The following is a 144,179-nucleotide window of genomic DNA, read 5'->3' as shown; positions in this document are numbered from 1 at the left end:
AACCAGTGGGAATGTTGCCGGCCACACTCGAGCCAAACCGTGTATGGAGCTGTCCAAAATGGGACGCAATCGTGGCCACCACAATAACTAATAGCTCTGTGGGCACTGGCACTTTCAGATAGTGTCGATAGCGATCCGAGAGTTCCTTAGCTGTCAGCAGCACTGCCAGGCACACGGCACTGGTGACCACATCACACAGATTAGCCTGTCCCACGTTCTGCAGCAAGCTCAGCCAAGTGTGGATCACCATGCCTAGGCCCTGGTGCCGAGGGATCCGCACGCCCAGCAGGTGTTTAGCCTGAGAAGTCAAGATGGTCACAGAAGCTCCCATAGCAAAGCCATCGAGCAGGGGTTGCGAGAGATAGGTAGACACGAAGCCCAGCCGGAGGATCCCCATGAGGACCTGCAGATGAAATACAGTCAGTTTGATAGCCATGAGACAGGAGTCACCATCAATACAGACTAAGGGGTGGTGGTGGTGGGGTCACAGCACAGAGCCCGGTATCCACACTTGCTTATTCTCCTGAATGGACGTCTGCTGTTTCCCCGCATACATATTGGGTCAGAAGGACGAAGGGACGAGCTGTGTTCTGATTTACGGCTGTTAAATGTGGATACTCGCTTCTCACACTCCCACATATGCAAACACTGGTTTTGTTTTAGAATCGGGGCGAGAGGCATCAGGAGGCAGCCCCTTCCCCTGTGTCTTATGTGTAGCCTCTTCCACCCAGTTCCCTCCTGGGCAGCCATGAAATAGAGGGATAGAAGGAACAGAGAAGACAGGGGCAACAGAAAAGAAAGAGTAAGGTATGGGGAGACCAGGGGAATGAATGTGTCTCTACTCCCAGGTCCTAGGGAATGTAAGTGGACATTGGGGTTACAGTCTAGCTATGCACCTGAGCCATGGCCACATTTGGCCCAGTGCCCTACTCAGACCACAGCTGGCCAGGCCAGCCCCACATATCCCTCCACTCTGCCTTCAGCCCCTCTGATACCTAAGCCTGATTCCACCTCTGCCTTGGCTGAGCCTAAAGGATACTTCCTCTACATGCTTCCAGGCTTTCCTGGTAGTAAATGCGAGCACCTTCAGATGCTCTAAGAACCTGAGCCAGCCGGCCTGCTTGCGGTGCAGCTAACTCCTTACCTGATAAAGCCCGGCCATCAGAGTGAGGGCAGTGGCGATACGAATGGCATGGCAGTCCCGCCCACAGTCCTGTAGCCCAACTGTCAGTGTGGCTGTGTTGTTGAGGGTGCTGTCATTGTTCCCGGGCCCTAGAGAATCCTGGGAGGGGTCAAAGCCAGCCAACTGGAGTTCTCGGTCCACCACCTGACCCACCATGAGACACAGCAGGCTGAAGATGCCCACATTAACGTGGCGGGAGGTACCCATGAGGAAGTAGATAAGGTTGGCGAAGAAGGAAGTGTAGAGACTGTAGATGGGCTGCAACCCAGCCAGCAGTGAGTAGGCTATGGCCTGTGGCACCAGGATAATGCCAATGACCAATCCCGACATGACATCACCTGCCAGGTATTCCTTAAGGCGGTACTGGGGCAGCCAGCGTATGACAGGAAACAGACCTTGCACCAGAGCCTGAGCGCATGGCATACTGCAGGTGCAGCTCTTCTTCAGCCTGGCCTTCAGTGTTTCCAGCAAGCCCTGGGACACAGGGGGCTGCCGTCGGACCAGTACCAGTGTCCCGCCCTTCTGCGGGGGCTCAGGAGAAGCATCCATCCTGTCACACCAGGCTCTTTGGCTAATCTGCAAGGAGGAGTGTGCATGATTAGGGGGTCTAGGCTCTCAGAGCCCAGGGGCCAGCTTTTTGTCCACCCGAACACAGACGTCAGACATCAGAGATGGTCTTTCTCACAAGAGGTTGCACTTCTGTGTGGATGAATAGAAGGCCTTGAGCTCCAAGACGCTAGTTTTATAGTGAGAGGTGCTTATGACAGCAGCATGTTTCAGGGAGCCATTTTGTCTAGCTTCTGCCCCAGCAGCTCTGTGGTCTCTATGTGAAGTCTGCTGTCTAAAGCATTCTGAAGATCACCTACCCAAGACAAGGGCTAGACTAGGCCTCCACCAGCCCACATATACCCAAGCCACAATGACAATAGAGGCAGATGCATTTTGACCTTGAACCCCAGCCACTTCCCATCCACACGGTCTGGAGAGGGGCTCTGCCAATCGCCCCACTTCTACATGAGTTCTCCCAAGCTATCACCTGTTCTCCTGTGAACACTGTGGGCCTGGAGGTTGGCAGAAGACCTTGTATATTTATTGTGCGTGCTGGGGCTCCTTGTCTATGATAGCCTTCTTCATGAGTTTAGAGTGTGCCTCACAAGGCACTAATGTGCTCTGGAACCCATGTGCCCATTACTCAAGTGCTGAGTCTCTTCTCAGAGGCTTAGGAACACTAAACAAGCACACTACTTTACAGATGTCCACCTTTGGTCTGGCTGTCCTAGCCCCTTCTGACCTTGCCTTGGTACTGAAGAATTCTCAGGCTGTGCTGACCACGTGGAGGCCTTGATCCTGTTTACAGGTTCCAAAGTACCTGTTTGTAATATTAGTCAAACATGCTCTGTTCTCTTCCAACCCAGGGCATGGTGGTGACTGTTGGAGCCAATTGTGCCTGGCCTGGGTACTGGGATAGCAGCTTCCCCAGTGCGGTGGTTGTTCAACAGGCATCCTAGCTCTTGAGGAACATTATGAGAGCAATGACACATAAGGGTCATTGAACACCCGAGGCTCACCCCAAGTGTCTAGGGGCTCAGTTGTATGGAGGAAAGACTGTAAGTATCGCCTGCCTTATTATCTGAGCAAATCCCCAGGGAAATGGTAGTCTAGGTCCCGATTTCTACCCATTAAGCCACCTTTTCTGGGTCCTGTAGTATGAGTACAAGGGACAGTCCTTACCTGGGACACCAGGCCGGCTCTGTAGGCTTTGCAATATCTGGGGGCAGCAGCTTGCTGGCGGGCTGATCCTCCAATCACCCTGGCTTCTCTTAACAGACAGAGGCACTTCTGAGGCTGACCCGTGGAGAATACTCCGCTGGGCTCACTGTTAAATTATTTACCCAAAAGATAGCTGAGTCATGGGTTTCCCCAGTCAAATGAGTGTTACCTGAGCGGCTAATCCGGTGAGCTAATCCAGCAAGTTGTACTATAATCAGAGGCTCACAAGTAATTACGGTTATGTGGGCCTCTGATCAACTCCCCTCTACAGAGGGGTGGGTGCTCCAGGTGCAGCAGCTTCTGTCTCGTTATGAGGAAGAGGAGGTGGAGAAAGGAGTGGCTTAGGCAGGATATTTGAGTGCGAGGCCCCAGAGGAGCTGAGTGAAATCGCTTTAGCTGTGAGATTCTGGGGTCCAATAAGCTGACTCCGCCTACCCAGATGCTGGTTATCTTTTCGCCTTCATAGAGACTGTTCTGGCTGGAGCAGGTTGAAGCTCAGCCTCTGTTCTGTGTTCCAGAGTGCAGTGCATGCACAAGGCTACTGTTGTATGCATGGCCTGTCAGCACCAAAATAGGTGGGCTCTTCTCTTGGAGGCAGGGATTCTAGATTGGCCACCCCCTTCCTCTCCTCCCCTCCCTGGTACTGACTCCCTGTAATCCTGGTGAGGTACTTGACCCCCACTTACCTCTGCAGGACATGAGACTTGCCTTATAAGGATAGCCTAGAGATAAATGGCCCTTTAACATTACCATAAGTAATCAGTGCTCTCAGACTTGAGGTTTGCTCCCAGATTCTATAAGGCTGGTCAGAACCCCCAGATCCACATCTTGTGGTGAGCAATGAGTTTCTTATTGTATTTGAGAGTAAGTAGTTTTGTGTGATAGTCTTGCTGTCTTCTCATTGTGGTTAGAGGGCCAGCTAGTCTGGTCTGCTGTCTCCACTAGGACCTAGTGCAGGGTTTGCCTGGAGACTGGGCAAAATGGAGCTATATGTTTTATTCCTCTTATCACCAAGGGTCTTGTGAAAGGGCTTGGGATCAACAGTTGTCTGGCAGAACCATCTGGGACCCTGAGACGTCATTCCTCCAGTCAGGGGATAATAAGAATTCAGAGTCCCTTCCAGTTCACAGGTTGGACACTTCTTTGGGACATTGACAGGCCTTGTCCAGTTCCTGGCAGCCAAGGGCCTGTCCACAGCCCCGTTTGTGGGTGAGATGGGAATGGAATGTGGGTGGGGTGGCCAGAGTGGGAAGCCTAACTGAGACTAGGATGGATCCTTTGTGCTTTAGGAATTCCTCCATCTTTGCTCTCAGGTGGTCCACCTGGGTGCTGTCCTATCTCTCCTGTTCCTAGAAGAACCTATTTTGGGCCAGGGTCTTAACTTGTTCTGTCCTACCTTTGTAGGGCTGGACCTCCTCCTTCACTCACAGCTAGCTCAGCACAGCAGTTGGGAATGGTGGCTTCTAGAAGCAGTTACCCAGTGGGTGTGGTGGGGTTAGTCATAACATCTCTTGTGTCAGATAAAAGGTTCCTCTAGTGGTCTGGGGATAACTACTGGGGGTGTCATAAAATGATAACCTACCCAGTTACCAGTGTAGGGGCCCCTGCCTCTGGTGAATGTACTGTTGCTATGTCTTTGAGAATGGCAGAGCTGAAGTTGTGGGATGATGCCCTGTAAATGCAGAGGTGCTGGGCTGTAGGAGAGCGTGGGAGTATTCACCTCCCTTTCAAAGCAGAGAAAAGAGTGTAGGGAGGGCCCCTCCGGCCCCTCCCCTCTCCACCACTCTGGGTGGGAGGAATTGGGCCTTTCCTCAGACCTCTCCTGGTCATTGTCCACAGCAAATTGAAATGCAGATGAAGTCATGTCTTCCGGGATTTGCCAAGTCCCCTCCACTACTCTTTCTCTGCCTCTACAGCTCTGTGCACTCAGGGTGGTGCTGCAATGGGTATGACCAGGCTCACTGTCCCACCCCAATGTGCTCACCGAGCTGCGGGCACCTTGGCTTGCTGCTGGACACACAAAGGGCAGGGGTATGAGGCCGATAAGTCTGTTTGGTCCTATGCAGCTCAGTGATTTTCTTCTTTTATCTCAGCCCACCATTTAAATACTGAATTATTTATTTGGGAAGAAAACATCATATTCAGTCCAACAGCGGACAGGCTTTAGGACCAGACCAGAATTCCTGTGCCTTCCTGGGGCTTCAGCAGGTTCTCCTGAGAGATACCGAATGTTTCTACAGTACACGCACTACCCCCATCCCGCTTGGCATCCCGCATAGTCTGGCGATTGTAGACCGTGTTCTCCGCCCTGGCCCTCCCAAGCATGCACGCATGCACGGGTACTGCTGCCCTCTGCGGGAACGTTCCACCTCTCCGCCAGCTCTGGCTCCCCCCCACCCCCCCAACCTCCATGCGCTCACCCAGGCACTCACCAGTCGCTGTTGCCTCACCCTCTAAGCGCACGCGCCCCGCCTCTAGCAAGAGGCCTGGGAATTGCTGAGGGCTGCCGTGAAAGGGCCCTTGTGTTTCCTTGCTGGGGCTGCGCCTAGTCTGGCTGTGCGGAGAATTGCTGGGCTATGGCTCAGGCCACTCTGCAGGGGATGGCACACTTCCCTACACCTCGCCTCAACGACCCTCTCCCCCTCCTCACTTTAGGACTCTAACACCACCAACCTCCTTTAGTGCATCAGAGAGGGACAAAGTGTCACTCCCTAGATTTCCTGGGTATGGAAAGCCCTGGGAGGTATCAGGAGGCTGACTGGGGTGGGGGTGGGGGTGGGAGTCTGAGGGATGGGGACTGGGGGTTGTCAAGCAGACACCCAGGTCCATTCTGGATCACGGTCTTGGGACATCTGTGATTTGAAAGTCAGGCCCAGACCATAGCCCTGTTGCTGAGGCCTGCTCCCTTGAAGTGTGTACTCTGCCTGGTTTGTGAAGACAGGGAGCTGATGACAGTTTCTGCCCCCAACGACTTGGGACTTTGGAACAAGGATTTAATCTTTATCCAGATTTCTTTTTTTCAAACCGGTTTTGACCATTGGGTGGGAAGGGAAAGAGCTGAGCAGGTCTGTTTGTATGTAGTTCCTAGCAGAGGCTCCAATCCAAAAGCACAGATGGCAGGCTGGACTTGGGGGCAGTAGCTGAGGTGACCATGTACAGTGAGGGGTTGAAGTGCCTAGAAGCTGCTGCTTCTCGTAGAGGTGGTTCTACCACCGGCAGTGGAGACTCTGACCCACCATCCCCCTCCAAGTGTCTGCCTGGATAACTTGTCTTTAGCAAGCTCTCAGACCCTGGCAGGACTGACCCTCTACCTGTTGGCCGGTGCCTTCAAGCTGCAGATTTAGCCCTCAGGGAGGCTATCACCCCTTTCCCAGAGACAGAGCTCCAAGCTATCAGAGTCCTGAAATCCGTGCAATTGCCCTGGACATTGCAACTCACCTCAGAGCTGGCAGTTGACAGTGTCTTGAATCTCGTCCTTCATGCCCCTTGAGGTCTCTTGCTTTCACCTCGATTAGCCCCTTCCAGGACCTTTTCAGAATGTTGTGGGTTTGCTTTTAATGCCTCCTATTTTGCTCTGAGCCAGCGTCCTGTCCTCACGTGGTTACAACCCCCATGTTACCCCATCCCCCAGCTCTGTAACTTTATTTTGCCTCCGGCCAGCTAGCTGCCTCCTTACGGCTAGATGGCCATCAGTCCGCTCCCGTCTAAGGGTCGTGCTTGCTTCCCAGATATTCTGATCACTGGCTCATGCCACCACTTGGCAGATCTTTGGTGTTACCTCGTTGGAGTGGTTTCCTCTCTCCCAGCACCTTCTCCTCTCACCCTGACATTTCCCCTTCGCCAAACTTGTGATGTTTTAATAAAGGTCCAGGCAGGAAAAAAAAAAAAAGATGACTCCGTTTTCCCCTCTCAGAAACATGGGAAATGGCCCAGTATGGAACTGAGGAAGCCCTCCATCTTCTTTTCTTGTCCACCCATGTTGTTTCTCAGTATGGAGAGAAGGAAGGGGATTATTGGGTCAAATCTGGAGTTTTGCTCTATGAGAGCATTGAGAATGAGGAGAGTGCCTACCAAGTTCTGCCTGGCCTCTGCCTTTATCTGTCCCCATGTCAGATGTCTTTAAGATGGCTCGTCACCCATCTATGTCTTTCCACCTCAGTGTGGTAACCGACCTGAGTCCTACTTGAATCTCTTGAAGGTTTCACACACACACACATTCACATTCCATGATGAATGACAGAAGCTTCCACAGTCTTCCCAAGTTTTCAGGGTCTTTAAGGTTTAGTGTAGGGTTCTATGTACACACACACATACATACTCAAATGTGACAGACTTTCACAGTGCCAGCCTTTTCCAAAGGGAAAGCCCATCTGGAAGCCTGGATCTCCCTGAGAACTTGGGGCCCCCACATGCTTGAGTGTGGCCCTAGTACTAGAGTGTGGAGAAATACTGCTGCTTTCTGGTACTGACCTTCCCTCCCCCAGCAGGAAGTCATCAGGCCAGGGATTGATCTACAACTTCACCCACTTGGATGCATTCCTGGACCTCCTCATGGAAAACCAGCTTCTCCCGGGTGAGCTATAGCCCTGCTTTCTCCCACCACCTGCCATTCCATGTCCTGGCAGGTGGTGGTGTCTCAGCACTGACTGAGGTGTTGGGCATGATGGGCAGTAAGACAACTACCTCTGTGTGTTTCAGGATTTGAGCTAATGGGCAGTCCTTCTGGGTACTTCACGGACTTTGAGGACAAGCAGCAGGTGTTTGAATGGAAAGACCTGGTTTCTCTCTTGGCCAGGAGATACATTGGTGCATAGAAAGGGGAAACCCTGGGGGCTGTAGTGGGTTGTCCTGGGGAGGTTCTCCTCTTTGATCACCCAGACCACCTCATGGCCTTCTTTGCCACAGACATCACTATACCCTAGCCAGAGATGCCTGATGGTTGAGAGATTCACTGATGGGGTGGGGTACTTGCCCAGAGCCAGATAGTCCCATTCAAGTGGAACCCCACTCATGGGCCCCAATCCCTAGGAGATACCAGTAAGTTCCATCCCCAAACTTGAGGGTAGAGCCCAGTGCATAACAGCAGACATTCTGCAGGTAGGTATGGGCTGACAAATGTTTCCAAGTGGAACTTTGAAACTTGGAACGAACCAGACCACCATGACTTTGACAACGTGTCCATGACCACACAAGGTAGGCAGCATTTTCCCAGGCCCTGTTGGGTGGGCTGTCTGAGAGGGAAGCAGAACAATCCCAGACCCTCAAGACCCTCCTGCCCTAGGCTTCCTGAATTACTATGACGCTTGCTCTGAGGGGCTGTGCATTGCCAGCCCTACTTTGAGGCTGGGTGGTCCTGGGGATTCCTTCCACCCCCTGCCAAGGTCACCAATGTGCTGGAGCCTCCTGGGACACTGTGCCAACGGAACCAACTTCTTCACTGGCGAGGTGGGCGTCCGCCTAGATTACATCTCCCTGCACAAGAAGGTGTGTGGTGCCCTCACCCCTCCCCATCTCTTTGGAGCTGAGCCTGTACTGAGTGAGGTATGTGCTGGCTGCAGGGTGCAGGCAGCTCCATCGCCATCCTGGAGCAGGAGGTGGCAGTCGTGGAGCAGATCCAGCAGCTCTTCCCCAAGTTCAAGGACACCCCTATTTATAATGACGAGGCAGACCCTCTGGTAGGCTGGTCCCTGCCGCAACCTTGGAGAGCCGATGTGACTTATGCCGCCCTAGTGGTGAAGGTGGGTCCTTGCCATCAAGCCTCCTCCAACCTCAGGAAACCTTCCTTGGCGGGGGCAGGGACAGTACCGGTGGCCAGTGGTACAGGTCCCAACTTCCCTCACGTTCACAGGTCATCGCACAGCACCAGAACCTGCTGTTTGCCAACAGCAGCTCCTCCATGCGCTACGTACTCCTCAGCAATGACAATGCCTTCCTGAGCTACCACCCGTACCCTTTCTCCCAGCGTACACTTACTGCTCGCTTCCAGGTCAACAATACTCACCCACCCCACGTGCAGTTGCTGCGGAAGCCAGTACTCACAGTCATGGGGCTGATGGCCCTGTTGGGTGAGTAATGACCCTGCTTCTGCGTGTGCCAAGTCAGAGTGAAAACACCATGCCAGCCTGGCAGGTCCTGGATTGAGGGACCATGAACTTGCTGGGCAGGGGCAAGCTTACTTCCTCCAGCTGCTGGGTGAGTTTCTTAGGTTCTTTTTTCCAAATCTCTGCCTTTCCATCCTCCCATTCTGTGGGCTAAACAGTATGACAGACAACCCCCCCCACCCCCAGTATATAGTGGGAGCCAGGCATTAGGGTAGGAAGCGAGGTGCTAGGTATGAGGAAGCCAACAGCCCCAGTCCTCTGCCTGACTTGTAGATGGAGAGCAACTCTGGGCAGAGGTCTTGAAGGCTGGGGCTGTGTTGGACAGCAACCATACAGTGGGTGTCCTGGCCAGCACCCATCACCCTGAAGGTCCCTCAGAGGCCTGGAGAACCACTGTCCTGATCTACACTAGTGATGACACCCACATACACCCTAACGACAGTATCCCTGTTATTCTTCATCTGCGTGGAGTACCTCCTGGCTTGGGTGAGTGGGGTTCTGAAAGAAGGTGAAAATCCAGCTGTAGTGGGCCCAGGGAGGCAAACCATGGTGTCTGACTCCACAGAGCTTGTCTACGTAGTACTCTACTTAGACAATCAACTCAGCAGCCCCTACAGTGCATGGCAGCACATGGGCCAGCCAGTCTTCCCCTCTGCAGAGCAGTTCCGACAAATGCGCATGGTGGAGGTTTGTGAGCAAGCAGTGAGGGAACGAAGGAGGGAGGGGGGGTTCTTAGGTACTGAGGTTTGCCAACCACTAACCACATGTCTTTCCTTGTCCCCAGGACCCAGTGGCTGAGGCACCGCGCCCATTTCCTGCTAGGGGCCGCCTGACCCTGTACCGTAAACTTCCAGTGCCATCTCTCATGCTGGTTCATGTATGCGCACGCCCCTTGGAGCCACCAGGGCAGGCAAGTGGCAGCCTCCCACCCTACCTGTGAGGCTGGCTAACTCAGTCCTTCACAGCTACTCCCTCCTCACAGGTCAGCCGGCTCCGTGCACTGCCCCTGACACGTGGGCAGCTGGTTCTGGTCTGGTCGGATGAGCATGTGGGCTCCAAGTGAGTGAGTGGGGTGGTTATCCTTTCCTATGTCTTCACCTTTGTAATCATTCATCTCCCTCTGCTGCCGTATGTTCTATACACACCACGTACACCTGCATGGACCCACTTATGTCTGAGTTGGAGATCACCTACAGTGATGATCTCCAGTCCCCTCACCGCACCCTGTCACAATTTTGAGAGTACCCAGGGACCCTAGATGTGCTAGCAAGGGACCTGAAGAGTATAGGGTTGTGGATCTACCCTAACCCATCCAGGCCTTCAGAGTTTACTTAGCCCTGGCTTCAGTACCAACTTATCCCTCCTCAGGTGCCTGTGGACATATGAGATCCAGTTTTCCCAGAAGGGTGAAGTATATGCCCCAATCAACAGGAGGCCGTCTACTTTTAACCTATTTGTGTTCAGCCCCGGTACGTCTAACCCTGGCTTTGGCAGTTGTACTGCTGGACCTCAGTACAGTATGATGTGGGTTGGGTCCGGGGTTTTGAGAACTTCAGAAACCATGTGCTTTTGTTTGTGTCTGCAGACACAGCTGTGGTCTCTGGCTTCTACCGAGTGCGAGCAGTGGACTACTGGGCCCGGCCGGGCCCCTTCTCCGACCCTGTGACTTACCTGGATACCCCTGCCTCCTGAAAACCACTGACTCCCAGAGACTGGTGAAAGGAGTCAGCCAGGATGAGCTAGACTGCCATCAACTAAGCAGCTGACTAGTAGCTTCTTTTGTTGTCCCCCTATTTCCTTTAAGGTGTCTTTCTCTACCTCAGACTTGGGGTCAGCCTTTGTGGATGAGCACTTTACTGGCCCACTTGGAGTGACCTTTGCCCACCTTCCTCCTGGGGAGATGGCTCAGTGGGTAAAGTGCTTGCTGTGCAGGCACGAGGACTTGTGTTCAGAGATCTAGCACTCATGTAAAGTAGGGCATGGCAATATATGCCTAGTGCCCTAGTGTTGGTGGAAGGGACAGGGACAGGCCAGAGCTCACTGGCCATCTAGTCTACCCGAAACTGCAAGTTCCGGGTTCAGTAAGAAACCCTGTTTTAGAAAAATCAAGTAGAGAGCTTGGTGTACACGTGCGCACACACACGCACACAAACACACACATGCACACACATACATCACACCATGCACGCAGTCTGAATTCTGTAATTAAAAAATAAATGCAAACACGTCTTTCTGAAATACAATTGCATAGAGTAAACATTTCCAACAGGTCAAATAAATGACAGGGGAGGATTTAAATGAAACAAGACCAAAACACGGCAAGACAAACATTAAATCCTGCAGATCCATTCTCAGCACTGGGGCACATGTTATTGTGATATGAGCTCTAACGTGCTGGACAGTCTGTGTCTGTGGTGTGTCATTTTCAGCCCCTCTGACCTTTCTCCTAGGCTGGTGTCTTAGGCGTTCTATTGATGTGATAAAACACGATGAGCTTAAGCAGCTGGAGTAGAAAAGCATTTATTGTACTCTTATTTCTACATTATAGTCTATCATCGAAGGAAGTCAGGCAGGAGCTTGGAGGCAGGAAGTCATGTAGAGGCCATGGCTGCTCACTCTCAAGGGCTCGCTCAGACTATGTTCTTACACACTCCAGGATCACCAACCAAAGGGCAGGCCCCACCCACAATGGTCTGGACCCTCCCACATCAACCTAATTAAGAAAACAGGCTCACCCATAGGTCAGTCCTGTTGGGGCATTTTTCTCAACTGAGGTTCCTTCTTCCCAAATGACTGTAGCTTGTCACAAATTGAAATAAAACCATCCCAACCATGCCACACATTACCTGGCCTCCCAAGTCTTCCTTTGAAATCTGGGTGGAAGCCGACATAACCCTGTAACTGTAACTCTATGTTCTCCCTTCTAAGCCAGCATCCTGTGAATCACTGTCTACTATGAGCTTGAGGGGTAGTTGAGGACTCCTGGGCCATCCACGGCTACAGTAAACACGGAGTGCCTTGGTGCTTAGTCCCGTGCATTTGGGCAGAATATCATGGTGATGATAGCTAGTAGAGGGGGAGGCTGTTCACCTCCAAGGGAACAGGAAGCACAGTGAGGATAGAATTAAATTAAACACTTCTTCACTGACCTGCTTTGTTTAACTAGGCCCTACCTCCTAAAGTTTCTAGAATCTCCCAAAACAGAACCATTGTCTGGAAACTAAATTTAACAAGTAAGTGGTGTGTGTGTGTGTGTGTGTGTGTGTGTGTGTGTGTGTGTGTGTGTGTGTATAGTATTCAAAATAGGCCGATATTCCTACCTTGGTTCTGGCCACTGGGAGAACCCTCTCTCTTTCAGTACAGGCCTCTGTTGTGCCCTACCAGATGGCCTTGGACACACATGTCTTTTTTTTTGTTTTGTTTTGTTTTGTTTTTTGTTTTTTTTTCTTTTTTAAATTTATTTTATTATATGAGTACACTGTAGCTGTCTTCAGACACACAGAAGAGGGTATCAGATTCCATTTCAGATGGTTATAAGCTACCATGTGGTTGTTGGGAATTGAACTCAGGACTTCTGGAAGAGCAGACAGTGCTCTTAACCGCTGAGCCAACTCTCCAGCCCCCTGTCTTTATCTTTTTTTTTTTTTTATTAACTTGAGTATTTCTTATATACATTTCGAGTGTTATTCCCTTTCCCGGTATCCGGGCAAACATCCCCCTCCCCCCTCCCCTTCCTTATGGGTGTTCCCCTCCCAACCCTCCCCCCATTGCCGCCCTCCCCCCACCAGTCTAGTTCACTGGGGGTTCAGTCTTAGCAGGACCCAGGGCTTCCCCTTCCACTGGTGCTCTTACTAGGATATGCATTGCTACCTATGAGGTCAGAGTCCAGGGTCAGTCCATGTATAGTCTTTGGGTAGGGGCTTAGTCCCTGGAAGCTCTGGTTGCTTGGCATTGTTGTACATATGGAGTCTCGAGCCCCTTCAAGCTCTTCCAGTTCTTTCTCTGATTCCTTCAACGGGGGTCCTATTCTCAGTTCAGTGGTTTGCTGCTGGCATTCGCCTATGTATTTGCTGTATTCTGGCTGTGTCTCTTAGGAGCGATCTACATCCGGCTCCTGTCAATCTGCACTTCTTTGCTTCATCCATCTTGTCTAATTGGGTGGCTATATATGTATGGGCCACATGTGGGGCAGACTCTGAATGGGTGTTCCTTCAGTCTCTGTTTTAATCTTTGCCTCTCTCTTCCCTGCCAAGGGTATTCTTGTTCCCCCTTTTAAAGAAGGAGTGAAGCATTCACATTTTGATCATCCGTCTTGAGTTTCATTTGTTCTAGGCATCTAGGGTAATTCAAGCATTTGGGCTAATAGCCACTTATCAATGAGTGCATACCATGTATGTCTTTCTGTGATTGGGTTAGCTCACTCAGGATGATGTTTTCCAGTTCCAACCACTTGCCTACGAATTTCATAAAGTCGTTGTTTTTGATAGCTGAGTAATATTCCATTGTGTAGATGTACCACATTTTCTGTATCCATTCCTCTGTTGAAGGGCATCTGGGTTCTTTCCAGCTTCTGGCTATTATAAATAAGGCTGCAATGAACATAGTGGAGCACGTGTCTTTTTTATATGTTGGGGTATCTTTTGGGTATATGCCCAAGAGAGGTATAGCTGGCTCCTCAGGCAGTTCAATGTCCAATTTTCTGAGGATTCTCCAGACTGATTCCAGAATGGTTGTACCAGTTTGCAATCCCACCAACAATGGAGGAGTGTTCCTCTTCCTCCACATCCTCGCCAGCATCTGTTGTCCCCTGAGTTTTTGATCTTAGCCATTCTCACTGGTGTGAGGTGAAATCTCAGGGTTGTTTTGATTTGCATTTCCCTTATGACTAAAGATGTTGAACATTTCTTTAGGTGTTTCTCAGCCATTCGGCATTCCTCAGCTGTGAATTCTTTGTTTAGCTCTGAACCCCATTTTTTAATAGGGTTATTTGTTTCCCTGCGGTCTAACTTCTTGAGTTCTTTGTATATTTTGGATATAAGGCCTCTATCTGTTGTAGGATTGGTAAAGATCTTTTCCCAATCTGTTGGTTGCCGTTTTGTCCTAACCACAGGGACACACATGTCTTTAACTCACTCTGTACATTTTCCTTCTTTCTAGCAGCACACGGAAGCCCAACATACAGAAGTCTGTGCTGTAAGCTAGGTGTAATCCCAAGCTGTTCCCAGAGTAGTATTACCTATTGTCCAGGAAATGAGCCTGAAGGTAATGCTCACACATAGTGCATGGCTATGTCCAAAATCAGAGTTCCTCTGGCCTTGTGCCTCATGAAGTGAATGAAATATGACCTTCTGTAGGGTGTTTTTCACCCCTTTGTGGACCCTAGGCTGGCCTCGAAATCTTGACTCACCTGTCCCAGCCACCCGAGCATTAAGATTACAGGTGTGTACCACCATGCCTGCCAATTACCTCTCACTTTAAATAAAATGACATTTCTCACTGCCATGAGATCACCCACAACAGGCTGGAGGATCCTGAGCTCTTCAGAGCTTGTCTCCTAGCCCTTGGAAGTTTGTTTTACTAAGCCCTCTGAGGCATGTAACTTCTTGCCCACCAAGCCAGTGAGCATGACCAGCAGGTTGCATTAATTTTGGAAGAGTGATATCATCGTGGCAAACTCGAGGTGTGCTGACATCCACCATGGGAAAAGAAGACTGCTCTTGGTGAGACAAAGAGCACTTTACGTGGAGAACTGGCGTGTCAGACAGCCAGGCCTCAGATATAGTGGGTGTGGTCTTGGTTATGCTGCAGTGAATCACCAACATGTATTACCCAGAGGGTGGGTTATGAGGATCTGGGGGGAAACCTCTCAATCTCCCACTCTGGTCCGCAAACTGGAAAGAGGTCTAAGGGATGTTCTTCAGAAGAAGCAAGTGTGAGCCTTTGACTGATGCCCCCAAACCTCACTGACCGGTAGGCCACTTAGTTTTCAGGTGACAACTCGACCACTCAAACTCCTTATCAAACCACTGTAGTCCACCTTCCCTCTTCTGGGCAGGCTGTCTGTAAAGTGGCTCAGGTCAGGAGTTAATACAAGGCCCTGGAGCAACATTATGATTGTCTGTGCCAGTAAAGGGTCCTGTGAGCCCACCTCTTTAGCTTTTGTGTCCATCAGTGCTCTGCAGCCTCTACAGTCTGCATGGGTGTAGGTAATTTCTCAGGCCCTCTCACCTTGCTGATGATATCTTCTTACCTCACTGGTACCTCAGTGTCACAGACCTCTGTGGAAGTGCTTGGGCAATACCCTTGTTCAGCCAGCTCTGAAGCATCCCATCTGCCTGTGCTTTGGTCTCTTCCAAGAGGCCTCTGATGTTGTTTGGTTCATTCAGGGTTGTCCCTGTGTACATCAGAAAGGGGTTATCACCAGCCTCCTTGCTACGGTGTGTGCAGGCAGGGTACAGCCCAGGTCCCCCACTGCTACCTTTGAATCCTGTAGGTACTTAGTCTCACATCACAGACTTCAGACCCTTGATACCCTAGTCAGTCAAGGTAGAGACTACTGAGGAGAAGCAGCTTACTGATTTGCTCTCCGTGGCTTGCTCAGCCTGCTCTCCTACAATACACAGGTCCACCTGGCCAGAGCTGGCAGAATCCACAGTGAGTTAGGTCCTCCCACATCAATCATTAATCAGGAAAATTCTCAGACTTACCTACAGGCCCATTTGATTTTGATAGAGGCAATTCCTCAGTTGAGGGTTCCTCTTCATGGATGACGCTAGCTTGTGTCAGGTTGACAAAACCTAATCTTGACAGAAGGTCTATGCCATAAAACCACTTCTGGCCCCGATGACTGGGGTATAGTTGGGACACCTAGGCCAGAAGGGCACTACCTTGCCTTGGAGTTCTCAGCATACAAATCTTTTATGCCTCCCTTTCCCCATGTGGATGGTGACTCACCAGGATTTGGGGCTGTGGGGAAGTCTGATTGTGGCGTGGCCATCCTTTGGGGGTCCAGGGCATGTCTTCCTCAAAACTGGCATCTATTCTGAGTGCGTCCTTCAAATGTCCCCCATCCTCAGCTCTTTGCCTAGACATTACCATGCTGGGTGATACCTGCCTGCCTATCCTCTGGGATGGGTTCAGCTGTAGATCAGGATCCTTTCTGCAGCCCCCAGTCAGGGAATCTACTTGGTCTCATACAGGAGAGAGACAATGTGTAGGAGATCAGTGACTAGAGACCCTTCCTCACTAAGGCCAAGGCCAAGTCATGGACAATTCCCCAGCAATTTTGTGTCACCAGGCCTCATGCATTGGTCCTTTATGACCCCACAGAACCCTTGTTCCTAGATTGCTGGACAGAAATTCCTCCAGATCAAGTGGTACATGGGGGTGGGCATTGAGACTATACACGCCTGCCCATGTCTGGACCACTGCCGGGTGAACAGCAAACAGGAAGATCCCTGGCCATTGGCTCTGACAGACAGTAAGAAGTAGGCATGGTCCCGGGAGCAGGAAACAGCAAACACAAGTTATAGAAGGTGAGCCGGAAGTAGAGTGAGGGCATAAACTCTCAAAACCTGCCTCCAGTGGAGTATTTGCGATAGAAGGCTGCACCTCTTTGTGATCCTCCCCAAATGGCACCACCAACTGGGGACCAAGTATTCAAACACCTGAACTTATGGAGAGCATTTCTAATCCACGCCACCGCATTCCGTTCCCTGGCCCCCATAAGCCCATGGCTGGCCATATCATGATGCAAAACACATTTAACCCAACTTCCCAACGTTTTTGATATTTAACACTGTTAACCCAGAGTCCCTTCTGAAATTCGAAACAATCTCAGAATCAAAAAGTAATGTTACATTATGTACCCATACGTACGGACGTGCCAACTACAAGGACTTTAATATACATTACCATTCCAAAGGGGGTAGAATGGGGGTGTAGTGGGAAAATGCTGGACCAAAGTAAGGCTGAAGCCTAGTAAGGAAAACTAGATCCTGTAGGTCCGTGTCCAGTGCCGAAGACTTTGGTTTTACAGGGCTTGGACGGCTCAGCTTCTCCAGCTTTGCTGCCTGCAACATACATCTTTTGGGGATGGTTCAAACCCTGCCTGTAACTCTTTTTGACAGAACCCTCATGACTTAGCATCTCCAACATTCTGGGGTTTTCACTGGCACAGCTTCACACAGTGGCCTCTCAGGGCTTTCACAGGATTTCTTCCAAACACTGCCTGGCCTCAGTTGGGAATGAGGCTGCTGTGGACACCCGAGCATGTACCTCCTAGGGGGCCTTCATTTCTGTCGGTCGTGGGCCTGTGAGTATGTTGGCTACGACGTATATCAGATACAGGCTCAGTTCTTCAAGAACCTGTGGAACACTTCCAAAATGGTGGTGCCACATCACACGCTCAGCTAGCACACGTGTCAGTCATGTTGTATTTCCTGCTGCCGTGGGTCTTCATATCGTGATCTTCTATCTTGCCAAGCGCTCATAGTGGAAACAGAAGCGTCCTCACAGTTGGTCCTTTACAAATAGGGAACGTTCTCCCTCCCTCCAATTTGATTTCTCACTTCTTTCTTTTTGTGATGCAGGGTCTCACTGTGTAGCCTACTGTTGCTCTCAAACTCATAACCCTCAGCAAGACATCACAGGGATGCCTCACCCTGCCTTCCTTGGATATTTCCATTGTTTGCAGAGTTTGTGCTATCGCGACTGCATATTTTAAAACTTCATATATGTGGGGCATGGTCACTCCACCCAGCCGTCTTCCTGTGCCTCCTTTGCACAGTTCTGTTGCATTCAAGTCCAGCAACCCTTGCTTTGGCATTTGTCCATCTTAATTTCAGGCACTTAATTCCATACATAGAAATTAGGTTTGTGGTTGAAAGATCCCCGAGCGCCCCCCGCCCCCGACTGTATGCAACATCTCCATTTTCTTTGTAGCATCCCATTTCCATACTCACAGTCTCCCTCTACAGTCCAGGTTGTCCTGCTGTAACTCAGGACCCTTAAGCCTCAGCCTCCTGGGTACTGGGATGACTGACCGCTTCTGACTTTCTGCAACATCTGAAAAACAGAAATAACCACAAAAAGCATGTGATGTTTCCACATTCTCACTCTGCTACCTGTTGTTTCTGGTCAATTTTGAGTGACTGCCCAGCTTCCCCATCTGAGTTATAACTTTCACATTTCCTTTCGTGTTTATACAGGACATCTGGAATTATGCTGAATATTTCTATTTCTGCACATGCTTCTGGGACGTGACTGAGTCACTTGGAAGCTGGGAGATCCTCTGGGTCAAATTTTCACACATCATCAGGAAGGGGCAAAACTACTTGGTCTGAGTGATTCTCCCCCACTTTAACTGAGGAAAGCTTCCTTTTACATTTTAGCTACTCTCACTTGAACTTTGGGGTCTGTCTTGGGCTGCAGAGTTTGAGTAAACCCAGTGTTTCCTAGAATCTCCCACCTTTGTTTTCTCTGACCTTTTTGGAGGCCCTCAGTGTCTGGGTGGGGTTCTCTAAAGTCTCTGGAATTCAGTGGATTTTGTCCTCTTGCCCTCTACCTGTGTCTCACCTGGGCTCTGCTGGGGGCTGGGGGTGGGGGGTTGGCAGTCATCTCCCAAGAGGTGCTGTTTGTCCTTTGTTGCCTGTCTCGTGTGTTCAGTGGCTCCTACATATTTGCCACTGTTGTTTCAGGTGTGAGTGCAAGTCTAATTCCTACTACGTCTCAGTTCTCTGAACATCTTTCTTTGGCATATGCACTTTTCAGCCTCTGCAGCTGATCCTGAGGTATCCTCACAGTAAGGCACACTTCCAGGCAATCACAGAGACTGGTATACCAGGGCTCAGAGAATGAGGACCACAGAGAGTTAGGGACTGCAGGGCTTGATGCTCTGGAGTGGGATTGTCTACACGGAATAGCCAACCGCCTAGGTTTCACTTTTAAAGGGGAGGGCTTGCACTCAATACACTCCGGTTTCGGGTTCCAAAGCGCAGTGAGGCGAGACGAGCCAGGTTCCAAAGCTGCGCAGCGGTTTCCGGACAGCCTGAGTGGATACCCTGTGAGCCCCGACAGGACGTGGCGGGGCAGGGCGGGGCTGGTAAATTCCCTCCAGAGCAGCCGGACCTATCACCTCCGCCAGGGGGCAGCGTATTCTTTCGCCGGGCCTGGGTAAGGGGTGGAGAGCCTGAGAGGGCAAGCCAAAGGGAACAGGTGCAAGGGGGCGGTCTCCCCAGCAAGGAGCAGATAAGTTGAAGGAGGCTGGAGGTGGTGACCAGGGGATTAGGGCCTAGTGGCCAGGCAGGACGGAGGCAAAGGGTAGTGCTTCCCCCTTCCTTGGTTCACCTGTACTGACAACCTATGTCTTTGGACAAGCTTCACTTACCTGTGGTCTCTGCACCATCCCGTCTAACTTCAACCCACTGCCTATTTTTGTCTGCCCATTGGGCTCACCTGCTTTTAACCTCCCCACACTACCAAGGCACCTGGACACACAACTGCCCTTAGCAGCAACACACTGTTATATAGTTCCACATGCTACAACGGCGTCTTCTCACAAAACTTTCTGTGGAGCCAGGACCTACTCAGACTAGCCAGGACCACTCTATCTGTTTTAAATGCTTTCTGTGACCCCCAGTACCAGCCCAAGTCCTCTGGTAGCCTAGAGAAAGTTCTGTGGGCTGCTTCTGAGACAGAGCGTTACAGTTGAGGTGGGTACTTGGACCTTCATGCAGAGGAGGCAAGGTTCACCTCCATTTGCCCATCAGGAGCCCACACTGGCCCAGAAACAGAATTTGGGGCTCGGAACACTAGGGTATTCCTAAGTTTCATTTTTCTCTGAAGGGTTAGAGAAGAAAAGCTGTTTGGATCGGGAGTGGTCTCTTGGGAATGGAGTGCTACTGAGACCTGCTGAGGCTACTGGGGCCTCAAAAATTATGGAATTTATGTTGAGAAAACTGGGAAGACCCATGTTTTGATGAGTTTTGGCTCTGGTGAGTGAGGGTAGGCAGGAAGCTGTGGGGTAGCTGGTGGGGTCACTCAGGTAAGAATGCAGGGGATGGATCGGAGAGCTGCTGAAAGGAGCTGGTGAGGCTTGGGAAATTCACCAATCTTTCTGCTTGATGGGTGCAGGAGCACAGCAAGGCACCTGCTAATAAGTAGCAAAGACAAAAGGGTGTGTTGACTTATTACCTATGTCCTATGATTATTATCACAAAGCTGGTGAGGTGCAGAGAAGCCTCTAGGTGGGCCATAGGACCCTACCCTAAGGTCACTAAGTACAACTAGATGCTTAAGTCAAGGCTTCATTGGACCTCAGCACTAGAGACGCCCCCCCCCCCCACCCCCGGCCCCCGCCCTCCACCCTCCGCCTCAAACTAGAGCAGCACAGCGGCCTCTACTCACAAAAGCTGTAAGGTTTGTGGACTTAAAGCCCAGTAGTAATTTGGGCGTCTATCTCCCTTGCTCCTGTTTAAAGACAGGATTGGAGACTGTGCAGTAACGGCCAGCTCTGGGGGCCAGAGCCCTGGCTGGTGCAGATACGGAGTGGGCTCAGCGGCCATCAGCTGGTCTTCAGGCTAGCGGGACCGCGCGTTTCCAGAGTACAGGGGCGGGGGCGCGGCGAGGCTGGGCCGACTGGGCGCGCTCCGGGGAGCCGCGGGCCTGAAGGGCCGAAGCACTGCGAGGGTTAAGCTTCGAGCCTGGCGGGCACGTGTGCGGATTGGAGCAAAGTTTCGGGGAGGGGCGGGGAACGGGGCGGACTGGGGCTCTCAGATTGGCCGGAAGTTGTGCGGGGCGGAGCTCAGGGCTGCTCCGCGCTCGCTCCGGGAGAGTTGACAAAGCCCCGCAGGGAAGGACGCCTCGCGGCGCGGCGCCCCGGGCCCCTTGCCCTGCCGCCCCTCTTCCCGGCCCGCGCCTAGTCCCGCCGTTTATCCGCGCGGACAGCGCGCCCCGCGCCCCAGCCCGGCCCCAGCCTCCAGCGCCCAGGTAGCGCCGCCCCGCCCAGGCCGGGCCCGGGGGCGCGGGGGGCAGGATGCGGCGCCCGGGGCAGCGATGACCGCGTCGCGCTGCTCAGGGGCCCAGGTCTGATCCTGTTGCCTGCTGCGCGCCCCCGCTCTGATCTCTATCGAGGTGAGCCGGACTGTATGTCCGCGACCCCCGGAGGGAGGACTGGAATGGGTAGGAGTGCGGGGCGCGAAGGGCAGGGCCGCGATCACTGTGCGGGGCGGGAGCCCGGCTCGCGCCGTAGCTGATCCTGTGGGGCCCGCGGCCCTGCCCCGCGCCCCGCCCCCGCTTGAGCCCCACGTGGGCCCCCCAGCGCAAATTTGTCCGCTAATGGCGCAGGCGATTATCTGCGGGCCCCTCGGTGTTGTGTGTCCCTCGGGCAGGGCCCGAGTTACAAGCGCCAGGAATCCAGACGGTGTTTGGAGAGGGGGCGGCGGGGGCGGCTGGTAATTAGTGTAAACCCTTTGTCTGCCTTTGATACGCTCAGCGTCTACGCGCCTCGCTTCCTTTGCCTGGAGCTCGGCGCCGAGGGGGGCCGGACCCTGGCTCTGTGGCCGCGACCTGGGTCTTGCGGGCCTGAGCCCTGAGTGGCGTCCAGTCCAGCTCCCAGTGACCGCGCCCCTACTAGAGGTCCGAACGGCGAGATGACGCGGAGCCCCGCGCTGCTGCTGCTGCTATTGGGGGCCCTCCCGTCGGCTGAGGCGGCGCGAGGTGAGTCCTGGCGCCCAGTCTGGCGCTCTGGCCTCTGCAGCGCCGCCCCTTTCCCACCAGCCCTGAACCCTGCCACAGTGCCCGCCTGGCACACTCCTTCCCTCCCTGTCTGCCCCATCGCTGCGGTTCCCCACCCCTGGTCCTTGACTCGGAGTACTGCCGGCTTTACGCGCTTTCTTTACCTCACTCTTGGGGTTACCTACTCACACTCAGAATATCCCCAGCCCACCCTCTTTGGCTGACGTCTCACCTAAAGGGCCCCCAGAATCATTTGACTTGTTGGCCTTATCTAGGTCGTTTCCAGGGTGGGCTCATAATCTTGCATACACAGACTTTCAGGTGCATATCTAGGTGGAGAGCAGGTGGTTGTCGCCCCCCTCCCCAGATTCTTGGGGAGTGGAATCCTTGTGGCCGAAGAAAACCTGAGTCCCTGGGAACTTATAGAGACTTGAATAGTGTCTAACTGAATATGGAGGACATTGGTGACATCTTGGTGATTGGAGCTCACTCTGACCCAGTCCTCAGCTGACCCAACTCCGGGACCCTCCGCTTTCTATTACAGGTAGCATAGTCTATCATCTGGGAGCCCCCCAGACCACAGGGCATCACTGTACAATGAAGGTCGGACGAGACTTGAAGATCTTAGACCACAGGGTCACACACTGTTGTCGCAGGACACACCACACTATGGTTTGGATACAGCTTCACCCACCTTCTGTTCTGCGGGGAGCTCTGCCCTAGCCCTAGCCCTAGCAAAGGGCATCCAGAACTGATGGGCGATACGTGCCCGTGGATTTTTGGCCACCGCGTTCTAGTGTCACAGGGCACAGGGCTGGGCTCCCCTATGGTTAGGCAGGACTAATGGCCAGGCGGGCCCTTTGGGTGTGTCGTCCACTCAGGACTGTCCTTGCTCTGTCCACCAGTCCTCTGAGGCTTCGCATCTCCTCCCCCCGCCACCAGCGCGGGCGCACCGAGCCCAACCTGGCCTTATATGGCCACGTTTGGTGTTGGGCAGCGGGGCGGCGGCCCAGGTGGGCCTTATGCCACCATAACCCCCCCTCTTCTGCTTGGGGACTGGCTGGCTGGAGGGTGGGGGCTGTCCAGGCACAGCTGGGCTGGACAGTGTCCTGGGCATGTAGGCACTTGGGCCATGCTGGGTGAGTTGTCTCTTCACCTCCCCCCCCCCCGCCCCCCAACTGGTGGCCCAGTCTTTGATTGCTCTTTTATCTGTTTGGATACACCCCATCCCTGCACCTGCCTCCTCTCTGGCTGCTCAGCAAAGGAGGCTCTGAGGGCCTCTCTGCCCTGCCATGATCACTGGCTGGACCTTCAGGCTGATTGATGGGTGGCAGTGGGCAGCAATGCTACCTTTCTGTTGATGGTCCTAGAGGGGCCTTTGTCTCCTTTGGCCACAGTCTTGGGACTTTGCCTTGTATCTGGCCCCGGCTGTGCTAGTGAAGGCCTCTGGCCAGCACTATGGAGCTGGAGAGAGCTACCTTCCAAGGCTAAGGGCCCTGTGGTTGGGGTGGAAGAATGGCGTTTCCTGAATTATGCTGACTTCTCCCTTCAGGCCCAATCTGGACTGGAGGGGCAAAGCTATTCCAAAATGCATTCCTGCTCCACTGGTTCTTCCCGTGAGTAGGCCCAATTTCCAGCTTAAGTCGGGCTAAAGAACTGCATGTAGGGTTCGGGCTGTTTCGAAAGCTATTTCCCTGGGGTGTCCCAGTTTTTGGAATCTGTACATCTCTAGATTGGGATCATATTTTAAGAGTTCCCCTTTGCCCAAAGTTTCACAATACAGTGAATTTGCCTTAAATTCACTCCCCCCCCTTGAAAAAAGAGAAGTTTCAGTTTAGTCCATTCTGTTTCTCCCAGTTAGAATGTGAGTTTCAGAACAGAATACCGTTCTCAAAGATAAGTCTTAAAGTGAAGTGTCACCCCTGAACTTCTGTGAGGATGACTTCAGAACCAGCCTCTGAGCAGCCAGCATAGGTTTCTTTTCTGTCTTTTGGACCCAGCCTTTGGGTTTGGAGGGAGCTGGCCCTTGATGGACATTTGGGGTGCCTGCCACGACTGTCTAGTGCTGCAGTTTGCCCAGAGTACCATGTTGTAGAGAAGCATGTGCATGTGGTGCTGTGGAGATGATGGTTGGCCATTTGTGTGGAGCTGACCCTGGCTTTTAAACAGCCTGTAGGAGGCCTCTCCTCTTCACAGGCTGTGTCCGATCAGAGTGTGGCTGGAGTGAGGTAGATGCTGGGGAGCCAGGCCTAGCCCCTGTGAGGTAGGGATGTGGGCCAGCCTCCCATTCACATCTGGGGCCCTATTCCTGGAAGGGAAAATAAATCACTGTCCCCCTGGGGGTGGGGAGGGAGCCGTGAACAAAGTCGCCTTTGGCTCGGCCTGGAAATACCGACCACAGGCTTCTTTATCCTTTGTGCAGGATCAATGGGCCTCTGGGCTCTCAGAGTTGCCTTTCAGTCAGCCTGCCCTGTGCTATGGCCCTTACTAGGGAAATGTTGGTTTTTCCCCAGCCGAGGCCTCTAGTCTCTGGTTTTCCTGGCCTTGGCTCAGTCTTTGCTGGTAATGCTGGGGGCAGTTGGCTTTGGTCCAACAGCCTCATTTTCCCTCCTGGCCACCTGCCCTCTGTATAGCTAGGGTCTGATGCTTGGCCCATGGTGGCCTCTTCCCCCTCTCTTTGCCTTAATGTGGTGAGCGTACAGGGGGTGAGGTGTATCTAAGCCCCTGTTCTCATACTTCATAGGTACCTCCTTCTGCTTGCTGCTTGCTCTTCTAACCAGTACTCAAGGTAGAGGAGAGCAAGGGGTTCCTGAGAATGGGGTAGGGGGAGCTAAGAGCCCCAGGCTGGGGTGCAGACAGAGTAGGCTCATGGTGGACATCGTCTGGGCTGGCCTAGGTGAGGTGGAAGGTAGACAGAAGATGCTTGCCATTAGGAAGCTGCAAAAAGCAAGAGATTCCCACTGAGCAGGAAGGACAGCTCCTCGTTCCACCAGGAGTTTATGTCCTGAGAGATGTGTATGAGCTGCCAGGGGCCTCTAGTAGTAGGTGGGAAAGGGGCCATATGCTGTTCTGGCTCCGGTGCGGCGTTGGACAGTAGGGGAAGGTTACAGCTGTTGACTGTCCAGGTGCCCTGTAGGAAGCTGGGGACACCAGGCCAGAGCCTTCCTTGCAGCCTATGTTCCAGCTTCTGGGGGTAGTGGCATGGCATGGGCTGAGGCTTGGAGTCACACATTGCTGAGGGCAACTGGGACCCCTGGCTTGGAGCCCTCACATCCTCAACTCTGTCCCTAAGAAATCTGTGTCAGCAGTGGTGTGGGCTGTTGGGTGGGTTCGCCGGACTGGTTTAGGCAGTCCAAACATCCCGCCAGTCTTTGTTGGGGCTAGGTGGATAGCATATTGCCTCAGGAGCTTTGGGTTCAGGAGGTAGCCTTATTTTGATAGTTTTTGAGGCATTGGGTACTTCCAGGAGCAGAGTTAGGCCTTCCTCAGAGATAGGGGCCTGCTGGGTGTCCTAACGTAATGCTAGCTCTTGGTCCAACAAGCTAGTGTTTGTGAGAAGAGGGTCAGGTGTTGGATGTCCAGGAGAGTCCCCCTCAGTGGGTCCTGAGGTAGTCACTCTCTATGGATGGTGTGCATGTGGTTCCTATAGGGCTGTGGCCTTATCTGATGACACCCATGCTTGGTGGATCAGGGAGTGTCTAGGAGCTAGCAATGTACTGATGTGGCAGCTGAGGTATTTCAGAGAGAGGAACAGATCTGGGGGACCAGGCAGTGCCTCCAAAGAACCCTCTCCCCTACATCCTTCTGGCCTGCCTAATTGCTGCTGCTGGGTGAAGGACAAGCCAGCTCTACTAACCAGCTTGTTGGAGCATGGCGTCTCTTTGAGGTGCCTAGATGGCCTGGTGTATGGGATAGCCACTCACCTGGGTCCTGTCAATCTGCTGCAGAGCCTAGGGATCTGGCCCTGGGGTACCTTCAGTTAGTTGCCAAGCTCCTAGTCCTCTCACAGTACTGGGTCTGTGTGTCATTGGCCACAATTGTTCGTGTGTGTGTGTGTGTGTGTGTGTGTGTGTGTGTGTGTGTGTGTCCATGCAGTTAAGCACCTTCAAGGATCTTAGTCTCAAGACAAAGCCTGGCCCGGAACACCTAGTGAGCAGTTGGGCCTTTTGACTGTCACCTATCTATGCTCTTTTCTCTTGAAAGGCATCTCTGTCATTTCCTGGGCTTTGGCCTCCTAGCAGTGTTGGCCCTAGAGGACTGTCTGGATTTATCACCTGTCCCTGTCCTGGGGCTCCAGCTGTGAGGACTGTGGGATATATGTCCTCACAGCCAGGGGCTAGGGCAGTGTCTTGGTAGGGGTGTGTCATACCAGTCATAGAAAACTCATTATCTGTTAGGCCCATGACTATTGGATGGGTGCCTTGAGATTCTACTTGGGATAGCTCCTATTGTAGTCTCTCCCGGGTCTTGGAGCAAGGTGTCCAAGGTGAGCCTGTTCTGCTCCTTTGTGGTTGAGGCTCTCCACACCATTCTCGGAGTCCCCTAGTTAATCACTTTGCATCTCCAGGAGAAGGTTCCCTCTGAACTAGCTGACCAACCCCACAGCCAACCTTACTGCCTGGCCAGAGGATTCCTTTCAGGCCGGAAATTCCTAGGGCCATGCAGGCCTCACAAGGGCCAAGCTAGGCCTGAGCTGGCCAGGTGTTCTCACACTTTGTCCAGGGTCAGTTGCTAGCTCGTGCGTAGACCAGCCCTTTGAGGAGGGGAGTTCAGGTCAACAGGCCTGGAACCCTAGCTTTCAGCTGTTCCTGTCTGACTTCTCAGGCTCCAGGCCTGACACTTCGTGCATTTCCCACTATAGTCCCCAGCCTGGTATCTAGACCTGACACTGACCGCACCTTCAGGTTATGAACTTGTACACAGACTGTGCCTCCTGTAGAAGGTTCCCATGCTGTCTCCTCCTGGATTGATGCTTCGTCTCACCTAGCTGGGACTGTATGGGTGTTTCAGAGGTGTGGGCATGACTGTCTTAGCTGTAGAAGTTATAGAAAGACCAGAAGCTGGTATAGCTCCTTCCTTGGTCTGGGACCTTCACATCATGTTGGGCTTTCTTAGGCCCCTGGCATTCCTGAAGGAGCCAGCCTGGGTAGGCTGGTCAGATGAGCCTATTAGAAGTTCAGGCCTCAGCCTCTGCCCAGAACTGTCCCCCCTGCAGCTATCCTAAGGTGGAGTGTGGGGCAATGTCCCCATTGCCCTTGAGTTTCAAGTCCTTAGTTTCCTCACTGGCTGAGTAGGGTAGATGGCTGTCCAGGTAGAACAAAGGGGGCTGTGTTTCCTGAGTTAAATATAGATCCAAGGTGGCCATATTATGGCCCAAATTCCCAGAATTCTAGGGGCTGGGCTTTCTGCAGGGGGTGGGGGTGGGGTAGAGGTGGTCCTTATGTAGGCCTCTGTAACAAGCCTGGGAGCCCAACCCCAGAGTGGGGTACAGTAGAACCTAGTTGGGGGCAGGGCTGGCAGGATACTGTTTGCTTTAGGATAAGGCAGGCTCCTCTGGCCTGCCTGTCGCCAGCCTGTCCCCCAGCAGTATGTGCAGGCAGGCCCCAAGGGCTAAGCTTCCGGCCATCTGGCAGTTACTTAGCCCTGTCCCTCAGCAGTGGTCATAGCAGGGCTCCCGCCTCCTGGTGCCCCCTCCTCTAAGCCTTTCTTCCTCTGAGGCCAGGAGGAGGAGTGCTTCCTAGTGGCACAGTGAGGCTAGGTTTCTCTGAGGATCTCCCTATGTGGTGTAGGGAGATAGATTAGTTTGACCTTTGGGCATTCCCCAGGTATGCCTCCAGAACACCTCCAGGCAACTGATTATATGTGTGTCTGCTTGCATGTATGGGTCTGTCTGTGAGGCTTCAGAAACCAGGTTGGTTGGGGACCCTGGAGTCAGGCAGAGCTTAGCCAGTTTCTCATTGACCTGAAGCTTGGGGGGCACTGTGAGTAGTGGGGTTTCAGACAGTGACAGGTGGCAGGCAGAGTTTGCTTGGGAATGGGGCTGAGACTTATGAAGGTATAGGGAAGAGATCTCAGGAGGCTCATGTGATGAGCGCCCAGCAGACTTTCATGCTGTAAGCTGGATGCAGGAGAACCTAGGGACAACTCTGTTTGGATTGACCTTCTGCCCTGCCTTAGGCGGTCTATGAGCAGAACAGATTAGGGGAGAGGTGGACTGGCAGCCCTCTTCTACCTCTGCTCTTTCCCTTTCTAGGGACCCATGAAGGGAAGTAAGGAAGAAGGCTAATGTTGAGATCTCAGTTGGTGGCAGTTTTGGGCCCAGGGGAACTGAGTGGAACTTGGAGAAGAGGGTCTCAGAAAGATGGGAAAGGAGAGGTGTGGGAGGACCCTTCCTCTGTGGCTCCCTGCCCTGTTGAACAGGAATGCTGCCCTCGGATTTAAACTGGGAGACATGGCCCCTCCCCTTGGCTGACTCCCCACCTCCCCCATCCTTAAAGTCTGTGTTAGTGCTTCAGAGTAGGCCCTGATGCAGCCTCTGGGAGTCTGAAGGCATCCACAGAAACATGCCTGGGCTGTAGGTGGCCACAGAACTAGGGCTACTGCATGCTGAGGAAGCACCAGCTGCTTATAATAAACACATGTGCCCCCCAGGCCGTATTGCATGGCCACTGAGTTTGCCCAGATGGCCTGGGGCACCATTGTGCTTATTCAACCTCGACTGCTCTGCCCAGGACCATCCTGGCTCGAGTCACTTGATGTGCTAGGCAGGTACTCCTCATCGACAGATAAGAAATGTGACGTATGGGTGGGCATAGGACTACAGATGACTCTCTTTGTTCAGAGGTGACCTTGTGACAACCTCGTGCAGTGGCTGCAGTTCCCACCCTTTCACCCTCCCCCGTGAAAGCACTGTTCCTGCAGCCCTACACCTTTCTGGTTCCTGCAGGCTATGAATACTCTGTGTTCACCCTCCCAGCCAGGTGGTCACTTGCTACCTGCAACCCCAAGTCAAGAGTTACCTTGATGGTTGGGACTGAGAAGGATGCTTGATGTGGGTTGGTGATGTTGGGGGTGTGTTTCTGATGGCTAGAGTTGTGGGTTCCAGGAATTGGCCTTTTTCCAGGATGGTGGTCTTGAGCCTCTGTTATGAGTCCCTCCTATGAGGGAAGGCTGTCTCCTAAGGTCAGGCCACCTCTCAGGTATGACCTAGGGTCTGTCACCTACATGGATAGGACCCAGCAGGTTCTTCCTTATGAAACAGATTTTCTGAATGAAACTCAGATAAGGTACCAAGTGCCTCTGCCTTGCCCTTGCTGGGATCCTGTTTATCCCAGGCAGCCCTCTAAGATTCAGACCCTCAGGATACTTGTTCTCTGACCCCATAGCCTTGGTATTGTATCCCAGTGAGCTCTAGCCACTGATAGGCTATGGCCCCTGGGACTGCTGACAGCCCTGAGTAAATTCTGTCCATGAAGTCAGATGCAGAGCACACAGATAGAACAACCATTTGTACATGGGTGCATACATATCTGTGCCCATAGGGCACCCTCGCTGATGGGCAGATGTATAGGCAGTGAGTGCTGGCAGACATACACCTAGCTGTTTACCCTGGGTGGTTCCTCCTGCTGACCCATTTCCATCTGAAACAGGTGTAGGGTGGCTGTCCCTTCCCTGGGCCTGACCAATCTGGGATGACGAAGGGTCAGGTGTGATACGATGTGCAGCAGGAACAAGATATCTTGTGAGGCTATGTGTATAGAGAAAGAAGCCAGCCAAAAATCTACCCTGCTGTCCTGTTCCTGGGCCCCTCCTTTCTGACTAGTGAGCGTATAGTTCTCTCTGGTGAGACAAAAGGATATCCCTGTTTTCTTGGTTTGAAAATTTCAAAGTATTATTGAGTCCTGTGTCCCGACCCCTCTGGCCTCTCCATTCTCCTCCTCGGGGAGTCTGCCTGCTATGGTGATGCTAAGCAAGCTTCCTGGGATTGACACAGTGGGATGTGTTGGACATAGGCTACTGTGGTTGGGAAATAAGGTTTATGTTTTGGGGCCTCTGCCGTGCCAGGCAGACTTCTTCAGTGGAGTCCAGGTAGGGTTTCACCGTGTCAAGCCTTTACTCCCCTCATGTGTTCCCCCATCAAAGCCCTCTTAACTTTTGCAGGACCCCCAAGAATGGCAGACAAAGTGGTCCCACGGCAGGTGGCCCGCCTGGGCCGCACTGTGCGGCTACAGTGCCCAGTGGAGGGGGACCCACCACCGTTGACCATGTGGACCAAAGATGGCCGCACGATCCACAGTGGCTGGAGCCGCTTCCGTGTGCTGCCCCAGGGGCTGAAGGTGAAGGAGGTGGAGGCCGAGGATGCCGGTGTTTATGTGTGCAAGGCCACCAATGGCTTCGGCAGCCTCAGTGTCAACTATACTCTCATCATCATGGGTCAGTTGGCATGGGGATCAGAGATTACAGTGGGGCCAAAATTGGCTGGGCACAAAGTGTACAGCAGACACACCTGGATCATCCTCCCCTGCTTGTTTGGCTTATACCAAATCAACCTGGACAAGATCAGGAGGGTCCCCCTGTACCTATTCCCAGCCTGGATCCTAGGGCAGCCAAGGCCCCCTTGCCACTGGGCCAGCCGAGGGCCTTTGCTTCCAGGTGGCAGAAATGGATTGAGGGGGGATGGGTAGCTCAGGCAGTGGTTCCACTGGAGAGCTGCTGGGTGGGGTAGGGTGGAGTGGGCTGAGGACTTGGCAGTGCAAGCCTTGGCAGCCATGACTTTGAGGCTCAGGTTTCAGAGTTCAGAGGGGCCGCAAGAAGTGAATGGCCTTGTTCTTTTCTGTCCCTGGGGCCCAGTCAATAGGGAATGGGCAGGTGTCTTGGGTGACACACCCTCCACACACTGGTAGCAGACATGGCCCATCTTCTTTCTTGGGCTCTCTAGTGCGGGGCCCTCGGCCTGGCTGATTCTCCTTGCAGTGGAGGTCTAAGGTAGTGTCCTGGGACAGCCTGGTCCTTGGTCCCAGGCTGGGTGGAAGAGGCGGCTGTCATAGGGCAGTAAGGGGGACATTCCTTATCACATCCTGCCCCTCCCCCATCACTGCCCAGGACAGGCCTCAAGGCCTTCTCTGGGTTTGGAATGGGAATATTACGGCTGTCCACCCTCCCCACCCCCATCCTTTCAAAGAGGATGATGACCAGGCGGTATGTAAGCCATGTCTCTGCACCAAGCACTCGGCCCCTTGATGTGGGCTAGGGTTACTGCAGCTGCTGGCTGGGCCTGGCCCCCTCCTCGTGAGCCCTGCAGACCCCCCGGAGCCGGGGTGGGGGGCGGTTCTTCAGTCCCACCATGCCTATCAGGGTCACCTGCACCCCGGGAGGGGGCTGGCAGGCAGCCCTTGCCCAGCTGTCCCCTGAATCCTGACATGTGGCTGTGTCCATGGCCTTTTCTTGGGTTCTAGGACTGTCTCAGTCAGGGCATGTTAGGTGCCCTGATGAGGGGCTCCCCTGTACCCCTCACCTGGCCTCCTTATTACTTATTTCTCTACAGATGACATTAGTCCAGGGAAGGAGAACCCTGGACCAGGTGGCTCTTCTGGGGGCCAGGAAGACCCAGTCAGCCAGCAGTGGGGTGAGTATGGGGTAGGGAGACTCTGTGTGCTTGGAACAGGGCAGTGCTGTGCTCCTGGTATCCTCACACAGCCTTTCCTACTGACCTTGATGCTGCCCCGCCCCACAGCACGGCCTCGCTTCACACAGCCCTCCAAGATGAGGCGCCGAGTGATTGCACGGCCCGTGGGTAGCTCTGTGCGGCTCAAGTGTGTGGCCAGTGGGCACCCACGGCCTGACATCATGTGGATGAAGGATGACCAGACCTTGACACGTCTAGAGGCCAGTGAACACAGAAAGAAGAAGTGGACGCTGAGCTTGAAGAACCTGAAGCCTGAAGACAGTGGCAAGTACACGTGCCGTGTATCCAACCGGGCAGGTGCCATCAACGCCACCTACAAAGTGGATGTAATCCGTGAGTGGCGGGCCTGTGGTAGGACAGGGGCCTGTGGTGCCTAAAGCTGTGCTGATGTGTTTGTTTGTCCCTGGCGTAGAGCGTACTCGTTCCAAGCCTGTGCTCACGGGGACACACCCTGTGAACACAACGGTGGACTTCGGTGGGACAACGTCCTTCCAGTGCAAGGTGCGCAGCGACGTGAAGCCTGTGATCCAATGGCTAAAGCGGGTGGAGTACGGCTCTGAGGGTCGCCACAACTCCACCATTGATGTGGGTGGCCAGAAGTTTGTGGTGTTGCCCACGGGTGATGTGTGGTCACGGCCTGACGGCTCCTACCTCAACAAGCTGCTCATCTCTCGGGCCCGCCAGGATGATGCTGGCATGTACATCTGCCTGGGTGCAAACACCATGGGCTACAGTTTCCGTAGCGCCTTCCTCACTGTATTACCAGGTATGTGTGGGCTGCCCACTCCATAGTCGCTCTCAGTCCCTATTACTGGTCTGGGCTGTCCTTGGGCTCCCCAGTGTCCACCCGGCAGGTGGGGGCTCCCTATCCTTTCCCCTTCCTTGTGGGTTATCCTTGCCTTTTGGGGAGTCCAGGGGCACTATCCTCGTAGTTCACACTTGGGTTGGCTGTTCCATTTGTACAGGACATTCCATCCCTACTCTTCTCCTTGATCTTCCTTGCAGACCCCAAACCTCCAGGGCCTCCTGTGGCTCATTCATCCTCAACCACCAGCCTGCCGTGGCCTGTGGTGATCGGCATCCCAGCGGGTGCTGTCTTCATCCTAGGCACGGTGCTGCTCTGGCTTTGCCAGACTAAGAAGAAGCCATGTGCCCCTGCATCCACACTTCCTGTGCCTGGGCATCGTCCCCCAGGGACATCCCGAGAACGCAGTGGTGACAAGGACCTGCCCTCATTGGCTGTGGGCATATGTGAGGAGCATGGATCCACCATGGCCCCCCAGCACATCCTGGCCCCAGGCTCAACTGCCGGCCCCAAGCTGTACCCTAAGCTGTACACAGATGTGCACACGCACACGCATACGCACACATGCACACACACGCTCTCATGTGGAGGGCAAGGCTCATCAGCACCAGCATGTCCACTATCAGTGCTAAATACAGCCAATCTCCAAGCACTGTGTCCCGAGGTGGGCGTATGGGGGCCAAGGCAGCAGGTTGGGAGGATTGAGAACAATGGAGGAAGAGTATCTTAGGGTGCCCTGCGTGCAGTAGGCACTCACAAGCTTGGCCATATAGGTGGATGGATGTACTACCAGATGAACCGACAGCCAGACCCACACGCACATATTTAAAGTGTAAATGTGTGCACACGTGCACACACAACCTGAGAAACCTCCAGGAGGATTTATGGTGTGACTTTGTAGTGACATGTAGCGATGGCTAGTTGAAGGACGACTCTCCCTCAAGTCTTAGTGGTCATGGCCACTTCCCCACCCCCTACCCACCTGTGCTCCTGCCTGGCCTTGGTGTACCTCCGTGTGCCCTGGGTGTCCAGGAGCCTACCAGCAACCTGACTGGGGTGAGCTGTGCAGCCATGCCTGGAGGTTTGAGCCACACGCCCCTTGCTAGAGAGAAGGGCCTCGATATTTATATTTAAGAATGAAATAATATTAATAATAATGTAAGGAGGGCTGGGACACAGGAATTCTGGCCTTCCCTGGGGCCTGGGACCTGCCTGGCCTTGTGGTTACATTGGGTATCCTCACTGTCCATGGCTGCCTGGTCTCTGTAATTTTATATAGAGTTTGAGCTGAAGCCTCGTATATTTAATTTATTTTGTTAAACAAGAAAGTGCCTCCTTTTTCTCCTTCTGGTGTTTTTATCCGGGGTTTGTTTGTGTGTGTAGTTGCCAGTGAGCACATATATTTGCTCACTTTTGTGTCTTCTCACATATATGCACTAATGTGTTTGTGTGCACACAAGTGCTGGCTTCCATGTATCCACACGTACTGATACTGTGCCTGTGTGTCTTTCCTGTAGGAAAGTGCCTGCCTTTCCTTGCCTCCAGGCTTTGTCTCCAGTGGGACCTTGGGTTTCTGAGCTTCATGGTGTGCCAGGAGTGGCTGCAGCCAGCTGGTGGGGTGAGGTGTTTGTGCACCACTCTGGGGCCTGTTTGGAGTGCTGTCGTGCACACCTAACTGAGTATTCTCCCTCTGTTCTGTGCATGACCCTGCCTCTAGCTGGGAGCCTACTCTTCGTTGTTCCATTTTATGTGGCCTCAGCAGGCTCAGCCCCAGGTCACAGTAACCTCTTTGCTCAGGGTTCCAGCTGAGTGTCTCTCAGGTACTCCTATGGTGATAATGGGTAGTTGTTCTTTTCCACTGGGGAAACCGAGGCTCCGGTTCACCTAGCGTTCTTGGAGGCTGGGGTGTCTGTCCCATGTTCAGAACTCCCTAAGGCACACAGGGCTGGGCATATATCTCAGCGGTAGCATGTTTGTCTAATATGTGGGAAGTCCGTTCAGTCTCCAGTATCATATGCATGCATGTATAAAAATCCCATATGCACGATCCAGCAAGGTATTGGTGCAAGGGTCCTGCCATGGTTCTAAGAGCTTTTCCCTGAGAGTTGTTGCCTTTCTTAGCATCTGTACATGACAAATGGCTGCTGTGTTTCACCAGGTGTCTCTCTGTGTGAGCCCCTCAGGAGTAGGGTTAGTTATTCTGGACATTTCTTGTAGGACTCCCTCATACAGGTCAGCTCCTAGCCTTTGACCTCCAGGGGTAGCCATATTTGGGTGGTCCTGGCTGCTAGTGACAAGGTTATCTCTGGCTATCAGATGCTGGGGATGCCCAGATGCATGCTCAAGGCACAGTGGGACTTCAGGACCACAGCTGGTGATAGACAGATATTCCTTATACAGAATGGCTGAGCACGGTCAAGTTTGTCTGAAGTATGGGGAGTTTGGAAGAGGGGAGATCTTAGGCAGCAAGTTATCTGTGTCATACAGATGCACTGCTCCAAGGAGCAGGCAGAGAGGAGGCGCCCAAGGGAAAGGAGATTCTTGGCTTAAGGTCAGGAACCAGCCAGTGAGGAGGGAGAGCAGTCCCATCAACCCCTGCCTTTCATCTGCTGCCTCAGAAGCAAGATTTGCCTGGGGAGAGCAGGTGGTGAGTGACAGGCTGAGAAAAGGGCTCCAAGGTAGGTGAGACAACCCCACCCTGCCCTCAACAGGGACTCTGTTGCCCCTGAATGATGAGCCTGGAGCTCAGAGCTCCTTGTTTATCTCAGACCTCTGTGGCTGTCCCAGCTCACACCAGCAGCCGTGAGCCCATGTCCCCAGCCCCGAGGCCTTTGTCTCCAGTTCAGCTCTGACAAGACCTCATGTGGATGCAATTGGCTCCTCCCTATAGAGGCGCATGCTGGTCACTCTACCCCAGGTCCCAGTTGCTTAAACACATTTTCAAAGCTGAAATCATTGCTTTTTCCACATGTCCAGGGCGCTGCTTTGTCACATGGGTAGGAAAATGGCCTGTGTACTTTGAGCTTGGGCAGAAGAGGACAGTGCTTCTGAGGGCAGCTTGGCAGTGTCCAAAAGATGGGACTTTGGACCTTGGCCTTACTGCTAGGAGGCATCCGTCTATCCACCTGTATGCCTCTCTTCTCAGGCCTTCTGCTGCCCAGGCCTAGAGGGAATGGACATGTGCTGAATGAGGTGTTCTTCTGAAAGCTGAGAGCAAAATCCTTTCAGGGATGAAGGCCTATGGGTCCAGGAAGAAAGGAGGAGCCTGAAATAGCTCTACCCTGCCTGCCGTAACCCCTCGAGTGGACAAGTGCCCATGTCCCTAGCTTTCCCAACTTAGAGGTCAAGAGGGGATACTGATGTCCTTGGGGTGACCCACAGGCCAGGTGGTTCTGATTGGAAGTCATGGAGGAGGAGATTCAGCATCCTGCTTGAGGCTCAGTGAGTGGTGGGTGCATGAGGGATGTAGTAGGGAGTCCTGCCTGAGCCTCCCTCTGACCCATCTAGGCAGTGATAAGCTGATTCACTGGGAAAGCCGGCGGACTTGAAAGGTTGGCCCAGACTCTGACACCCTTGGGTGTGACACCTCTCCCTACTCCAGCTTCAAAGGATGTCCATAAGCCATAAGCTGTCCTGCAGCTGTCCCTGGGGGCAGGGAGTGTCCCTGGGGGCAGGGAGGGGCTAAGGCCAATGCCCAGAGAAGGGTGATAGTACAAAGCAGGGATGAGAGGGACTGGGCTGCCCCACCCAGCAGTCAGAGGACCTGGCTAGAGATCAGAGCCTTGTTCCAGGACATGGCCACAGAGGACCTGTGACACAGAAGAGGGGCAGGGGGTGGAGACACCTCAATAACACAGACTTGGCCAGGACACCAGGCATGCCCAGAAGAGCTGCCCTGATCTTCCAGACATCACAGGACTGGGACATATGTAGCCAGACCGGCCTTAAGGCATCAGGGACAGAATGTGGTGACCTGGGCTGCAGTGTGTGTGTGGGGGGCAGCTGCTCCCACAGCTGGTGGTAGCCTAACACCATGCAAAGAGCTTGTATCCCGGTAGAATAAGGACTTCAGCCCAGCTTTGTGGTGCAGGAGCTGTCGTTTGGCAAAACCCTTCTGAAATTTTGGGGCTGGGGATGCAGATGGCAGCTGGGGCCTCTCTCAGTTATGTGAAGACCCAAACAAAGGTGGTCTTCACATAGAAGCTCTATGAACTGACACTTTATATTACGGACTCCAGAGCTCCAGAACTGACACTTATATTTTGGACTCAAGTCTCTTTCTGAGGAGATTTGTGAAGAACGTTCCTGCCTCAGACTGTGGCTGAGGCTGACCAAGTTCCCAGGAGATCATTTGATTCCTCTGTTACCTGAGTCAGCACCCAGGAACCCTCTGATGAGCTTGGCTAGGATAGCCATCTTTGGTGGTAGGGGTTCCTCAGAAAGAGTGGGAGGTTCCTAAGAGGGACCTCTGTGACAGCAACTCCAGCCTGCATAGAGCCACCGTAATCTGGAGAGGAGGGGGCATCAATATAGCTGGAGACAGGGTTTGAAGCAGAAATGGATGCTAATTTGGTCCCATTTCTGGGCCCTCTCACTAGACAAGGACCTAGGCTTAACACTGTTCAACTCCCACTTGGAGATCACAGCGGGATCCTGGTAAGTCTGCAGATTAACCTGAGGTCTCTCAAGAACCATTGCAACTGGGGGTGGCTAAAACCTATGTGAAACCTTGTATGATCTGACCTTACCCCATGGTGGGCCAGGCTATCTTCCTGTTCCAGATTTGGGCCAGTTTTTTTTTTTTTTTTGAGACAGGGTTTCTCTGTTGCCTCTGTTTCTCTGTTTCTTGGCTGTCTAGGGACTCACTCTGTAGTCAAGGCTACCCTTGACCCTTGAATTCAGAGATCTGCCAGTCTCTGCTTCCCAGGTGCTGGGATTAAAGATTTATGCCATCACTATCTGAAAACCCATTTGTAATCCTTCTCAGCCAGCATTTACCCAAACAAGATTGCCTGGTTAGGCTCAGATCCCCAGTTTTGTTTCTTAGCCTTCCCTGGTTGCTGTATATTACTGGCTTTGGGAGTCTGACCCCTCTCCTCACATGGTCCCACCCACCAGGGCTCAGGTGGCTGTCCATGCTGCCCTCTCATCATGACCCACTTGGGGCATCAAAAGCCTTCCATTTGCTTTCTTCATCCTCACCTGGGCTCAGAGCTCTCAGGCCAGCCAATGAGGAGAGAGAAGGCTGGGACTCATGACGCCCACCAATAGAATATTGCTTGCCTCCAAGGCAGTGTTGGATGGTAGGCTTGTCACGCAGCTCACTACACCTGAGTGGGAGGCTGCCTGTGCTTGGTTTTGAGGGTCACTTCTCCGGCCCCATAATCTTGAATCTAGTTAGAATCAGGCCCAGGGATTTAACAAGAGCTGAAGAGAGTTGGGATTCCCAAAGGCTTCTGAAGACTGAGCTGTGGGCCCCTGGCTCCTCCTGGTACCTTACTGATAGCAGGGCTGAGCCAGTCCATACTTTGTGTCTCTGATGTAAATGGAAGGCCCAGAGGAAGACTATTTACCCACTCCATCTTCATGACAGGGATAGGAAAGTTGGCCAATTAATTATTATATTCTTCCTGAAAGGGTTCTGATGGTCAGGGCTTGCCTCCAAGAAAGGTGGTTGTTTCTACTTTGTGCAGTCGGACTTTAGTAGTAGAGGTAAGTCAGTCTGAGGCACTTGTGCCCCAAGGCAGCTTCACCCTGCCATCCCCTTTTGTTGTAACAGCCACCAGGCATCTGGACCTGGGCCATCAGGTAGAGACAGCTGCTAACAGCCGGCAGGAGAGGCAGTAGGACATCTGAGTTTCAGGGTTGGGTCCTGACTAGGCTAGAGCTCCCTTCAGCTGCATGGCAGGTAGTGAGTCCTGTGCAGGCACAGGAATACCCCTGTATTGGAAAAATAGTTCTCCTTCCCCATAGAAGGTCAGCATGAAGAGGGCCCATTTGCTAACAGAAGGAATATCATAACAGTTATACTGGGGCGGGAGACTTCCTGAGGCTCATCTATCTCCAGGATTTCATGATCTTAGTACTATGTTATCTGAGAGCCAGTTAAAGGGTCATGGACAAAAAGTTAGGGTCCTGGTCTCCAGAGAAGCAGATTTTTTGCTAGACCTATCCCAGCCTACTTGGAACATGTCAGGATTCCCAGGCAAATCTCTTTGCTTAGGTTCTTCCACCTCCCAGACAGACTGGGGAGGTGGAGGCAGAAGACCTGACTGGTTGGCCAAGGAGCTCATCCTTGGAACAAAGGTTCCTATCTCTGTTCCCAACTACCCCCTCACTAGGCTATCTTAACAACTAGTTCTAGGAGTCCTCAGCTTGCTCCTTGCCAAGGTCCTCCAACCGTATGTCCAGAGAATGACCTTGCCTCAGTGGGTATCCAGTAATCCTGCTGGACAGACTTTCTGAAGGATAGAGGTATTGCTGCCAGTCTTTGTGAAGACCCATACGACACAGGGCCTAGTGCCTGACCCTTCTGTGAGGCTAGGTCTAATTGTGAACCTGGGGGTTGTCTCCTCTTCTGAAGTTTGGGCAGGGTCTCAGCTCTGACCCTCCAACAGCTGACTTCAGGGATGATGGCCTCTAGAGCCCCATTATTCTTGGTCTGGATTTGCCAATGCCTAGGGAAAGCATTCTTGGCTAGGTGCACAGGCTAGGTGCTCTGGGGCTTGGAAGACCCTCTATTGTGAGACCCTAGATTCTATGTCTTAATGAACTCTTATTGGAAAGAAGCTGGCGGGAGCCAGTGGAGAAGAGGAGGAATAGACCTGGCGGGATCAACTTAAGATGCACTTCTTGTCCATTTACAGCTTTTCCTATTTTTTTCCTTTTTCTCAAGCGCTATCCTCCACTCCTTGGACCTCCTCCAGGACAGTCGGCATTGCCTCACCCATGGAGTACCAAACCCCCTTTACAGAGATAGCTGGAACCAAAGTAACAACAGGCAGAATAAGAACAGCCATGGCAGGGCTAGTGCTCCAGGCGAGGTAGTAGGAACATCAACCCAAGACTGACTCTCAAGTGAGGTCTAGATCTTCCAAAGGTTGGGAGTAAGCATCAAACTAGGACCTTACCACCATGATGAGTGTGCCTCGCTCTGGCTGTGACATTGGTGCTCCTGCCACCTGATATGTGGAGACAGATATTCATAACCTGCCCTAGGACACAGACCTAGACGTACTTTTTGCTGCCTCCTTCCCTAAGCCCCATGCAGCCATTCCTGTCCCCAATTTAGATATAGTCCAAGTTGTTCTCTGGCTAGCCGGTGACTAGATTGGAGTCCTGTTGGGGTGAGAAGAGGCCTCTGCAGCATGGATTCCGGACCCATACTGCCTGGGAGTGTGGCGATGGGAGCATTTGTGTAGTTGTGGGTACTCTGCCCCACTGGGAGGAGAGACTTGGCCCTGTTTAGTTCTCCAGAGTCTCAAGGCCAATATTGAGCACAGGGCACTCCCAAATCCTCATGCCAGGGATATCTGACTGTGAACGGTCAGGCAGATTCTTGCTTCTAACTCAGTAGGGCAGAAGGACTGGGGACAAGTTGTAGGAGATAGAGGGTCCCAGTGGGGTGAGGGTTGGGCTAATTGTCTCTGGACCTAGGTGGGGGCAGGAAGTTGCTGTTCAGGGATAGGCACAGGACAGGCACAGCTAGGCAACCTAGCCACTATCTTGGATTTCTGGAAGTGCTTGAGGCTAGTGTCTCCTGAAGTCCCTGTTTGTGAAGCCCCCACAAGAGTTGGCCAGGGGAATCCTAGTTGGCTGGAAGCACAGCTGTCACCTCCAAGCCCTTGTAGAGGCAGTGGCTGTACTGGGGAGCCTTTAAGGCTCAGGGCTGGTATACAGGCCTGAAGGAGGCACAATCCACCCTTTGTTTCCAAGGCAGCCGAGCCTTCAGGCCAAGAGGAAATGAGAGGAGCAGCAGCCAGAAGTCCTTGCCAGCCTGCCTGGGCCTGGCTGCCAGAGCCTGGCCCAGCCCAGGAGCTGCAGAGTTCTACTCTGGGGAGGGGCAAGTTGTCATCCTTGTCTCTATGCTGCTTCCCCCAAGCGAGCATGTCTGTGAGGCAGCAGAACCTGAGGGAGCTTCAAAGCTGCTGAGGCATACATTCAAAGGGTTAGAGAACCTGGAAGGGCAAAATAGTAGCCCGAGGTGGATGTGTCACCAAAGTCTCTCTCTCCAATCCTGGGGAACCTTCTATTGGAAACCCTGGAGGAGGGTTCCAACTCCATGGTTCTAGTTCCTTACCAACCTTTAACCTGCCCTCCCAGCCCAAGGCCCGGCCTGAGTGCCACAGAGGGGGAATTTATGGAGGCTTGGTTCTTCTGAACCTTTAGGTCATATGAGCTGTACTCCTGCTTTGCATGTGCTATGGCCAGGTCAGTTGTATGGATTCTTCCAAATCCTGCTGTCTATGATGAAGACATCGCTTCACTGTGACCTCCCATCCATCCATTCCACATTCTCACCTCTATGGCCTTGGATAGCCCTTGGGTCTTTCTAGTTATAGAGTGGGTAGAAACCAGCTAAGGTCTATGGGATTAGGTGCCCTACCCAACCGTCTAGAATGGCTTTGTTCCTGCCACCTCTACCTCTCACCCAGGGACTGAGGTAAAGTTTCCACAGGGCAGTTTCTGGCTGCTGCTCTTGTTCAAGGTACTGCAGTCGGGTAAAGGGGCATTCCCCCATTGTCTGAGAACTTCAGGGTAGACAGCAGAGACCATTTTATAGCTCTTGGTTTGGACCAGGCTGTGAAGAATAAGCTGGTTCTTCTGGAGGTCCTTAGGTGGCAGGGAATACTTGGCTTTCTTTCTCAGAACAGTGACCTGTCCTGCCGTTGGACATAAAACTGCCTGAAAAGATCTTATGGGGTGTCTTGGGTACCATCCCCTACAGAAATTTCTATACACAGAGTGATTCCATAGTAGACACTGTGCATATCGGCTGGGTGGTTCTAGGCTCTGAATTATTTGTGGATGCTGTATCCACTGCCTCAAGACCATGGCTCTAGGGATTCAGAGACCTCATGTTCCCAGTGACCAATGGGTATGTCTGTCCTGAAGGATATAGTTTATATCCAGAAACAACATCACAAGCTGGGCAAGGCCCATGTCTGGGTGTAAAAGCAGTTCCTCACCCTTGGTTTCTGGGAGCCTTTGACTGTGATGGGGATCGACTCTACTTCCTTTGAAGTGTAAGTTTCTAGGTGAATATTGCTCAGACGAGGGGCTCTTAAGTCAGGATAGGGCTTAGATGGGAAAGCTGGGAGCCAGTAAAGCTGACCCCACCCTGCACTACCCAAAGTTCTCTTATTTTCTGCCCCATCCAGCAGCTGAATCTTCAAAACGCTACCACTCAGTTCCCTCCACAAACATGGCAAGCACTTTCTGTTTTCTGTAAGCCTTCTGTCTTCCAGAAGTTTGGCTGGGGGTGGGGTGGGGGGAGGGTGCTGCAGAATCAACAGCTTTTTTCTTGAGCTTTATATCTCCAGTGGTGGCAAGGTGGGGTGGCTGCTTTCAGACAGACAAGTAGCCACAGGTTTGTCAGCCTGGTAGGTGCAGACTTCTGCCCTCACAGGAGATCTCAGAGGCCCAGGGAGTGTATGCAGGACAAAAGCATGTCCCTGCCAAGTTGCAGCATTGCTGGGACCAGCAGACTTTACTGTTGTATACCCCTGTTTCCACTGGTCTACCCAGAAGCTTGGCCATTTGGGGGTATACTGCTTCTGGTGATAGTCTCAACAGGAGCCTTCAGTATCTTTTCCTTGGCAGGCACTCTACCTCCCCCTCTGAAGATGAACTCTGTGTTCTTTCTGGGCGGAAGAAGCTGGCTTATCCTGGTCCCTGTAAGGGTCACCAGCCTCAGGTGTTGGGAGGCATCTCTGGGTGAATCAGCAAAAATTCTCTGGGCTGTTGCTTCAGTTTCCACTGGAAAACAACCCTTGGAGTGCTGGCTCCAAGCTAGGAAACCCAGGGGGTATGTCTCCTGCCCTACCTGGTAAGACAGCTTTTGGCTTGTGATGAGCAAGGGAGTCACTGAGAGTCCTGTCTTAGAAAATCACCCATGTGTTCTAGAGTAGGTAACAACAGAAGCAGCAGCCCCTCAAATAAGCCTTATTATCCAGGTCCAAATCTCCCAAGTATCATTCTTCATGCCACGGTAGCCAGTGTGTCCATGCACTTGAGTCTGTATATAGGAAGGTGTGTGCATTAGTGCGTACCTGCGTAGTTTGGCGTGCTCAGTGTGAATCAGCTCTACAGTGCAGGGTCAGTGCTGAGTTCAGAGTCTCCCAGTACTTCTACAACTGGGGATATCTGGCTTCTGGAGATAATGTACCATGAGGACCCTGGGCTCTACTAGGTAACAAAGTGCAGGGTCCTCGTTTGTCCTAGTGTCCTTGGCAAGGAGAATCCCAAGTGAGTCATGCAGCTTTCTGCTGGGCTGAGGCCTCTAGAGCCTCCTGGCACTTAAATGCTAAGCCAGATCTCTTATGCTAGACTCAGGGCCTGTACCCACCTACCCGACACAAACCTCCTGCCTCTGGCCTGTTTTCTAAGACTGCAAAGGGTGTTCTTTGGAGTAGTATACCAAGTTACAAAAGGATCTACTAGGTAAGCTGCAGACCCCAGTCCTCTGGTGTACAGGAGGATCATTCTGCTCACACTCAAAACACCTAGACATTTCAGGGACCAGGGTCATGTTCTTCCTACTCAAAAGTATTGCTGCCTGTGGAAGGCCACAGACTAACAGCACTAGGGAGCTGAGATAACAAGAGTTTCTGGAATAACAAATGGTAAAATACCTGGTCTGCAAGAATGAAAAGATGAGTTTGACCTTAAAACCTTCATTTAAAAAAAAAAAAAAAGCTGGGCGTGATGGCATGAGCTTGTAATTCCAGTGCTGGGGAGGCACAGAGGGATCTCTGGGGCTCACTGGCCAGGCAGCCTAGCCTACTTGGTAAATTCTAGGCCAGTGAGAGACTCTGTTTCTTCCCTCCCCAAAAATCAATAGCACCTTGAGAATGACACCTGAGGTTGCTTTTGGCCTCTTCATGATTATCCATACATGTGTACACGCACACATATGTACCTGCATATGAATGAGTGTGCACAAACACATACTCATACACACACACACCTACACACAGACACACATAAACACAAACAAGACTTTTTGAGTACCTCAGAACCAGGCATAGAAGTGCCTGCCTACTTCCCAGTGTTCAGACGGATTGCCAGCAGGCTTTTTATAAAAGTTCATGTCTGGCAACTCGGGGCAAAACAATCCTCTGGGGGCAGGAGCTCGAGATGGGTAAGGATGGTGATGCAGAGAATTCTAGAAGTCATTGTGTATCCTGCTCTAAGGGTATGGGACTTCTGCTGTACCAGAGTGGGCAGGGGGAAAATAAGGGGCCTCTTGGATGGCCTGCCCCCGGGGTCGTGTGAACAGAGCCTCCTGTGGGCACAGCCTTTGTGCTTCTTTACAACAGGAGAACTCGATGCCTCTTCTCATGTTTCCTGCAGTGAGTGTGTGCAGATGCACGCCAGGGCTACCTCCACTCCTGCTGTCCCAACCACAGACAACAAGAAGGGCCTGGGTGGATTCTACAGCTCAACTTTGCAGAGAAAACAAACTTTAACAGAAGGGCCTTCTCCAGTGTTCCAGGGCCGTGTACTCAAATCATTAGCCAGTCTGTCCTCACAGAGGTCTTGGCTTAGAAAAATCCTGTGGCGAATCAGTTTTCTGCCAAGTGTCAGTCTGAGATGTAAAAACAGAAACCAGAAGCATTAAAACTAAGCGGTATGGGAGGGCTGTCTCAGCAGGAAACAGGTCTGAGATGTGTCTGTGGCCAGGCCAGCGGCAGCCTTCCCACATGTACCTCACTGGAAGCATTTAGCCAGTCCCTAAGGGGACTGCAGCATCTTCACTTCCTGTAGCCGAGGACCTGGTGTCAGGACCAAGTTTCCCAGGGTCAAGAAGAGCCAAGCAGCAAAACCCATGGCCTCTTGGTCCGGGACCAGTTGCATTTCCCACATCCTCCTGGTTTCTAGGTTTGAGTGACCCCTAAAACAGAGCTCATCTCTTGTTGCATACCACTAGATGCTGGATGCCAGAACAGAGTCACAGTGTGCAGCCTGCTCTCACAGGGCGAGGCCGGGTCCCAGGGTAGATGCTCCACGATACATTCTGTGGGGTCAGCCCGGGAACAGCAAAGGGAGCCAAAGGGACCCCCCTTGGGAGAGTCAGGCCAAGAGGTATGACCTACAGACTGTGCATAAGGCAAAGCTTCAGTTTCCCTGACTCTGGGTCCTCGGGTCACCTATTCTGACACCCTCATGTCTGGATTCGGGTTCCTAAGGTTTTACATGCCCCCACATCAGATTGGGAGGGGTGTCTTCTGGCCATCCTAGCCCCGCACAAAGGAGTGAGGTTAGATATGGGATGATGCAAACTGTGTAGGCAGTGTACTGTCTCACTCCACCGCATCCAGATCTTGACCCCAGAGCCTGAACTATAGTTAGGCAAGACAGCAGAGCCCATGCGGTGGCAATACAGGAGGAACAGAGGAAGAGTTGGAGAACAGTCTACTTGGGTATTGCCATTTTGCCCTCTGAGTCTTCCCAGCGGTCACCCTATGTTACCTCTGCTGTTATCAGTGGCTGTCAGGCTTGGTTAAACCTAGACCTTCCCTTCTTGGTGTCTGGCAACCCCCTTGGACTTGGGCACCCTGATAACCCTCACACCTTAGATGTTCTTCCAATACCTCATCTCAACAGGGCCTTGAAGTCTAGGTTTTCCTCATGATCTGCCCAGGAAGAGCTGTAGAAGGCTCATAGGAGTTCAAGGTCATATTTCTCAGTGTTTCTATGGCTATAAAGAAAAGATATTTCCTGAAAATGGATTCCTGAGGTTTCTAAAGGGCCCTAACTGCAAATACCAAATTCCTTCCTCTTCTATGAGCTGCATACTGTCTCAAGCAGCAGATACAGGGGCAGCACTGGGTCCTGGCTCTCCTGCCTACACCTAGATCGCTACAGTCCCTTCCAGGTAGGTATTCTGAAGTTCCCTTTAGGATGAAAGTTTAGATTCCTGCCTGGTCATACAAGGCAGCCTGAAAATTTTGTCTCTGAGGCCCCAGTGTGCTCTGTAGGCTGACACAACTGCTCTGCTCAGATGGCACCCTTTGAAGGAGGATCCTGCTATACTATGTTGCATGTTGCATGGTCACAGGAGCTCTTCTGGAGGGAGCTTTCTGAATAAGTGTAATAACAAATGACCCATTGCCTTTGGAAAACGAGGTGACATTTCCCCACTGATCAGGCATTTAGTCAGCAGCTTTTCAGGAATTCTTTGGACCCACCTAATCCTATTCACAGGCATTCACCAATTCATGCCCAACATGGGTCATGCTGAACCCTGTAGCTACTGTCCCTGGTGGTGGTTTTGAGAGCAGCTATCCAAAGCCTTATGTCCCCTACCACAGTGTTGATCTGGGGTTGAGCTCACCTAGCCGGGCATCTCCAAGAACCTGCACTGGTGGCCTCTGCTTCCTCTCAAAAACGTTGTACCCCCTTTCTGTTGGTCTAATCAGTCCTTACACTCCGATTATGGGAAACTCCACATTTCTAGAAACCTCTGGTATCTGGCCCAGTGCAGGTAAGCTCATGTCTGCTTTTGATGCTCTCTGTTTATCTATCCATCTCCTTGAGGTTGAACTGAAGGGCAGTGTCCGGTCAACCCTGGGGGAGAAGAAAATGTGAGAACTGGTATATGCTCTCACTTCTGTGGCAATACTACTCCTGTCCTGACAGTAGCGGATGGAGACTCACATGCCCATAGACAGGCCAGGAACAGAGCAGATCTTAGAAATAAGGGCCCTGCAACACTATCCTAAGTTGCTTACTGTTGTGCCTAGTAAAAATATTTTAATATTTTTAGAATAGAAAAATTTGAAGGCCTGTAAATTGGTTCAGTAGGTAAAAGTGCTGGCTGCCAACCCTGATGACCTGAATTGTACCCCTGAGACTCACATTATGGAAAGTAAGAACACTTCTGCAAATTGTCCTTTACTCCCGCCTCTACACACACACACACACACACACACACACACACACACACACACACACACACACACATTGTGGCACATGCACTCACAAACATAATAAAAATATGTAATATAAAATTAAAAAGAAAATTGAATGTGGTGCTGAGCATCGAACCCCTGTTTGCATGCTTTACCACTGAGCCACATTCCAGCCCCAATAGCTTAGTTTTCTGTGTATGAGTGTGTGTACTGTATGTGCACACGTGCATGTGGGTGCACATAAATGTGCACATATTGCATATGGAGGTCAGAGGCCAATATTAGGTCAGCACTATCACTTTCTCCACCTTTATTTTATTTTTTACTTCTTTAAGGAAATGGGAAGAATATATATGTGCGCACGCGTGCGCGCGCGCGCACACACACACACACACACACATACATACACACACATGTTATATACAGAGAATCGCCACTCATAGCCTTGACTGGCTTGGAACTCACAGAGATTCACCTGCTTCTGCATCCTTAGTTTTGGGATTACAGAAGTGTACCACCATGTCTGGCCTGACATACTTTTTTATTACATAATATTTGTATTGATTACTTTGGATTTTCACATCATGCAGCCTGACCATACTCATCTCTCAGTCCTCCCAGGTCCACCCACCCCACCTTCCAGTTCTCTCACTCCTCTCCAAAGAAAAAGGTGGAGGAGGACGAGGGGGAGGAGGAGGGGGAAAGAGGATGAGGATGAGGAGGAGGGAGGGGAAGGAGGAAGAGGAGGAGGGAGGAAGGGTAGGAGGATGAGGATGAGGAGGAGTCAGAGGAGTTGTTGCCCATATACTCACTGGACCATAGTCAAACTCCCAGTGGCCAGTCCCTTAAAAACAACTGGGTTCTTCCCTGCCCATGGCCCATCAGAAGCCATCAACTGTAGAGAGCTATACTTCAGCATCATTATCACATTTTAAAGAGTTCTATTCAATGGCTTTCTGTTACTTTTTGGGGGGATGGGGGAGGTAGAGGTTGTCTCAAAATCCTTCCATATCTCTACTTCTCAACTGTGAGTCTATAGTAATTGACACCACTGCAAAAGTAGCTTTCTTGCTTTTTATTTTTTTTCCAGACAAGTTTTCTCTGTGTATCTCTGTGTATGTCCTGGAATTTGCTCTGTAGACAAGGCTGGCCTTCAACTCAAGAGATTCACCTGCCTCTGCCTCCTGAGTGCTGGGATTAACTTCCTTGTCTTTTAGTCAGCGAGATCACAGATCCTGGTTCCCCACATGGCCTCTGCTGAGAGCACAGAAAAAACCATCACCAACAAAAATGACAGGGTTTTTCACTGAACCTGAAACTCACTGATTCAGCTTCGCTGGCTGGCCAAGGAGTTGTCCTACCCTTCTGTAGCCAGAGTTACAGGTGTGCACCATCAATCCTGTCTCATATGGGTGCTGGGATCATGAACTCAGATGTTCATGCTTTACCTTCTGAGTCATCTCCCTAGCTCTCCCTAAATAGTATAATTTTTGAAAAGAGAAACAGGAATTATGGGAAAATGCCTCAAAGTAGGCATCAGTGTAATATCCCCTGACACACCAAGAGAGTTCCCCCTGTGCTTCCCCTAAGTGACTGCATAGGGACATACCCTCATCAGTGACAGTGTATTGTCTTGATTTAGATCATGAGTCCTGGCATCAGTGCCTCGAGTTTTATTATGCCATACTCCAGAGAGGCCCTAAAACATGTATTTCACCATCTTTTGTGAAGGCTCACCACCATCCCTTGAAGCCTACATGACTATGGCTATCCACGCCTGTACACTACCTGTACTACAACTGTGGTACCATTGTCCTTTCTTTGGCCTTGTAGTTGTGTGACTGGTGGGGCAGCCAAACCGAAGCCCTCTATACTCTGGGTTTTCTGGTCTCACCTGATAGCAAAGTAGGCATTTTTTCCTAAAGACTAAGTTTTTTAGGTGCAGCAAGACCTTCCCACATGACTCCTGTGTACTTGTCCACTGAAGGAGACCGGTGTTTATGATGGGGACCAGTTGCACCTGAGGGAGAAGCATATGAGCACTGACTGAAGGGAATTACAGTGTGCCAAATAAAGGAGCCATGTAAGTGTCTACTGACAGGGAACTACATGTGTTCACCGAAAGGGACTATGTGAGTGCCAACTAATAAGGAAGTACTTGTTTGCTAACCAAGAGGAACAATGAGAGTAAATCCTGACAGTAGGTGGCTGGGCCAGGCAGATGCTCTTGGGATTTCCTATAACCACTGCAGACTTGTCTTTTTCCTCAGCACGACCTCTGAGGCTTAGTCTTGTTGGTGCCTTTACCTCTAACTTGAGGATGTTATAACTTTGGCATTTGCAAAGCCAGTTCTTGGTGTACCTGTTGTTGGACACTCTGGATTGTTCATGTGCAGGTGCCACCTTCTGCTTCTCCAGATCTTATGCTGCCAGTGTCCCCAAGGCACATGTGTTTCCAGACTCACTGTCTAGCATGGTGGGGACAGGGTTTGCTGATGCCTTCAGATGAAGAGCTGTCCTGTAGCACATAACCAAAGAGAGCCAACTTGCAGTGGCTACTGGCCAAACTCTTTCCAGGTTCTTGCCTCAGTCCCCACAAGGAGGTTTTATTATAGCTCTAGTTGGTTCAGTGAAGGGTGTGGTGTAAGTGGTGATGCTGAAGCAAAGGACCCGACATGGAGGAAGAGTCCCATCAGGCCCTGGAGCCATACTTGGGCTCTCCAAGACTGTCATTTGGCATGTGGCCCAGCTGCTGCTCAGCTCTGCACAGCAGGTGACCATTTCCAGAGGAAACACGCACAGCATAGGCATGCGCTTTAGAAACTCCTATGGCTCAAACCTGTCTACAATTTTACACTAGTTGAATCTAGTAAAGAAGCTATGAGGTAAGCAATTAGTAGAGAGAAATGGACCTGTACTTTGTATCTTAAAAGATTTCTTTGTTCAGTGAAGTTTTCAACCATATTTTACCTGAGTATTGCTTTGTGACAGGTTGTTTGTTCGAGTGTAAGCTGGTACACCCTCGGCTGGTAGGTGGGTAATGCCTTGAAACTAATGGACACGAGAGCTGTGGGTTTTCTTCCTGTGGCTGCTGTGACTCCAGAGGAGTGTTTTAGGTTAACCGGTTAACACCTGTGAGAAGTCGTCACATTAAGGTTGAAGCTCAGTAAGTGGATAACTAAAGAAACAGAATCAGATTCCACTAGTACCAAACTCACCAAAGAAGCACTTTATGCAGCACAAGTTTCAGACTAGACCTGACCCAGACATACAGACTGAACAAGCCAGAAACTAGTCTGTGGCTGAACCCAAGGTTGCCTATAGGAAACACACAGGAAGCCTACAACCATCAAATAGTTCACAATAAAATAGCGTGCACATGTAACTGTGGGCAGATGAGAGCAACCACATTTGAGTACATGCAGGAGCATGTGTGAAGACATGCAGGAGTGTATGTACTGTACATCATGTGTGCACATCTAAATGTGTACTCTCTGGGGTGCTGGAAGCTACATTGTAAAATTTCCACCACTGTGAAATTAATCTCAAACTAAAACATAACCATAGGCACTTCTGACATGATGGCTTAGGGAGACTCAGGATAGCAGTGATAAATGGCTTGTGAGGGGTGTGTATGTGTGTGTGTGTGTGTGTGTGTGTGTGTGTGTGTGTCCAGAATATTCTCTGTTCAGTTCTCCAGTGGACATCCCTCTGTAGGGATATAGAGTCTCTTTTGGGCTTTGTAGACTGATTTACACTGATGGAGGAAGACCTGAAGTGGGGCTTGGTGGGGGTAATAATGGTGCCAGGGCAAGGTAGAATATCAAGTTGCTGGCCACACGTACTCCCAGGCTCTCCTTCTTCTGGTACTATCTCTGCCCAACAAAATGTTCCATACCGGTGAAGTCAGTGTGAAGGTTTGAATTTGCCACGTAAGAATTTTAGGAATTTCCTCTAAGTCTGAAAGGAAAATTTGTTCAAAACACCCCTTTGTATTTACAATTGCTTGGGTTTGAAAGAACTTTTGTCCTGTTCAGAGAGGCTATGGCCTTTTAAGTGTTTGTGAGGAACAGGTTTGACACTTCAGGCTGTCTAGCTGCACTGCGCTCCGTTTGGTGTTCAGACTAGGTCAGTTAACATGGTGCTGTCTTAGGAGGCTAGCTAGAGGCCCAGGGCTCCTCTGGGCCTGGTCAGGAGGAACATGACTGCTTGGAGAGCTAAGAGTGACTCAGGCTCAAGGGACTTCTTGTGGTGACAGGCCAGCAGAGGTGGCTGGAGCAGAGGGCTTTGGGTTATTTGGCTAGTCTCCTGTATGTTGGTTCACTTCCTGAGCCCGGGTCCCGGGTTTTCCTGTCTGTTTTTGGGCTTCTGGATTATTCTTTTAATAAAGTTCTCTGCTTGTGGGTGGGAAGATATATGGGCCCCCACACTGTTATTCTTCCTAGTCTGGTTTTATGATTTCTAGGTTCTCAATGATAGGCCTATAACCAGGAGCTGCCTGAGTGCTATGCTCAAGAAAGACACAAGTTTAGCTGAGGCTAAGCACTCTAGTATCCCCAGAAGCATGCCATTAGAAGTAACTGCTGTGTGCTACTGGGAAACAGTGCTCAGATGTATCACTCGTTTTTGAAAGCACATTATAAGGCAATAGCTAACTTTACAATCTTATCCACAAAAAAAAAATTACAGCTAAAAATGCGATCTCTGCCAGACGGCAGGCAATTTTGACTCTTAGAGATGGAAAGCCAAGAAAGGGGGAGGCTGAGATTGTACTCAGGATCTGGTCAGCTCCACAAGGGTACATGAGAAGGGACAGTGCTGGCACCACTGGAGAACGGGAATTCTGATATGGAGCTGGGAGGTTCATGTCCAGAGAGAATGTCTCTCCAAGCAGTGTCTAGGATGCCTTTGAGATATGTTTGGGCAAGAAATCAGGAAAGGGCAGAGGAAATAAAGGATCATGGAAGTTCAGAATTATTTACTACTCAGGGAAATGTGAAGGAGGCACATTTCGTGCTGTTTGTAAGGGACATACTTGGATGCTGGTTGTGGTCAAGGTGGGCAAATGCTGCATGCTTTCAAGAGCCTTCTGTGTAAACAGACAACTAGCATAGATGCAAAAGCGAACCACAGAGAACCAGTTAGGCCCAGAGAGGGAGAGAGAACAATGAAGACTAAAGAAGAGGTTAGAGGTCTTAGAGATTTTTAGGCGGTGGATCCGACTTCAAAACGAAGCGTGTGTACTGTGAGCAGGCTTAGATGGAAAAACAGTCCCTCAGATGAGCAAAAGGCAGGGCACTGCCTGCATGTTCATCTGGAGGTATGTCTACACAAGGCCTCCCATAGGAGGGCCTAGAGAAAACTGCTGGCATGGGAAGGGGACAAAGACGTGACCAGTCACCTACCCATTGGGCTTGGGCCCTAAGCTGACCCTTAGTGTAGGTGTGGACTGTTTTGTCGTAGGATTTTTTCTTCACTAAGTCTGGCCACAGCTCTCAATAAGACGGTCTCCCCTGCCACTAGAAAGGCCAGCAGCCTGCCATCATGTTGCTGCCTGCCAGCCTTCCCTCTGAGTCTTCCTTAGAACCATGAGCTCAGCTCACAGCTCTGCGGCCACCCTTGCCCTCCTGAGCCATTCTCAGCTGGGTGCATGTTCCCCTTGGGGTTCCTGCCACATTTAGGGGTTCCTGCCACATTTAGGGGTTCCTGCCACATTTAGGGGTTCCTGCCACATTTAGGGGTTCCTGCCACATTTAGGGGTTCCTGCCACATTTAGGGGTTCCTGCCACATTTAGGGGTTCCTGCCACATTTAGGGGTTCCTGCCACATTTAGGGATGCTCTCCATCACAGCCAGCCAGCCTAACCAGTGGCACTTCCTTGGACTGCCGCTCCTCCTCTACAGGCAGAACTTCTTTGTCCACCATTGTCTAACCTCCACTGAGTCCCTAGCTGGGTCATCCTATCCTGTCCTATGTTAAAAGGACATTGTGTGAACCCTGATCACTCTCTTGTTCCCTATATAACTATGAAGTATTTCTTCTGGGCCTGCTTGCTCTGTTCTCTCGTTCTCTCTCTCTCTCTCTCTCTCTCTCTCTCTCTCTCTCTCTCTCTCTCTCCTCCCCCTCTCTCTCCCTCCCTCCCTCTCGCCCCCTCCCTCTCGCCCTCTCCCTCCCCCCTCTTTCTGTGTGTGTATATATATCTGTGTATGTGATAAGATCTTACTCTGTAACCTAGACCTCCAGACTCCTGAGTGTTGGGATTAAGGCGTATGCTATTAATCTTGATTAAAACAGATTAAAAAGTTTACTTATTTTTATTTTGTGTATAAGTGTTTTACCTTTATGTCTGTCTGTACAGCACACATGTCATTCCATCATAGGCCAGAAGAAGAGGTAGGAGCTCTTGGTACTAGAGTTACAGACTGTTGCCATCCACCATGTTGGTGCTTGGATCCAAACCTGGGTCCTCTGCAAGAGCAGCAAGTGCTTTTAACTGAGGCTCCGTCTCTCCAGCCCCTGGGGCATATCTTAATAGGGTTATTGCTTGTGACTGGTGGGGATTCAGCTGTGCCTCCTGCACTCTTGGAAACATGTTTTCATATGTCTAATGCTACTCCATATGGTTATGGAAGACAGGCTATTAGGTGTGTATCTTGTAATAAAACCTAAATAAGGAGCCATGGTGGTTCACACAGCCTGGGCTACACAGTAAGATCCTGTCTCAAATAACAATCAATGAGGGGGGTGATGTGGAGAGTTAACTCCAGAAGGGGGAGGACGATGAAGAAAACAAGACAGTTACAGTGGGTAAGGGTAAAATATTCACTGAGTACCTACTGAGTGTGCTATGGTTAAGGAGATTAGATATGAGAAACGATGTCGTTATACGGCTGATCACCTATTAAATAAGAATCCGGTATAGAGTAATGTCTCTGTTCCACCCATGAATATTGAGTTATAGTCTGTAAAGCTCACTGTCCTGCTGTTGCACATAGAGCACTCCTAAGATACCCTAGCTTTTCAGAACACACAGTTGCTCCCAGTGTATCCATCCCCCTGGTGTCATTAATAAACTTGGTTCAGTTGGGTTTGTGGGGCACAAACACTGTTGAGGGACTGGGGGACCTCTGCATCTGACCTCATCATTTTCTCCTTTGTGAGATTCTTTAGTTGCCTGAGCCGTTCACAGTTCTACACTGAATAGACTACTTGTTTTTCTGTGAAATGAATCCAACAGGGACTCAGGGCAGCTCCAGCTTATGTGGGCCAGCGCCCTCTAGTGTTCACTCCACCCACCACTGGCCTTTGACTCTCACACACCTTGCCTCTGAATAACCCACACCTCTACGCTGCTATTGGGGGATGGATGTGGACTCCTAGTATTGGCTAGTGACACCCAGGACCCCATCCTGGAGTGCCACAACCTGTGTAAGTAGTAGGGTTTGGACAATGATCTACATGTTCACTTGGGTGAGATGGTAGACTGACTACACCTGCTGGATTCCTCAGCATGGCTTCAACATTGTTTCCCTGAGCAGCACTGCAGTCATGGGTGTGAAGCTCCATCTGCTGTGCCTTTTTGCAGTCAGTCAGCCCATGTTCACCTATCCCATGGGTTATGGTTAGGTTCAAGGTTCATGCTTAGGTATCATAAACACAGAAGGTCATTTACATTTCATTTTTTTTTCTTTTTTTTTTTCTTTTTTTTTTTTTTCGGAGCTGGGGACCGAACCCAGGGCCTTGTGCTTGCTAGGCAAGCGCTCTACCACTGAGCTAGATCCCCAACCTACATTTCATTTTTATCCAACATTTTAGTAATCAGGTATTTATTATGTGACAGAAAACATTTATAATATAAATATTGGTTTTATAACACTTCATACATTTCTGGGAGGTGTAGAGATGGCTCACTGATAGGAGTGATTACTGGCTGGGCATAGTGGCCCATGCTATAATCCTAGCACTAGGAAGGAAGAAGCAGGCGGATCTCTATGAGTTACAGGCCAGCTTTGTCTACATAGTGAGTTTCAGGATAGCTAGGGCTATAGGAGAGACCTCGCCTCAAAAAACCAAACAAACAAAAAACAAAAAACCCAACCAAACAACCAAACAAAAAAACCTAAAAGCCCCCTAATACCCTGCCTCGCAACTATACCAAATAACAAGAAAAAGAATGCCTTTTGCTCAATCATGAGGGCCAGAATTCAGATGCCTGCACCCATGTTAGATGGCTCATAAATGTGTGTAACTCCAGCTCCAAGGGATCCAATGCTCTCTTCTAGACTTGGCAGAGCTCCATTCCACACATGTACAGATATATACATATATACATACACATATATATACACATACAGATATATATATCTGTATGAAATAAATATAAATATTTTTAAAGGAGAAGAGTATGTGGTATGATCAAAATACATTGCATGAAGTTCACAAAGAATTTATAAAGGTATTTTACAATCAAATTCTGTGAATGGAAGCAACTTAGAACAGGCATGTTACTACAAGATTTCTGAACATGCATCACATACTTCTGGGATCAAGTACACTCCTGGAGGACAACTCCTGGGTCATATACACCTTTTAGGACAGTAGAGATGAGGCTTATTCCTGCTCAGTAACCCAAGCATCATTTCCTGAGGGAGGACTGGGAAGATGTAACACTGGCAGCAGCATCCACAAAGGTCACATACCACTGGGATGCACCTCAGCCTATCTGTAGAGTAGACAGTTAGTTCTCTCTGCTGTTAATGTCTTCTACAGAACCAGACAGGTTATCTGTCAAACTCTGGGCAAATAGAAAGTAAAGGAGCAGAGTGAGCACCACAGACCCCCTTCCTGGTTCCTGTGGTGTTGAATTATGAGAGATGCAAGGACTAGGATTGAGACATGTACCACTTACCTATGCCTCCCATAGGAAGGGTCCACTCTCCAACAGACCAATAGGTTCTCTGCCATTAGACCTCACCTGCAACTTAAGTTCAGGGCAGAACACAGCTATACAAGTCTTTATAACAAAACTATGCCATTGGAGACTCACAGCACCCTGAACTATTGGCTCTCTATGGGGGATGTTAGTGTACATACATTATGCTGTAGACACAAGCCTGGCAGACCTGAATCCCAGAGAGCTGCGTCTGGGCATCCCTGATAGTGAGCCCCAGGTGGCTGCTTACTTTGGCTCTACACACACATTTAGGAGAGGTCTACAGTATCAGGAAGAATACAACCAGCTATCCAGACAGCTGCTTTATCAGAAAGCTACTTTATTTAGTTACATCATCTCTCTAGAATGAACTGTACAGTGATATTTACCGATGAACACACACTTGCCAGGGGCTGGCTACAGAGCGTAGATTTGCAGGCGTGGAAGGCAAGAATGGGCTCATTTTCTCAGTGTTCATCCCCCTAGGGGACGCTGACCCTGTAGAAAGCATTAAGAGATGTAAAGAGATGTGACACGACACTGCTGAAGAAAACAAGAATGTAAATATCAAGCAAGAAAAATAAGTTGAAAAAAAAAGAGTTCATTGGCTTAAATATGTGTTTTTAAAAACTTCATGTCAGGTTAGTTTTTTCAGGGTACTGCTGACTAGTGTAGAAAGCTGTCATGAAGACAGGAGCCAGCACTGGCAGGAGTGTGAGGTTTCATGTTTGCCCTCACCACATGTGTCTACACAAACACTCATGTGTGCACTCTTCTGTCTTGGGATGAAGAAGCTGGCTGAGCACTTGCCTGCACTCTGTCTCTGCAGCAGGCCTGAGATACTGATGGGCTGCCGAGGTGGTCCTGTCCATGAACTGCTAATGCTGGGGGAAGGAGCTTGTGTTGCTCTGCTGGATAGCTGTGATGCTGGAAGTGGTGACAGTTCCTTGTAGGGCACCTGCAATGGTGGTACTCTAACAAATTAAACAAAAACAAAGTCACAAATGTCTTTATATCTCTGGTAACATGATTATGCATCGTTATATTACTACTGTGTGGCCTGCAGGTCATCTGTTGTGAAAAAACATGTTCTGAGGACTCAGGATGAATAAGGCCTGCTCTAGGCTGAGAAGTGGGTGAACAGGACCAGTCAGGAGGCTGCTTTTGTTCTGCCATCAAACTTAGGGCCTTGCTGTACAGATGCTGACCAAAGTCCTGCCCTATTATCACAGTATGCTTCAGCTTGTATCTAACTGTTTCTGGAAGTCACCTCACTCTACCTTCCCCAATCGCTTTCACTAATTCTAAGCAGTTCTAGCACTTTCTTACCATGGGGTACCATCTTGCTTTTTTAGGCTACCCCATATGGAATGCATTCTTAGCATTCTGAAGGTTCTGGAAACTTCCTTGGCAAGCTTGTCCACATAATGTTTTTGACTATGGTCTCAAGAAGAGTCTTGACTCATGTGTGCTGCCCAGACTTAGCTTACAGTGTTATTGTCAGCTGACTGGATTCTCTTTCTTTGATAATCCCTACTTTTTATAGATTTTATGTTTTTTGGGCATGCTAGAACCTTATAGTTCCTAAGGACACTGCTCATACTAAAGAAGCTAATTTCTGTAAGTTATGAACAGCTTGCCTGTAGGCACATTTCTCACAGCCAAACCTACTTTCCTACATCTCTATTTTCCCTTTTCAAATTCACGTATTCCAATTTTTTCTCGCCTGTGCATTCTGGATGAGCATCGACTGCAAGTAAGCCCAGAGTCCACAGAGTTACCCAGAATAAACCATGAGTACTTCTTGCCTTCCACAGAAAACACACCACAAGTTCATGCTTACTTTTCTCTGTTCTTTCTGTAACAATCTCTAGTTAGCTACCTCTGTTGCTATCTTACCACAGGTGATTCAAACAGAGCCTAGACACTCATCAACATACTTGCTCTATGTGTATAACCACACAGTCCAGAGGAGCCAGTAACTGGGTGCTGGGATTGTACTAATACAATATACTACCCAACCAGGGGATATAAAATCCAGTAGAGAATGAGATAAGGTTGGTGATTCAAGGTGAGTCAGCATCAAGGAGGGAGGGAAAAGGTTCTCAAAAAGGTAGGCAAAGTCTTATTGTATTTGATTGTTGTACATCAAGCAACAGGCAAATGTAAATGACCCCAGGGCCCAAGGGGCACACATGGCTATATGAACCAAGCAATGTGCTTACTGAAACTGGGGTAGCTGGAGGTGGGCAGTAAAATGCAGACTTGATCATGGCACTGTAGGGTGTTCAAAGGCCTATGAAGCAGCTGAAAGTGGAGGGCTTGCCTTATGGAGATTGGTCTTTGATACTCAATGTGTGTGAGAGACACTGGGAGTTTCCTACCTGTCCATATAAAAAGGTGTGACTGGGGCTGGGGATTTAGCTCAGTGGTAGAGCGCTTACCTAGGAAGCGCAAGGCCCTGGGTTCGGTCTCCAGCTCCGAAAAAAAGAACCACAAAAAAAAAAGAAAAAAAGAAAAAAAAAGAAATAAAAAGGTGTGACTGAGTCAACCACTATATATGTCTAAGGACATATAAAGATATGTCCTTAGAATTGGTACACCACAGCTATGGGCCAAGCCAGTCTGTTTTTGTGGCTGTGAAGTGTTTTATGGGGATATAGTCAGCCTGCGAGCTTCTACTCCTCCAGCCACCCTTCTCATACAAAGGCAAAGCTGAGAAGCTGCATGAAAATTAAGATTATTTACATCTTGGCTTTTATAGGAAACATTTGTGACCCTAGCCTAGTCATTTAAAGAGCTACTGTGCATCTATCTATTCACTATTCCTTTTTGAGGTCTCTAAGTCACACCTTGTATTAAAAATGCAAACTATAATGTGTAGCATATAATACAACCTTCTCCAAACATGGACACACAAGATTAAGAGACAACTTGTCAGTTTCAGTACTGGCTAGAGGTTTTGTTTGGCTTATGTTTTGCCCTAATGGAGACCTACCTGAAAGCCTTTGCTGTGCTTGCATGGCTTGGTGTCAAGCTGAGATGCTGGGGTCCCCGGCAGGAGACACTGCCTGTGGAGGGGATAAAGCACACTGTATAGTATTAGTGTATCACAGTACCAGATCATACCTGCTGGTGCTTCTCTGATGGCGTCACCATGTCTCCATTGTGAGATCAGTATCAAGTGACACATGCAACCACAGATCTGACTCTAGACAGTTCTCTGAGTATGACTATGATCCATTAAGTACCCCAAGTCCTTCTAGTGCCACAGAAGGGACATGAGTCTTTTGTTCTATCTTTGTACTTATGACTTTTCAACTCAGGCATAATGTAAGCAATTCAAATAAACTGGCAGCTTGATGTAAGTAGTTGGGACCAGAGCCAATCAGGCCAGCTGAGTTTTAGTTTCACAAAGTTGCCCCGAGCCATGGTGTCTGTTCTGATGGCCAACGGTTAGCAAGGGCGGGCCAGTATGAATACCTGTGGTACACAGGTGATCAGTAAATACTGGATAGCCATATTTGAAGGCCTGGAAAGCACCTCAAGGAGAATGCCCCATTGCACTTAAAAAGAATTTATACTCTTCTATTCTCAGGTGATGCTGTTATATGATTTTTTTATAAGTTAATTTGGCTAAATTTCTTCGAGTCTTCTAACTTCTTAGAAATTGCATATTTAGTGGTTTAGTAGGCAATAGAATATTGAAATACCCCCAAACTATAGTTGCTGGATTTCTTTTTGATTCATTATATATTTGAGTTTGTTGTTTATACACAGGAATTGTTTTATCTTCCTATTATAGCAAGCATTTGGCATCATAAAATATCTCTTTGCTACTAGTAATATTGTTATCTTAAAATTTAGCTTGTCTAACTATGAAGAAAAACCTCTCTAGTTCCTTCCTGGATGCTGTTTGTATGATGTGTGCTCTGTAAGTTTTTCTTCACCTATTTTTCCTTTGAATTGATTATATTTCTTTTTTTTTTTCTTTTCTTTTTTTCGGAGCTGGGGCCCGAACCCAGGGCCTTGAGCATGTTAGGCAAGCGCTCTACCACTGAGCTAAATCCCCAACCCCGATTATATTTCTTATAGACAGAATGTAAGTGTGATTTTTATGCTAGTCTGACAATTTCTGACCTTTTCCCTGGAGCATTCAGACTATCCCACTTAAGGTAACTTTGTGTAGTTAGAATTGGGTCTACTATGTGTTATGCTGTTTTGTTCTTATTCCTCTTGATATCGTTCCTTGTTAGCTGTTGTTAGAAAAGACAAGTCACTTGGAAGGACAGATTGACAGTTTCTTAGAAAGCTAAACATGCTTTTTCTATATGACTGTAGTAATCAGGTCATATTTGTATTTACTTCAAAGAGTTATAAAACCCAAGTTCACACAACATCTCTAGTAGACAGTAACAGCCTTTTAATGGTTGGCAAACTTGAAAGCATTCAAGATGTCATTCAGTAAGAAGATGAAGAAACTATGATACATCCACATAATGAAATATTATTAAACACTACAACAAATGAGTTGCCAGGTCCTGAAAAGACACACAGTGAATAATAGGAACCATAGTGAATAATAGGAACCATAGTGAATAATAGGAACCATAGTGAATAATAGGAACCATAGTGAATAATAGGAATCATAGTGAATAATAGGAAGTCAAAGAATTCCATCTGAAAAGACTACATTCTTCAGTCTCATGAGGTCCCATTTATTAATTAGTCATCAGGGAAATGCAAATCAAAACGACCCTAAGATTTCATCTTATACTAGTCAGAATGGCTAAGATCAAAAAACTCAAATAACAGAATATGCTGGTGAGGATGTGGAAAATGGGGAACACTTCTCCATTGCTGATGGGTGTTTGTAAAACCACTCTGGAAATCAATATGGAGGTTTCTCAGAAAATTGGAAATAGTTCTACTTGAAGATCCAGCTCTACTGCTACTGGGCATATACCCAAAAGATTTTCTACCATATCTCAAGGACATATGCTCTACTACGTTCATAGCAGCTTTATTCATTCGTAATAGCCAGAAACTGGAAGCAACCCAGATGTCCCTCAACCAAAGAATGGATAAAAAAATTTTTGGTACATTTACACAATGGAATACTATTCAGTTATTAAAAACAAGGATATCATCAATTTCACAGGCAAATGGATGGAACTAGAAAATATCATCCTGAGTGCGGTGACCCAAATCCAAAAGGGCAGCATGGTATGCACTCACTGATATTAGCCAATAAGCAGCAAACCCAAGACATACTCCACAGATCCAAAGACGTTAAACAAGAAAAAAGGCCCAAGAGAGGATGCTTGAATCCCACATAGAAGGGAGAGCAAAATAGTCATGGGAGGCAGAGGGAGAGAGGGTTTTGGGTGGGAGAGGGGAGAGTGAGGGGAATGGGGGCAGGATCAGGTATGGAAAGAGACAGGAGAGAGAATGAACGGAAATCGGTAGCTGCTGGGGGTGGGGGTGTGAAGATTTTCTAGGAAGTCCCAGAGACCCAGGATGAAGGAGGCTCCCAGGAGTCAATGCAGGTGACCTTACCTGACATGCCTGACAGTGGGGATATGGAACATGAAGAGACAACCTCCAGTAGCCAGACAGTACCCCCAGTGGAGGGATGGGGCACCAACCCACCTACAAACCTTTTGACCCCAGATTGGTACTGCCTAAGAGAAATGCAGGGACAAAGATGAAGCAGAGAGGGAGTGGGTGATGGGTGGCCGACTTGTTTTGAGACCTATCTCATGGGCAGGCACCAACCCCTAATGCTATTAATGGTGATACTATGTTGTGCTTATAGACAGAAGCCTAGTATAGCAGCCCTATGAGAGGCTCCATCCAGCAGCTGACTGAGACAGATGCAGATAATCACAGACAAACATTGGACAGAGGTCAGGGACCCTTGTGGAAGAGTTAGGGGTGGGATTGAAGGCCTTCCAGGAGATGGCAATCTCACAGGAAGACCAACAGTATCAACTAACCTGGTCCCCTGGGAGCTCCCAGAGACTGAGCCACCAGCCAAAGAGCATACAGGGGCTGGTCCACGGTCCCAGGCACATATGTGGCTATTGTTGCTGTCTGGTGAGAAGTTGGGGATATCTTGATGAAGACTGGACTGGCCCCAAGAAACACAACACCCCTAATCAGCAGAAAGTAGTAAAAAAGATCTACCTCTCCTTTCCCCTCTAACTTTCTTTCTCTCTTACCTAGTGTAGGGGTTTGGAAGGGATTAGAGTGAAATAAAGGTTGGAAGGGAGGTAAAGAAATAGCTAAATAACAAAACAGACAAAAAATCATACCAACAGTGGAAGGTGTCTGACTCCTTTGCCTGTTCTTTGGGAGCTTTTTCTTCCAACTGTTGCCTTGTCCAGCCTTGATCTGAGGGTTTGTGCCTAGTCTTACTGTAACTTGTTATATGCTTTGTTTGGTTGTTGTCCCTGGGGTGCCTGCTTTTGTTTTTGAAGGAAAATGGAAGAGGAGTAGAACTGGGTAAGATGGGAGACTGGAAGCAGGGTGGAAGCTGTGGTCAGGATGTAATGTATGAGAGAAAAATTAGGAAAAAAAAAAGGAAAAAAGACTCCTTTCTGGTATCACAGTTGCCTTGAATGAAGAACTGCCAGTCAAGCAGTCAGTTGGACTACCCTTATGTCAGTAATGATGGTTCTAAACACTTCATGGATGCCTTGTGGAAACTATAGCTGCTTGCTGTTGAAACACAGATCCAGCTCTTGAATGCAAATCATTGCCACAATGATTTCAAACAGCAGTACTAGACTCTGTTATGACAAATTTCAGTGAAGTTTGCACCCAAGCCAGAGGGAAGCATATTTCCTGGTGATCTAACAGAGGGACTGTGACTATATAAAATGGACAGTGCCATAACTGGTGAATGCAGCAGTCCATTTACACAACAATGGTTGTACTGTTGCAAACCCCTTTGTGACTGTATACGCAGGTTTTTCAATTCACTTTGCTGTCAGCCTGGAGATATGCTCTTATGCTGTATCTGGGTGTTGAAACATTGGGCCCAATCAGTCTTCCCCCAAGTATTCTTCTTGCCTACTTTAGATCTCCATAATTGATATAGCAGGATGTGGCTAATACTAAGGAGGAGGAGGCAGCAGTGGTAGGAACAGTACTTGTGGAAGCAGTTTCAGTGGGAGCCATAGGAGAAGCTGACAGTAATGGCCAGACTCATGGCAACAGTGACAGCTACAGTGGTGATCGTGGCAAGAACCAGAGCAGCAATCATAATGTAAACAGTAGCAACAGCAGAGGCAGCAGAAGTGTTACCAGCTATTGTCTATGGGCCTTCCAGGAAGGCCTGCTCTGCCTTGTCCCAAAATAAAGGGCGGTGGTCACAGGCATCAAGGGATGGTCCTTCCACCTGGTGCACCACTGATGCATGGTTGTCTGATCTGGAAACACAGATCCTTTACATGGGAAACATTAACACTGACTACATCTTGTGGTTCATGTCTGACATGTGTTACTTTTGTTATGTGATTGTCACTCCGCTCTGAAAACTCAGCCTTGCGCCCCCTTGTGTCCAGTGGTATCAGTGACAGTGGCAACAGCAATGAGAGGCAATTGAAGTGTTATGGATATTGGCCAAACCCTAAGGGTCTCAGACATCCTAGGCCTGAAATCTGGAGAATCCTGGGATCTTAAGACATTGAAGCTGTAATGGAAGCCACTGTCAAGGGATCTGTCACCTAATACTGAGGATACCAATGTCTGAGTCCTTCACTTAAATCATAACACTACAGAGTGCTACTGCTCCTGCCTACAGCTTAGCTGAAGAAGTCAAGGGTTATAAATGCTGTCAAAGATCAGCACTTTTTAAGAGTTTCTCACTTACCCACCATTCCATGACCAGGTAGAGTAAAGGACATGGAACTGGTTGGTAACATTTTTTGAGCTATGTTAATTGTTTTTCTTTGTGTGTGTGCACCTAGAGCCCAGGAGTTAATGCTAGGTATCTTCCTCTGTCATTTTCTATTTCAGTCTTTGAGATAGGAATCTCCCCAATTTGCTAAGTCTGAAACTTTCCAACTAAGCTGGACTGGTTGGCTAGTGAGCTCTAGGGATCCATCTCTCTCTGTTCCCTTAGTACTACTAGGATGTGCACTGTTGTGCCTGGGGAATGGAACTCAGGTCCTCATGCTTCTACAGCAAGCACTTTATTCCCTGGTATTTCTCTCTACCAGTTTAAGTTATTTTTATATTGTTCCACCTACACAAGGATAGAGCAGGGGAGAACTGTGAGGAAAGACAGCATGTTTTGAAATTTGACCCATTAGGCAATGAGAGTTCCCACACTCAGACAGGAGGAGGGCTGGGTATATTAGAGAACCCACATGAGAAAAACCAGGGTCTGGAAAGATCACTGGACAAGACCCATCAGGGCAATGGGCCAGCAATCTAAGTCAGTTACCAGCAAATAAAGAGGCAAAACAACTTTTGACTAAACCACAAGGAGATCAGTTTTTCTCCACGGTGCATGATCTTAAGAATTTCTCCTAAAATGGTTCACAGTATCTTTGCTGAGGTGAACCAAACTCTCAGTCAGCTAGTAGAGGGCGGTCCTTCAGTGGGTAGGTACCCACCTTTGGTGAAATGTGGCTCTCAGGACACACCCGAGGTTGTGCATGAATATGAAGTAGGTGCAGGGACTTTTACTCACCCATGCGTCCATCCTGAGGCGGACTAATCAGAGAAATTCTTGAAGGGCCTGCTGCTGTCTCAGGCTAAATAAGCAAAGGAAAACAAGCAGTAACATTTCCCAACTGTCACTTTTATTCCTAAGGACCCATGTCCTGGAGCTCTAGCTCTACAGTCCTGCCACCTCTAATAAAACCGCCTGCTCACGGGATGATAGCCCTACAGGCTGAGATAGAACAGGTAGGGCAGAGGATCACCTCTGCTCTCCCAGGCCCTGAAATAGTAAACCTGAAATAGTAAATGATCTGAGACCCCCATTGAGTTTCACTAGGATTATTAACAGAGGAAAGGACAAGCAATCTCCTGAATGATCTTGGTTGGGCTGCCTGGCTGAATCCTGCTTAGGCTCCCTTTTCTCAGAGATACTAGGAGCACAGGTAACGTTGCCATCTTTCCTTGATCCAGAGAAGACCATCTGCCTTGCTTGTAAAATGTTTATCTGCCCCCTTTTCAGATGTCTGCCAATATGTAGCCTGACATTTAGGTTTGAAATTTCACTCACTGAATTATGATTTTTCCACTCTAAGGTATCAACTGTGACTGTTCAATATCTCTGGCTCACCCCAACAGCTCAGGTGCTAAGGAAACCTGAAAGTGAATGACCTGACAAAGAATTTTTCTTTACCATTAATATGGGAATCATGTAAAGCCATGAAACAAGACCTCAGGTAGAGAGGTAGAAGCAAGTGTCTAGTCTCCAAGGAACTGAGATATGTGGCAGGGATCTGTGAACTTCTGGGAGGCCTGAGGTAAGGAGTAGGGGATTGGAGTGGTGCCTAGTGTAGAGTGGGTAGGCACTGGAGAGCATATACAAGAGGTAAGCGGAACAGAGGTGCAGTTTATCTTTGTGCCAATGTCCAAGGACCTGAAGCATCTCCTCCTCAAGACATGAATAAGTCCTCATTCCCTGTTAAACCCCCATTTACTCTGGAATCTATATCACATCAAGAGCAGGTTCAGGAGACTCCCTTAGAAGTGGACATAACTCCTGATTCACAAGTGCAGGCATTGGTAGCTACTTTGGATGGCTATTAGGAGAATAGTTCTCCTTACAAAGCTCTTAGAACAGTGCTAGTTTGGAGGCAGATCTATTGAAGCAACATACAATAATGAACTCACACCAAAGAAAAAGTGTCATAATAGTGCACGTGGTCTCCTTCCTTTGCTCCATCCTACTCTTTACAGCCTACCTGGTAATGACCCAGCCTTGTGACACATCTCTGAGGGCCTCATGTTTGAACAATATGACATGCACAGAATCAAGTTTTGCCTCAATTGGGAAAGTGACCCTTATGGCCTATTCCTAGGTTTTGGTTCATTTCCACTGTTCTTGTTTCTCTCCAATTTACAATTGTGGATTTGTTTTTTGGGCCTCCTATTTCTGGCCCACTTATTTTTATGGGCTGATAGGGTTCAGTGTATGGTAAGCAGTTACTTCCCTTTAGATTATGGTCAAGAGCAGGTGAAGCATAGGACTATGAGCCCTGCCACTTTTGCTTAACAATGCATGGGACCCTGTTGCCCTTCCCATAGGCCTGGCCATGAGGATGTAAAGGAATGTTCTTATTTCTAACCACAACCAACACATTCACTCCAGGGTCAACACGGTAGGGTTTTGCCAGAGACCACCATGTGCCTTGAGCAGTGTGATAGCCAGGCACACATACCTTTCTTGCTGGAGAAGTCAGGTCAATATCCATCGACTCTATTCTGTGAACAGTGAGACAAACTCATGAGACTGAAAAATTTGCTACAATTTAAAAACATCAGTTTAAACATCCCTGCATGTAATAAGTCAAAGAGTGAATTTCCCAGCCCCTTCATCCGGTTGTTCGGACGTGGTTGGTTATAGGTCTGCTACTCTCGGTGTACTCTCCTGGCTGCTCATTAATTGTATATTAGGCATAACTTCTCCAGAGCAGAGCTACAGCCTGCCCTCAGCCTGCCTCTTAGTTCTTCAACTCCTGCCTAGTCCCACTGACCAGACACTCTATGAACAGGAGCATTCACTTACTGCTTTAACATATATCACTAGCTCACACATTACACCATTCATTAGTCAAAAAGAAGACAGGGAGACATCAGCTGGATTTATTTTCAATACGGCTCTCCTCTAGCCTGGTTACATGATGGTAGTGAGCTCAGAGAGAAGAAACACCCTTTCTGATTTGCTCCAATGTAAATTTGCTTTTCTTGGACAGGGATGTTACCCCAACAGTTTCCAGATTCTTACCTTCCTTTTGGTCTTCAGTGTCTTCAATCCAGATATCTAATCTACATAATATTGTCTTGGTGATAACTTTCTATGGGGCAGCTAGAGACAGTCTGCCTGACTGGCTTGATGACTCTACACCCAACAAGAAAGCATGGATGTGCTATAGTGAACATTTCCCAATCATAAGACAGAATCCTGGAACCTACTCTAGCTTGCTGCAGACCCATAAACTAAACTCACAGAAAAAAACATGTTCAGAGAACACCCTGAGCCCATTAAAGGCACAGGCCCATGATGGTTTCCTCCTTAACTCTGACTCATGAGGATCAAGGATAGAAACTGCCTTCCCAAATCAGGTCTTGGACCATAATAGTATGATGAGTGTGCACTTTCTAAGGAATAGCTGGAGCTTTCCAAGGCTGAGTTGTCCCAAAGGTACCCAGTGACACAAGTTAGCACTCTCAGAGTAGAATGGTGTATGTTCATAGTATTATACACACAGACACCAGCCTTCACACTTTTGGGTAGGGCAGGGCTTTCTGGATGACTCACAGACACATGATTTTAACTTATTGTTATGGCTGTGGGCATGGTGTACTATGATTGTCCAGTGAGGATCTAAGTCCTGACTCTGGGACCCAAGTTTCACACTAATGTAAGCTAAATACCTAGGGTAGCTGGACATGCAATGAACTACCCAGGCACTTAATAGGTGTGATTTGGTGATTTGGAAGGAGAACTAGGCAGGAGGAGAAATGTAGACATGTCCATAGATAGAAGTATTATTTACACAATTTTCACAATTTGTTACATCATCTCACCAGGCCCACATACCTGTCAGGGAGTGAAGAGTTGGGTGGTAGAAAGATATATCCATTTGGCTTTGCTAAAGGAAAAAATGATTGAAAAATAATCTTCACATTAGTGCCTACTTTTTGTGGCTTACCATCAGGTATCTTTGTATTCTCCTTTATGATATTACTTCACTTACTTGAAACTGAATTTTTGATTGTGTTGAAAGCTGGTTGTTGTGATGACCTCATACTAAATGAATGAAGTAAAGGTAGTAGATTAATTAATGAAATTGATTTCTCTTTCATTCATTCCAAAGTATATAAAGGCTTGGAAATAGTTAACTGCATGGATTTCTACATGTTCTCTTGTCCTACTGCTTTATTCATTCCCAACTGGAAAGCAAAGTAATACAAAGACTGGCCACCATGTAGACAACTGACACTTCTGGTTGTAACTATTACAACAATGGGTCATTGGTAAGTTATGTTTTAATTGCATGAAATTCAAATATGAAAATGAGGAATATTAATCCATTCAGTTTTAACAGCTAACAGGAGAAATGGAGACAAGTAAATGAGGGTTGTAATTTTTTCCCCAGCAAAGCAAGCCCTGGATCTCTAATGACAGAAGGCAGCAGAGACAACCTTGCCTGATGTCTTCTGCCCAATAACCCTGATCAGTGTTTGTTCCATGCTAAGATGTCTATTCACTGTAGGATGTACCTTGGCTGCCCCCTGCCTGCTTGACCTAGTCTGGTCAATGTGGAATGCTTATGTGAATGTAGAACAAAGTATGTCTGTTTCCACAGTCTTACAAGACATGTATGGACAATGCAGATGAGATACTGCAGCCTACGCACTGGTCTGAATGTTAAGATAGTCTATGCTTGCAACCAAACCAGTCAGACCAAATAAGCTAAGAATAAACATTAATCAACAACTGTGACTTGGACTTCTGTTCTAAAGTCATTTCCTGGGGCCCTCAATGGTGTTCATTTCTCTCACCTAGTACCATTCATCATAACAGCACATGTCCCTGTCTAATATATAATTTCATTTATTGCTTGCACTAAAACAGAACAAGCAGTTAACATGTTGGCTCACACGAACGTCTGATGTCAAGAATGGTGCCTTTCATATGCCCATGGTGGTCTGACGAGTGTACTGGATTTCCCAGAACACAGGCAGCTGTAAACTACTTGATGTGGATTTGGGAACCAAACTATGGCCCACTGAAAAAACAGCAAATGTTCTTAACTGCTGAGCCATCTCTTTTGGTCTCCGTTTTTTGAAAATAAGGATAGAGGAAAGAGGTATTTTCCTCAAGATGGAGGCAAAGAAGATCTTGGTCAGGAGCTATGATAAGTACTAACCTGCCTTCCAGTCACATTCTCAGGCCCAACATCGCCATGCCTTCAGGCCAGCTTCAGGTGCTTGGTTGGGTTAGGCCAGTTGGAGTCCACACACACAGGTAAGCAGTGAGAAACATCAAAGTGACTATTCTACATATAAAAGCCTCACAGGAAATTGTACCACTATCTCAGAAAAACATAGCCAAAATGATCAAAGCATGCACCAAGTCTTGTGTCATTGTGTTGGCTAAACTATGGTGTTATGGATTCCATATTTCGTGGATATTAAATGCAAACAGAGTTTCATAACTGGAGTATTATTGAGGCATTGACTAAAGCAGACAAGAAATGAGAATTTTAATGTTTGTTATTTTCCAGATGGTTATATACATCCAGAATGTTATATACTTTTGGTCAGTTGTAGCACTTTGGGGTGTGCTCCATTATGATGAATGGCTGTGTGGTTCATCTTAATTGCTAACTTGTTAGGATTTAGAATCATCTAAACCTTTGGCATGTTAGTGAGCAAGTCTCTAGACTGGTTACCTGAGTTGGGACAACTCATTCTGAATGTGGGTGTAGTACTATCCAATGAGCTAAGAAGGTGTTGCACTGAATGGAAAGGAGAAAGCAAGCTGGTCACCAGAATTTATCTGTTTCCTGAATGCAGAAGCAATATGACTAGGTATTACTACCTCCATACTTTCCTACTGTGAAGGACTTCCACTTCAAAATGTGGGTAAAACAAACTTATTTCCTTAAGTAGGATATGCTTTTGTCACAGCCATGAGAAAAATAATTAATAGAGAAAATTGATACTGAGAAGTGGAACTGTTGCTATGATAAAGCTGATCATGTGGTTCTTAGGCCTTTGAAACCAGTTTGCAGGGAGAATGTGAAAGAGTCTAGAGCTTAAAAACTTCTTAGATTATCATGAGCGGAGCTTGATGGGCCCAAATGGTAGGGAATTGGAAGAAAAAAATACTGACAGAAATGTAGATGGTGGAGGCTCAGCTCATGGGGGTTCAGAGGAGAAGGGCTAGAGGCCATTTGTGTTATGTTCTAAGAACTTAAATGAAGCTGAACTAAAAAGAAACAGACTAATTTGTTTGTGGAGGAAATTAGAAGATAGAATAGTACCCAGGCTGTGCCACGGTTACTGCTCACTGCTCTTCTCTTTTATCACAGAAGAAAAAGAGTAAGAGTGAAACAAATATTTAAATATGAAAGAAATAAATTGCCCCTTAGCAGGAAAAAAACGTAGTTTAAAGTTATAGATAAATAAGGTGTGAGTGATGAGAAAGTAGCTATAACTGTTAAAGCAATTAACATCATTAAAGAGAAAACTTAAGCGTTGCACTGGGAAAATAGAACAAGAACTCTGAGGCAAGACTCCCACCATCAAAGGCTCCATCTTGTGAAAAGCCAAATACAACCTAAGAAGAGTTTCCTTAGGATCATCCTGTAAGGCACATAGAGGCTGATGCAACTATGGTTCAAGGGACCCGGCTCAAGCAGGCAGCATAATTTGGCAGCCTTGTCCATGTGGTGTTAGTTCTAAGGAATGAAAGATGCATCAATAAGGAAACCATCAAGGCTTATATTAAGATTACAGAAAGCCATTGAGACCAAGCAATGTGTGGTACAGTTGGGATTCCAGGTAAGGAGGTCATTAGGGGCTAGAGCATGAAGATGTGAGGCTGAAGCACAATGGAGATCCCAGAATGTTGGAGATTCCAGGATCGTGGTATATCAGCAAAGAATGCTGTTGGCATGGAATGGAGCCACCCTAAAAGAACAGCTTTGTGCATTGTCATGGTGGGCTACCAAAGTCCTTTGGAGCTCAGACAACTCTAACAGGATGATTTCAACCCTGGAGAGTAGACATGGACCAATACAACTTGGTATCTTCCTTTCTGGGTATTGGTCTTACCTTCCTTTGCTTTGCCCTCATTATTTTCTTCTGGAATACAAATGTTTAGTTTGTGGCACTGTATGTTTTTTTTTTCTTTTTTTTTCAGAGCTGGGGACTGAACCCAGGGCCTTGCGCTTGCTAGGCAAGTGCTCTACCACTGAGCTAAATCCCCAACCCCGTGCCACTGTATGTAGAAGTATATAACTTGGTTTATTTTGTAGAATCTTACAGTTAAGACATGAACTGTGTCTCACAAGAGGCTCTACACTGACACTTTTGAATAGTGCTGGAACCATTACAAATTATGGAGGCTTTTAAAATTGGACAGCATTTTGCATTATCAGATGGTTGTGGTAGAAAGTTATGGCTTTAAAACGATATGTTTAGTTATGAAGTTGACAAAAGGTAAAATATTATCAGCTTTACAGAATCTATAATCTCATAGGAAACAGAACCTCTGACATATCTCTGAGAATTTGCAAGTTGAATTAAATGAGGTAAAACTATTCCATGTGCCGAAGTTTTAGATTTAATAAAAGAAAGAAAGTGAGCTGAGCATTAGCACTCATCTTTCTATGCTTCTGAATGTAGATATGATATCATCAGCTGCCTCAAGCTACTGCTGCCACGCCTCTCCTACCACGATGGGCTGCTGTACCCTCAACTTGTGAGACAAAGATAAAACTTCCTTCCTCAAGTTGCTTTTGTCACAAAAGTGAAAAAAATAATCCTAATACAATGGACTCATTCAATGGAAATGCCTTGAAGAGCACATGCCATGCCAAGCTCACCCTCCATAGCTGGCTTTCCTGTCATGTACAAGAGAGAATGCAGGTAGCCACCATCTGCACTGTGGCCACTGTTATCACTGGCCCCTTGCCGATGCTTCAGGAATTATTTGGAAGCCTCCATAGAAACTCTTCATCTCTGATGACTGTTCTCATGAGGCACTCTTACCTTTGTAGTTGCTTGATTTGTAGTACTGACTTTCTGAGGGACTCTTCCAACTGAGAAATCTGAATATAAATATGACTGCATTATTAGACAACTATTCCAAGAGGCAGTTCAGAGAACATACTTGGTTTGTTTACAGTTCTGAGCCTGGCTCTTCTGGACTTTTGTATAGAGCTGAGTCATGTTAGATCTCTAGAGACACCAAGCTCTGTCTCCACAAGGCAGTGGATCTGAGCTAGCCAGTAGGAGCCCAGAGCATGTAAGCTCTGCAAGGTACTCTCTGGAGATTCTGATGTCAAGTCTGAGACAAGTCCTCCTACAGGACATAAACTATCTACACAGATTTCAGAATGCAGTCTACACCATGTCAGGGTTTAGATCTTGTCACAAGGTACGAGGGAACCTCCAGGGGTAGGTTTAAAGTTTCCAATTTTAGAGTGGTATATGTAGAACCTCTCATTTGCTGCGAGGTTTAAGAAGGTAATACACACTAAAAATGTAACCACGACTTGACCTGAGGTAAGAAGCCTCTAGGCTGGATTCTAGGTAGCTGTTAGGATAATGTAAGAGTGCTATGGATAGAGTGCTAGATAACAGAATGAGGTCATGAGCAGTGAGTGCACAGAACCTGGGGACCCTGCTTGCCTATCCCATCTGTGTACCAAGGCAGTGGAGTGGGAAATGCTTTCTAAACTTGATGGCTGGTTCACAGAACACTATGGCGTTATAACTAGCTCTTCATCTCATTTGTTAGATAACCTTTGGAGTTTTTTTTTCATAAGGACTTTTATGTAAAAAACAAGAGGGATGAGCAGAGAAGCTCTGCACTGCTCTCATGCTCCTCTGGCCCTAGCATGGGACAGTCTAGCTGAGGGAGACCACGTGGCTAGAGTAGGTTGCTCCATGTAGGTTGCCCAGAGCAGAGGAGCTCCTTGGTAGGTCAGGACAACAGAGTGATGGTCATAAGAAGAAACCACCCTCTCAACTGGAAATGTAAAGGAAAACAAAGCTCCCAGGTGCTAGCGAACCCTATTCAGCCTGGACTTAAAGTTGGTTATACTGGTGCACTCCTTTAATCTCAGTACTCAGGAGGCAGAGGCAGGTAAATCCCTATGAGTTTGAGGCTAGCCTGGTCTATACAGTGGAACCTTGTTGAGAGGGGAGAGAACTGAACTATAATCATGACACTGAAATTATTAAGATCAGACAATTAAGAAACTGAGAGTTTTACTTCATTTACCTTTTCTCGGTAGAAAGTCACTAACCTCCTCCTGTGTTTTTCTTGAAATTCCGAAATCTGAGAAGACAAACATTTCAGCTGTTGAGGACACAGGGTCACAGCACATCTCTTGTGGAAGTCAAAGGCTGTAAGGGACTTTAAGTATGGGTTGCAGCATGTTTTATTTTACATGTACTCTCCAGCAGACCTGCATTTCTTCCTTCAGGGACAGTCACAGATTCCCTGGTTTTGCTGGAGGTTAATGTCTGACTAGAGTGAGACATAGCCTAGATGCTCCAGGAAGGACAGAGTGCCAGAAGGCTGTCAAATGCAAGGCAGGTTCCAATATGAACTCTAAACCCTAAGGCTCTTTGCCTTCCTAGCAGCAGACTTTCTGTTTAAGATGCTCCAGTGGTGTGCTTATTCTTGAGAACATATGGTATTTTGATGGTAGTGATTATCTGAGAAAAGCTTCCTGCCCAGTGAATGACCCTAATACTTGGACTAGGGCAAGGTTAAAGAGGTGGAAAGAGTTGAAACAAGGAAATTCAGCATGGTGGCTAGAACTGGCAGATACCAAGCTAGTCTTGTACAGAGTGCTAGAGCCAGCTATTTCTGAAGCCAGTGCCACCTCTGTCTTCACACTCACAGGGAACCTCATGTACCTTATGTTATGTGAATTGGGTTTCTGAGAATGGCAATATGAGTAAGTGAGCAGTGATCAAAGGTCCACTCAAAGAGAGCTAGTAGATGGTTTGAAAAAATGGTGTCTACTTGGCTGAGACACCAAACTGTTACTCCTTCACCTAATTCTTCCACCACTAAGTGCTAGTTCCACCGGTAAAGGGTGACTGTGGATAAGTGATGTTTCAAAGTTCTATATATCCCTCTAGGTAATAGCACAGACACAAGGGTGTTCTTCACTCACCAAACAGCTCTCCTTAGTTGCATCAGTCTTTGTACCTTCCCCTACAGTTTGTTGTGGAAAGCAATAACTCACCACAGAGTATGTATTTCATCCACTATGAGAGGCTACTTCTAGAGATGGGACTATGTATGGCATGAATCTTCAGGTTAGCAAAGACAGTATCCTCCTCCCTAGATCTGAGTTCTGGCTCTACATCCACTATGAGAGGCTACTTCTAGAGATGGGACTATGTATGACATGAATCTTCAGGTTAGCAGAGACAGTATCCACCCTAGAGATGGGACTATGCATGGCCTGAATCTTCAGGTTAGCAGAGACAGTATCCTCCCTAGAGATGGGACTATGCATGGCATGAATCTTCAGGTTAGCAGAGACAGTATCCTCCCTAGAGATGGGACTATGTATGGCATGAATCTTCAGGTTAGCAGAGACAGTATCCCCCCTAGAGATGGGACTATGGATGGCATGAATCTTCAGGTTAGCAGAGAGAGTATCCTCCCTAGATCTGAGTTCTGGCTCTACATCCACTATGAGAGGCTACTTCTAGAGATGGGACTATGTATGGCATGAAACTTCAGGTTAGCAGACACAGTATCCTCCCTAGAGATGGGACTATGTATGGCATGAATCCTCAGGTTAGCAGAGACAGTATCCCCCCTAGAGATGGGACTATGTATGGCATGAATCTTCAGGTTACCAGAGACAGTATCCCCCCTAGAGAAGGGACTATGCATGGCATGAATCGTCAGGTTAGCAGAGACAGTATCCTCCCTAGAGATGGGACTATGTATGGCATGAGTCTTCAGTTTAGCAGAGACAGTATCCCCCCTAGAGATGGGACTATGTATGGCCTGAATCTTCAGGTTAGCAGAGACAGTATCCTCCCTAGAGATGGGGTTATGCATGGCATGAATCTTCAGGTTAGCAGAGAAAGTATCCTCCCTAGATCTGAGTTCTGGCTCTACATCCACTATGAGAGGCTACTTCAAGAGATGGGACTATGTATGGCATGAGTCTTCAGGTTAGCAGACACAGTATCCCCCCTAGAGATGGGACTATGTATGGCATGAATCTTTAGTTTGGCAGACACAGTATGCCCCCTAGAGATAGGACTATGTATGGCATGAGTCTTCAGGTTAGCAGAGACAGTATCCCCCCCTAGAAATGGGACTATGTATGGCATGAATCTTCAGGTTAGCAGAGACAGTATCCTCCCTAGAGATGGGACTATGTATGGCATGAATCTTCAGGTTGGAAGAGACAGTGTCCTCCCTAGAGTTGGGACTATGTATGGCATATATCTTCAGATTAGCAGAGAGAGTATCCTCCCTAGATCTGAGTTCAGGCTCTACAGTTTTCATGTTTTCAAGTCTCTTAGTCTCCGAAAATAACTTCAGCTTTTTAAGATAAGACAGGGCCATAGAATGACTGCTCCTCACATAGACAAGTATACATTGTTTTGAGGCCATGCTTGTAAGAATCTTCACTGAAGAAACAGTTGGTACCCTCCTTTAATTGTGCCAGCAGGTTTTGCTCCTCAAAGACCATCTCCAAGGGCCTAGTCAGGAACACTCTCCTTGCCTGCAGTGATAGCTCTGATCTTCCAGCTCGTAACATTCATGGGAGAGACTTGGAGATAAATCCTCCTCCTTCCCTGACTTTGGAAACTGGCAGGAGTCATGTTTTAACAGGACAAGGCTATATCTGGGGGGATTTGCTTTTCTTCAACTTCCCTTTCATACTTGTATAAGGTACACTGTATTATCCATGTTCTAGATTTGACCTAGGGGTGGGTAGAGCTGAGAATTGTTCTGGTAGTCTAATTGCTCTTAGAAACTAGAAACCTACCAGTTGTCAGTCCCTTGCCTTCTTCCTCAGTACACCAGGCACTGGTGATGGGAAAGAAAATGTCATGCACTAAGCCACTCCCTCAGAGGCCCAGATTTCTGTAGTATGTGTCAACACCAATCAGGGTGTGGGGTCCTAGTGGAATGGACAATGGAGCCTAGCAAGGCTTGTTGATGGGGAATGCTACCCTTACCAAGACGTGATGATTTTTATATAAGGGCTTTGCTATGAGCACCTTGCAGGTCCATGAATGACTGTGTCCAGTCTCCATAGTTGCTGATTTAGCAGACACAGGATAAATAAAGGATAAATAAAGGATAGAGCCAAATGGATAGTAGCACTGTAACCCAGATTCTTGTCGTATTAATGGGCAAAGGCTTCTTAGAGAGACAAGCTTGTATTGTAGATGAGACAAGTCCTGCCCAGAGAGCCTCTTGTGAGAATGGGAACAAGCTGGACTCCAGGCATCTGTGTCACTGGGTCTCCTGTCTACATGGACATTCCCTGTTTAGGTGTTTTCCTGGCTTGTGTTCTAGGGGATACATGGGAGACTTCATTAGTAAAACAAAGTAAAAAAGGACTGTGAAACCTGGGAAGGTGGCACAGAAATGTACCCTGGGACCTGGAAGGACGAGGTAGCAGAATTATGAGTTTAAAACAACTGGTTGTATAGGAATTTCTATGCTAACTTACAATCAATGATACACACACACACACACACACACACACACACACACACACACACACACACACACGGAATAAGAGAGAGAGAGAGAGAGAGAGAGAGAGAGAGAGAGAGAGAGAATGCAAAGGAATTATAAATCTTTATCTTGCACTGATACAGCAAAAAAAAGGCCAACCCCAAGGCCAAAAAAGCCCTATGTTAAACCAGGCCTGTTCAGAGCCAAGAGCAACACAGCTAAGAAAGAGAGGACAGGAAACTGGGGTAAGGGGCAGGGAAGGACAGCTTCCCTTCAAGTTGAATATATCCAGATAATCCAAGGAATCAAGTTAAATGACATGCACCTTTGGGCTCAGCATAGGGGACACTGACACATGATGCTAGGGACAGAGGTCAAGTGAGGTCACTGACTGCAGGCAGCAGCATATAGCAAGAGTGTCAATAGGGAGATGAGTAGAAAGAAACAGAAAGGCAAGTGTCACAAGAGCACAAACAACAACACAGATAAAACAGATAAGGTCAGCACTGAAACCTTTTTGTGCAAATATTTTCAAAATAAGATAGTTAAAATAAACCTTGGAGAGGCAGAAGATATTTTCATACTCACCTCTGCAAGAGACTGGCCCCCAGAACACTTATATCACAGGGTCTCTGAGTAATGTGCTCTGGGCCTCACCACGTCAAGTCTCAAGCTTCTAACTCACCTGAGAGATCTCCTGGGAATACTTCTTGCACAGACCATCTATGTCCAGAAAGAACGTCTGGACATTGGAGTTAGTCTGAAGAGGAAGCAAATGACTATGTAGGAATTCTTTCAAGATCTACGATTAACTACACATAATACAAGAAACAGCAATTCACCCCTGTGAAGATGACCACACCTCCAAGGAGCATGCAGGGCAATGGCCCATACTGGCAGCTACTGAGCAACTCTGTACCACATGCCCCTCTATATCCTGTGAAAATATGCTTCAAAACAAAGGTAAAACGGTGACTTTTCCCCCAGACAAACAAAACCCAAGGGGATTTGTCACCAACAGATTGGTATTAAAAGCAAAAGTAAAGTAATTCCTTGGGTAGGAAATGATCATTGACAGACAACAGAGTTTCTCAGCAAAGAGCAAGAGAAGAGGGAGGGTGGGGAAATTCAACCGGGCATTAGCCATGTGTGGTAGTGTTGTGTTGTCAATTTAGTACAAAGTAAGAGACACTATAACATCTGGGGAGGGAGAGGATGCTGAAAAGGTCAATGGACTGAAACCATCTGAAGTCTTTCCATTGCCAGAAAAATCTAACTTAGATAAATCTCCTTTAAAACAGATTTTATTTTTATTTTAATTATGTGTATAATGTTTGTATGCCAGTATGTTCGTGTGAGAAGATCAACAGAGCCAAAAATTAGCTTTCTGAAATTGATGGTTCATATTACTCAATACACATTTGGCAAGGTTGTTCAATAAAAAAGAACTCATAATAGCCACTCTTAAAATTAGGGAGAAAACAAAAAGCAGGGGGTGTGGTTGCACATGACTTTAATCCTAGCACTTGGTAGACAAGAGGCAGGAGGATCTCTGTGCCTTTGAAGGAAGCTGGGTATAAATAGGGAGTTCCAGGACAGTCAGGACTGCATAGAAACACAGTCTCAAAATCTTAAATAAATAAATAGATAAATAAATAAAACAAAAGAAAATAAAATCAAACACCATTATAGATGTTATGAACTGGTTTTGTGGTAAGTACATAAAAATATAGTTGATACTGAAAATATAACTCTAAATGAAGCTCCATGGCTTCAGAATTTTAATTGTATAGAAAATTCATTGAGATGTTGGTTAGTGGGCCATAGAGGAGGCATGGAAGACAGTGAAGCTGAAGGTGATCTGAACAGGGGGTGGGGGACGGCCTCAGAGTCCCATAGAGTTTGGGACTGGGCAAGGGTTTGAATTACTGTGTTAATCTATCTAGGTGCATGGAGCCATATTGGATTTGGGCCTAGCTGCTTTTTGACTGCATGGTTCAAAGTGACTCTGGGCTGTTTGGCCACAAAGACTCACCCCTAAGATGACTGCCATAAGTCTTAAGATTGTTGGACAAAGCCTCTCCCATGAATTTACGGCACAGGAAGATAACATTCAAGGGATGCCTCAGCTCGAGCAGATACCAGTTATCTCCTCAGTCTTCACCCAGTGTCTCCACCACCTGACCTCATCACCTGACCTCTTTGCCTCCAGCTATCACTGCCTATACCCTCATCTCCCCCTCCTTCATGTTTCACAAAGGACACTCCCCCTACCTGAAAGCCTTAAAAGCTGTAACGTTCATCCCAATAAACGAGACCTTGACAACAGAATCTTGCTTGGTCTCCTTCTTCTCTCGCCCCCCATTTAGGCCCAAGGGTAGCGCCCCTTCGGGACCCTGAATAACTGGGTCCCCGCTGGCGGGGACAAGTGGCGCCCGAACACAGGGACCCCGAAGTACGGCCAACTACCGGACGACGGAGACAGGAGATCCTCGGAGAGATTGAGGACTCTCAGGCTGCATCGCTCGTGCATCACTGGAGAGGGAGGTAAGACTGTTGAATAAGTGTCGTCCCATCACCAAGGGGAAGGTATTGTCTAAGGAGGCTTGATTCATAGGAGAGATCAAGCGCTCATTCAGGGAGAGAGGAAAGAGTTAAGAAAAAGGATTTAATCAATTTCTTTTGTTTTATTGATGAAAAGTGTCCCTGGTTAATTTTAAGTGAAATTTTTTTTTGTCTTTATGTGAGAAACTTGTCCTTAGTTTATAATTGAAGGAGCAGAAATTAATTCCTATAGTTGGAATAAGGTTGGAAAGTGTTTAAATGTCTTATTGTAAGAAAAAGGATCCTAGGTGGTTCCGATTCAGGAGGTAGTGTCTGTGTCTTTGTGTATTTGTGTTTTGTGCTGGCTGAACTCTGGGTCTGTAGTTGCTCTCGAGTTCTGGAGTTCTGGAGTTTTGGTTTTGCAGATGCTCCCATCTCAGGCTGAGAGGGAGGATCGTGTCTCAGGAGAGACGCAAATGTGAGCGGTAGATGTGCCAGGGACTCACCGATTGCGCTGCCCTGGGAGACGTCCCAGGAGGTAAGAAGGGACCCCAGGGACGCCTGGGAGATTCCCGTCTGGGTGCCGGTGAGGATTCTGCCATTCTCATGGATTGGAGAAAAGACCGCCTTTCCGGCTGTCTGTATTTCCAGAGTGGTCTTTGTCTGTGTGTCTTAGGTCTTTGTTTTGTGTTACTTGTGACTTTGACAATGGGAAGATTCTGGTTGGGAAGGAGGAGTGATGTGGAATCTGCTCCCGTTCATCTGTCTTTGCTGAGCTCATGGAAGCTCCCATCTGAATCAGCTCAGTTTTGTGGCAATCTTGTGGCGGCCGCTTGTTTTTGTTTTGTGCGCACTTTTGTTTTTTTGTCTGTTTATCTTTTGATTGTCTTTCTATGTGACTAAATGCTTTTGCCCTCTTCAGCAGACCTCTATTTTCTGGACTCTCTTCTTGTTTTCTCACCATCCCACTTGGGATGCTTGTTAGTGGCTGTTACAGGAAATCTACATGCTCACTTGAGTGTGCTTGAGAAACAAGAATTTCAGGTTTGCCCTGGGTTCCTTTGGGATAGGTGTGGGGATAGGCTTGATTTCTATTGCAAATGATATAACATTGCATATGTTAGTACTCCTAACACTTCTTGGGACTGTGCCTCTGGGATCACAACCTGTATAAGTTTAGAAGTTCTAAGAGGCAGTCATGACCTTTGTGTGTAGGTTCAGATAGTGTCCAGATTGGAATCCTGATGCTAAAGACTTAGTAAGACACAAAAGAGAGTTGAGAATTACTTAGGGCTATCTTAAGGCGGAGTCCAGCTAGGTGCTGCAAGGGCATCTGCTGTTGCCCTGCAACACAAGGCTTATGGAGATAAAGCTTCAGTTGTGTTAATACAGAATTGTAGGCTAGAGTCTTGAAAGTATTTTTAAAAAAAAAAAAGAAAGAAAGAAACCTGGTAAAACATATCTTATTCCAAACAGCAATTAAATTGGTTATTACAAAATACTGATATGTGGCCTATCACATATACAAATTTTTCAGGCGAAGTTGATAATTTTACTCTTTGCATGCTTTTGTATTTCCTGTACATTTGTGCATGCAACCCATAGAAAATGCGCTTACTGTATTATAGGTGGTTCATCTAATGAAAAGGCTACATGTATGATTGGATCACTTGTTTATTCTCTTGAGTTTCTGCTGCTTCAGCACAGATTATTAAATTCCGTGCTTTAGCCACTGTTTTTAAAATGTTAAATAAAAAAAAAAATCAAGCTTTCAATTCATATACTGATAGCCAATGTGCTGCTTGTGGTTTACAATTGATTTCAATTACTTAATGCTTTATTAAAGGCAGGTTTTCTACATAAAATCAGTGAGTGATGATTTCAGTGTAAATGTCTGACAACTCACTGTCCTTTCAGTGCTCTGGCTCAGACAACTAAACAAAACCATAGACCCAGCTCTTTGAAAATGATAATGGAGTTGATAACACACCCTCACAAAAAGAGGAAGACTACATTTGCTTACTCTCAACTCCCAGCCTCACCTTGCCGGCTCAGGGATTTCTAGTACAGTATTTATAGGATTTGGCATCTCTAATTAATGCTTATGTTTAGGTAAATAAAGCTGGTGAGGGGCTGGAGAGATGGCTTAGTGGTTAAGAGCACTAAGTACTGTTCCTTTATAGGCCATTTAAGAACTCAAACTGGATTGCCTGGACACCTTACTTAGCAAGGGAGGACAATGATACCAGGCAGATTATAGGCCTTATATAGAAACAGTTAGTAAAAAAAATCTCATTCTTTATATATCCAAAACAATAATGCTGGAGACAATAATTTGTTATAAAAGTCAATTTATAAATACAAGTGATCAGTGTCCTCAATTTAATCCTCAAGGACTTATCTTAATAAATAATATTTTAACAATATTTTAATAAATAAAAAGGGGAGTTATCCCTGTATGCTAAAATGTGCTCCTTTTATTTCAATTTTAAAATTTGGATGCCAAGGAACACTCTGAGTTTATGGCACCCTACAACTAGGCATACTTCTGCCAAGGTGAAATAGAAAGATCCACATATTGGCATGATCCTGTTCAGATATTTTATATGGGGAAGAGGGAATCTTTGTGTTTTTTCTACAGGATGCTACAAGAGTATGCCAGCTGCCAGAGGTGGTTGCTGAGACTTGCTGATCCTGGGAGCATGAAGATTCAGCTCTCCTGGTTCGGGTCCCTGGAGTCATTCCTGTGTCCTTGGAGGAATATGGAGGATTCCCACTCATCTTTTGTCATCACAGAAATTCTGGCAATTTGAATTTGCTGCAATCTGAAATTGCTGCAATCATTGTGTCCCGTCCCACCGCGGCCTGCGCTCCGACCCTCTGTGCACTGCTGACCGATCCTGAACTGTCCTGGGAAAGACCTTGGCATTTTCACTGCTATTGTAGCAGCCATTACTGCTGCAGCCATTGTGTCTGCAGTGTCTGGAGCTACCCTCCTCCAATCTATTGTTAGGCAAGCACAGTGGGTGAACTTTCTGGAGTAGTTGCTAACAATTGGGAATTCTAAATTTTATTACAGGAGAGGCTTGACTAGGCCCTTGGTGGTATGGCCATAGCAGCTGAGGAGAACCAGATGAGGTGCCCACTACTTATCGGGAGAGGCTCAATTTCCACAATCTCTTATATTAATGCCATCTGGCTCCTACTCTTTCGCCCCTGGGCTCAAGTAAGAGGAATGAGAAGATGATCCAATGTAGCTATCCTCAGGGACGGGCAACTTCCTCTGACCCTTGACCAATCTAAGACAGGAACCTTGGGGGCGACAAGGTGATCCTATGACAGATAAGGCTGGGGTTTGAGAGGTCAATCCTAAGACAGAGGTGGCTACACCCCGTTTAAACGTGCGGGCCGGTCAAATGCTCCTCTGCCCAGTTTCTCCCCCAATAACACACACGTATAGCCCAGAATGGTGTGTTACAGCATAAGTTCATTCCTAGCCATTGGGGTGCAGTCCTAACTGCAAGAGTGGCTCACCATGGCCGAGCTGGGCACTCTGTGAGGCATGTCTGGTCTCTCTCAGACCACTACTTCCACCTAATGGTTTTTTATAAAAGAAAAATGGGGGAGATGAACGGAGCCATATTGGATTTGGGCCTAGCTGCTTTTTGACTGCATGGTTCAAAGTGACTCTGGGCTGTTTGGCCACAGAGACTCACCCCTAAGATGACTGCCATAAGTCTTAAGATTGTTGGACAAAGCCTCTCCCATGAATTTACGGCACAGGAAGATAACATTCAAGGGATGCCTCAGCTCGAGCAGATACCAGTTATCTCCTCAGTCAACACCCAGTGTCTCCACCACCTGACCTCATCACCTGACTTCTTTGCCTCCAGCTATCACTGCCTATACCCTCATCTCCCCCTCCTTCATATTTCACAAAGGTCACTCCCCCTACCTGAAAGCCTTAAAAGCTGTAACGTTCATCCCAATAAACGAGACCTTGACAACAGAATCTTGCTTGGTCTCCTTCTTCTCTCGCCCCCCATTTAGGCCCAAGGGTAGCGCCCCTTCGGGACCCTGAATAACTGGGTCCCCGCTGGCGGGGACATCTAGGGTGCTTATATTTGTGAGTTCATTACAATAAACTTGCACCCACACACCACACACACACACACACACACACACACACACACACACACACACACACAGAGACTGGGAGACTGGTATGGACCTTGCTATATAGACTAGACTGGTCTAGGATTCCAGTCTCTGCTTCCCAAGTTCTGAGATTAAAGGCACAGGCTACTACTCTCTACTTTGATACCTTTTATGAAGCTATTAACTACGACTTATTATTATATATTAACTATAAAAAGAAACTTTCAACTTCGGCTTATATATGAACATGGGTGCAAAAAACTCCCAAGAGAAACAATAGCAAATTGAATCTGTCTGAAAAAGCTGTAGTATTTCATCATAACTTGACACTATTCATGGAGACTTACGTGGGTTTTTAGTTTTAAAAGTAAATGAAGGGGTCAGAGAGTTGGGAATCCATGCTGGGCAGTTCACAACTATCTGTAACTCCTACTCTAGGGAATCTAGTTATTTCTGACCTCTGTACAGACACATACTTTTTTTTTTTAAGAAAAAGCAAATGTATTCTTCACTACACAAAATATGGTAAAACAGTATTATCAAGAATTACAGAAAAGTAATCAATATAGTTATACTGATTATATACCATTCATGATTTTAAAAATACCTTTAGCAAACTAGTATAGTATACTTGGTGAAAAACTAAAACCCTGACCATGAGGTTAAGAGAAATGAGGGTGCTTGCTGTAGGCAGCACTTCTAAACAGACACTACTTGTGGTGGTTTAAATAGGTGTGGGCTCCATAGATTCATGTGTTTGAACGCTTAGCTCATAGGGCACTATTAGAAGGTATGGCCTTATTGGAGTAGGTGTGGCCTTGTTGGAGAAAGTATGTCATTGTGGGGTAGGCTTTGAGGTTTCCTATACTCAAGCTCCACCCAGTGTGGAGTACAGTCTCCTGGGTGCCTCCAGGTCAAGATGTAGAACTGTGTCAGCTCCTTCTCCAATACCATGTTTGCCTGCATGCTGCCATGCTTCCTGCCACAATAATGGACTAAACCTCTAAAACTGAGCCAGTCCACTTAAATGTTTGTCTTCATAAGAGTTGCCTTGGTTATAATGTCTCTTCACAGCAATAAAACTCAACTAAGCTACTACTGCATAAGCAAATATTCTAGAAGAATAGGGTCTTTCACACAGTCAATGATGCAATACATTTTTACATACTAGTCATGAATGTTTACAAGATGGTGTTTTCAAAGCTGATGTAGTAGCTCTCTAAAGCAGCCAGCACCTAAAGATGGCTACCACAGTTTGCAGACCTCCATGGAGAAGCACTTGCAATTTACTGAGAAGTGAGAGAGTACTTGAACAAAACATACCCTACATTCATGGGCTTAAAGAGCCAATACTGAGTAGATGTCAATTGTCCCTTAATTTTTATTTATTTTTACTTTTTGGTAATAAGTACAAATAAAACTGCTAATGAGGGAGGGGAAGGGAAAGATGTTTTCATAGTTAGATTATTTGAGGTAGGAAAACCTACCCTAAATCTTGACTATATCTTCTAATGGCAGCCCACATAAAAGAATACAGGAGAAGGAAACTGCTCATCTTCTTCAGAAGAACTTTGCTAGTCCCTCATTGCTGTCTGAGGTACTTTTGCCTTTTTATTTCCAGCCATGGTTCTGTCTGCTCTGGAACACAAGGAGTTTATCTTACTCTGGTCTTTATCATTATAGACAGAACTATATTGCCTGGAGTCTAAAAGTCAGAGATTTTCCAACATCATTATGCATTTATCTCCTTACAGTTAGTCTTTCCTTTCTCCCTCTGCTTGAAAGCCAGTTACACTTCACTTGAACTCATTATTCCTTGTGGTCCTGCAGGGAGGCAAATTTCAAACAACACACCCTTCTGCTTTGATCTGAGGTCACCAGAGGGTTTCCTCCTAGAATCCCAGTTGCCCCACCCCCTGCATTTTGCAAGCATCTGACTAATTCTGCACTAGTATTGTATTTCATGTATGAACTAGTAATGGTTCATTTTAATGACAATCAAATCAACACATGAATCTGTTATAAGAGTATCCGGGGCACCTCTTGAATAGTCTGGAACACTGTTGGTCTGAGAAAATCTGCTTATGTAACAGACTTGAAGAAACAGACTAAACTAGAGACCATTGGAGGGCACTTCCCTGAAGCTTACTTCCTAGACTTAAGTATAGGTATAAATGATACACACTGAGAGCATTACAGAGGCCTTTCTACTGAAGTTCTTGCATTTGTTGAGCATAGGTAAACATGTTCCTTTCTTTCTTTCTTTCTTTCTTTTTTTTTAAATGGGAGGTTTTATTGGCAGAGACAGTCTCTTAGGGGATGTGAAGAGGGGAGGAGAGGGAGGAAGAGGGGGAGGAGGAGGGGGAGGAAGAGGGGGAGGAGGAGGAGGAGGAGGAGGGGGAGGAGGAAGAGGAAGAAGAGAAGAAGGCAGTGGCAGCGGTGGGGGCAAGGGGCTGCCAGTTGGGGAATGAGTCTTTAATACAGGCTTATGATGCAGGCAACAAAAGGATGTGTAGCAGGTGCCATGGCAACGGATGCAGGAGAGGTGCTGCTGTCTAGAGAGGATATGTTTGGTCACTGGGTCTGGGAGTTGGCTATAAAGAACTTCTGGCTGTCCACAGATGCACCTGATGCTAACATGTTTCTCCTGGCTGCATATTAATGGTTCCTCTCTCCCCATGGCTGCTTCCTCACAGTCCCCCTTCCTCCTCCTTCCTCAGGTACACATGTTCACTCAGTGGTATAACTGCTAGGTCTCCGGTGTATGCTCAAAAAGGAATTCTGGTGGTTGAGTGAGAAGCAGTCTGAAGTGAGAACAATAGAGGTAACAGGTACAGAGAGCTAACTTGAATGCTGTGGGTGAGAGACCACAGCCATCTGAAAAAATATTCCAGGCAAAAGTAACAGAAAGACCAGGCACTAGATGGAGTTATCTTGCTACAGAAGTAGCACCAGGTCAGAGCTGCTGACCTGGAGACCAGGAGGTCCCAGAGGTATAGCCACAAGAGCCCTTTGACTTTTTCCTACACAGTGAGACTTAAAAGGGTGAGATATCTCATAGATACAAGTAGATCCACTGGCTACAGAGTGAAAAGCAGGAAGGATTAGCACCTGTGGTGACATATAACCATGGGAAAACCATGGGTTCGTCAAAGACTGCTGAAGGAGGAGCCCACATTTATGGTTTAGGGTGTGATGTAGAAGAAAGAGCAGAAGGAATCCCTCACTGGTTTTAGCAGCTTCACTGTTTCATTTGCTTGTTCTCCCATACATAGAACACTTTTTACAAACACCCATAGAACAGTCATATTTACCATATAGTCAATCATAATGAAAGGGGCTGAAGAGATAGCTTGGTGGTTAAGAGCACTGGGTAATCTTCCAGAGGATCCAGGTTCAATTCCTGGTACCTTTATTGTGACTTACAAGCCTTTATAATTCTAGTTCTAAGAGATCTGACACCATCTTCTGGTCTCTCTGGGCACTAGGGAACATATGTGTAAGCCCAACAACTGTATGCATAAAATAAAAAAATTCAATAAAAATAAACCATAATAAAAATGCTGATTAACTTATAAAAATACGCTAACACCAAAGTCTCTGGTCACAGTGTTATAAAGTTAAAGCATAAGGGTGATGGTGGAGCTAAAGTTCTAATCATTTAGAAATTAAAAATATTCCAATCTTACTTCCTGCACTTCTTCTCCCTGTTTCTTCCTTTATTTCACCGTGGCCCAAGCTGACTTTGAACCCTCAGCAACCTTTCTACTTTAGCTTCCCAAGTGTTGATACCATGCCCAACTCTAAGATTATTCTTTGAAACAATTTTTGAGTTAGAACAGAAATAAATAAAGGCCAGAAAGATGGGACTAATTGCTTTTTAAAGTTTTTTAATTTATTTTTTTTTAAATTTTTTCAAAGATTAAATGCTCTGGAGGTAAAAGCAAGCATATATCTGTGAGCTCAAGGCCAGCCTGTTCTACACAGAGAGACTGTCTCAAACACACAAATGTAACAAAGGGTATAAACTTTCCAATGATTCCAGGAAAGCAGTCCTCAAGACATTAAAGAGTATAGCACACGTAAGGACGTTACTAATGTCCTAGTCAGGATTGCTACTGCTGTGATTAAACACCATGACCAAAAAGCAATTTAGGGAGGAAAAGGGGTTATTTTGCTTACACTTCCAGGTTATAGTCTATCACTGAGGGGAGTTAGGGCAGGAACTCGATAGGCAGGAATCTGGAGGCAACAGCTGATGTAGGGGCCATGGGGGGACGGTGCTCATTATGGCTTGCTCAGCCTGCTTTCTTGATTATTATTTTTTTTTCAGAGCTGGGGACCGAACCCAGGGCCTTGTGCTTGCTAGGCAAGCACCCTACCACCGAGCTAAATCCCCAACCCCTCAGCCTGCTTTCTTATAGAACCCAGGACTACTAGCCCAGGGGCTCTGCCCTCCCCATCCATTGCTAATTAAGAAAACACAGGTCTTTCCACAGCCTGATCTTAAGAAGGCATTTTCTCAATTTAGGTTCCCTCCTCTCTGAAGACTCTAACTTGTGTCAAGTTGATATAAAACTAGCCCGCACAAGATACAAATTGCCTAAACATTTAACCCAGAAAGCTGGAGAAGGGTCAGCCTGACCCTGGCCTTATGGCTAGGAAGGGGCGCTGCATAGGTATGGAAACTAGGATGTGGCATTTAGTAAACAGTATGTGAGCAGCAAAATAGCAAACTGATGTGTACTCTCTATTACATTTAAATAGTTAAATATTTCCCCTTACTTTTTTACCTTTAGGAATTCATGCCTATGAAAACTCTAGCAATTGTGGACAGAAATTGGTAAAAATAATGAGTGTAAGGCAAAAAAATTCCAAACAAATGAGCAAACACACAAACAAAAAACAGGAAAAAACTCCACAGGCTGTTTAAAAGAGTCCTCAAGCTCTATCCACTGCTTGACTATGGGCCTCTGCATCCCTCTGAGTCAGCTACTGGGTAGAGCCTCTCAGAGGACAGTCACCCTGGACTCCTGTCCACAAGCATAACAGTATCATTAATATTGTAAGGGATTGGTGCTTGTCCATGGGATGGGTCTCAGTTGGGGAAAGGACTGTGGGCCCTGAAGGAGATAGGCACTCCACAGGACGACAGACAGTCAGTCAACTAACCTGGACCCTTGGGGTTCTCAGAGACTGAACTACTAACCAAAGAACATATTCAGGGTGGACCCGGGCTTTCCCCACAACACACACCTATGTAGCAGATGTGCAGCTTGGTCTTCATGTGGGTCCTGAACAACTGGAGCATGAGGTTATCCCAAAAGCTGTTGCCTGTCTATGGGATGTGCTCTTCTAGCTGGGCTGCCTTGTCTGGCCTCCGTGGGAGAGGATGTGCCTAGCCCTGCAGACACTGGATATGCTAGGGTGGGGAGATATCCAGGTGGATATCCACTTTCTCAGGGGAGAAGGAGATGGGGGAGTGGGGGAAGGATTTTGGGAGGAGGTGCCTGGGAAGAAGGGCAGTGAGCAGTGTGTAAACAAAACAAAATAAAACAAAAAATCAGGAAGATATGCAGTTGTGTAAAAAATATGTACCACAACATGATATTATTTGGAAAAATTCTGTAAAAAAAAAAAAAGACAAACATAAACTAGGTGCCAACTCCTAGATGTTGTCATCTTTGGAACAGGATCTGGGAATTGCCACATTGTCTTTTAGGACTTTCTATATTATCTGAGTTTTTGGGTAACTCTGTTGGCTTTTTTTTTCTTTTTCTTTTCTTTTCTTTCTTTCTTTTTTTTTTTAATAAAAACTGTGATGTTTAAAAACACGAGTTCAAATACATATCTGGGAAACAGGCAAAGAGACAAATCACTTGATAAGTTTATACCAAGGAATAAATTAACCTGACATATTTATAGATAGAACTAAAGGCCCTGGTTTAAGCCCTTGGAGCAAATAACTTTAACATATTATGAACAACCCTCTTAATAATTTACTATATGAAAATTTGATTTTATTGCCTGACTAGGAAGTCAGTGTTGTACTAATTTTCATTTCTAAGAACATAGGGTGTTCCAATAAACTGTGCATAAGGCTAATCTATGAAGGAAAGTATAACGAGGGTTTAAAAGCAAATCCTGATTGGTATAGAGGCCCGTGACTGTAATGTCAGCACTCAGTAGGCTAATGCAGAAGGATACTGTATTTAAGGACATCCTGGATAACACAATGACAAACACATTTTGACAGACACATTTTGCTTAGCAAAACTAAAGACAAAAAAATTACAAACCAACAGTGATTAATCAAAACCAACTAACAATAAAACCAAATCAAACCATGGAATAGGAAATCCAAATCCTATTATGCTTTAGTACTCACAAATGTTAATCTAGCAAAAATGAATGAAAAATTTAGATCTTAGTTACTAAGAATTTAAACCCAAATTAAAAGGAAATACTATTATGACGAATATTCAAATTCTAGAGATTTCAACTTACATGTTTTGAGAGTAAAACTGTCTGACAAGGGACTTCACAGATCATGCATTCATTCTTTTTACCTACCAGAGAGAAGCAGATGTTCAATTACATTATACTGACCAGTGTTGTGAAATATGTATGAACATAGACTTTGTGTTGCAATGCAGGATTACACATCATCTAAGTGTTTTCACGTTCTTAAATGATGAAGCTGTGGATTCATGAAGGGATTTATACAGTCATTTATTTGTATGTGTCCTCCCCACCCCAAAAATCAATCCACAAGTGTCAACAATACTTAAATTAGATTTTAAGACGGAATCCTTTCTCTCTCCCCATATCCAGTGCATTCAGGTATGAGTAGGTGTGTGTGTTTTCTCCATGCAGGGACTCACATACACTGTTTTCTAGTGTTAAATGTTAGCACAAGCCCTTAAAAAAAAATCTCTCTTTTTTTTTTTTTTTTGAGGCTGGGCATGGTGACACACACCTTTAATCCCAGCACTTGGAAGGCAGAGGCAGAAGGAGCTCTTTGAGATCCTGGTCTACACAGTGAGCTCCAGAACTGCCAAGACTTAGATACTTTGTCTCAAAAACCAACCAACCAACCAACCAACCAACCAACCAACCAACCAACCAACCAACCAACCTACCAACCAACCAAAACAAAACAACCCCAACCAATATCCCCCCAAAACCCAAACCAACAAAACTAAACAAACAAACAAACAAACAAACAAACAAACAAACAAACCCCAAACTTTCTGAGACAAGGGCTTGTTTAGCTGCCTGGGAAGGCTTTGAACTTGCAATCCTCTTGTTTCTGCCTCTCAACTAGTACAAAGCACACACCACCATCTCGTTTTGTGACATTTTAATTTAAAACTTTTAACAATTTAAAATGAAAACAACTCTTTCAAGCCTCCACAAGGTCATCTTTATATCGCCACGGGGTTTCGGTTACCTAGAGCCAGTTTCAGCTTAAGCATGAAAGGTTTATAAACCTGTCTACCTGCATATAACTGCATATAACTAATTTATCTGCTCACACTCTAGCTTTTTACTGAGGATCTAGAAGGAGTCTGTCCATATTTCACTATCTTTCCCCCCCATGAAACTGACCACCATCTTGGCTTGAATCTTTGAACTCATTGGCTGGCACTCGGCACCTGCCTTGTTAGCCCATCACCCTTGTGAGGCACAGCATGGGTGCCTTATCAGCATTTCAGTTGCTACCACGCCCTGGACCTCTTTAGTACTTTATGTAAAAATGCAGAATTGTCACAGGGTTTCTTATAATTAAACACACACACACACACACACACACACACACACACACACACACACATACACGCACACAGCAGGGGGTGTTGAGGAAGAGCAAATGCAAGCACGTCAAGGTCAGAGGGCAACTTCCAGGAGTCAGCTCCTATAGTGGGATCTGGGGATTGAACTCAGATCATCAGGCTCAGCAGCAACTACTGTTAACTAGCCTCTCCTTTCTTCTTATAAAGGCATTCAAGTACTCTTTCCCTAACTCACAGCATCCACCCCCTACCACCGCACTGTTCCTATGCTACTTTTCTTACTCCATGTTGCTTTATTGTACTATCTTAAATAGGAGCTGCACAGTAAAAGATTACAGAACAGAGTCATTAAAACACAAGTATTAGCCAGAGGTTGGGGGATGTGGGGTGGCATACTCTTTTAATCCCAGCACTCCCAAGGCAGAGGCAGGAAGATCTCTAATGAGTTTGAGGCCAGCCTGGTCTTCAAAACACGTTCCAGGACAGCGAGGGCTACTACAGAGAAACCTTGTCTCAACAAAACAACAAAACAAAACAAAACAAAACAAAACCAACAAAATAAAAAAACTCCAAACAACAATACAAAACAAAGACAAACTACAGGTATTGTTCTGGGGAAGACTGAGAGGGGGCAGAGAGGAAATCCCTTGTAGTTCGCTGCCAAAATGGCTCATATTTAATATATACCTGCTCACAAGTCAACTAAAAATAAATACTACACTGAAAGAGAGGACCTGAATGAGCAAGCAAAAAGCTCTCCCCTCCTCCTCCCCCAAAAGTCTTTCAGTAGGGAATGAAAAACTTATGGCAGAGTAACTGAAGGATATTCACAACCTTAGAAATAAAAGATTATTTGTGTGTGTGCATTTGTTTGTGTTTTTGTTGTTGTTTTGTGTTTTGAGACATGGTTTCTCTGTGTAGTCCTGGCTGTCCTGCCTATAAACCAGTCTGGCCTAGAACTCAGAGATCTACTTGTGTATGGGTCCCAAGAGCTGGGATTAACAGTGGAGGCAGTCTGTGCCCTAGTAAGCAATATACACTATATCATTTTTTGTTCTTAAAATCTGCACACTGGCTCAACTTTGGTAAGAACACTTGCTACTTAGTGTGACGATGTGAGTTCAATCCATGTAACCCACATGGTGGAGGGAGAGAAACAATTCCTACAGCCAATACTTTGACATTCCCCACAGTGTATATGTGAGTGTGAAATTTCCATTAAGGGCTAGAGAGATGACTCAGCCGTTAAGAACTAGTGGCTTTTTTTTTAGAGGACCTGAGTTCAGTTCCCAGGATCCATATGGTGGCTCACAACCTTCTATATCTCCACTCCCAGGAGAGTCAATGACCTTGCAGATACGTAGCACAAACATGGTAAACAAACGTACATGAAGGCAAAACACCCATACATATAAAAATAAGTAAAAATTTAAGAAAGTCTGGAAGCATACACACCAGAGTTTAACAAGACTGTGCAAATGTGGATCATGAGAACGAGTTAAGATTCTGTCTAGAGGTCTCTATCCTTTTCCTCCAATTTCTTTTGTGTGTCTCTGGGGTTGATATACTTCCAACATGTATTACCTGTGGTTTTGGAAGAATAGCTTCAGGGTCCTGGAACTGTTGGCCTCATGATTAAAGGGCCAGAAAAACTTGGACGTGTACCACCCAAGGCCTTAAACTAGTCACACACAGCAGTGTTGGGGATTTGTAATTTACAACATCATGAAGGTATATATCTTTACTGTTCTAACTTTAGGTTATTTTAAGTCATTGGTGACTTCTACCACTGACTCAGTAGGTATTTTCAAACACTGATTCTTGGACCTCAGGGGAAAATCTAGGTCATTAAGATCTCTACTTCCTTCTTTATCCAACATCTTTTTTTTTCCCTGGCTACTTACAACCTATAAAATATGTTTCCCAAGGTGGTAGTATTTTCCAATTGCCTAATCATTTGACATTTACATGTTACTGACTCACCATTAACATTCCTGACTTCTTTGAATTCCAGATTTCCACTCAGAACTATCTCTTGTTTCCTCCCTAGACAGCTCCCACAAGACAGGGTCTAAGGTATCAATTCTCAACCTGTGGGTAGTGACCCCTCTGGGGGGGGGGTTACCTAAGACCACATGAAAACACAGATATTTACATTATGATTCACCACAGGCCTCTAACCCTGAAGTAGCAACAAAAATAATTTTATGGTTGGGGATTACAACATGAGGAACTATATTAAAGGGCTGAAGCATTAGGAAGATTGAAAACTACTGGTCTAAAATGAGCTTACCAGCTTACCCTAGCTGTTCTCTGTCCAGCATCCACCAGCAAAAAGTTCAGCTCCCTTGCTTTCTTGAATTAAGCCTGTTCAATCTACCTTGTCTTTCCCAAACCCATCATTTCTCCTGATCCCAGGGGTACAACTTGTTCCCAATGCTTCTCACAAGCTTCACTACATAAGCTTCTAAATTTCTCTCACTCCAGATTACTTTTTATGCCAGGCTTCCTCTTAAAGACTATACACCAGCAACTCACACATTCTACCCCTGGTTGCACACGTGCAATACATAGCCAGAGTTTTCACAGTAGCAGCATTTGCCCCTTACAAATCTGGAAAACACTTATGTTACTTCAACGAAAGAATAAATAAGTTGAACTCCGATCACACATCAGAGTGCCGTATGAATGTGGCATCTTTGAGAAAATCAACAAGATAGATAAACCCTTAGCCAGACTAACGAGAGGACACAGAGAGTGCGTCCAAATTAACAAAATCAGAAATGAAAAGGGAGACATAACAACAGATTCAGAGGAAATTCAAAAAATCATCAGATCTTACTATAAAAACCTATATTCAACAAAACTTGAAAATCTTCAGGAAATGGATAATTTCCTAGACAGATACCAGGTACCGAAGTTAAATCAGGAACAGATAAACCAGTTAAACAACCCCATAACTCCTAAGGAAATAGAAGCAGTCATTAAAGGTCTCCCAACCAAAAAGAGCCCAGGTCCAGACGGGTTTAGTGCAGAATTCTACCAAACCTTCATAGAAGACCTCATACCAATATTATCCAAACTATTCCACAAAATTGAAACAGATGGATCACTACCGAATACCTTCTACGAAGCCACAATTACTCTTATACCTAAACCACACAAAGACACAACAAAGAAAGAGAACTTCAGACCAATTTCCCTTATGAATATCGACGCAAAAATACTCAACAAAATTCTGGCAAACCGAATCCAAGAGCACATCAAAACAATCATCCACCATGACCAAGTAGGCTTCATCCCAGGCATGCAGGGATGGCTTAATATACGGAAAACCATCACCGTGATCCATTATATAAACAAACTGAAAGAACAAAACCACATGATCATTTCATTAGACGCTGAGAAAGCATTTGACAAAATTCAACACCCCTTCATGATAAAAGTCCTGGAAAGAATAGGAATTCAAGGCCCATACCTGAACATAGTAAAAGCCATATACAGCAAACCAGTTGCTAACATTAAACTAAATGGAGAGAAACTCGAAGCAATCCCACTAAAATCAGGGACTAGACAAGGCTTCCCACTCTCTCCCTACTTATTCAATATAGTTCTTGAAGTTCTAGCCAGAGCAATCAGACAACAAAAGGAGGTCAAGGGGATACAGATCGGAAAAGAAGAAGTCAAAATATCACTGTTTGCAGATGATATGATAGTGTATTTAAGTGATCCCAAAAGTTCCACCAGAGAACTACTAAAGCTGATAAACAACTTCAGCAAAGTGGCTGGGTATAAAATTAACTCAAATAAATCAGTAGCCTTCCTCTACACAAAAGAGAAACAAGCCGAGAAAGAAATTAGGGAAACGACACCCTTCATAATAGACCCAAATAATATAAAGTACCTCGGTGTGACTTTAACCAAGCAAGTAAAAGATCTGTACAATAAGAACTACAAGACACTGAAGAAGGAAATTGAAGAAGACCTCAGAAGATGGAAAGATCTCCCATGCTCATGGATTGGCAGGATTAATATAGTAAAAATGGCCATTTTACCAAAAGCAATCTACAGATTCAATGCAATCCCCATCAAAATACCAATCCAATTCTTCAAAGAGTTAGACAGAACAATTTGCAAATTCATCTGGAATAACAAAAAACCCAGGATAGCTAAAGCTATCCTCAACAATAAAAGGACTTCAGGGGGAATCACTATCCCTGAACTCAAGCAGTATTACAGAGCAATAGTGATAAAAACTGCATGATATTGGTACAGAGACAGACAGATAGACCAATGGAATAGAATTGAAGACCCAGAAATGAACCCACACACCTATGTTCACTTGATTTTTGACAAAGGAGCCAAAACCATCAAATGGAAAAAAGATAGCATTTTCAGCAAATGGTGCTGGTTCAACTGGAGGTCAACATGTAGAAGAATGCAGATCGATCCATGCTTATCACCCTGTACAAAGCTTAAGTCCAAGTGGATCAAGGACCTCCACATCAAACCAGACACACTCAAACTAATAGAAGAAAAACTAGGGAAGCATCTGGAACACATGGGCACTGGAAAAAATTTCCTAAACAAAACACCAATGGCTTACGCTCTAAGATCAAGAATCGACAAATGGGATCTCATAAAACTACAAAGCTTCTGTAAGGCAAAGGACACTGTGGTTAGGACAAAATGGTAACCAACAGATTGGGAAAAGATCTTTACCAATCCTACAACAGATAGAGGCCTTATATCCAAAATATACAAAGAACTCAAGAAGTTAGACCGCAGGGAAACAAATAACCCTATTAAAAAATGGGGTTCAGAGCTAAACAAAGAATTCACAGCTGAGGAATGCCGAATGGCTGAGAAACACCTAAAGAAATGTTCAACATCTTTAGTCATAAGGGAAATGCAAATCAAAACAACCCTGAGATTTCACCTCACACCAGTGAGAATGGCTAAGATCAAAAACTCAGGGGACAACAGATGCTGGCGAGGATGTGGAGGAAGAGGAACACTCCTCCATTGTTGGTGGGATTGCAAACTGGTACAACCATTCTGGAAATCAGTCTGGAGAATCCTCAGAAAATTGGACATTGAACTGCCTGAGGATCCAGCTATACCTCTCTTGGGCATATACCCAAAAGATGCCCCAACATATAAAAAAGACACGTGCTCCACTATGTTCATTGCAGCCTTATTTATAATAGCCAGAAGCTGGAAAGAACCCAGATGCCCTTCAACAGAGGAATGGATACAGAAAATGTGGTACATCTACACAATGGAATATTACTCAGCTATCAAAAACAACGACTTTATGAAATTCGTAGGCAAATGGTTGGAACTGGAAAACATCATCCTGAGTGAGCTAACCCAATCACAGAAAGACATACATGGTATGCACTCATTGATAAGTGGCTATTAGCCCAAATGCTTGAATTACCCTAGATGCCTAGAGCAAATGAAACTCAAGACAGATGATCAAAATGTGAATGCTTCACTCCTTCTTTAAAAGGGGAACAAGAATACCCTTGGCAGGGAAGAGAGAGGCAAAGATTAAAACAGAGACTGAAGGAACACCCATTCAGAGTCTGCCCCACATGTGGCCCATACATATATAGCCACCCAATTAGACAAGATGGATGAAGCAAAGAAGTGCAGATTGACAGGAGCCGGATGTAGATCGCTCCTAAGAGACACAGCCAGAATACAGCAAATACAGAGGCGAACGCCAGCAGCAAACCACTGAACTGAGAATAGGACCCCCGTTGAAGGAATCAGAGAAAGAACTGGAAGAGCTTGAAGGGGCTCGAGACTCCATATGTACAACAATGCCAAGCAACCAGAGCTTCCAGGGACTAAGCCCCTACCCAAAGACTATACATGGACTGACCCTGGACTCTGACCTCATAGGTAGCAATGCATATCCTAGTAAGAGCACCAGTGGAAGGGGAAGCCCTGGGTCCTGCTAAGACTGAACCCCCAGTGAACTAGACTGGTGGGGGGAGGGCGGCAATGGGGGGAGGGTTGGGAGGGGAACACCCATAAGGAAGGGGAGGGGGGAGGGGGATGTTTGCCCGGATACCGGGAAAGGGAATAACACTTGAAATGTATATAAGAAATACTCAAGTTAATAAAAAAAAAATATAGAAATAAGAAAAAAAAGAATGTGGCACCTACGTATACAATGCTCATACTAAATACTGTGTGTAAGTTCCTAGAGAATTAAGATAAGGCTGGACAACAAAATGGAACAGAAGTCTACAAGAATTTTCTAAGGGCTGTTCCTTTACTCGCCAAGTTAAATAGGTTGGTCATTTCCCACTGCTTCTGTACGTACGCCCCCCTCGCCCAAGCTTTACTTCAACAACAAAAATATTCACATCTGATCAACTGACTGCTGTGAACTAGCTTCCCGCCAGATGCCAAGCACGCGGCGAGGAGTTCCTGCTTTCGTCTCCCTGCAGGGTTTCGGTGGCTATGGAGTTGCACAGACCCTCGCTCCTCGCTCCTCGCTCCTGTCCCACCCACGGGAGGGAACCCCACGCTGTGAGCCCCAGGCAGCGAGCCTCCTTGGCCCATTTCGCCCGCCCGGCCTGCGCGGACCTTTCAGGATGCAGGAATCGCAGAACACGTGCCCACAGCTGGTCAGGCTGAAGGACGACTTCCTGTGCGGCGGCTGGAAACAGCGATTACAGAACACCCAGCTGGCCATGACGGAGGACCCACGTGGGATTCGCGCGAGGCCAGCGAGGACACTGAGAGATACAGACCCTCCCCTCAGTACCAGGCACAGCTTAGAAAGGCAGCTCTGCGCCTGCGCTCATTCCAGCGCATGCGCACAAGGCCGCACAAACCGACACGGAACCAACCCCGGAGGAAGAAGCCAGGGCGGAAAGTACTGAGTCGAGGAAAGGCCTTCTTGGCGGTGGAGGAAAACTTGGCGATGTGGGCAGGCACAGTGGCTTCTTGGGTGAAACTGGGCTGTGGTAGTGGATATTGAGGGAGTCTGAGTGGATCGGCCCTCAGGGTAGAGCTAGGCCCAGGGACATTTGTACACACCATAATGCAGAGGAGAGAAAAACCGGGAGCCATTGAAAGCAAGAAGAACCATAGATTCCTAGCAGGGTTGGAGGAAGGTCTACCAGGAGGGTGGGGGTGGGCTGTGGTTATGGACCAGGCTAGGGGACTAGAAGTACCCAGTGAAGAATGGAATGGTCGGGAGGGATTCCATTAGAACATCGGACAGAAGTGAATCAGGGCAGGACAGAGATCCCCGCTTGCCACTGTGTTCAGTGATCTTTATGGAAGATCATTCCCCACTTAACAGATCGTGGAAGGGGGTAATTTCTGACGATATTAAACTAATTTCAAAATTAAAATTAAAAATTACTTTTAGTTTTTTTTTTTTTTTTTTTTTGCATAATTCTGGATCTTTCCTCCCCACTTCCTAAGTGTGCTTGGATCCATAGAGTCTGTGTGAGAAAATTCCTGAGCTATTTACTTCTATGGAGCAAAGTTTAGTGTTTTTCAAGGAATTAGGAAAAAGTAAAGATTCAGGTGACTGTGTTTCTTAGTGAAGTAATTTGGGGAAAGAATGTATTTGTGCAGTACTGCAGTTGTGAGTTTCATCAAGTCCTAAAAATATACTTGTTTACAAATGTAGTATGATTAAAAAGATATAAAATATCTTATCTACTTTGTATTGAGTATACATTAAAATTAAAGTAGCTTTGTTTCTTTGTGTTGCACTCCCATGTTTATGAGAGAAGGTCTCTGTGTTGGTTTGGGTAAGAATGTAGCCCCTATATATTTGAATGCTTATCCACTAGGGATTTGAATGCTTAGTTAATGGAGAGTGGCAATATTAGAGTTATAACGATTAGCAGGTATGACCTTGTTGGTGGAAGTTTGACACTAGGAATAGGCTTTGAAAAGCCCATGTCAGACATAGTCCTCCCTCCCCACCACCTTGTGTGGATCAGGATATAGCTCTCAACTACTGCTCCAGCACCTGCCTACATGCCACCATGCTCCCCAACATGATGGTAATAGATTAAACCTGTGCAACTGTACGCAGACTCCCAATTAAATGTGTTCTTTAATAAGAGTTGCCTTAGTCATGGTGTCTCTTCACATCAGTAGAACAGTGACTAAGTCTGCTGTCAGTCTGGTCTCTACTTGGGGGCTCTGGGGATCTTCCTGCTTCAGTCTCCTTAAGAGCAGCAGTAGAAGCCAATGTGACATGCTCTGACTGATAGTACTTTGTTTGGTATGCTATGATAAATATATGCCACAAAGGTCCCTGTCCCCCTCTCCCCTTCTTGATAAAGAGCTTCTCTGTGTAGTCTGAAACTTACTCTGTAGACTCAGCTGGCCTCGAATTCAGAGAACCACCTGTCTCTGCCTCCCAAGCGATGTTATTAAAGGTGTTGCTAGCACTACCACCACCTGGTTCCACAATTATTAAAATGTATCCTTTTGTAAAATCCTCTTTCTTTTAATATTAAAGGCGGGTTTTTGGGGAAGCTGTTTACTGGCCCCAAGGACTGAGGCCAGGGAAATTGTCATGGGGATAAGGGAGTAAGAGGGGAAGAAAAAAAGAGAAAGGATCCGCTTGCAGAGAGAGAAGGGGAGATGGATAGATAGATAGAACATAAAATCTTTTTTTTTAATGTGTGACCAAATAACTTAAAATTGCATCTGTAGCTCATTTGGTATTGCTGATTTATATCAAGTTTAAATTAAAACGACGTGCTTATTTTTTTTTTACCACATTCAGAAGCTACATTATTAAAGTGACACTTTTTAAAAACCAGGAATGCCATCTATAATATTAACTTCAATATCTAATATCTTTTAAATCAGAAAATAGCAGACTTATGCATGTATTTTGGTTTATTAACTCAAACATTGTACAAATTATTTACTTTAACTTGTGTTTTAAACAAGCTTCTTAGCTATGAAGAAATCTTTAAGGTGCTTCATTTGAAAAATTCCAACTGAGATAAAGATTAATATTTGTGCGAAAGCCCACCATAAAACATTTCTATTGGTATCTTCACTGGTGATACGGAAATTTTCCTCACGGTCCTATTCAGAAAAGAAATACAAAGTTTTAGTTTGTTAAAGTACTTTGTGTGTGATTTTTGAGGTTCCCGAGTGTGTTCTTGGTATTTAATTTTATCCATTTGATATAAAAAGTAGAATATCATTTTCTTAGATGTAATTTATTATTTATCCAACTGTAAGACAGCAATTTAACAAAACATATTCTTTTATTTTGGTATCCATTGCAGAAATTTAATCTATTACTTTATACAGTTTTTACCATCAAGGAAAATGAACATTACTTAATAGTGATAGATTTTCTTCATTAAATCTTTTATGTTGGGCTCTATGCCACACACTTCCTTATTGAATTACCATGCCTTGTCCATATTTCTTAGATAAAGAAAACTGAGACTTGTTTATGGCAAAGTAAATGAATAGATTTGTGTCCTCCATGTCTGGCCAGCATCCAGTGAGCACAATGACTCAGAAAACACTTGATGTCATAAGACTAAAACCGTGATCCTGAATGTGCACATACGTGGGTCTCTATAAGTGTATGGAACATGTCTGGAAGCATTCCTTTGTTTCATAAGTTCACATCTTTTGTAACTGGGTGAAGACTTGGCTAGTAACTTTGGAGGATGAGGAGGAAAATGAGCCTCAATTCCCTTTTCTAAAGGAACTCACGGGCCAGTAGAGTGAGGAAAGGTTATTCTCTTCCCACTCCCTTCACACCCACACAGGTCCAGCTTAGAAAGACCAAGGGACAGGCAGTGTGTTCTTTCCTTGGTTCAAAGGTTTTGTGCCGAGAAATGAATTTTTGACAAGAAGAGATAAAATAAGCTGAAAGGACAGACTGACCCTTTGATAGTCTTGTTCTTTGAGTATTTGTTCAATTTGTTCAATTAGATGTCGAAGCGTGAAGGCTACTTCATTAACTTTGTCCTTTGCTTGAACAATAACTGCATCAAGGTCATGCTCTCCAACTCGAATATCTAAGTGGATGCGCTGTACAAACAGTAAGAGGGAGAAACAAACCCTTGCATGTTTGAAATAAATTAGCTATAGTTTTTTTCCTTTGCTTTCTTTTTGTGCTAGCGTCTTCTTGGTCTCTTTTACTTCTTTCATGAGTGAGGTCCCACACCACTTGACTTACCTTTTTTTTTTTTTTGCCCACATTATAACTCTATTTCTCACTCTACACTACCCTACTCTACTCAATAGTCTTTCTTATAATAACACTTAATTTTGTGGTAACCTATTGACCTTAACATATATTTATACCTTCATGAATATCAAATTTATTGTCATGTAAATGTTTCTGGTGTTGAGAAAACTTTATTATTGGAATAATATATTGTATATTATATTACCTTTTTTTTTGGTTCTTTTTTTCGGAGCTGGGGACCGAACCCAGAATATATTGTATATTTATCTATGAAAGTTTCTCTTTACATATAGCTGAATTTTGTATACTGAAGTACAAATGCTTTTCAGCTGTTCTTAACACATTTAGAAAATAGTGACTCACCCATGTACTGCATAAGAGTTTTTGTTATTAGAGTTCCATTATTAATTTGCCCTTCAGCCTTCACTTGTTTTCAAGCCTGAGTAATCACAGCTTTTTAAACCTTCCCTCACAACAATTATTTTTCAAACTCTTTAATCAACTTCATGATTCCCTTTGAACACCTTCCAATCTCTCCAGCTCCCTCTCTGGTTGTTATCCAAGATCTATACACATAACTTTAATATGTTTCCTGTTAGTCTGTTTGTGATTGATTCTGCAAACCAATGCCATGCTTGGATAATGATGTTGTGTTCAACAGCAGGATACATAGGCATATACTCACCAGCTTACTCCCTCCAAATGACACAAACTGTGTAGAATTAGATTCTAAGCAAATGATGTGTTCACCAGATGAGTGTGAAGTAAAATAGAATGTCCCTTGTGCACCATATAACTTGGATAATAATACCTAGGATTGAGAATGTCAATAGTTTATAATTGTCTATTTTTCATCTTTATTTTTAATAGGAATATTAAAATTAAATAGTCCTATGGAAAAAACAAAATGGTTAAAGAACATGAAAAATACCCAGCCTTACAAGTAATGAACATTCAAATTATAGCAAAACATCCCTTGCTTATTCTGAGATTGGTAAGGATTTTAAAATTCTTGGGTTGTATGGAAAAATAGTCTCCTAACAGTGTTGAAAGGACTGAGCAACTAAACTGTTTTGGGTTGCAGTTAAGCAATGTATGTTAAAACTTACAAAATATGTAATCATTGACTCAGTAACCTTAGCTACAGAAGAGTATTTTATCAACATGTGGAAGTTACAAAGTTGCACAGAAGATAATATTTACTGTGTTGCCTGTGTTAGTAAGATTGTCACTTTGAAATAAGGAAAAGTCAACTAAAGAACAATATGTAGTAGTAAAGGAAACTAAAAAACAAGTATCTATACTAAAAATGTCCATGAACTGATGCAGAGTATATGTGTGTACCTTACTATCCTAGGATGTCTTCAAACTCAATCTACCTACCTCTATCTTTGGAGTGTTGGGATTACAGATTCACACCACATCTGACTCTTTATGCCAATTTATAGAAAAAAATCTTTATTGTATACTATTTTTATAAAAAGTATTGTCTGTAAAAGTACCTCTTTCTCTCTGTCTGTGTGTGTATGTGTTTTCTGATATCTATTATAATAAACATAATCTTAACAAACTGAAAACCCCAGTTCTTAGATGGATTAAAGAATTGAATTCACCTGATAAACTTCTCCACACCTGGAGAGATAGACAGATGGATACAAAGAATCACAGCTGACTACAGCAAAAATGCACAAGTAAAAAACATAATCTGTGGGAGCTGATGCTAGATTCCTTGTACCAGGTATATCACATCTATATCTAATCATCTATATATCTAATCATCTACATCTATTTCTATATATTTCTATCCCTATATCTATACATGCCATAGTGAAAGGTGAAAATCATGCATGAGGAGAGTACAGCATATATGCAAGGATATTAGAATTAAGAATATTAGCATTGCCAGATCAAGAATTTTTATGCTAAAGGATTAGCGGGCCAGGAATTTTTGTAAAATCTGTGCCAAATAATATAATGGGAAAAGTAGATAAGATGAAAGAAAGTGTGGGTCATACGAATAGAGAAACTCCAAGAAAAGGAGACAGAGTACACTGTAAAAATAAATAAAGGCTGCGTTTAGGGTATTTATTGGTGGTTGGCCATTGCTGAAAAAAGATTCTTTGAATCTGAGAATAGACTGACTTCTAAAACCAAAACACAAAAAGAAAATAAGTGGGACAGAATATCCAAGAACTGTGGAGGAAACTACAAAAACTCAACGTTTATAATGTTGATATCAGAAAGAGAGCGAGAAAGGAAACCATGCAAGAGGAGAGTGATATATTTAATGTGTCAGGAGGCAAGAACCCACCAACTTAGATTTTTACAAAATCGTCCTAAAGAGTTGACCAGAGATATCGGAAAAATGAGAATTGGGAGAATGTATCAGCAGTAGAACTGCCTTCTCTGAAATGTTAAAGGGAGTTCTCCAATAATAATGATATTATTAGAATCTTAGAGAATCGATCAATGGAGGCAAAATTAAAAAAATATTGTTCTTAATTTATTTAATAGTTTGTCCAAATATTAGCTACAATTTACCCAATGATACTTTACGTATAAGTGAGATTATATAAAAACAGGATAATTAGAAATTCTTAGCTTATAAGCATCTCTCCATGATCTGTAAAGTAACAGATTAATATTTGAAGCAGACTTATGTTTTCCTTATTGCCAGTTCTTGGACAACTTTGGAAAAATGAAAAAAGTTCTGTTATTGATATGTTTCAGAAACGAGAGGAAGGACTAAAGAGATGGCTTAGCTGTTAAAAGCACTAATGGCTGTCTCAGAGGATCCAGATTCCATGCCTAGCACCCATGTAGTAGTTCACAACCATCTATAACTCCAGTTTCAAGAGCTTGTATACCCTCTTCTTGCCTCCAAAGACATGAGGCATACAAGCAGGTGAAATACCCATGCCCATTAATAAGCTAAAATTAAAAAAAAAAAGAGGGATGCCAACTGGTCAAAGGGCATAGAATAAATGTGAGTGATATGCTCAGCCACAAACAGGACATCCCTTCCCTCAAGACTCAGTGATCCTCAACCAAAGAATGGATAAAGAAAATGTAGTACATTTACACAGTGGAGTATTAGTCAGCTGTTAGGAAAAATGACATTATTGAATTTTCAGGCAAATATTTGATGGTACTAGAAAAATCATCCTGAGGGAGATAGCTCAGACCCAGAAAGACAAACAAGGTACATACTCACTTATGAATGGATATTAGCTGTTAGGTAGAGGATAATCATACTACAATCCCCACCCAGAGAGGATAAATAACAAGGAGGGCTCGAGGAGGAGACGCATGGATTCCCATTGCGAAGGAAAAATAGAATAGATTTTGCAGGTGGGCTTGGAGCAGGTGCGCATGGGCTAGGAGATCAGGTGGGGGAGGGAAGAATGGCTGTAATAGGTGGGCATTTAGTGGGCAATGTGGAAACCTAGAGCAGTGAGAACATCCAGGAACCTGTAAGGGTGAGCCTAGCAAGGATTCTTAGCAATGGAGCCTAACTGGCCATCTTCTGTAACCATGTAAAGCTCCCAGTGGTGAGACCTGGATACCAACACAGCCACAAAACCTTTGACCCACATATATTCTGCCTGTAAAATGTGCTGGTAGCTCAGATCTTGATGGGAACAGATGCAGAGACCCATACCCAAACATTAGGCAGAGTTTGGGGAACCCCACAGAAGAGAGGGAGGAGGAAAACTAGGAGCCAGAGGGGTTGAGGACAGCAGGAGAAAGGCCCATAGAATCAAGTAAGCAGAGTTCATAGGGTCTTACAGAGACTGAAGTGGCAATCACAGAACCTGCATGGATCTACATTAGGTCCTCTGCATATGTGCTGTGATTGTTTAGCTTGGGTGTTTTTGTGGGGCTCCTAGCAGTGGGACTCTTTTGCCTGTTCTTAGTACCTTTTCCTCTTACTGCGTTGTCTTTCTAGCTTTAATAAGAGGGTTAGGGGCTAGTCTTATTTGAATCCTGTTTTGCCATGGTTGGTTGAAATCCCTGAGAGGCATGCTCTTTTCTGAAGGGGAATGGAGTTGTAGTGGATCTGGGGGAGAGGGGAGGTGGCGGTGAGGACTTGGGGAGTGGAGGGAGGGGAGGCTGCAGTTGAGATGTATTGTATGAGAGAAGAATAAATAAAAAGAAAAAAAATTAGCACCCTCAAAATTCCCCAAACAAAAGCAAACACCATCACTCCCCCTTCACCTTTCATGGAAGAAGAGGCAGAAGTCAGGGATGGGAATAAGAAAAACAGTGTTGTCTTGATAAGGCAGAACTGTTTATTCATGAATTCACAGAAGCTGTGATTGCACACATAAAAGATCAGCACAGTATGAAGACGATTGACATTCCAGCATGGAGTGGGGCTATTAATGGCTTTTGGGGGAGAGTCAGTTTTCTTTATTGATGTGGCCATGCTCCAGTAGATAATCCTAAACCCATGAGTATGTGGGCAGCACAAATTGCTCTCATTGGGTGATGAAAGAAAGAGGGGGAAGGGAGAGAAAGTGGGGGAGGGGAAGGGAGGAGGGAGAGAAGGTGAGAGGGAGAATCTCTTATCACCTGTCAGTAAAAAGCTTATGGCCAATGAGCTGAAGCAGGAATCAGGAGGTAGGAAATCCAGTACGGATAGAGAGATTTCTGGGAAATAGAGGCTTAAGAGAGATTCAAGGGGGGTGGTGAGGAAGACACTGAGGAAGAAGCAGAAGAGTGAAGGAGAGGCTAGAATAAAGGGGAGATTAGGAAACATAGTTCAGGATAGGATTCACCCCAGGAACTGTAGGGGGACAAAAACTTTCAAGAAGCTCCTGCTGAGTAACCAGCACAGACCTATCGACAAGCACTTCCCAAAGCAGTTTTCTAGTCAGGTGGGAGACTAAGAAAGAGCAAGGGGGTTTATGCTGGCCTGACACATGCTGGCTAGATACATGTTGGCAGCCTGAGGAGCCACCTCACCTTGTGGATCCAAGAATATCTTCCTAGAGTGGGGGAGGGGGTTGGGGTCTGGAGAGGTTGTAGTAGAAGGAGAAACCAGGGTAGGGCAAATGAGGTCTGAACTAAACAGAGAAGAACTGAAAGTTTTCTTGTCATAGGTTTTATACATTTTACAAGAATCAACTCAATGGATCTTAGATCTAAATGTAAATGTGAAGCTTTAAAACTCATAAGAGACAAGCTAAAATGGAGTTAACCTTGTGTTCTAGTTTGCATCATCAATTTGACACAGCCTAGAATCACCTTAGAAAGGAGTCTCACTTGAGCAATTGTCTTTTTGGGTTGGTCCATGGATATGTTTATGAGGGATTTTTTTGACTGCTAATTGATGTAGGAGTGCTCAGCTCACTATACATATTACACACTCATCACCATACACATATGCATACAATTCTGTTTTTAAATGTATCAAAATTTTAATTTGATTGATTAAATTTAATTGATTTAATTAAAGAATCTTGCCATGTGCTTTATTTCTCTTTTTTAATACATTTTTAAGATTTATTTATTTATTATATATATGAGTACAGTGTAGCTGTCTTCAGACACACCACAAGAGGGCACCGAATCACATTACAGATGGTTGTGAGCCACCATGTGGTTGCTGGGATTTGAACTCAGGACCTTTGGAAGAGCAGTCAGTGCTCTTAACCACTGAGACATCATTCCAGCCCGCTTTATTTCTCTTAATATACCATTAAAAGGGAATTTTTATTAAGTAAATGTAGCAGTCAAAGATGATGCCTGTTTGTCTGTCTATCTATCTATCTATCTATCTATCTATCTATCTATCTATCTATCTATCACCTATCAGCTATCTATATCTATCTATCATCTATCAATCATCTATCATCTATATACCCACCTCTCTATTATCTATCTATCTATCTATCTATCTATCTATCTATCTATCTATCTGTCATCTATTTATTTATCTATCATCTACCTGTCTATCTATCTATCTATCTATCTATCTATCTATCTGTCATCTATTTATTTATCTATCATCTACCTGTCTGTCTGCCTATCTATCTATCTATCTATCTATCTATCTATCTATCTATCTATCTACCCATCCATCACTCTTTCTATAACACCTATCTTTTTTTGTGGCATATGTGTGAATATCAGAGGACAATTGGCTTGGCAGCAATTACCCTTTGCCTACTGAGCTATCTCAGAGGCCCACTTTCTGTTTTGTTCAGTTCTACGTAAAAGGCTGTAACTTCTTATTGTTGCTCTTGTAGAGCTTTTGCAACTAGAAATAGGATCAATGTAGAAAGGAATTTACCTCATCATTGTTTGTAACAGTCACAAACATTCCTAAGCCAGGAGCAGATTCAAGAAAGTCATGTCTACCAATGTCCCACTGCTGTATCTTGAATGTCCCTGTAACAAAATACAAAACACCTATTAGAAGGTACAGAGAATACATAATTGCCACTAAGTTAAATTTATTTCTTAATCTTTCTATATGAAAGTGAGAACTTCTATTAAAACAGCAAATAAGTAAAAGCAAGGCCATGGGAGCAGCTCATTCAGTAAAGTGCTTGCTGGTACAATCATGAAGACCTGAGCTTGCTCACTAGTACCCATGTTAAAAAAAGCAGGTATGGTAGTATCTACTTATAATCCCAGTGCTTGGGTAGCAGAGTTAGGAAGCTTGCTGACCAGAGAGTGTCTTAAAACAAACAAACAAACAAACAAACAAACAAAACAAAACAGGTGGACAACTCCTAAGCGATAACCTAAGTCAAGGTTGATCTCTGACCTCGACATACATGATCACACACACACACACACACACACACACACACACACACACACACACGAGTTATTAAGCATTTCTATGCAGAATATAAACTCCATGTTAGCCAATGTAGTATTCAGGTTTCTCTAGAGTAACAGAACTAATAGAATGAATCATGAATCTCCTCTCTCTCTCTCTCTCTCTCTCTCTCTCTCTCTCTATATATATATATATATATATATATGTTCTATAATACATAAAGTAACAAAAATTGTTTCTACATGCATAGGGTTGATACCATGAGGATCACAAGGATTCAATAATGTGTAAAAGACTCCCTCAGACTTGGTTAGCACATAAGAAGGACTGAATGTGATGTTTAAAATTTTTTATGTGTATAAACTTTTAATATGTTTATAATGCATCTCTATCTCCAGAGGGGAGGTGAAACTTCGAGTACTGAAGAGATGGGTAAATGACAAGGAAAATGTTAGGAGAGGAGTTTGAGGGCAGCAGGGGTTGGAATCAGTTATAGAAGGGTTGCAAGTCCATTGCAAATTATGTAATGAGTTGGAGTAACTTTTAATTTTTTAAAATATTCTGGGTGTTGTATGTAGAAAATATTGAAAGGTAGACATTGCAAGGGTATTGTAATCCAAGTGGTTTATATTCTAATAACAGTTGTTGAAGCACTAGATTTTGTCTTTCCTGCTCTATTCCACAAGTCAGCAATTGGGTCTCTGGTAAAGTTACAGCCCTAAGTCTTATAGTTACTATGTTGTAAATACAATTAGAATGGAGGCAGTTTGATGATAAGACTACAGTGCCTGCCTGGCAGTGACAAGGGAGGCAAATGGGGCCAGGGCTGGAGAAAGAAATTTGACCCTAGATCTCTACCTTCTGGAAAGTGAAGGAAAACCTGTACTGGCTGGTTTTTGTGTTAACTTGACACAACTGGAGTCATCACAGAGAAGGAGCCTCAGTTAAGGAAATGCCTTCATGAGATTCAGGTGCAAGGCATTTGATCAATTAGTGATCAGTGGAGGAGGGCTCAGCCCATTTTAGGTGGTCTATCCTTGGGATGGTGGTCCTGGGTTCTATAAGAAAACAAGCTGAGCAAGCCAGGGGAAGCAAGCCAGCAAGCAGCATCCTCCATTGCCTCTGATTCAGCTTGGCTCAAGGATCCTGCCCTGTTTGTGTTCTGGTCTTCCTTCAATAATTAACAAGCAGCAATACATATTTAGTGTAAGTTAAATAAACCGTTTTCTCCCCAACTTGCTTTTTGGTTATGATATTTTATCACAGCAATAAAAACCTTAAATAAGGTAAAACGCCTTTGGGGACTCCAGGGGGAAAGTTTCCCAAGATGAGAAACTTGCAGCCCACAGTTGGTTCCTGCTTGTACTTCAGGGTCTTCAGGCTTAGGAAGCTTTTTCATAGTACTGTCCTCCTTCCATCCCTCCCTTAAGTTTGTTAACCATATGTGTAATATATGCTCAATACTCGTTTGAATGGTTCATTTTAATGTTATTTTAAAAAGCATTATAGGTGAATCTGGATAAAATAGATTCATCTCCTACTCTCCTCTTCTTGCTAATTCCAACCAAAACCCCAGAAAAAGGTATGAAACAACCAAAGACTAAAAGCTAAAGAAAGGCAGTGAACTGGCTCAGGACCTCAGGACTCAGCTCAACAGGTTTACCTGTTTTATTTTCCCATTCTTACACACTCTAGTCTGTTCATAAAAAATTTGTAATTTGCAGGGAAGGAGGGAAGGAGGGAAGGAGGGAAGGAGGGAAGGAGGGAAGGAGGGAAGGAGGGAAGGAAGGAGGGAAGGAGGGAAGGAGGGAATTTCATCTCTGGAGAATGAAATTCCTTTGATGCTACATGACCTGTTTCAGAAGAATTGTCTGAAAAAAATTGCATTCTGTATGCTGGATGCTTCAGCTGTGAAGGGGTTGGGATGGAGCCCTAGAAAGAGACCTACCCCATACTAACACAGAGCAACTTCCCTCTATAAAAAGAACTAGAAGGATTCTGAAGAGGAGAGAGTTGGAGGAAAAAATCCAACCTGGGTGTTAGGCCATGTCCGTGCATTAGAATAGTCCATACATCAAACTAAAATTCATATTTCTGTCCTAGGTTGTTAAGTAGGAATCAGAGTCATAGTATAATACTTAAAATGTACAATAATGTAAAATAACTCAGAGTTGCTCAGTTCTGTGAAGAACAAGGAAAGTTTCAACTTGATTTAGAGAAGACAGTTACCTAACACCAGTACCAAGATGACACAGTTTCAATAATCTGACAAAGAATTTTAAAGCTTCTGTCATAAAAAATTCAAACAGCAGTATGAACACTCATGAAATAAATTAAAATCGAAGTTATGAGAACAAAATGAGCTCATTAGAACAGGAAAATACAGTATTTAAATCTAGAAAAATCCTACCTTGCTGAATAGACTCAACAAAAGAGCAAAGATGATTGGAAAGAGTGTGAAGCAAAAAATGGTGTTTTAATAGAGTCCCATGGACTACAAAACATTAAAAGTCTAAAATTTGTAGAGTTACAGGAGAAAAGAAAAGGAATCTAAAGCTAAAAAAAATTGGAGAAAATAATTACTAAATACTCCCTAAATTCTGTAAAAGACATAAAAAACCACATTCAAGCTCAGCACACCCCAACAATATAATCCTATAAAAGAGTCCATCTCCATGTACATCAAAATTAAAGTCCAGAAAAAAATCTGAGAAATGTTAGGAGAGAAGTAGTTCATGACTTAGAGTCAGAGATAATGAATCACATAGGCAGTAGAAACACAAGCAAGTGGTGATACATGCTTCAACACTGAAAGAATGCTAACCATAATCCTTTGTACAACAACACATCCTTGAGGATATTCTTAGCTCAATGGAAATTTAAGATTAGGAAGCTCAAGAATAGAATTAAAAGAATAGGGTTGGGGATTTAGCTCAGTGGTAGAGCGCTTGCCTGGGAAGCGCAAGGCCCTGGGTTCGGTCCCCAGCTTCGGAAAAAAAAAAAAAAAGAATAACAGACGCCATCTAGGAAAGGCTATGACCAGCAAGTGAGTTTCCTGGAGATGGCCCACCAGTTTGCATGACTGTGATGGGTGCACTCTGGAGAGGCTCAGTCCCAGAGACTTCATCCCAGGATTGCTTTTCACCACTGATATGCCCTTCCTACTGTTATGACATAGCCTAATGATTTCTGGGCATCAGTTGCACGCTATTGGGCAAATTTCCTGCAGATCAACATGAAGATAAGCTTTTATGAATTAATGCTGTTTAGATGAGTTAATGACTTTATAGAATTCCTGATTTGATTCAGATAATTTTAGGAAGAAAATTTAAGGAGATGATTTAGTTGTTTTGCCAGAAAGATGAAATAAAGTTAGAACTAAGAATAGAATGTACCCCTCCTCATAGAATAGTAAGTAAAGGCTGCATAATAAGGAATACTATGAGTTTTCATAAATTGTGCTATGAAGAGAAATAGGCTTGGGACAAATTTGTGATCAAGGAACAACATTCATTCTAGGTCATGTCCTAGGATGAGGCCACAGGTGTGCACTATGGTAAAGCAAGACAATGTGACACTGTTGCTTTGAACTTATAACGAGCCCACAGAATGAAACACTGCTTTCAACTTAATATCAACATCCTTCTGTAACTCCCCTACTGTGTAACATTTTCTTTATGAGGTAATTTTATAAAGAACTTTTGTCTGAGAAGGTATAAAAACTCTAAGAGAAAAAAATAAAGTGTGATTGTTGGGGCTGTGCTCTACCCACTAAATTTGTGTGTGTGTGTGTGTGTGAGTGTGTGTGTGTGTGTGTGTGTGTTGTGTATGTATGTGTATATATATATTGTCTATATGTATTTGCATACATATGTATGTAGCTATATGTGTGTGTATAAGCATGCATGTGCACTTGTGAAATTGATGAAACAGGTGGTTGGGTTTGGTCAGTGTCTTTCTTCTTTCTTTCTTTCTTTCTTTCTTTCTTTCTTTCTTTCTTTCTTTCTTTCTTTCTCTCTCTCTTTCTTTCTTCCTTCCTTTCTTTCTTCCTTTCTTCCCCTTTCTCTGTGACATTTCCAAGAGTCATCATCACCTTTTGGCCCCAGAATAGCAAGAGAGAATTAAATTGCCAGAATCCCCCAGAACAGTGAGAGTAAAATTGCCAGAAGCCATCAGCTTCTCACCCCCAGAACAGTAAGAGGGAGTTAAAGGCCAGAGGCCATCAGTCTTTGGCCTTGGTTGGATGCTGTGTCCCACCTCAGTACCTGACCTTGTTGGGACAGGCCTCTTGACAAAAGAAATCTTAACCAGGCATGGTAATATATACCTTTAATCCTGTGGTCTCACTATGTATCTTTGGCTGTCTTTGAATATACTATGTAGACTAGACCAGCCTCAAAGAGATGTGCCAGCCTCTGCCTCTTCAGTGCTGGGCCCACACCATCACATCTGCAATTCTTCACTTTTTAAAGCAACAGTTTAAAGTGGCTAACATTTGAAAGAAAAATTTTAGCAATGCTTTCAGTGTATGTGGAGATAATATTTAAGACAATTACAAATGGTAGAGTTAAGGTTTTATGTTTTCTTAAAATGTTAGTCATAGTAGGAAATAACAAGTATTAAAATTATAGAAATATATAGTGAAAAACACTATAGATAAAGTGGAATAAAATATAAAACATTCAAGCAATCCACAGGTAGATAGATGTGGAAACCAAAAGACAAAAAAGAATGTGAAAGTAATGAAGTCATAACTTCTGCTATTAATAATACATGCTAGGATCTGATGATTTTTTTGCATTTTCTCAGTTTCTGTTGTTATGTCTCCCTTTTCATTTCTAATTTTATTAATTTGGATACTGTCCCTGTGCCCTCTGGTTAGTCTGGCTAAGGGTTTATCTATCTTATTGATTTCCCCCCCCCAAGAAACAGCTCCTGGTTTTGTTGATTCTTTGTATAGTTCTTTTTGTTTCTACTTGGTTGATTTTGGCTATGAGTTTATTTCCTGTCTTCTACTCCTCTTGGGTGTATTTGCTTCTTTCTGTTCTAGAGCTTTTAGGTATACTGTCCAGCTGCTAGTGTATGCTCTCTCCAGTTTCTTTTTGCGGCACTCAGAGCTATGAGTTATCCTCTTAGCACTGCTTTCATTGTGTCCCATAAGTTTGTGTATGTTGTGAGTTCATTTTCATTAAATTCTAAGAAGTCTTTAGTTTCTTTCTTCATTGTTTTCCTTGCCCAAGTTATCATTGAGTAGAGCATTTTTCAGCTTCCATGTGGGGCCCATGACTCCAGCCACATATGTAGCAGAGGAAGGCCTTATCGGGCATCAATGAGAGGAGAGAACCTTAGACTTGTGAAGGCTCAATGCCCCTGTGTAGAGGAATGCCAGGGTTGGGAGATGGGAGGAAGTGGGTGTGTGGGTGAATACTCTCACAGAGGTATGGGGAGGGGAAAAGGGATTGGGGATTCCAGAGGGGAAATCTGGAAAGGGGATAGTATTTGAAATGTAAGAAAAGAAAATATCCAATAAAAAATGAAAAAAAAACATGGTATGTAATATAGTTTAAACAAGGATTAGACAAAGATTATAGGAATGAACTTTAAAAACCCAATTATAGAACTGATACCATCCCACAGTTCCCTGCACCCAAATCCCATGGGGAAGAGAGCTGAACACCCAGGAGTGAAGACATCTGGAGGCTGCAGGACAGACTGCCACTTCTGTACATTTCTGTACACTGTATAAAGTGCACAGTGCCTCTGGACACAGGAATACAGGAACAGACAGCCGCCAGTACCTGCTGTTGTGGTCTGCACCTAGGAATGAACTGAACTGGCCAAACAGCTCCCTGCACCCAAATCCTGTGGGGGAGAGAGCTGAACCCTCAGAAGTGTGGACTCTCCTGAGAAGTCAGAGGAGACTATCCTCTACTCACAGTCCAGACCCAAGAGGGAATCGCCTAATGCCAACTGTGCCCCCTGGGTGCAAGAACCTAGGAGCAATCAGGGGCAGGACCCTTTGATTCCTGCCTGCGTCAACACACCTGAAATCAGAGAACCTGTTCTCAGAAAAGACTGAAAGAAAACATGAAAACAGTTCTACAGGAGTGCTGACACAGAGTCCTACATCAGGGTCCAGTCACTCTCAGAAACAGCAAGACAAGCAAACACCAGAGACAACCCAATGGCTAGAGGCAAGCGCAGGAACCTAAGCAACAGAAACCAAGACTACTCGGCATCATCAGAGCCCAGTTCTCCCACCAAAGAAAATTCTGGATATCCAAACACAACAGCAAAGCAAGATTTAGATTTAAAATCACATTTTTTGATAATGATGGAGGACTTTAAGAAAGACATAAAGAACTCCCTTAAAGAAATGCAGGAAAACACAAGTAAACAAGTAGAAGCCCTTAGAGAGGAAACACAAAAATCCCTGAAAGAATTATAGGAAAACACAATCAAACAGGTAAAGGGATTGAAAATGGAAATAGAAACAATAAAGAAAGAAGAAAGGGAAACAACCCTGGATATAGAAAACCTAAGGAAGAGACAAGGAGCCACAGATATAAGCATCACCAACAGAATACAAGAGATAGAAGAGAGAATCTCAGGAGCAGAAGATTCCATAGAAATCATTGACACAACTGTCAAAGATAATGTGAAACGCAAAAAGCTCCCAGCCCAAAACATACAGGAAATCCAGGATACAGTGAGAAGATCAAACCTAAAGATAATAGGTATAGAAGAAAGTGAAGACTCCCAACTTAAGGGGCCAGTAAATATATTCAACAAAATTATAGAAGAAAACTTCCCTAACCTAAAGAAAGAGATGCCCATAAACGTAAAAGAAGCCTACAGAACTCCAAATAGATTGGACCAGAAGAGAAACTCCTCCTGTCACATAATAGTCAAAACGCCAAGTACACAAAACAAAGAAAGAATATTAAAAGCAGTAAGGGAAAAAGGTAAAGTGACATATAAAGGCAGACCTGTAAGAATTACACCAGACTTCTCACCAGAGACTATGAAAGCCAGCAGATCCTGGACAGATGTCATACAGACCCTAAGAGAACACAAATGCCAGCCCAAGTCACTGTATCCAGTAAAACTCTCAATTAACATAAATGGAGAAACCAAGATATTCCATGACAGAACCAAATTTACATAATATCTTTCTACAAGTCCAGGAAATAGATGGAAAGGATAATAGATGGAAAACTCCAACACAAGGAGAGAAACTACACCATACAGAAAGCAAGAATATAGTTTCCTTGCAATGAAACCAAAAAGAGAGACAAACAAATATAATTCATCCTCTAACAATGAACAGGAAGCAACAATAACTATTCCTTAATATCTCTCAATGCCAACGAACTCAATTCCCCAGTAAAAAGACATAGACTAACAGACTGGATAGGTAAAGCATTTTGCTGCATGCAGGAAACACACCTCAGAGACAAAGACAGATACTACCTCAGAGTAAATGGCTGGAAAACAACTTTCCCAGCAAGTGCTGGCGAGGATGTGGAGAAAGAGGAACATTCCTCCATTGTTGGTGGGATTGCAGACTGGTACAACCACTCTGGAAATCAGTCTGGAGGTTCCTCAGAAAATTGGCCATTCCACTATCTGAGGACCCAGATATACCTCTCCTGGGCATATACCCAAAAGATGCCCCGACATACAACACAGACACATGCTCCACTATGTTCGTAGCAGCCTTATCTATAATAGCCAGAAGCTGGAAAGAACCCAGATGCCCTTCAACAGAGGAATGGATACAGAAAATGTGGTACATCTACACAATGGAATATTACTCAGTTATCAAAAACAGTGCCTTTATAAAATTCATAGGCAAATGGTTTGAACTGGAAAATATCATCCTGAGTGAGGTAACCCAATCACAGAAAAACACACATGGTATGCACTCATTGATAAGTGGCTATTAGCCCAAAAGCTTGAATTACACTAGATGCAAAGAACACATGAAACTCAAGAAGGATGACCAAAATGTGAATGCTTCACTCCTTCTTTAAAGGGGGAACAAGAGTACCCTTGGCAGGGAATAGGGAGGCAAAGTTTAGGACAGAGGCTGAAGGAACACCCATTCAGAGCCTGCCCCACATGTGGCCCATACATATACAGCCACCGAACTAGATAAGATGGGTGAAGCAAAGAAGTGCAGGCCGACAGGAACTGGATGTAGATCTCTCCTGAGAGACACAGCCAGAATACAGCAAATACATAGGTGAATGCCAGAAGCAAACCACTGAACTGAGAATGGGACCCCCATTGAAGGAATCAGAGAAAGGACTGGAAGAGCTTGAAGGGGCTCGAGACCCCGTGTGAACAACAATGCCAAGCAACCAGAGCTTCCAGGGACTAAGCCACTCCCCAAAGACTATACATGGACTGACCCTGGGCTCCAACCTCATAGGTAGCAATGAATATCCTAGTAAGAGCACCAGTAGAAGGGGAAGCCCTTGGTCTTGCCAAGACTGAACACCTATTGAACGCGATTGTTGGGGGGAGGGTGGTAATGGGGGGAGGATGGGGAGGGGATGGGTTTGGGGGATGTTGGCCTGGAAACCGGGAAAGGAAATAACAATCGAAATGTAAATAAGAAATACCCAAGTTAATAAAGATAAAAAAAAAGATGTCTTCACTTTCTTTCCACACAGAACAATCTGTAATTTATTGTTAAGGAAGGCGGATAAGTAAAACTAAGGAAAACACTTTTAATCATAGAATGTATCAGAGGAGTTTCCAGGCAAGGCTTTCTCATGTTGGGCTTGCTGTGGTTCTTTTAGTTGACAAGTTCTGTATTGTCCCTCTTTCCACTTCAGCATAGGTTTGTATTCCTCCAACAATATCTTTCTATTCCTTAAAGGATTAGAGCTGAAGGCATGCCTGGTTCTCCATCATGCTTAGAGCAGGAGCTCAGAAGCCACATTTGTAACATTAGAGACAAAGTTCAGGAAGTGGGAGCCAACCTTGACAAAACACCTGTGGCAAGTCAGGGACTTACCAGGTGCTTTTCTGCCCAGGAACACTTTGAACCTCGATAACTGAAGTGACTCAGAGTCACCAGTTATTAGACAGTCAAAGTGACTTTAACGTATTTTCTCTGTCTATAAAGTGGTAGATTTTGCAGTTCCTCTGTGGTCCGTGTTTAGCCTTAATGAGAAAATCATCCTTGGATGACTGGCTCTGAGGTAATCTCCTGAACTTTCTGGATGGCTGCATTTCCACGAGACTACTAGTGTTAAGATATGGAAAGGGACAGCACACAGCCCATATGTGCTCTTGCTGTACCTATGGGACCTTGAGACATAGTCCAAGGTGTCACAGGTTCCAGGCCATTTTAGATGTGCATTTGCATTTTACTACTGACTTCCACATTAGGATGGGGGCATACTTTTGATGATCTCTTCTTTGCATGGTGCGTTCGATACCACCTTTGTGATCACGTGTACACTATGGAAAACTGAGGACCATCGCTGGCGCTGTTGGATCTTCAGTTCAGTGGAACAAGGATGGGAGAACACAGAGTCTTTGTTGGCAAGCCACATAGGCATGTCTGACTGAGTCCAGGGAACTGTCCTTGGTGTGTTCACACAGCAAATGGAACTGAAGTCAGACTTGGCTTTGAACAGAATTTAAAGGGGCTCATAACGAAAAATAAGCACACAATAAAATCTTTTCATTAATGGGATTTAAAAAATAAATTGTAAGGGTTATATTACTACATTATCTAGAATATCCAGAAATGCACTGGTGATGAAAGAGAAGGCTTTGGCATTGGGCCTTCAGCACTTGGATTGTGGTGCCCTGGGTGTGGCTTCCCACATCACCCTTCTCTGGGCACATTGAGATCTTTCAGTTTCGTCAGTTCCCACACCTCTTCTTCATAGTGCATCTATTACCTTTGTCTTTCCATGTGGGCTTCCAGTATAAGAATGTTCACCTGCCTGGCTCCTCCATGCCTCTCACAGTCTTTTCTGGTCTTTCATTACTTTCTCTGTCGAGGCCTCTTCTAGTTTGGTAACCCAGTCTCCTCCACTCATTTCTTCTCTTCATGTTCTGTTGACTCTATTCCATGAGTTCCTAGTTTCAGATCTCGTAGTTTCCGATTCTTGTGTGCACATTTGTGTTTGTGTGCTTTTTAAAGATCCCAATAGCTAAAATTCCCATTATTTTCATCTGTTTCCCTATTTTTTTTCGAAAGTTAAAATTATTTAAGTCCCTTCCTGAATTATCTGTGGATGTCTTTCTATTGCCTTTTTGTCTTTGGATTTTAGTAATTTGATATTTTTTTAAAACATTCCACCCGACACATTTCAAAATTTCCTATAGTTAAAGTTGAGTTTAAGAAACTGAAATTAGTGAGCTGGGGAGATGGATGGCTCAGCAGTTAAGAGTACTGACTGCTCTTCCACAGGTCCTAAATTTGATTTCCAGTAACACGGCGGCTCACAACCATCTGTAATGGGATCTGATGCTCTTTTCTGGTGTGTCTGAAGTGACTGTGTGTGTATGGTATATATATATATATATATATATATATATATATATATATATATATATATATATATCTTAAAGAAAATACTGTTAAAATATAAAAACTGAAATTAGTCTGCATAGCTTCATGGAGTGATGCCTGCAGAGACTATAGTTGGGAAATGAGAGGCTTGACAGCAATGGAGGTGAGTTCAGCTAGGGCTTGAGAAGAGCCAGCCATTATGAAGAGAGGGGCTGTGGGGTCTCTCCTCATGCAGCTGTCAGAGCACTGTGCAGTCACATTGGTCTTCATTTCTTAACAACTCCAGGGGCCCAGTGGCTTTTTAGCTCCATGCCACCAATATACAGGTCATGTATCTCTTGTTCCTCTATTGCTCCTTGACTTGTTAAGTTTGAGAATTCAAAGGTTACCAGGAAAATCATCATCTGTACTAGGATTTACCCAGGTATCCAGGAACTCACTGAGGACACACTGGGCAGACTCTAGTGACTCCTGTCTGCTAGGCCCATATCCTCATAATCCAAAGAAATATGTTCTGTTTTTTCATCTCCATTGTTTTTACAAGCACAGAAACAGAGGTAGAGCTAGAGGGCTTAGTGGGAGGTATCGGGCCAGGTCTGGATTCAGGATTTTTTTCAAACACTCCAGCCTCAAAAACAACTTCCCTCAGTGACTGACAGCATGGAGGGCTGCAGTACTACTCAGTTTCCCACTATACTACATATAGATTCTATAGTGTACCTTTCTATTTTGCTTGCTGCAAACTCTGCCTCACATGCTTGTTGAATTTATTTAAAAATTTCAAAACAGATTATTATTCTTGAAATTAGAACATGGAATAATGGTCGAGATGAACTGAAATAATTTGATAGTAATCAATGAAAGCCATAATCAGTATTAGTGATGAATCATGTCACATTTAGCTTCTACTTTCTCCTTGAATAAAAAATTAAAAAAATTGATATTGATTCTGACTTACATGTTAGAAAAATTGTACTTTCAATATGGTGGTGAAACTACTGAATGCTTACATCTTTCTCAGAAGATGGGTGCAGCTCACCTATGTAGCAATGAGTTTGTATCTGGGAGCATAAGGAAATCCCTGTGGTGACAGTGTGGTTAATTAACATAGTCAGGTTCTGTAAGGTGGGACTCTCTCATGGTACTCCCTGCCCACAGTTTCATTGAGTTCAGGAAATTTGATGCATTTAAACTCGGGCTGGGTGTCCTGATTTACTAGACTGGTCAGAAGTTTTCACATATGTTCTGTATAATTAATCATAATTATTTTGCTCAGAGATTCTCTACTTGAGGAAATATGACAGCCATAAAAAAAGTCCAGGTTATATTCTGAGGTGGTATCAGAGTTAGGCTTCCTGCTCTATGAATTATAAATTTCAACCTCAAGGAAAATTTCATGTCAATTTTACTAAACTTAAAAAATATCAGAGAAAAACCTATTTAGCAATAGAACCACTGCTGAGTAGTATGGACCTCTGGAGATTAGCATTGTAGCAAAAACGACATTATCTCTCAACAATGTCAGTAGAAAAATCAGTCTTACCCACCTGTTATCAACGTGTCACTTGGAATGTCTTCGATTATACATTTCTCCTCTCGCTCCCCAGCATGGAAATAAAAAGCAGCTGAAAAGGAAAAACTGAAACATAAGAGAATTGTCTGAGTTTGCATCTCTACAGCATTAGCCAGCCCAAGGTCCTTTCTTTGAAATGAAGCAGTTACAAGTGACTGTTTATAGGGCGTTTGCACTTCACTGTAATTTTATGAAATTGATTTTTGTGAGAAGTGACATTTGGTACCTATACCCAGGCAGATAAGTGCTACAAACTCCAATGAACCAGATTAAAAACACACTTAGATCTTGAGGTATTTCCTGAGATAATGATGTCAGAGTTCCTTTCAATCTTGTTGTTTTAAAGATGTTGTGATAGAGTGATAGTTATTGTGAGGGCAGTCAGTTGAAGGAAAAAATGCAGTGAGCCTCATCCAAGGCTCAGGGAAAGATAAAGAAGATGGTGGGATACCTAAATATAGTAAAAGCCATATACAGCAAACCAGTAGCTAATATTAAACTAAATGGAGAGAAACTTGAAGCAATCCCACTAAAATCAGGGACTAAACAAGGCTGCCCACTCTCTCCCTACTTGTTCAATATAGTTCTTGAAGTTCTAGCCAGAGCAATCAGACAACAAAAGGAGATCAAAGGGATACAGATTGGAAAAGAAGAAGTAAATATCATTATTTGCAGATGATATGATATTTAAGTATATTTAAGTGACCCCAAAAGTTCCACCAGAGAACTACTAAACCTGATAAACAACTTCAGCAAAGTGGCTGGGTATAAAATTAACTCAAATAAATCAATAGCCTTCCTCTACACAAAAGAGAAACAAGCCAAGAAAGAAATTAGGGAAACGACACCCTTCATAATAGTGCCAAATAATATAAAATACCTCGGTGTGACTTTAACCAAGCAAGTGAAAGATCTGTATGATAAGGACTTCAAGCCTTTGAAGAAAGAAACTGAAGAAGATCTCAGAAGATGGAGAGATCTCCCATGCTCATGGATTGGCAGGATTAATATAGTAAAAATGGCCATTTTACCAAAAGCAATCTACAGATTCAATGCAATCCCCATCAAAATACCAATCCAATTCTTCAGAGAGTTAGACAGAACAATTTGCAAATTCATCTGGAATAACAAAAAACCCAGGATAGCTAAAACTATCCTCAACAATAAAGGACATCTGGGGGAATCACTATCCCACTATCCCTGAACTCAAGCAGTATTACAGAGGAATAGTGATAAAAACTTCATGGTATTGGTACAGAGACAGACAGATAGACCAATGGAATAGAATTGAAGACCCAGAAATGAACCCACACACCTATGGTCACTTGATTTTTGACAAAGGAGCCAAAACCATCCAATGGAAAAAAGATAGCATTTTCAGCAAATGGTGCTGGTTCAACTGGAGGTCAACATGTATAAGAATGCATATCGATCCATGCTTATCACCCTGTACAAAGCTTAAGTCCAAGTGGATCAAGGACCTCCACATCAAACCAGATACACTCAAACTAATAGAAGAAAGAGTGGGGAAGCATCTCGAACACATGGGCACTGGAAAAAATTTCCTGAACAAAACACCAGTGGCTTATGCTCTAAGATCAAGAATCGACAAATGGGATCTCATAAAACTGCAAAGCTTCTGCAAAGCAAAGAACACTGTTGTTAGGACAAAACGGCAAACAACAGATTGGGAAAAGATCTTTACCAATCCTACAAGAGATAGAGGGCTTATATCCAAAATATACAAAGAACTCATGAAGTTAGACCACAGGGAGAGAAATAACACTATTAAAAATGGGGTTCAGAGCTAAACAAAGAGGAGCTAACAACTGAGGAATGCCAAATGTCTGAGAAACACCTAAAGAAATGTTGAACATCTTTAGTCATAAGGGAAATGCAAATCAAAACAGCCCTGAGATTTCACCTCACACTAGTGAGAATAGCTAAGATCAAAAACTCAGTTGACAGCAAATTCTTGCGAGGATGTGGAGAAAGAGGAACACTCCTCCATTGTTGGTGGGATTGTAGACTGTTACAACCATTCTGGAAATCTGTTTGGAGATTCCTCAGAAAATTGGCCATTGAACTACCTGAGGACCCAGCTAGACCTCTCTTGGGCATATACCCAAAAGATGCCCCAACATATAACAAACACACATGCTCCACTATGTTCATAGCAGCCTTATTGATAATATCCAGAAGTTAGAAAGAACCCAGATGCCCTTCAACAGAGGAATTGATACAGAAAATGTAGTATATCTACACAATTGAATATTACTCAGCTATCAAAAACAATGACTTTATGAAATTCATAGGCAAATGGATGGAACTGGAAAATATCATCCTGAGTGAGGTAACCCAATCACAGAAAAACACACATGGTATGCACTCATTGATAAGTGGCTATTAGCCCAAATGGTTGAATTACCCTAGATGCACAGAATACATGAAACTCAAGGATGACCAAAATGCGAATGCTTCACTCCTTCTTTAAAGGGGGAACAAGAGTACCCTTGGCAGGGAATAGGGAGGCAATGTTTAGAACAGAGGCAGAAGGAACACCCATTCAGAGCCTGCCCCACATGTGGCCCATACATATACAGCCACCCAATTAGATAAGATGGATGAAGCAAAGAAGTGCAGACTGACAGGAGCCGGATGTAGATCTCTCCTGAGAGACACAGCCAGAATACAGGAAATACATAGGCGAATGCCAGCAGCAAACCACTGAACTGAGAATGGGACCCCCATTGAAGGAATCAGAGAAAGGACTGAAAGAGCTTGAAGGGGCTTGAGACCCCATATGAACAATAATGCCAACCAACCGGAGCTTCCAGGTACTAAGCCACTACCCAAAGACTATACATGGACTGACCCTGGACTCTGACCTCATAGGTAGCAATGAATATCCTAGTAAGAGCACCAGTGGAAGGGGAAGCCCTGGGTCCAGCCAAGACTGAACCCCCAGTGAATGTGATTGTTGGGGGGAGGGTGGTAATGGGGGGATGATGGGGAGGGGAACATCCATATAGAAAAGGTGGGGTAGGGGTTAGGGGGATGTTGACCCAGAAACCGGGAAGGGGAATAACAATCAAAATGTAAAGAAGAAATACTCAAGTTAATAAAGATGGGGAAAAAAAAAGAATATGGTGGGAAAGATCTTGAGAGTCAAAGGATGAGGAAGCTGGCTACGAACATAAATCTCCTAGAAAGAGCATAGGAAGACCGTGAAGTCTTACCAGTATGACCCCCAAAATATAATCTGAGGAAGAATCACTGCACTGTGCATGGCAGCATGGAAGGAAGAAGGCTCGCAAAGCTTCTAGCCTACACAACCATTTACCGGAAGCTGTAAACCTGGCAATGGAGGAAGTTGTCATAGTCAGAGAAGGACACAAATATTGGCCATGCATTACCAAGTAATGAGCCATCAGTGCATAAATACATGCAATTTTACATGGTCTTTATAATTTGTATTTCAAAATGTATATGCATATACAAATGCTATGTGCATTCACTAAGCATTAATGAAATAAGAGGCTATGTGCACTTTAAGAGTGCAGAGAAGGGGTACAAGTGGTGTTTTGGAAACAGGAATATAAAGGAAAACAAATTATACTGTGAAAATAAACTAATAAATAGCAGTTAAAAAATAAAGGCAACTAACAATATTTTGAGAGAAAATGACATTGACCTTCAACAACGATGTCCAGAAATGTGTATGTGCTTGTATGTGTGTCTTTGTCTGTGTAATATTAAACCAAATAATCTTTAGTTACTCCTATTTGGACAAAATTTATTTTTTATTTTATTTTATTTTTTTTATTGGATATTTTCTTTATTTACATTGCAATTGTTATCCCCATACCCATTTCCCCTATAGAATCCCCCAACCCTACCCCTGCCTCCATGAGGGTGGTCCCCACCAACTCACCCATGCTCTCCTGCCTCCCTGTCCTGGCATTCCACTACCCTGGGGCATTGAGCCTTCATAGGACAAAGGACTGCTTCTTCTATTGATGCCCTACAAGACCATCCTATGCTACATACCCGGCTGGAACTATGGGTTGCTCCATGTGTACTCTTTGGTTGGTGGTTTAGTCCCTGGGAGCTCTGGGCTGTCTGGTTGGTTGATACTGTTGTTCTAACTATGGGGTTGCAAACCCCCTCAGTTACCTCAGTTCTTTCTCTAACTACTCCATTGTGGACCCTGTTCTTAGTCCAGTGATTGGCTGCCAGCAACTGCCTCTGTATTTTTCAAGCTCTGGAAGAGTCTCTTAGGAGACAGCTATATCAGGTCAGGGATGTGATTCTCCTAGAAGTTCTTTTATTGTTGAGGATAGTTTGCACTATCCTGGGTTTTTTGTTATTCCAAATGAATTCGCAAATTGCTCTTTCTAACTCTATGAAGAATTGAGTTGGAATTTTGATGAGGATTGCATTGAATCTGTAGATTGCTTTTGGCAAAATGGTCATTTTTACTATATTAATTCTGCCAATCCATGAACATGGGAGGTCTTTCCATCTTCTGAGATCTTCTTCAATTTCTTTCTTCAGAGATTTGAAGTTCTCGTCATACAGATCTTTCACTTGCTTGATTAGAGTCACCTGAGACATTTTATGTTATTTGTTACTATTGTGAAGGGTGTCATTTCCCTAATTTCTTTTTCAACCTGTTTATCCTTTTAGTAGAAGAAAGCTACTGATATGTTTGAGTTATTTTATATCCAGCCACTTTTCTGAAGTTGTTCATCAGAATTAGTAGTTCTCTGGTGGAAGTTTGGGGGTCACTTAAGTATACTATCATATCATCTGCAAATAGTGATATTTTGACTTCTTCCTTTCCCATTTGTATCCCTTTGACCTCCTTTTGTTGCCTGGTTGCTCTGGTTAGGACTCCAATACTATATTGAATAAGTAGGGAGAGAGTGGGCAGCCAGTCTAGCCCCTGACAGTAGGATTGCTTCAAGTTTCTCTCCATTCAGTTTGATGTTGGCTACTGGTTTGCTGTATTTTTCTTACTATGTTTCGGTATGGGACTTGAATTCCTGACCTTTCCAAGACTTTTAACATAAAGGGGTGTTGAATTTGTCAAATGCTTTCTTAGGATCTATTGAGATGATCATGTGTTTTTTTTTTCATTGAGTTTGTTTATATAGTGGATTAAATTGATGGATTTCTGTACATTGAACCATCCCTGCATTCCTGGGATGAAACCTACTTGATCAGGATGCATGATCGTTTTGGTGTGTTCTTGGATTTGGTTTGCAAGAATTTTATTGAGTATTTTGTGTTGATATTCATAAAGGAAATTGGTCTGAAGTTCTCTTTGTTGGGTCTTTGTGTGGTTTAAGTATAAGCATAATTGTGGCTTCATAGAAGGAAGTGGGTAGTGCTCCTTCTGTTTCTATTTTGTGGAATAGTTTGGACAGTATTGGTACAAGGTCTTCTATGAAGGTCTGATAGAATTCTGCACTAAACCCATCTGGTCCTGGGCTCTTTGTGTTCGGAGACTTTTAATAACTGCTCCTATTTTTTTAAAGGAGTTATGGAATTGTTTAGATGTTTTAACTTTGGTATCTGGTATTTGTTTAGAACACTGTCCATTTCCTCCAGATTTTGCAGTTTTGTTGAATATAGGCTTTTGTAGTATGATCTGACAATTTTTTAATTTCCTCAATTTCTGTTGTTATGTCTCCATTTTCTTTTCTGATTTTGTTAATTTGGATACTGTCTCTGTTCCCTATGATTAGTCTGGCTAATGGTTGATCTATCTTGTTGATTTTCTCAAAGAACCAGCTCCTGGTTTTGTTGATTCTTTGTATAGTTCTTTTTGTTTTTACTTGGATGATTTCAGCCCTGAGTTTGATTATTTCCTGCCTTCTACTCCTCTTTGATGTATTTGCTTCTTTCTGTTCTAGAGCTTTCAGGTGTGCTGTCAAACTGCTAATGTATGCTCTCTCCTGTTTCTTTTTGCAAGCACTCAGAGCTATGAGTTTTCCTCATAGCACTGCTTTCATTGTGTCCCATAAGTTTGGGTATGTTGTACCTTCATTTTTATTAAATTCTAAAAAGTCTTTAATTTCTTCATTTCTTCCTTGACCAAGTTATCATTAGCAGAGCATTGTTCAGCTTCCATGTGTATGAGAACATTCTGTTTTGTTGTTGTTGTTGTTGAAGAACAGCTTTCAAAAGGTTTTTACCAATCCTTCATCTGATAGAGATGATAGAGCTCATAACCAAAATATACAAAGAACTCAAGAAGTTAGACTCCAGAGAGCCAAAAACCTATGAAAAATGGGGTACAGAGTTAATCAAAACATTCTCAGCTGAGGATTAGCGAATGGCCAAAAAGCACCTAAAGAAATGTTCAACATCCTTAAGTCACCAGGAAAATGCAAATCAAAACAATACTGAGATTCCACCTCACACCAGTCAGGATGGCTAAGATCAAAAATTCAGGTGAGAGCAGATGCTGTCGAGGATATGGAGAAAGAGGAACACTCGTCCATTGTTGGTGGGATTGCAGACTGGTACAACCATTCTGGAAATCAGTCTGGAGGTTCCTCAGAAAATTGCACATTCCACTACCTGAGGACCCAGCTATACCTCTCCTGGTCATATACCCAAAAGATGCTCCAACATACAACAAAGACACATGCTCCACTATGTTCATAGCAACCTTATTTATAATATCCAGAAGCTGGAAAGAACCCAGATGCCCTTCAACAGAGGAATAGATTAAAAAAATGTGGTACATCTACAGAATGGACTACTACTCAGTTATCAAAAACAATGACTTTATGAAATTCATAGGCAAATGGAATGAACTAGAAAATATCATCCTGAGTGAGGTAGCTCAATCACAGAAAAATAGACTTGGTATGCACTCACTGATAAGTGGATATTAGCCAAAAAGCTTAAATTACCCAAGATGCAATGCACAGACCACATGAAGCTCAAGAAGGATGACCAAAATGCAGATGCTCCTACTCTTTCTTAAAAGGGGAAAAATAGGTCTTCCTGGTTGCTGCCGCCGCAGAGAGCCCGTGGGCAGCACCCCACGAGCGAACTTGAGCCTCGGGACCACAGGTAAGACCAACTTTTCTGCTGCAAGAAAGCTGCCTGGTGAGCTTGGGACACATGGAAGCAGAATTCCTCTAGGACCGGGCACGTTCTGTGTTTACCGGAAGTCCCACACCCGCGGATCCCGGCCCACAAGAGCTCTCTGCTCCCAGACCCTGTGAGAGAGAGACCCAACCGCCTGGTCAGGTGGGCACTCCTGAGGCTGCAGAGCGGAAGAGACCACCAACACTGCTCACCCCTGCCCACATCCCTGGCCCAAGAGGAAACTGTATAAGGCCTCTGGGCTCCCGTGGGGGAGGGCCCAGGAGCGGCAGGACCCCTGCCTGAGACACCACCGGAACCTGAAGGAAACAGACCGGATAAACAGTTCTCTGCACCCAAATCCCGTGGGAGGGAGAGCTAAACCTTCAGAGAGGCAGACAAGCCTGGGAAACCAGAAGAGACTGCTCTCTGTACATACATCTCTGACGCCAGAGGAAAACACCAAAGGCCATCTGGAACCCTGGTGCACTGAAGCTCCCGGAAGGGGCGGCACAGGTATTCCTGGTTGCTGCCGCCACAGAGAGCCCGTGGGCAGCACCCCACGAGCGAACTTGAGCCTCGGGACCACAGGTAAGACCAACTTTTCTGCTGCAAGAAAGCTGCCTGGTGAACTCAAGACACAGGCCCACAGGAACAGCTGAAGACCTGTAGAGAGGAAAAACTACACGCCCGAAAGCAGAACACTCTGTCCCCATAACTGACTGAAAGAGAGGAAAACAGGTCTACAGCACTCCTGACACACAGGCTTATAGGACAGTCTAGCCACTGTCAGAAATAGCAGAACAAAGTAACACTAGAGATAATCTGATGGCGAGAGGCAAGCGCAGGAACCCAAGCAACAGAAACCAAGACTACTTGGCATCATCGGAGCCCAATTCTCTCACCAAAACAAACATGGAATATCCAAACACACCAGAAGAGCAAGATCTACTTTCAAAATCATATTTGATCATGATGCTGGAGGACTTCAGGAAAGACGTGAAGAACTCCCTTAGGGAAACACAGGAAAATATTAATAAACAAGTAGAAGCCTACAGAGAGGAATCGCAAAAATCCCTGAAAGAATTCGAGGAAAACACAATCAAACAGTTGAAGGAATTAAAAATGGAAATAGAAGCAATCAAGAAAGAACACATGGAAACAACCCTGGATATAGAAAACCAAAAGAAGAGACAAGGAGCTGTAGATACAAGCTTCACCAACAGAATACAAGATATGGAAGAGAGAATCTCAGGAGCAGAAGATTCCATAGAAATCATTGACTCAACTGTCAAAGATAATGTAAAGCGGAAAAAGGTATTGGTCCAAAACATACAGGAAATCCAGGACTCAATGAGAAGATCAAACCTAAGGATAATAGGTATAGAAGAGAGTGAAGACTCCCAGCTCAAAGGACCAGTAAATATCTTCAACAAAATCATAGAAGAAAACTTCCCTAATCTAAAAAAAGAGATACCCATAGGCATACAAGAAGCCTACAGAACTCCAAATAGATTGGACCAGAAAAGAAACACCTCCCGTCACATAATAGTCAAAACACCAAACGCACAAAATAAAGAAAGAATATTAAAAGCAGTAAGGGAAAAAGGTCAAGTAACATATAAAGGCAGACCTATCAGAATCACACCAGACTTTTCGCCAGAAACTATGAAGGCCAGAAGATCCTGGACTGATGTCATACAGACCCTAAGAGAACACAAATGCCAGCCCAGGTTACTGTATCCTGCAAAACTCTCAATTAACATAGATGGAGAAACCAAGATATTCCATGACAAAACCAAATTTACACAATATCTTTCTACAAATCCAGCACTACAAAGGATAATAAATGGTAAAGCCCAACATAAGGAGGCAAGCTATACCCTAGAAGAAGCAAGAAACTAATCGTCTTGGCAACAAAACAGAGAGAATGAAAACACACAAACATAACCTCACATCCAAATATGAATATAACGGGAAGCAATAATCACTATTCCTTAATATCTCTCAACATCAATGGCCTCAACTCCCCAATAAAAAGACATAGATTAACAAACTGGATACGCAACGAGGACCCTGCATTCTGCTGCCTACAGGAAACACACCTCAGAGACAAAGACAGACATTACCTCAGAGTGAAAGGCTGGAAAACAATTTTCCAAGCAAATGGTCAGAAGAAGCAAGCTGGAGTAGCCATTCTAATATCAAATAAAATCAATTTTCAACTAAAAGTCATCAAAAAAGATAAGGAAGGACACTTCATATTCATCAAAGGAAAAATCCACCAAGATGAACTCTCAATCCTAAATATCTATGCCCCAAATACAAGGGCACCTACATATGTAAAAGAAACCTTACTAAAGCTCAAAACACACATTGCACTTCACACAATAATAGTGGGAGATTTCAACACCCCACTCTCATCAATGGACAGATCATGGAAACAGAAATTGAACAGAGATGTAGACAGACTAAGAGAAGTCATGAGCCAAATGGACTTAACGGATATTTATAGAACATTCTATCCTAAAGCAAAAGGATATACCTTCTTCTCAGCTCCTCATGGTACTTTCTCCAAAATCGACCATATAATTGGTCAAAAAACGGGCCTCAACAGGTACAGAAAGATAGAAATAATCCCATGCGTGCTATCGGACCACCACGGCCTAAAACTGGTCTTCAATAACAATCAAGGAAGAATGCCCACATATACTTGGAAATTGAACAATGCTCTACTCAATGATAACCTGGTCAAGGAAGAAATAAAGAAATTAAAAACTTTTTAGAATTTAATGAAAATGAAGGTACAACATACCCAAGCTTATGGGACACAATGAAAGCTGTGCTAAGAGGAAAACTCATAGCGCTGAGTGCCTGCAGAAAGAAACAGGAAAGAGCATATGTCAGCAGCTTGACAGCACACCTGAAAGCTCTAGAACAAAAAGAAGCACATACACCCAGGAGGAGTAGAAGGCAGGAAATAATCAAACTCAGAGCTGAAATCAACCAAGTAGAAACAAAAAGGACCATAGAAAGAATCAACAGAACCAAAAGTTGGTTCTTTGAGAAAATCAACAAGATAGATAAACCCTTAGCCAGACTAACGAGAGGACACAGAGAGTGCGTCCAAATTAACAAAATCAGAAATGAAAAGGAAGACATAACAACAGACTCAGAGGAAATTCAAACAATCATCAGATCTTACTATAAAAACCTATATTCAACAAAACTTGAAAATCTTCAGGAAATGGACAATTTCCTAGACAGATACCAGGTACTGAAGTTAAATCAGGAACAGATAAACCAGTTAAACAACCCCATAACTTCTAAGGAAATAGAAGCAGTCATTAAAGGTCTCCCAACCAAAAAGAGCCCAGGTCCAGACGGGTTTAGTGCAGAATTCTACCAAACCTTCAGAGAAGACCTCATACCAATATTATCCAAACTATTCCACAAAATTGAAACAGATGGATCACTACCGAATACCTTCTACGAAGCCACAATTACTCTTATACCTAAACTACACAAAGACACAATAAAGAAAGAGAACTTCAGACCAATTTCCCTTATGAATATCAACGCAAAAATACTCAACAAAATTCTGGCAAACCGAATCCAAGAGCACATCAAAACAATCATCCACCATGGTCAAGTAGGCTTCATCCCAGGCATGCAGGGATGGTTTAATATACGGAAAACCATCAACGTGATCCATTATATAAACAAACTGAAAGAACAGAACCACATGATCATTTCATTAGATGCTGAGAAAGCATTTGACAAAATTCAACACCCCTTCATGATAAAAGTCCTGGAAAGAATAGGAATTCAAGGCCCCTACCTGAACATAGTAAAAGCCATATACAGCAAACCAGTTGCTAACATTAAACTAAATGGAGAGAAACTCGAAGCAATCCCACTAAAATCAGGGACTAGACAAGGCTGCCCACTCTCTCCCTACTTATTCAGTATAGTTCTTGAAGTTCTAGCCAGAGCAATCCGACAACAAAAGGAGGTCAAGGGGATACAGATCGGAAAAGAAGAAGTCAAAATATCACTATTTGCAGATGATATGATAGTATATTTAAGTGATCCCAAAAGTTCCACCAGAGAACTACGAAAGCTGATAAACAACTTCAGCAAAGTGGCTGGGTATAAAATTAACTCAAATAAATCAGTTGCCTTCCTCTACACAAAAGAGAAATAAGCCGAGAAAGAATAATAGACCCAAATAATATAAAGTACCTCGGTGTGACTTTAACCAAGCAAGTAAAAGATCTGTACAATAAGAACTTCAAGACACTAAGGAAAGAAATTGAAGAAGACCTCAGAAAATGGAAAGAACTCCCATGCTCATGGATTGGCAGGATTAATATAGTAAAAATGGCCATTTTACCAAAAGCAATCTACAGATTCAATGCAATCCCCATCAAAATACCAATCCAATTCTTCAAAGAGTTAGACAGAACAATTTGCAAATTCATCTGGAATAACAAAAAACCCAGGATAGCTAAAGCTATCCTCAACAATAAAAGGACTTCAGGGGGAATCACTATCCCTGAACTCAAGCAGCATTACAGAGCAATAGTGATAAAAACTGCATGGTATTGGTACAGAGACAGACAGATAGACCACTGGAATAGAATTGAAGACCCAGAAATGAACCCACACACCTATGGTCACTTGATTTTTGATAAAGGAGCCAAAACCATCCAATGGAAAAAAGATAGCATTTTCAGCAAATGGTGCTGGTTCAACTGGAGGTCAACATGTAGAAGAATGCAGATCGATGAATGCTTATCACCCTGTACAAAGCTTAAGTCCAAGTGGATCAAGGACCTCCACATCAAACCAGAGACACTGAAACTAATAGAAGAAAAACTAGGGAGGCATCTGGAACACATGGGCACTGGAAAAAGTTTCCTGAACAAAACACCAATGGCTTATGCTCTAAGATCAAGAATCGACAAATGGGATCTCATAAAACTGCAAAGCTTCTGTAAGGCAAAGGACACTGTGGTTAGGACAAAACGGCAACCAACAGATTGGGAAAAGATCTTTACCAATCGTACAACAGATAGAGGCCTTATATCCAAAATATACAAAGAACTCAAGAAGTTAGACCGCAGGGAAACAAATAACCCTATTAAAAAATGGGGTTCAGAGCTAAACAAAGAATTCACAGCTGAGGAATGCCGAATGGCTGAGAGACACCTAAAGAAATGTTCAACATCTTTAGTCATAAGGGAAATGCAAATCAAAACAACCCTGAGATTTCACCTCACACCAGTGAGAATGGCTAAGATCAAAAACTCAGGTGACAGCAGATGCTGGCGAGGATGTGGAGAAAGAGGAACACTCCTCCATTGTTGGTGGGATTGCAGACTGGTAAAACCATTCTGGAAATCAGTCTGGAGGTTCCTCAGAAAATTGGACATTGAAATGCCTGAGGATCCAGCTATACCTCTCTTGGGCATATACCCAAAAGATGCCCCAACATATAAAAGGGACACGTACTCCACTATGTTCATCGCAGCCTTATTTATAATAGCCAGAAACTGGAAAGAACCCAGATGCCCTTCAACAGAGGAATGGATACAGAAAATGTGGTACATCTACACAATGGAATATTACTCAGCTATCAAAAACAACGAGTTTATGAAATTCGTAGGCAAATGGTTGGAACTGGAAAATATCATCCTGAGTGAGCTAACCCAATCACAGAAAGACATACATGGTATGCACTCATTGATAAGTGGCTATTAGCCCAAATGCTTGAATTACCCTAGATCCCTAGAACAAACGAAACTCAAGACGGATGATGAAAATGTGAATGCTTCACTCCTTCTTTAAATGAGGAAAAAGAATACCCTTGGCAGGGAAGAGAGAGGCAAAGATTAAAACAGAGACTGAAGGAACACCCATTCAGAGCCTGCCCCACATGTGGCCCTTACATATACAGCCACCCAATTAGACAAGATGGATGAAGCAAAGAAGTGCAGACCGACAGGAGCCGGATGTAGATCGCTCCTGAGAGACACAGCCAGAATACAGCAAATACAGAGGCAAATGCCAGCAGCAAACCACTGAACTGAGAATACGTCCCCCGTTGAAGGAATCAGAGAAAGAACTGGAAGAGCTTGAAGGGGCTCGAGACCCCAAAAGTACAACAATGTCAAGCAACCAGAGCTTCCAGGGACTAAGCCACTACCTAAAGACTATACATGGACTGACCCTGGACTCTGACTCCATAGGTAGCAATGAATATCCTAGTAAGAGCACCAGTGGAAGGGGAAGCCCTGGGTCCTGCTAAGACTGAACCCCCAGTGAACTAGACTATGGGGGAGGGCGGCAATGGGGGGAGGGTTGGGAGGGGAACACCCATAAGGAAGGGGAGGGAGGATGGGGATGTTTGCCCGGAAACCGGGAAAGGGAACAACACTTGAAATGTATATAAGAAATACTCAAGTTAATAAAAAAAAAAAAACAAAAAAAGCCTAAAATATTACAGTCAACCATTAGACTAAGGTCAGTGACCCCTATGGAATAGTTAGGGGAAGGATGGGAGGAGCTGAAATGGATAGCAACCCTATAAGAAGACCAACAGTGTCAAATAAACCAAACACCTGGGCACTCCAAACCAAAGAGCACACATGACCCTGTCCAAGAGGCCCTGGTACATATCTGCCAGTGGACTGCCTGGTATCAGTAAAAGAGGTTTCCCTAATCCTATATAGACTTGATCCCCCAGGAAAAAAATCCTGTGGGGGGCACCCTCTCAGAGGTGAGGATAATTGGGAAATGAAAACAAGAAAGGGGACAACATTTGGGACATAAATAAAAATAATTTTTAAAAGTCTAGGATATACCCCTTGAGGTAAAAGAGATGTTTTCTGTCATTTCCATTAATTGATTTATTTATTCACTTTACATCCTAATAACATTCTCCCCTCTCCTACCAGTCTATCCCTCCCACTTACCCTTCTTCTCTCCCTCCTAACCCCCACATCCACTTCACTTCTGAGAAAGACTAGGCCTTCATTGGATATTAAAAATCATCCATCTCAAATCACTGCAGTACTGTGTGTGTCCTCTCCCACTAAAACTAGATAAGGAAACCTATGTAGGGGAACAGGATCCACAGGAAGGCAACAGATTCAGAGTAAGCCCAGGCCCCCAGTTGATGGGAACCCACAGAAAGACCAAGCTGCCCAACTCCAATATATGTGCAGGAGGCCTAGGTTTCAGTCCTTGCATGCTCTTTGGTTGGTGGCTCAGTCTCTGGGAGCCACCTTCAGGTTAGTTAACTTTGTTCATCTTCTTGTGGAATTGCCTATGCCCTCTAGTTTATTTAATCCTTCCTGGAACTGTTCCAGAGCACTTCTTGAGATCCAGGTAATGTTTGGCTCTGTGTCTATGCATTTGTTTCAACCATGTGCTGGCTGTGGAACAGTTAAGATAGTTTGTTGTCTATATGCATAAGGCTATCATGTATAGTGTCAGGGATTGGTTCTTGACCACAGGATGGATCTCAAGTTGGGCAAGTCTTTGGTTAGCCATTCCCTCAGATTATGCTCCATTTTTGTTCCTGCATTTCTTATAGGCAAGATTTATTTGGGGTCAAGGGTTTGGTGAGTGGGTTGGTATCCTTGTCTCTACACTAGGAGTGGCCAGTTCATGCTCCATATCTCCAACTACAATGAGTCTTAGCTGGAGTCACCCTGATACTGTCCCTGGAGCTTTCCCCAACCCTGGTCTCTGGCACTTTCTAGAGATGACCCACTCCATGGATATCCATTCCCTTTACAGGTCTGGCCCAGCCCTCTCTCCCCAGCTCTCAATACACCTGATTTCTCATAGATTCAGGAGTCAACAAATTGTACAGCCTCAATACTATGGAAAGTTTGAAGAGAATGCTCGAGTGCCTGGATTTGATAAATAACACAGGATAGTAAAGGGATATGTATAACTTGTTTGTTTCACCAACTGATATTTTACATATCTCAGATTCCATGTCCATATGTCATTTGCTGTGTGCTTCTGTGGAGGATTATGTATCCCATGTCTGCTCCACCACAGGGCTTGGACGCTTGGGGAGGTAGGACTCAGGAAGTGTTGACCACACTTAACCTATGTTGTCCCCCGGCAGGTGTCAAGCCATAGAGAAGCCCTAGGACACTGCTCCAGGGGTGGGGAAGTACAGTCTGAGGCACAGGACAGCTGAGGCAGGTTCCCAGGCCTGTGACAAGGCCAGGGTCATCTGGATCTCAGGATCTTAGACACCCAGGTTTCACTGGGAGCCATGAAGAGGTGAAAATGGAATGGGAGCTTGTGGGCTGTATTTGGCCTGGGGCCCAAGACTGGAGGAGGAGAGGAGTTCCAGCTGGTTCTGCAGAGGAGAGTCCTTGGCTTGACCATGGCGGTGGGCTTGAAGTAGGTGGTGATTGTAGCTGGGCACAAAGAGAGACTTTCTATGGAAGACTAGATGACAGCTCTATAGTGGAAAGCCTCCTCTGTGGCTCTTAAGAGAGGATCCTGGTGAAAAGAGGCATCCATAGTTTTAAGGCATTTAATGCCATGGCAGAAAGTGGATGAGTAAAACCTTACCCCTATTCTCAGGGTGGGTCTACAGGGAGGAATTTCTAGGAAGAAAAGTTTATTTGCTAAGCCCTTCAGGCCTTTAGGTAACTCATTAAAATGGAGATCTGTCTAAGTGACCACAGGTCAAGTCCTCTACATGTGGAGGGGGTTAGAGCATCGCCCTTATGTGGCTGGTGGCCAAAAACATTTATGGGGAACTGCAGATAGTGACAGAGGCCCGGTGCCTGAGAACAGGCGAAACACCTACCTCCTACTCATAGCTTCAAGGTTACTGCGGTTTCAAACCTTAGCTCAAACAAGATCCAAGCTACCTTTCACTGTCCCCCACTTCTGAATTCAGGAAATTTCACCAGGAATGAACAGCAGACTGCTGTTTTGATTGTGCCTGGGGCAAAGAGAATGAGGCTTCAAATGAGACAAATGATTGTGTGCAAAAGAAATTCATGAAATTGGATACCCTCTCTCTTCCTAAGGAGAACTTTCAAAGGGCCTCAAAAGAAACTGAAGACATAAAATATGTGAGTTTAATGTAACAATTTTACTGTTATATATAAGAAAAATCATTGTAAATAATTTCATTTACAATAAATAAATATTTTTAATAACTTCATTTGGAATTTTAAAAATTTATAGTAAAATTATTTACTGATATATGTATAATATCTACCAACAATATTATGAACCCTAGAACCAACATACACTGTCTTCCAACAAGCACATATTTTTCTGACATTATGATGGTTACACGTTTTATAATTTTTAGAGAATTTTTAAAAGAAAACCATTTTGTGACTACTATTTTAAGAGAAAATTTTGCACATAGTATTGTCTATGCATATTTTTAATAGACCTTGACACTTTATACAAATTGGTTTGGCAACATGATCAATGCATAATTTTGTCATCCTAGTACCCAGCCTGGTCACTGAAATGCTCAAACAACTTTTCTTTTTTAATGAAACATGCATAAAATTAAAGGAATTGTCTTATAGAACAAAACACTTAAGGTGGAAGAATTAGGACAAGAGTGCAGATCCCAAGAATCTACACAGAGATGAGGGAATTTTCATTAGCTACCACATTCTAACTACAGTTAGTGGGAGGATTCAGAGCAAACCTCAGCCCTATCATGGGATATGTAGCTGTGAACTAACAGAATCCTTACCACAAAAAGAGGAGAATGAAGAGAAACACCTCGTGATTGTCTTTATACCTGAAAACACATGAAAAATGTAAACATGGTCACATGGTCATGCAAAAATCACTCATAGAGTCGTGGATAAATATTTACACAAACCACATATACATAAGAACAAAGCAGATTTAATTATATTTTAAGTTGAAAGGTATTATTTCACTTCACCACTTTCCATGTCTCCATCTTAGGTCCCATAATTACTGTCACTGAAACACTTCTACAGGTACCTTCCATTCTGAAGTCAATAGAAAAAGTACTGTAGTGGTTGGGTACAGACACATTATATGCATGTCCAACTTTACATAAAATGCTTAATAAAAATTCATAATTCTGTGGTGTAACATATGCTTAACTGATGAGTATATTTTCTTTTTGTTTCTAATATAAAAGTGAGTAGTGGCAATAACAAATATTAACATGCTTTACAAGTTAATTTTTCAAGGGATGGAATTTATCATAAATGTAATTTAGTACATTTTATATATGTGAAGATACAAAATAAGGGCCCAAGACAGCAAACAAACAAAGCACAGTGTCAACTGGCTAAGTGATAAATATAAAAACCTACATAGTCTACAGATATGTGTGTGTGTATAGCAAGTTCAAGTCTCAGCACTTAATCAAAACTGTTTTATATTTCTATTTAAAATGCACTGAGAAATACTGTGTTTTTCTTTCACATTTTAGAGCCTCATGAATATAAAAGTTTCTAAGTAAGAATAAGTAACATCTCTGCTCCCTCCTGCATAGTGGAAAGATCCATCTCCAGGGAAGCTTGCTACAGAACAGATTAATGTCACTGTTTATGGAAACTGGCATCCAGGAGGGAGTCAGGAAAGTGGAGCTACAAACATGGGAAACAAAATCTGGAGAGCAGCACTGAGGCACAGAGATACTGTATTGCACAGCAGCATCCATGTTTATGCCCCCTTTGCAGCAATGGGGAATCCACACGAGGTCTATAGTAACCAACTGTCACACTGGCAGTATAAGGAGGAGTCAGACTGCCAGTACCTAAGGCTAATTTCATAAAGATGGGGAAAGCAGCAACCATTCTATTCCAGACCTATTCTGAGGTTAAACTAGTTTGTCAGGATCCTCTTATTTCTGTCATGTAGTATGTGCAGTATGCCCGTGGACACAGGCACTCATTATTATTAGGACAGTGTGGAAGCCTCCCTGACAGTTCTCTGGGCTCCACCTAGGGGCTACAGAACCTACAACAGCTTTTTTTTTTCTTTTTTTTCAGAGCTGGGGACCGAACCCAGGGCCTTGCGCTTCCTAGGCAAGCGCTCTACCACTGAGCTAAATCCCCAACCCCAGCTTTCTTTCTTTCTTTTTTTTTTGTTCACATGTGTGTTTGATTTGTTTTTTTTTATTAAGTTGAGTATTTTTTTTATTAACTTGAGTATTTCTTATTTACATTTCGAGTGTTATTCCCTTTCCCGGTTTCCGGGCAAACATCCCCCTAATCCCTCCCCCTCCCCTTCTTTATGGGTGTTCCCCCCCCATCCTCCCCCCATTGCCGCCCTCCCCCCAACAATCTAGTTCACTGGGGGTTCAGTCTTAGCAGGACCCAGGGCTTCCCCTTCCACTGGTGCTCTTACTAGGATTTTCATTGCTACCTATGAGGTCAGAGTCCAGGGTCAGTCCATGTATAGTCTTTAGGTAGTGGCTTAGTCCCTGGAAGCTCTGGTTGCTTGGCATTGTTGTTCATAGGGGGTCTTGAGCCCCTGCGAGCTCTTCCAGTTCTTTCTCTGATTCCTTCAATGGGGGTCCTATTCTCAGTTCAGTGGTTTGCTACTGCCATTCGCCTCTGTATTTGCTGTATTCTGGCTGTGTCTCTCAGGAGAGATCTACATCTGGCTCCTGTCGGTCTGCACTTCTTTGCTTCATCCATCTTGTCTAATTGGATGGCTGTATATGTATGGGCCACATGTGGGGCAGGCTCTGAATGGGTGTTCCTTCAGTCTCTGTTTTAATCGTTGCCTCTCTATTCCCTCCCAAGGGTATTCTTGTTCCCCTTTTAAAGAAGGAGTGAAGCATTCACATTTTGATCAACCGTCTTGAGTTTCATTTGTTCTAGGCATCTAGGGTAATTCAAGCATTTGGGCTAATAGCCACTTATCAATGAGTGCATACCATGTGTGTTTTTCTGTGATTGGGTTACCTCACCCAAGATGATATTTTCCAGTTCCAACCATTTGTCTACGAATTTTATAAAGTCATTGTTTTTGATAGCTGAGTAATATTCCATTGTGTAGATATACCACATTTTCTGTATCCATTCCTCTGTTGAAGGACATCTGCGTTCTTTCTAGCTTCTGGCTATTATAAATAAGGCTGCTATGAACATTGTGGAGCATGTGTCTTTTTTGTATGTTGGTGCATCTTTTGTGTATATGCCCAAGAGTGGTATAGCTGGGACCTCAGGCAGTTCAATGTCCAATTTTCTGAGGAACCTCCAGACTGATTTCCAGAATGGTTGTACCAGTCTGCAATCCCACCAACAATGGATGAGTGTTCCTCTTTCTCCACATCCTCGCCAGCATTTGCTGTCCCCTGAGTTTTTGATCTTAGCCATTCTTACTGGTGTGAGGTGAAATCTCAGGGTTGTTTTGATTTGCATTTCCCTTATGACTAAAGATGTTGAACATTTCTTTAGGTGTTTCTCAGCAATTCAGCATTCCTCAGCTGTGAATTCTTTGTTTAGTTCTGAACCCCTTTTTTTAATAGGGTTATTCGTCTCCCTGTGGTCTAACTTCTTGAGTTCTTTGTACATTTTGGATATAAGGCCTATATCTGTTGTAGGATTGGCAAATATCTTTTCCCAATCTGTTGGTTGCCGTTTTGTCCTAACCACAGCGTTCTTTGCCTTACAGAAGCTTTGCAGTTTCATGAGATCCCATTTGTCGATTCTTGATCTTAGAACACAAGCCATTGGCGTTTTTTTCAGGAAATTTTTTCCAGTGCCCATGTGTTCTGTCTAACTCTTTGAAGAAATGGATTTGTATTTTGGTGGGGATTGCATTGAATGTGTAGATTGCTTTTGGTAAAATGGCCATTTTTACTATATTAATCCTGCCAATCCATGAGCATGGAAGTTCTTTCCATCTTCTGAGGTCTTCTTCAATTTCTTTCTTCAGAGTCTTGAAGTTCTTATTGTACAGATATTTTACTTGCTCGGTTAAAGTCACACAGAGATACTTTATATTATTTGGGTCTATTATGAAGGGTATCATTTCCCTAATTTCTTTCTCGGCTTATTTCTCTTTTGTGTAGAGGAAAACTACTGGTTTATTTGAGTTAATTTTATACCCAGCCACATTGCTGAAGTTGTTTATCAGCTTTAGTAGTTCACTGGTGGAACTTTTGGGATCACTTAAATATACTATCATATCATCTGCAAATAGTGATATTTTGACTTCTTTTTCCGATCCGTACCCCATTGATCTCCTTCTGTTGTCTGATTGCTCTGGCTAGAACTTCAAGAACTATATTGAATAAGTAGGGAGATAGTGGGCAGCCTTGTCTAGTCCCTGATTTTAGTGGGATTGCTTCAAGTTTCTCTCCATTTAGTTTAATGTTAGCAACTGGTTTGCTGTATATGGCTTTTACTATGTTTAGGTATGGGCCTTGAATTCCTATTCTTTCCAGGACTTTTATCATGAAGGGGTGTTGAATTTTGTCAAATGCTTTCTCAGCATCTAATGAAATGATCATGTGGATTTTTTCTTTCAGTTTGTTTATATAATGGATCACGTTGATGGTTTTCCATATATTAAACCATCCCTGCATGCCTGGGATGAAACCTACTTGATCAAGGTGGATGATTGTTTTGATATGCTCTTGGATTCGGTTTGCCAGAATTTTATTGAGTATCTTTGTGTCGATATTTGTTGGGAGCAGCCTTGAGATGGCGAAAGCAGCCTTCAAGTTAAAAAGCATTTGTGTTCTAGCCTTATGCTAGAATAATAAGCAATAGTCTTCAGGTTAAAAAGCAATTATATTTTAGCCTTATGATAGAACAAAAAGTAATAGCCTTAGGTTAGATCAAACCAGCACCTGCAGCTATACATAAATTCAATAGATAGCATAAATCTAGGTGTCAGATCACTGAGTACCGGTGGTCAGGCACTGATGGTCAGGTCACTAAGCAACCCACCCTGCTGTTCCCCCGCTTGGCCGATTTACCCAGCCAATATCCTGGTTATCAAGCCAGGCCCATTCTTTGTGGTCACCCAACCCCTCCCCACATTTTGCTTCTACCAGTATATCTTCAGCCTGAGAAAAATTAAAAGTTGTCAGCTTGATCAGACTTCTTGACTTGCTGTCCGTTCTTTGCGTCTCTTGTCCCCCATTCTCTCCTAGGTGGACCCCGGACCCTGGTCGACTGCCCTGCGGATCGGGGCAGATATTCATAAGGGAAATTGGTCTGAAGTTCTCTTTCTTTGTTGGGTCTTTGTGTGGTTTAGGTATAAGAGTAATTGTGGCTTCATAGAAGGAATTCGGTAGTGCTCCATCTGTTTCAATTTTGTGGAATAGTTTGGATAATATTGGTATGAGGTCTTCTCTGAAGGTCTGATAGAATTCTGCACTAAACCCGTCTGGACCTGGGCTCTTTTTGGTTGGGAGACCTTTAATGACTGCTTCTATTTCCTTAGGAGTTATGGGGTTGTTTAACTGGTTTATCTGTTCCTGATTTAACTTCGGTACCTGGTATCTGTCTGGAAAATTGTCCATATCCTGCAGATTTTCAAGTTTTGTCGAATATAGGCTTTTATAGTAAGATCTGATGATTTTTTGAATTTCCTCTGAATCTGTAGTTATGTCTCCCTTTTCATTTCTGATTTTGTTAATTTGGACACACTCTCTGTGTCCTCTCATTAGACTGGCTAAGGGTTTATCTATGTTGTTGATTTTCTCAAAGAACCAACTTTTGGTTCTGTTGATTCTTTCTATGGTCCTTTTTGCTTCTAGTTGGTTGATTTCAGCTCTGAGTTTGATTATTTCCTGCCTTCTACTCCTCCTGCGTGTATTTGCTTCTTTTTGTTCTAGAGCCTTTAGGTGTGCTGTCAAGCTGGTGACATATGCTCTTTCCTGTTTCTTTCTGCAGGCACTCAGGGCTATGAGTTTTCCTCTTAGCACAGCTTTCATTGTGTCCCATAAGTTTGGGTATGTTGTACCTTCATTTTCATTAAATTCTAAGAAGTCTTTAATTTCTTCCTTTATTTCTTCCTTGACCAGGTTATCATTGAGTAGAGTGTTGTTCAATTTCCACGTATATGTGGGCGTTCTTCCCTTACTGTTATTGAAGACCAGTTTTAGGCCGTGGTGGTCTGATAGCACGCATGGGATTATTTCTACCTTTCTGTACCTGTTGAGGCCCGTTTTTTGACCAATTATATGGTCAATTTTGGAGAAAGTACCATGAGGAGCTGAGAAGAAGGTATATCCTTTTGTTTAGGATAGAATGCTCTATAAATATCTGTTAAGTCCATTTGGTTCATGACTTCTCTTAGTCTGTCTACGTCTCTGTTTAATTTCTGTTTCCATGATCTGTCCATTGATGAGAGTGGGGTGTTGAAATCTCCTACTATTATTGTGTGAGGTGCAATGTGTGCTTTGAGCTTTAGTAAGGTTTCTTTTACATATGTAGGTGCCCTTGTATTTGGGGCATAAATATTTAGGATTGAGAGTTCATCTTGGTGGATTTTTCCTTTGATGAATATGAAGTGTCCTTCCTTATCTTTTTTGAGGACTTTTAGTTGAAAATTGATTTCATTCGATATTAGAATGGCTATTCCAGCTTGCTTCTTCTGAACATTTGCTTGGAAAGTTGATTTCCAGCCTTTCACTCTGTGGTAGTGTCTGTCTTTGTCTCTGAGGTGTGTTTCCTGTAGGCAGCAGAATGCAGGGTCCTCGTTGCATATCCAGTTTGTTAATCTATGTCTTTTTTTGGGGAGTTGAGGCCATTGATGTTGAGAGATATTGAGGAATAGTGATTATTCCTTCCTGTTATATTCATATTTGGATATGAGGTTATGTTTGTGTGCTTCTCTTCTCTTTGTTTTGTTGCCAAGACGATTAATTTCTTGCTTCTTCTAGGGTATAGCTTGCCTCCTTATGTTGGGCTTTACCATTTATTATCCTTTGTAGTGTTGGATTTGTAGAACGATATTGTGTAAATTTGGTTTTGTCATGGAATATCTTGGTTTCTTCATCTATGTTAATTGAGAGTTTTGCTGGATACAATAACCTGGGCTGGCATTTGTGTTCTCTTAGGGTCTGTATGACATCAGTCCAGGATCTTCTGGCCTTCATGGTTTCTGGCGAGAAGTCTGGTGTGATTCTGATAGGTCTGCCTTTATATGTTACTTGACCTTTTTCCCTTACTGCTTTTAATATTCTTTCTTTATTTTGTGCGTTTGGTGTTTTGACTTTATGTGACGGGAGGAGTTTCTTTTCTGGTCTAATCTATTTGGAGTTCTGTAGGCTTCTTGTATGCTTATGGGTATCTCTTTCTTTAGGTTAGGGAAGTTTTCTTCTATGATTTTGTTGAAGATATTTACTGGTCCTGTGAGCTGGTAGTCTTCACTCTCTTCTATACCTAGTATCCTTAGGTTTGAATCTCTCATTGACTCCTGGATTTCCTGTATGTTTTGGACCAGTAGCTTTTTCTGCTTTAAATTATCTTTGACAGTTGAGTCGATGATTTCTATGGAATCTTCTGCTCCTGAGATTCTCTTTTCCATCTCTTGTATTTTGTTGGTGAAGCTCGTATCTATCCTTGTCTCTGCTTTTGGTTTTCTATATCCAGGGTTGTTTCCATGTCTTCTTTATTGATGCAGGGGATGTGCTGCTCCTGTGCCCTTATCTCCGGGAACCCAGAGGCTGTATACAGTTTCCTCTTGGGCCAGGGATGTGGGTAGCGGTGGGCAGTGTTGGTTGTCTCTTCCGCTCTGCAGTCTCAGGAGTGCCCACCTGTCCAGGCGGTGAGCTCTCTCTCCCACGGGGTTTGGGAGCAGTGAGCTGCTGTGGGCAGGGATCCGCGAGTTTGGGAATCCCCTCCACATTTTCAAATAATATATTTTCTTATTTCTCTTTGGCAAACTTTTCCCAATCCTACCAACTAACTGTGTAACAAATTTCATGTCTTTCTGTCTCTTTAATCATAAAGTGAAAATCATAACAATCAAAAACATTATGACAAAACAATGCTCAAAAAATGACATATACAAGAAGCCCTGCACACCACCCTCACCACACACACACACACACACACACACACACACACACACAGTATTTGCAGTTTTTTTTTATGTTTGTCACCTAAATTACAAGGTATGGTCATTCCTTGGAATAAGGTGCTCCAATCAATGGTACTCCATTGTAGAAAACATTGTTACTTTTGTACCAATTATAAATTGTAAACAATATCTTTTGTAGGAGTGGGATTTTGAGCACTCATCCCCCTCTACATACTGAGATATTGTATTTTTGCCCCTATATACATCTTGTGCATGCTCCTATGTCTCTATGTGTTCATATATCCATCATTCCTTTTGGATCTGGATGACACTGCTTTCTTTTTTTTTTGACACTGCTTTCTTGAAGTAATCTAGCA

The 144,179-nt window shown here is 45.0% G+C and overlaps 5 protein-coding genes across 14 annotated transcripts in view; 2 read left to right on the top strand and 3 right to left on the bottom strand.

Annotated features, from left to right (window-relative positions):
* Slc26a1 (solute carrier family 26 member 1) overlaps positions 1 to 6,477 on the bottom strand; it is an 8,832-nt gene extending 2,355 nt beyond the window's left edge. The window contains exons 1-4 of one of the 2 annotated variants that reach the window (XM_087584264.1): positions 6,392 to 6,477; positions 2,915 to 3,059; positions 1,145 to 1,759; positions 1 to 403 (exon numbers count right to left, since the gene is read on the bottom strand). The exon at positions 1 to 403 is cut by the window's left edge and continues 2,355 nt beyond it. In XM_087584264.1, the coding sequence (XP_087440390.1) occupies positions 1 to 403; positions 1,145 to 1,732 (991 nt within the window). In that variant the 5' untranslated portion in view covers positions 1,733 to 1,759; positions 2,915 to 3,059; positions 6,392 to 6,477. 2 annotated transcript variants of the gene reach the window in all.
* The window catches only part of Idua (alpha-L-iduronidase), a 14,943-nt gene extending 3,044 nt beyond the window's left edge, over positions 1 to 11,899 (top strand). Inside the window, exons 1-13 of one of the 9 annotated variants that reach the window (XM_087583731.1) lie at positions 2,597 to 2,790; positions 7,441 to 7,526; positions 7,652 to 7,759; positions 8,051 to 8,146; positions 8,235 to 8,437; positions 8,512 to 8,691; positions 8,802 to 9,018; positions 9,328 to 9,540; positions 9,620 to 9,741; positions 9,839 to 9,964; positions 10,037 to 10,113; positions 10,423 to 10,523; positions 10,640 to 11,899. In XM_087583731.1, coding sequence (XP_087439857.1) covers positions 2,777 to 2,790; positions 7,441 to 7,526; positions 7,652 to 7,759; positions 8,051 to 8,146; positions 8,235 to 8,437; positions 8,512 to 8,691; positions 8,802 to 9,018; positions 9,328 to 9,540; positions 9,620 to 9,741; positions 9,839 to 9,964; positions 10,037 to 10,113; positions 10,423 to 10,523; positions 10,640 to 10,746 — 1,650 coding nt within the window. In that variant the 5' untranslated portion in view covers positions 2,597 to 2,776 and the 3' untranslated portion in view covers positions 10,747 to 11,899. 9 annotated transcript variants of the gene reach the window in all.
* A 9,663-nt stretch (positions 11,900 to 21,562) lies between these two features.
* Fgfrl1 (fibroblast growth factor receptor-like 1) lies at positions 21,563 to 33,620 on the top strand. The gene is given in 6 exon segments (NM_199114.1): positions 21,563 to 21,771; positions 29,950 to 30,222; positions 31,334 to 31,414; positions 31,523 to 31,807; positions 31,887 to 32,240; positions 32,480 to 33,620. Coding segments are annotated over 6 exon segments (1,590 nt in total). The 5' UTR covers positions 21,563 to 21,704; the 3' UTR covers positions 33,010 to 33,620.
* A 22,046-nt stretch (positions 33,621 to 55,666) lies between these two features.
* Rnf212 (ring finger protein 212) lies at positions 55,667 to 97,309 on the bottom strand. Its single transcript, NM_001446979.1, is given in 12 exon segments — positions 55,667 to 55,844; positions 56,157 to 56,320; positions 58,345 to 58,417; positions 64,051 to 64,114; positions 65,756 to 65,798; positions 67,138 to 67,189; positions 67,295 to 67,347; positions 71,322 to 71,380; positions 72,559 to 72,615; positions 76,700 to 76,774; positions 89,224 to 89,285; positions 97,119 to 97,309. Coding segments are annotated over 12 exon segments (924 nt in total). The 5' UTR covers positions 97,228 to 97,309; the 3' UTR covers positions 55,667 to 55,731.
* Positions 97,310 to 99,392: 2,083 nt separating this feature from the next.
* On the bottom strand, positions 99,393 to 119,799 carry Tmed11 (transmembrane emp24 protein transport domain containing 11). The gene is given in 5 exon segments (NM_001432994.1): positions 99,393 to 99,605; positions 100,428 to 100,574; positions 101,420 to 101,545; positions 107,033 to 107,130; positions 119,621 to 119,799. Coding segments are annotated over 5 exon segments (645 nt in total). The 5' UTR covers positions 119,745 to 119,799; the 3' UTR covers positions 99,393 to 99,455.
* Positions 119,800 to 144,179: the final 24,380 nt, after the last annotated feature.

The sequence above is a fragment of the Rattus norvegicus genome, chromosome 14, assembly GCF_021556685.1.
Source record: "Rattus norvegicus strain SHRSP/BbbUtx chromosome 14, alternate assembly SHRSP_T2T, whole genome shotgun sequence".
NCBI classification, from domain to species: Eukaryota; Metazoa; Chordata; class Mammalia; order Rodentia; family Muridae; genus Rattus; species Rattus norvegicus.
This window is presented reverse-complemented; position numbering and strand designations above follow the sequence as displayed.